The 144,179-nt window shown below is 44.0% G+C and overlaps 2 protein-coding genes across 6 annotated transcripts; one reads left to right on the top strand and one right to left on the bottom strand.

Annotated features, from left to right (window-relative positions):
* Positions 1 to 47,305: 47,305 nt before the first annotated feature.
* PLEKHB1 (pleckstrin homology domain containing B1) lies at positions 47,306 to 72,959 on the top strand (the record flags this gene model as incomplete). Of its 3 annotated transcripts, none has more annotated exons than XM_080712381.1 (8): positions 47,306 to 47,323; positions 57,956 to 58,031; positions 59,352 to 59,504; positions 60,473 to 60,575; positions 61,657 to 61,696; positions 65,917 to 66,021; positions 72,202 to 72,301; positions 72,823 to 72,959. In XM_080712381.1, the coding sequence occupies 8 exons, from the start codon at positions 47,306 to 47,308 to the stop codon at positions 72,957 to 72,959; spliced, it is 732 nt and encodes a 243-aa protein (XP_080568507.1). The 3 variants fall into 3 exon arrangements, with proteins under 3 accessions (XP_080568507.1, XP_080568508.1, XP_080568509.1); XM_080712383.1 differs by lacking the exon at positions 47,306 to 47,323 and adding an exon at positions 55,490 to 55,570; XM_080712382.1 differs by lacking the exon at positions 65,917 to 66,021.
* An 8,657-nt stretch (positions 72,960 to 81,616) lies between these two features.
* On the bottom strand, positions 81,617 to 139,959 carry RAB6A (RAB6A, member RAS oncogene family; the record flags this gene model as incomplete). Of its 3 annotated transcripts, none has more annotated exons than XM_080714657.1 (8): positions 81,617 to 81,681; positions 83,743 to 83,809; positions 89,348 to 89,441; positions 101,876 to 101,987; positions 104,556 to 104,661; positions 106,203 to 106,256; positions 113,447 to 113,505; positions 139,890 to 139,959. In XM_080714657.1, 8 exons carry the CDS (start codon positions 139,957 to 139,959, stop codon positions 81,617 to 81,619), a joined length of 627 nt encoding a protein of 208 aa, XP_080570783.1. The 3 variants fall into 3 exon arrangements, with proteins under 3 accessions (XP_080570783.1, XP_080570782.1, XP_080570784.1); XM_080714656.1 differs by lacking the exon at positions 104,556 to 104,661 and adding an exon at positions 104,388 to 104,493; XM_080714658.1 differs by lacking the exons at positions 89,348 to 89,441; positions 101,876 to 101,987; positions 104,556 to 104,661.
* Positions 139,960 to 144,179: the final 4,220 nt, after the last annotated feature.

The raw sequence follows: 144,179 nt of genomic DNA, 5'->3' as shown, positions 1-144,179 counted from the left end.
AATGCCCCTGGGTTCCATCCCCAGTACTGCAAAAAAAAAAAAGAAAGAAAGAAAGAAAGAAAGAAAGAAAGAAAGAAAGAAAGAAAGGAAAAGAAAAGAAAAAAAGAAAACTAAGAGGGAAAGGGCTGTGTTTGTCTAGAAAATGGCAAACAAATAGTATATTGCACTCTCCACTTCAATAGTCTCAATTGTTTTGTTTTCAGCTAGCCAGTACAGTTAATATAGAACCACGTCCCATAAATTCATGGAGAAAGTACTCTAGCTCTTTCTCTGTCTACCATATCCAATGATCTTTAAATATCAATAGAAAAACTGTGATCTGACTTTCATAGATTCCCTCCTCCTCTACTGGTAAAAGAACCTTTCACAAGCTGGGTGTGGTGGTGCACACCTGTAATCCCAGCACTTGGGAGGCTGAGATAGTAGGATCACAAGTTTGAGGCCAGCCTCAGCAACTTAGTGAGGCTCTCATCAACTTAGTGAGACCCTGTTTACAAACAAAATATATAAAATAGGTCTGGGAGTATAGCCCAGAGGTAGAAGGTCCCTGGGTTCCATCCCCAGTACCACAATAAATAAATAAATAAATAAATAAATAAATAAATAAATAAATAAGCTGGGCATGTAGCTTGGAGGTAGACTGCCCCTGGGTTCAATCTCCAACATCACCAAAAACAAACATACAAAAAAAGAACCTTTCACTGAAGCAATAAACCAAGCATGAAAGTATGACAAGCTTTATACTTATGTCTTAGGGTGCCCTGATTTGAATTTGGTAAACTAGGAGAGGAAAAAAAGCAACTAACACTTAAATGTTTTTTATGGTTTAAAATGTATTTTTATATTTATTATCTCATTTGAGCCCAAATATAAATGAATGAACTAAAGCTCCAACAGATTATTAATGAATATGGATTTTAAATTTCTTGGACAAAACATTCTTGGCATTTAGGTTGCTAAGCTTCTGATAAGTATAACTGAGGGTTTCCTATTGGAGGTACTCTCTGTACTTCAGATGACAGATCCTCCTGCACAATCACAAGGATTATTTTTGCCTTTCTGCAAAAAGAGAAAAGCATAAAAATTCAGGCCACAAGAGTTATGTGACTTGCCAAAACATAACATGAAGCTTCAAGCTGGTATAACAGAATTAGAATCTAGAATGTAAGACAGTGCATGGTGGAGCACACCTGTAATCCCAGTACTTGGGAAGCTGAGACAGGAGGATTGCAGGTTTGAGGATCACCTCAGCAATGTAGTAACTCTTGGCAACCTAGCAAGACCCTGTTTCAAAACAAAAAATAAAAAAAGGGCTGAGGGTATGGCCTCTGGATTCAATCTCCAGTATCACACACACACAAATATCTAAACTATACAGAATTCCTACCAATGAGAAAAAATACTTCAAAATGGTGCTCTTTCAGGGCCCGTAAAATGCTACTATTCCTCTCCAATCCTATTTCCAACTATGATTGATGCACATCTAGGTAATCTGATCATCCAGGGCAAAGCGGCTTCCTCTTGCTATCTAGACCACCCATATTCTTCAGTAAATGCATATATAAATAATAGAAAGTATTGCTGGAGTTGAGGGTACAGCTCAGTAGTAGGACACCTTTAGTATGCACAAGGTCCTGGGTTTAACCTCTAGCACATTAAAAAAAGAGAAAGTAAGCTAGGAGTGGTAGTACATGCCTGTAATACTGGGGAGGCTGACAGGATGATGGCAGATTTGAGGCCCTCAGCAACCTAGTAAGACCCCATTTCAAAATAAGAATAAAATGGGACTGGGGGTGCCGGGCGTGCTGGCGCACGCTTGTAATCCCCGCGCTTGGGAGGCGGAGACAGGAGGATCGCGCAGGTTCGAAGCCAGCCGCGCGCGCTGGCTTAGGAGACCCTGTTTCTAAATAAAAATATAAAAATAGGTCTGGGAGTGTAGCCCAGAGGTAGAAGGGCTTCCAGGAACCCCAGTACCACCAAAAAAAAAAAAATGGGACTGGGGGTATAGCTCAAAGGTAGAATGTTCCTGAGTTCAATCCTCAGTACAAAAAAAAAAAAAAAAAAGGAAGAAAGAAGAAAGAAAAAGAGAAAAGAAAAAGAAAAAAGGTAGAATACTTGGCTAGAATGTGCTCAAATTCTCAGCACTGTAAAACAAGACAAGACAAAAATGCTGCAAATATAAAAATATATATTTAGAGATTTGCATATATTTTGTAAAAGTATAAAGAAAAGTATGGCAAAGCACATAAATTTCAGAAAATTGAGCCAGGCATGGTAGCGCACACCTATAATCCCAGTAATTTGGGAGGCTGAGACAAGAGGATCACAGGTTTGAGGACAACCTCAGCAATACAGCAAGATTTTCAGCAACCTATAGAGACCTGTTTCAAAAACAAAAAATGAGCCGGGGGTGGTGGCGCACGCTTGTAATCCCAGCATTCAGGAGGCTGAGCCCAGAGGATCGCGGTTCGCGGACAGCCTCAGCTACTTAGTGAGGCCCTCTGCAACTCAGTGAGACCCAGTTTCAAAATAAAGAATAAAAAATAGGGCCGGGGTTGTATCTCGGAGGTTAAATGCCCCTGGGTTCCAAACCCGCAAAAAAAAAAAAAAGAAAGAAAGAAAAAGAAAAGCACTGAGGGTGTAGCTCCAAAGTAGAATGCCCCTGGGTTCAATCCCCAGAGAGGGAAGGAGGAAGATTCAATTGGGCTCAGCCTCCCCAGAGGCTATGAAAGTACTATAAATTTCCTCTTTGTTAAGCCAAGTACTGAATACACAGGTTTTCAATTTATTACTCTTTAAATTGTGGATTCATGTTATATATGTTTTTTGTTTTTGTTTTTGTTTTGTTTTGCGTGTTTGGGGGGTGGAACCCAGGGGCATTTGACCTCCGAGCTAGACCTCCTGCCCTATTTTTATTCGTTATTTTGAAACTGGGTCTCACTGAGTTGCAAAGGGCCTCACTAAGTAGCTGAGGCTGTCCGAGAACCGCGATCCTCCGGTCTCAGACTCCCGAATGCTGGGATTACAAGCGTGCGCCACCACGCCCGGCTATATATGTATTTTTGTTGTTGTTGTTGCTGTTGCTGCTGCTGTTGTATGGTACTGGGGATGGAACCCAGGGGCATTTTACCTCTGAGTCCACTCTCAGACCTATTTTATTCTTTTATTTTGAAACAAAGTCTAAATTGCTGAGGCTGGCTTCCAACCTATGATTCTCCTGTCTCAGCCTCCCAAGAACTGGGATTACAAGTGTGCACCACCACACCTAGCCATATGCATTTATACATAGAAATTATTTCACAATTTAAAAAGAAGATGTAAACTGGGTAGAGTGGCTCACACTTGTAATCCCAGCATTTGGGAGGCTGAGACAGGAGGATCGTGGTTCACGGACAGCCTGTGAGGCCCTTTACAACTCAGTGAGACCCTGTTTCATAAAATAAAGAATAAAAAAAAACAGGGTTGGGGTGTACCTCAGAGGTAGAATGGCCCTGGGTTCCACCCCGAGTACTACAAAAAAAAAAAAAAAAAAAGATGTAGCCACGCGTGGTGGTGCAAGTCTGTAATCCCAATACTTAGGCTAAGACAGGAGGATTGCAGGTTCAAGGACAGCCTCAGCAAGTAGTGAGATTCTGATCAACCTAACAAGACCCTGTTTCAAAATCAAAATAAAGCCGGCCCGGTGAAGCACACCTATAATCCAATCCTAAGTAGTTAGAGGCTAAGACAGGAGGATCCTAGGTTCAAAGCCAGCTTCAGCAACTTGGTGAGGCTCCAGCAACCTAGTGAGAACTTATTTCCAGATAAGAAATAAAATTGGGCTGGGGCTGTAGCTTGGAGACAGAATGCTTCTGGGTTCAATTCTCAATACCACACACACACACATAAAAAATCAAAATGAAATAGGGTTGGGGGTGGAGCTCAGACATAGAATGCCTCTGGGTTCACTCCCTAGTACCAAAATAATAATAAATAAAAAGAAGATGTAAGCCGGTGGCGCACGCTTATAATCCCAGCATTCGGGAGGCTGAAACAGGAGGATCGCTTCGAGGACAGCCTCAGCTACTTCATGAGGCCCTCTACAACTTAGTGATACCCTATTTCAAAATAAAGAATAAAAAATAGAGCTGCGGGTATAGCTTAAAGGTGGAATGCCCCTGGATTCCATCCCCAGTACCACAATTTAAAAAAAAAAAAAAAGATGTAAACAGAAATAAGGAATCAGAGATGGGCGTGGTGGCACATACTTGTAATCCCAGCATTTGGGAGGCTGAGACAGGAGGATCAGCAGTTCGAGGACAGCCTCAGCTACTTAGTAAGGTCCTTTGCAACTCAGTGAGACCCTGTTTCAAAAAAAATTAAAAATAAAAAAAATAGGGTTGGGGTGTAGCTCGGAGATAGAATGCCCCTGGGTTCCATCTCCAGTACCACAAAAAAAAAGAAAGAAAGAAAGAAAGAAAGAAAGAAAGAAAGAAAGAAAGAAAGAATCAGTCTGAGCTGTAATTCAGACTTTTGTACTTACTGTGTAACCTTAAACAATCATTTAACCTCTGACAGCATAGTTTTTCTTATTTAATAGATGTGAAAATTGACAATAACATTTGTTTAGTATTTTTCTTGACATTTAAAGAACTGTTTAAAGTTCCTCAACTACAAAACATGTAAATATGTATTGCAAATATGCAGATTGCAGATTGTAATAACATAATAATACAAAAAAGATCTTAATAATAGAATATCATAATACTAAAGAGTCACGGGTAGAGCACACGAGGCTACTCACCATTCTAGCCTCTGCCTCTCTTAGGATAATGGCAACTGGTATCTTGTGATGTACACTATGCAACGTAGCGCTCCTGGATTATTTTTTAAACTTCAAACCACCCTATGAGGTTAGTTCTATCATACCCACTTTCAAGATGAGTTCCTTGTGCAAAAGGCCACATAGTAGTGGCACAGTAGTGGAGGACAGACTTCAGAACCCACACTCCCACACATTCATTTTTTGTTTGTTTCACCTCTTTTGCTACCTTTAAATTCCTAGCTCTCTCATGACACTTAAATCTTCTTGACAACTGCTTTTTGTTCATTTTCATTTCCGCTGACACTTAGCTGACATTAAATAAATGAACAAATAGTGCATACATTTCACATATATGAAGTGTTTTCAGGCCATTAAGTAATTTCTGGACATAAACCAATTTGTTCCTCTTGACAATCTTGTGAAGTATAAATTTTGTTTTGTTTTACCATCTTAACAATATTTAAGTGGATAATTCAGGGCACTGAGTACACCTATTTTTTTATATTTTTTATTTGGAAACAGGGTCTCTTAAGCCAGCCAGGCTGGCTTCGAACCTGCACGATCCTCCTGTCTCCGCCTCCCAAGCATGGGGATTACAAGCGTGTGCCACCACTCCCGGCCAGCCCTTTTTATTTTAAAACAGGTCTCACTAAGTTCCTGAGGGCCTCGCTAAATTGCTGAGGTTAGCCTCAAGCCTTTAATCCTCCCATCTCAGTCTCCTAAATACTGGATTATAGGCCTATGCCACCATGCCTGGCTTGTTCTCCCTTTTTTACCAGCCATTGGAGAATCAAATTAAGGAAAAATATTAAAACACTTTATATACGTTACTACTGCACAGGTAACCAAAGCTATAGGGAAAAAAGGCCACCAACACATTTCTCCCAAGTGATTACACTTTGAACTTTCAAATGCTAGGGCTTTAATATAAGCACCGCACCTCTAGAACATGCCTGCAGATCCACAAAAGCAATGTCGGACCCCAGAGTGAAATTAGAAAAGAAATGTTTGCATTAGTTAGATTATACTCTCATTGAATTACAGGTAACTGCTCAAACCTGATTTTTATTGTATCACAGAAAGCTTCCTCAGAACAAAACACTTTCAATTCCAAGGAGGAATCCAACCTGCCGTCATTTTGCACATTTTGGAACTAGGGGAAAAAATTCCAAATGAGTGTTTTTATGTGCTCAACTGTAAAAGAGAAGGAAGATTGTTTTCTAGCTGAATTCTATCGCTTTAATAAAAATTAAAAGAATTATTTTGATCTCATTGGTGCCAATGTGATCCTCTTCACATCGCTCGTTCCTCCTCAGTCTGAGTGCTAATCAACAACCACTTCATGTTTAACATATCATAGTTAATGCGATTAAGTCCAGAAAACTGTTTCCCTAAAGATGTTCCCTCCATTTATACTTCCCTCTGCCTCCATCATCAGCATTCTGCCATGAGGATGAGCATATCTCTAAGCTCTATATCAAATTCCTGATGAATACATGGAATTATTGTTTCTATAGTTAATTCAATGTGCCTACATCAACATCATCTCCTTAAAAATAAAATAAAAATGACTCTATATACTTCATTTATCCACATCTGACAGAATTCTGATCACTTGAATTCCTTTAGAAGGAAATTCAATCTATAGAAATAGTCCAATTATTTTAAATCTTATCAAGCAATGTCAAAAGAGAATCAAATAAAAAAACTCCATCAGTACCAAACTATCTGACCAATGAATATTTATGACATTTCCATATTTCCTGTCTTCTCTCTGTTTACATAAAGCAGTGGTGCCAAGACTCATCTCAGCACTATTAGCCTGCAATACAATGATGGGCCTAATTGCCTTGCAAACCAGGACACCAATAAATGGAGTCTTCAAGCAATCAATTTTAAGAGGAGGGAAAAAAGGCCTAAGCTCTTTCTGCATACATGCATGTTGCCTGCTTAGAAAATAAATTCAGCCTCATATTTCTCAGTCTCATTCATCATTTCTCCTTAACAATCTTAAGCTCATGGCATTTATTTAAATTCCAAATTCCAGAACTAGTTTTAAATGTACCAGGAGGAAGGCAAAGGAAACAAGAGACATTATATAGAAAGAAATCTATCCCATTCGAGTTTCATCTTCTCCCACCTTTAGTTTGAAAAGGGTTTTCCCCCCAACTCTTTCTTTATGATATATGAATAATAGAAGACATTCTCCCCTCCTTAATTTTTAACTGAAACCCTCTGAGATGACTTTACCTCCAAATAATATTAATAAAAATAAGACGAACAAAAAGGTCAAATTGACAGCTTAAGATGTCCTCTAAGAGTCTTCAATGTATCTTCTCTGTTCACTGCAAAGTGCCCTCTAACAACCTTCTGATTGCTGCCCCTCCGCACTCCCTCCCCCGACAGCCACGAAAGCTGTCCATTTAAGAGTTCCAACCCCTAAACCTCTTGTGTCTCTTGGAAGACATCCCAATCCTTCTCCAGAATAATCCAACCCACTCCTTCCTAGCACTGATCACTGTACCTTCTCATCCTCTCTGTCCCATCCATACCAACAACTCCAGGTCTCCCACACCTTAAATTTCCCCTCCACCACCTCAGGACACACAACCACCTCTCCAGCCCATCGCAGACATTCCTTCTGCCACCTCAGCCAAGGGACATTTTCTTCAAGATACCATCCCCCAACCTTGCTTTACCACCTGCCACTATTCTCTGAGTGATTCCAGCCTGGCATTCTTGTGTGCCCTCTGCCTCCACCCTCCACCCTCCACCCAAGGAGCCATCGCGCCCTAAGATCGTGACTCTAAGATCACCCTAAATCCTATTTCACTGTGCCCCACCCCCATATTCCATCCTTGCTCTCCCATTTGGAGCCTAACTTCCAATTTACCCCCTCCTGCCAGCTCACCGTCACACACTTCCCTTACTGAAAAATCTCACCCCAACAGCTCCCATTCCAACCTCCATCACATCCTAGGAAAACCCCAAATTCCACCACTTCTGCTCTATCCTAACCACGCTAATTCACTAAGTCTCTACGAATTCCATCATCCCCAGATGACGATCACCCACTTCCAGCTCAGGTCTCAGCCCGTGCCCACCCCCAGCTCCTACCACCTCCACCGGCCTGCCCCAGTTCCACCCCGAATCCCACCTTCCTGAATTAACACTCCCCAGGGCCCCGTCCAACCGCTTACATCCCACTCTGCATCGAAATCATCCCCGTAACCCCCACCCCGGCTCACATCCCAAGCTGTCAACTGCTCCACGCCAACCCCAAATCACCATCCTCATCCAGTCCCCTCCCCCATTAAGAGCCATCCCACTCCAGTCCCCCACCTCGCCCCCACATCACCCCAAATCCCACCCTGCACATTCCCCCCACCCAGTCTGGCGATCCCCCATTAGAAGCCCCCCTCCCTGGCTCCCCCACCTGCCCGGTCCCACCCTCACCCCGGCCCCGCCGAGCCCGCCGGCGGCCGCTCCACGGCGCCCCCTCCCCGCGGGCCGCTCCGCACGCGGCCGGGGGCTCCGCTCACCGGCGGGCCGCTGCAGGCGAAGACGGCGGCGGCGGCGGCGACCGAGGCGGCGATGCCCTTGTCTCCTCCGGAGTCTGCGGCGGCGACGCGCTGGCTCCCTCGCCCGTGTCCAGTCGGGTGGCGGATGGCGCGCAGGGACCGAGCCGCCTCCTCCTCCTCCTCCTCCTCCTCCTCCTCCTCAGCCACTCGGCTCAGAATCCTCTGCAGTAGCCGCCGCGGAGCCGACGGTGGGGGAGGGGACGGCCGGCTGCGGGCGAGGGCGGGGAGGCGGCGGGGGCGGGCGGGGGCGGAGCAGCCGGCGGGGCGTCGCGACACGTCCCGCGGCCTCGGCGCGCGCGGACCACAACTCCCGGCATGCCCCGCTCCGGCCTGTGCGCGGCCTGCGCTGCCCGCCGCGCGCCGGCGCTCCGCGGCCGCACCCTTGCGGGTCTCAGACAATGGGTCGGAGCCCACCGTCCGCCCGCGGCTTTGGTGAACTTAAGGACCCCTTATCAGGGAAGTCAGGCACTGCTCTGCCCAGCTGGAGAGGCTCGCAGCCTCACCGACTTACACGAGCCCTCACAGCCCGGCCGCCTACGTCTCCCAGCATGCACCACGGTCTCCCCTCCTCCTCCTCCTTCCGGACTCTGCTCAAACCCGGTACCAGAGTTCCCACCTGCGAAATGCTGGGAGATGCAGTTCCCGGTTCTTCCTCCATGTTAAGAAAAAGAAGTGAAAAAGGAAAAAAAGGAAAGGAATATCCCAAATCACCGAGCGTAGGCCGAGATGAGCTAGATCGCCTGTTATTCTGTACTCCCCTCGCCATCTCCGTTTGCTAGCAGCTTCCTCACTGGTCTCCCTGCAAATTTGAGGACGATTCGACAACTCGAATCCAAATGTGAAGGGACACTTATTTACATTTATAGCCTCGTTATTTTTCAGAATTTACCTTGAGAGGATATTCGAGCAATTTAGAAAAGATAAGCTCACGAGATTTTTATATGACGTTATTGTTGGGGTGGACATATCCATCAATAGCGGACTCGTTAAATGGTGACATATACGTATATATTCAATGCAGTACTAAGCAGCCATTTAAAATGATGATAAAGATCTATTGGCATTGAAAGCTATTGACAATTCGTTCTCAAGGGGCAAAAATAATTACCGACCAGCATGTTTAGACAAGTCCAGTTTATGTGAAGTTTGTGATACTATTCTATAAGAAAAGAGATTCCGGAAAGAGTTTTGCCCAGAATATTAACTATGATTATATGGGGAGACAGGGTGTCAGATTTAAGTTTCTTTAGTTTTTCGTTTCAGTTTGGTTTCAAAATAAAAAATAAAATAGGGCAGTGGTGTAGCTCGGAAATAGAATGTCCCTGGGTTCAATCCCTGGTAACACACACACACACACACACACACACACACACACACACACGACTATTTCCAAAAAATAAAAATTTCCAAATCCAACAGCCTCCCTTTCCTGCCTAGGAACTTTCCATGGTTTCCCTTTGCCTCCAAGTGCTTTGGACTATGTCTGGCTTTTCTGTGAGCTCAACCGTTCCACTATTAAAACAATGATGGCTACTTCCAATTCATGAAAGAACATTAAGTTAGCAAGGAGAATTTTCTCAATTTTCAATGCTTCTCAAATTTTTCCTTTTTCTAGTTGTTCCACGCCCATTTCCTCCTTCTCCTGTTCATTTCTCAAACTGAAGCCAAAATCCTCCCTTCGCCTGAACATATTTTAGGCACACTGGATTTCCTTATATCTTACTTTTGTTGTTGTACTGGAAATGGAACCCAGGGCATTCTACCTCCAGGCTATACCCCCAGGCCTATTTTATATTTTATTTGGAAACAGGGTCTCACTAAGTTGCTGAGAGCCTCATTAAGCTACTGAGGCCAGCTTCGAACCTCCCATCCTCCTGTCTCAGCCTCCCAAGTACTGGGATTACAAGCATGCGCCACCATGCCTGGCATAACTTAATTCTCAAAGCAGTGGTTTCTGTTACGGTGAAACTGTTATGGTGCCCCTGTTGGGCTCCGACACTGGGCCAGGGATCATTATGGGGAAGAGAAGTAAGGATTGAAAAACAGAGTTAGTGTAAAATGCCTATGGAGCTCTACGTACACAAAGCATTGTCTATAGAATAAATAAATGAGCTCTGCACTTGATATTTTTTTCTTCTTCTGATACCTGTATCTAGCTCTTCCATAATATAGACTATAGAGCTGGGGATATAGCTCAGTGATAGAGCACTTGCCTAACGTGTAAGGCTCTGGGTTCAATCCAGATGGATGTGTATATATCCATCAGTAGCAGACTCGTTAAATAAATTGTGACATATATATGTATATATATATATATATATATATATATATATATATATATATATATATATACATACACATACATATATACACACAATGCAGTGTAAGCAGCCATTTAAGATGAAAAAGATCTGTTGACTTTGAAAGCGCAGCAAAAAAGAATATGGAATATGATATCAGATAGTCAACATAAATCATGTGTTCAATGATAATGATTTATATTTTGTCATTATTTCTTGGTATTTTGTAGAAAATAGTAGAACATTTGAGCTCCACCATCCAGCCCACTGGAGACTGCAGGGTTATAGGAGAAAGCCCAGGTTGCTTACCTCAGAAGGTAACTTAGTAGCCCCCACCTCTAATCCCAGTACTTGGGAGGCTGAGACAGGAGGAGGATCACAGGTTCCAGGCCAGTACACGATAATTTAATGAGACTCTTTCAAAATGAAGAAAAAAAAAAAATAGGGCAAGGGGTGTATCTCAGAGGTAAAATAACCCTGGGTTCAATCACCACTGCCAATAAGTAAATAAATTGTGTTTCAAGCGCCCACTTAACGGTTCAGTCCTTTTTATCTAATCTGAGACTTCTCTTTCCAAATCTCTGCCATGTAAACTTCTCTCTTTCTTTTTCCCCCCCATAATACAGGAGATTGAACCCAGGGGAATTCTTCATCTGAGATATACCCCCTGCCCTATGTTTTACTCTTTATTTTGAAACAGGGTCTCACTAAATTTCAGAGGAACTCACCAAGTAGCTGAGGCTGGCTGTAAACCTGCAATCCTCCTGTCTCAGCCTCCCAAGTACTGGAATTACAGGCATGTGCCACCGTGCTCGGCTGGTAAACCACGTGTTTGCGCGCGCGCACACACACACGCACGCCCGTGTGCTACTGGGGATGGAACCCAGGGGCATTCTACCTCCAAACTGCATCCCCACCCCTATTTTTTTTTTTTTTTTTTTTGTGGCACCAGGGATGGAACTCAGGGGCATTTTACCTCTGAGCTACACCCCCAGTCCTATTTGTTAGTTTTATTTTGTTTTGTTTTTGTTTTTGTTTTGTTTTGTTTTGTTTTTTTGGTGGTACTAGGGATGGAACCCTTCTACCTCCGGGCTACACTCCCAGACCTATTTTATATTTTTATTTGGAAACAGGATCTCTTAAGCCAGTGAGGTTGGCTTTGAACCTGCAAGATCCTCCTGTCTCCGCCTCCCAAGCGCCAGGGTCTCACTGAGTTGCAAAGGTCTTGGCTAAGTAGCTGAGGGTGTCCGCAAACTGCATCCTCTGGTCTCCGCCTCCCAAATGCTGAGATTACAAACATGTGCCACCAAACTTGGCCCCAGCCCTATTTTTTATTCTTTATTTTGAAACAGGGTTTCACTGAGTTGCAGAGGGCCTCTCTAAATAGCTGAGGCTGTCTGTGAACAACGATCTTCCTGTCTTCTCCTCCCAAATGCTGGGATTACAAGCATATGCTACCATGTCCAGCTCTCGTAAACGTCTTATTGAAAATTATATCAGCATTAATGAGTTTAAGAAAGTTTAGAAATTACTCCATTTGGCCATTTTAATTCCTGGATAAATTGTGTGTGTGTGACCATATACATACATATATATATATATATATATATATATATATATATATATATATGTATATATATATATTTATTATATTCTTTATATATTTACTCTTTTTTTTTGAAGCTCTGGGGATGGAACCCAGGGTCATTGGACCCCCAGCTATACACCCTGCCCTATTTTTATTCTTTATTTTGAAACAGAGTCTCACTAAATTGCAGAGAGCCTCACTAAGTAGCTAAAGCTGACCACAAACCGCAATCCTCCAGTCTCAGCCTCCCAAATGCTGAGATTACAAGCGTGTGCCACCATTCCCGGCTCTTTATATTTATATATATATTCTTTTTCTTTCCTTTTTGTGGTACTGGGGAGTGTGTGTGTGTGTGTGTGTGTGTGTGTGTGTGTGCGTGCGTGCGTGTGTGTGTTTTACTGGGTTTTGAACCCAGGAGCATTCAACCTCTCAGATAACCCCCAGCCCTATTTTATTGTTATATTTTGAAACAAGGTCTCACAAAATTGCAGAGGGCCTCACTAAGTAGCTGAGGCTGGTCACGAACCTGTGTTCCTCCTGTCTCAGCCTTCCAAGTACTAGGATTAAAAGCATGTGCCACACATTTGTAATCCCCACACTTGAGAGGCTGAGACAGGAGCATCGCACGGATTCGAAGCCAGCCTCAGCTACTTAGTGAGGCTCTCAGCAACTTAGTGAGACCCTGTTTCCAAATAAAATATAAAATGGGTCTGGGAGTATAGCCTGGAGGTAGAAAGCCTCTGGGTTCCACCCCCAGTACCACAAAAAAAAAAAAAAAAAAAAAGCATGTGCCACCAAGCCTGACTTCTGTTGATTTTTATTTTTATTTTCAAACAGGGTCTCCCTAAGTTGCTGAGGGTCTCACTAAATTGCTGATACCTCAAACCTTTGATTCTCCTCTCTCGTCATCTCAACAATTGAGAATAGAGGTGTGTGGCCACCATGTCTGGCTTTATTTTGAAAAAGGATCTCACTCAGTTGCTAAGATTCTCACCAAATTGCTGAGGCTGGCCTCAAACCTGCAACTGACTCTACTGTCTCAGCCTCTCAGACAGTAGGATTACAGGCATATACCACCACACCCCACTAATTTTTTTTTTTTTCGGTACTGGGGATAGAACCCAGGGGCATTCTACCTCCGAGCTACACCCCCAGCCCTATTTTTTATTCTTTATTATCAAACAGGGTCTCACTAAGTTACAGAAGGCCTCACTAAGTAGCTAAGGCTGTCCGCAAACTGTGATCCTCCTGTTTCAGCCTCCCAAATTCTGGGATTACAAGTGTGTGCCACCACACCCTGTGTACCACTAATTTTCTGTATTTCTAACTGTGCTAAGTTTTTTTGTTTTTTGTTTTTTTTGTTTTTTTTTGTTTTTTTTTTTGGTGGTGGTACTGGGGGTGGAACCCAGAGGCTTTCTACCTCCGGGCGATACTCTCAGACCTATTTTATATTTTATTTGGAAACAGGGTCTCACTAAGTTGCTGAGAGCCTCGCTAAGTAGCTGAGGCTGGCTTCGAACCTGTGCGATCCTCCTGTCTCAGCCTCCCAAGCACGGGGATTACAAGCGTGCGCCACCATGCCCGGCTATCTGTGCTAAGTTAAACTAAAACTTCTAACTTTTCAGGTGGTTGTGGTGGCACACGCTTGTAATCCCAGCATTCGGGAGGCTGAAACAGGAGGATCTGGGTTTGTAGACAGCCTCAGTTACTTAGTGAGGCTCTTTGCAACTCAGTGAGACCCTGTTTCAAAATAAAGAATTAAAAAAAAAATAGGACTGGAGGTGTAGCTCGGAGGTAAAATGACCCTGGGTTCCATCCCCAGTACCCCGCAAAAAAAAAGTATCGCAAAAACAAATAAAACGTCTAACTTTTCAGCCGAGCATGGTGACACACACTTGTAATTCCCGCACTTGGGAGGCTGAGACAGGAGGATCACACAGGTTCAAAGCCAGCCTCAGCTACTTAGCGAGGCTCTCAGCAACTTAGTGAGATCCTGTTTCCAAATAAAATATAAAATAGTTCTGGCAGTATAGCCAGGAGGTAGAAAGCCCCTGGGTTCCACCCCCAGTACAAAAAAAAAAAAAAAAAAAAAAAACCACAACTTCTAACTTTTCTAAATTATTTTCTCTATTGATTTTTCATCAACATATACTTTATCAATTTTGTGAGAAATACTTAAATACTTGACTCATCAGTTATCTTTTATCTTTATTGATTTTTACTGATTATTTCTTCAACCATCATGAAGTTTCTTTGTTGATAATTTTTTCTACCAAAGCTACCATTTTCTCAAAGCGATTTGAGCCATTGCTGATTTTATTTTGTGTTGATTATTCATACTAAGTGGAATTTTACCAGGGGTCACCTTTGCAGAGTTCAATTTTACCAACAAAGACAGGATCATTCAGTTTGCTTTTCCATCCAGAATAAAATGTACCACATGTGGCTTTAGCCATTGCCAGTTTTATTTTGTGTTGATTATTTCTACCATATCTAATTTTTCTGCAACCCCATCAAAATAAAATCAGAGTCAAATGACAGTATCGTTTGCCTGTTACTGTCTGATTAATTTGTACTTTGTAATGATTTTGTCCCAGCAATTATAAATGAACTGTGGGGTGGGGGTGGGAGTGTGTGGTACTGGGGATTGAAACTTAGGGGCATTCCACCTCTGAACTACACCTACAGCCCTTTCTTTTCTTTCATTTTTTTTTTAAACAGGTGTTGTGACGGGCATAGTGGCGCATGCTTGTAATCTCAGCATTCGGGAGGCAGAGACCAGAGGATCGCAGCCTCAGCTGCTTAGTGAGGCCCTTTGCAACTCAGTGAGACCCTGTTTCAAAATAAAGAATAAAAAATAAGCCTGGGAGTGTCGCTTGGAGGTAGAATGCCCCTGGGTTCCATCCCCAGTACTGCCAAAAAAAAAAAAAAAAAAAAAAAAATCCATTATCTCATTAAATTCTTCAGCCTAAATATCCTTCATATATCCATTTCATAGGAGAGAAAACTGAGACCCAGAATGGGAAGGGATTGGTCAATCTCATATTAGAACCAGGTCTTTAGCCAGGTGTGGTAGCACACACTTGTAATCCCTGTACTTGGGGAGGCTGAGACAGGAGGATCGCAGGTTCAAGGCCAACTCCAGCTACTTAGTGAGGTCTTCCAAATTTAGTGAGACCCTGTTTCAAGATAAAAAATAAAAAATAAAAAATAGGGCTGGAAGTGTAACTTGGAAAAAAGTGTAACTTGGAAAAAAGGAAGAACAGGGTCTTTGTTTAATTTTCTGTGCAATTTTGATGATTATCATTTACAAAGTTATCTCATTTAACTTGTAAGCTTTTGCAATTATCTTTTTTAGCTGAGCTAAGACATAAAACGAAAAATCACATGAATATAAGCAAAGTACGCTTAAAGTGCTCCTTATACGGAGTGTGGCGGTGCGTACCTATAATCCCAGTACCTGGGAGGCTGAGACGGGAGGATCACAAGTTGAGGTAGCCTCAGCAACTTACTGACGCTCTGTTTACAATTTTAAAAATAGGGCTGGTCGCCGGGCGTGGTTGCACACGCTGTAATCCCAGAGTCTGGGCGGCTGAGAGAAGAGAATCATGGCTTCAGCCGCAACTGCTTAGTGAGGCCCTTTGCAACTCAGTGAGACCCTATTTCAAATAAAGAATAAAAATAGGGCTGGGGGTGTGGCTTGGAGTTAGAATGCTCTGGGTTCCATCCCCAGTACTGCAAAAAATAATAAAAAATAAAAATAAATAAGCCTGGGTGTGTAGCTTAGCAATAGAATGCTCCCACGCCAAGTTCAATCCCCAGTACCTCTTGTGACAGCAAGTGAGACAAAAAAAATGTAGAAATGTAAAAATTTTTTGTGAATGGCCCTGTACTGGGCAAATAAAAGTTATTGCCATTTGTGCTGAAGGCTGTTAGATAAACCTTCTATGCCAGCTTGTCAGAATGTTAGAAAATCAGTAACACACCATTACTGATTGTAGAACTGGGGAGTGAACACAGAGCATTCTACCTCCAAGGTATACCCTCAGTCCTTTTTACTTTTTTATTTTGAAACAGGTTCTCATTGGGTTGATTGATACATTGTTAATGTCATCCTTAAACCTTCAATACTCCTGTCTCAGCCTCTAAAGTATTGGTAGTACAGGTATGCGCCACCGTGCCAAACCACCATTAAGTTTTTTTTTGTACTTGGAATGGAACCCAGGTTCATTCTACCTCTGAGCGATACCCCCAGACCTATTTTATTCTTTTGTTTTTAAACAAAATGGTTCAATACCATAGCATATTTAATAGCCATATTAAAGGAATTGAATTACATTGTGTCTCTCCTTAGGACCTAATTCAGACATCAGGAAGCCTCTTCTTTTTTTTTTTTTTTTTTTTTTTTGCGGTACTGAGGATGGAACCCAGAGGCATTCTACCTCCGAGCTACACCCCCAGCCCTATTTTTTATTCTTTATTTTTTAAACAGGGTCTCACTGAGTTGCAAAGGGCCTCACTAAATAGCTGAGGCTGGCCTTGAACCATGATTCTCCTGTCTCAGCCTCCCAAATGCTGTGATTGCAAGCTTGCGCCACCACTCCTGGCTAGGAAGCCTCTTCCAATGCCCAGCTAGGTTAGGAGCCTGCTCTGGGCTCCCTGGGCCCTGCTCACACCTGGTGTTCCATATCTACATACTGTCTGGAAGAACCAGGACCAACACAGTCTGGTTCATCTCCATGGTCCAGAACTCAGTCCAGCTCAGGAGTTCTTGCAGGGGTAAGAGTTCAATAAATGGTGGTTGAATTAATGAATGAATCAATCAATTAACATGACAAGTACACAAACTATATAGATAATCAATTAGAATGCAAGGAAAAACACACATTAAATGAAGCTAAGGGCAAAAGTAAATCACAAATGAATCCACATGAACTGACTATAGCAACCAGCCAAGGAAAAAGCCTTGATGTCCTAGGTTCAAGTTCTGCCTGGCCACTTCCAGGTAGGGTGTCCTCTCAGCCACTACCCCACTTGCACCTGTTTCCTCATCCGTAAAATGGCCGGACTTGCAGACCTCCCAGTGCAAATAAAAGAGCTAACTAAGGCAGAGCTGACAGAGTGAAGGTTGTTACTGAAAAGGGTCAGGAGATAATGTTGATAAAGTAGTCGGTCGGAGCTTCAGTTTAGCAGTATCCAGCCGGGTGTGGTGGCGCACGCTTGTAATCCCAGCATTCGGGAGGCTGAGACCAGAGGATCGCGGTTCTCAGACAGCCTCAGCTACTTAGGCTCTCCGAACTTAGTGAGACCCTGTTTCAAAATAAAGAATAAAAAAAAAATAGGGCAGGGGATGTAGCTCAGAGGTAGAATGCCCTTGGGTTCCATCCCCAGACCCGCAAAAAAAAAAAAAAAAAAAAGTTTGGCAGGATCCTTTACAAAAAGCTACTCAAGGGATGGGGATGTAGTTCGGCAGTAGAGGTCTAGCATGTGTGAGGCTCTGGGTTTGAGCCCTAGCAACACACAACCACTGCTCAAGTTCATAAACCTAAAAACAAAGAAAAAGTAAACTGGGCGTGGTGGCACATGTTTGTAATCCCAGCATTTGGGAGGCTGAGACAGGAGGAGAGGGTTTGTAGATGGTCTCAGCTACGTAATAAGGTACTTTGCAACTCAGTGAGACCCTATTTCAAAATAAAGAATAAAAAAAATAGGGCTGTAGTTCTGAGGTAGAATGCCCCTGGGTTCCATCTCCAGTACCACAAAAAAAGGGGGGGGGCTGGAGGTGGAGCTCACAGATAGAATGGCCCTGGGTTCAATTCTCAGACCAAAAATAAATAAATAAATAAGGAATATAGCAATTCTAATAATTATAATGCTGATTCATGTCCCCAAAATGATACGTCCAGGTTCTCACCCTCAGACCTGCAAATTGGGAAATAGAATCTAGGTAGATGTAATTAAGTATGGATTTGGAGGTGAGAGCATCCAGGATTTAGGTGTTTCCTAACCCAATGACCAGTGTCTTCATAAGAGAAAGCTCTGTGCTCTTGAGACCCAGGGGGATGGTCATGTAAAAATAAAAGTCCAGGGCAGGCGTCGTGTTGCACGCCTGTAATCCCAGTACTTGGGAGGCTGAGACAGGAAGACTGAAGCCAGCCTCAGAAAATTGGAAAGACCCTGTTTCAAAATAAAAAAAAAAATGAAATAGGGTGGGGGGTATGGCCCGGAAGTAGAATGTCCCTGGATTCAATCCCCAGCAACACACACACACACACACACACACACACACACACACACACACACAGCTAAGCATCCACAGTCCCAGGCTAGGAACACCAAGGATTGCTGCTCCCACAGGAACCGAGAAAAAAGGGTATGGAATAGATTCTCAGTCTCCAGAAGGAACTAATCCTGCCAACACCTTGGTTTCAAACTTCTGGCCTCCACAGCTGTGAGAGAATAAATTCTCATTTTCTTACGCCACCCAGTTTATAGTAATTTGTTAAGGCAGCCTTAGGAAACCAACACACCAATTAAGCTGGAAACGCATGTAATCAAGTGATTAGCAAATATTTTTAAGTTTCCAAAATAGACTCAGAGAAACCTGTTTTGGCAAGTGTTTGTCAGTTCCTCTTAATTTGTCATCTCTAACAGCAGCTATAGAAAATTGATACTGCTTGGCACAGTGGCACATGCCTATAATTCCAGTACGTGAGAGTCTGGGACAGGAGTATTGCAGGTTTGAGGCCAGCCTCAGCACCTTAGCTAGGCCCTCAGCAACTTAGCAAGACTCTATTTCTCTTTTCTTTCCCTTTCTTTTCTTTCTTTCTTTCCTTATTTCTTTATTTCCTTATTTATTTATTGCAGTACTGGGAATTGAGCCCAGGAGCAGTCTACCTCTGAGCTACACCCTCAGTCCTACATCCCCAGCCCTATTTTTTATTCTTTATTTGGAAACAGGGTCTCACTGAGTTGCAAAAGGCCTCACTAAGTAGTAGCTGAAAGCCTGGCATGGTGGCGCACGCTTGTAATCCCCGCACTTGGGAGGCTGAGACAGGAGGATCGCACAGGTTCGAAGCCAGCCTTGGATACTGAGTGAGGCTCTTAGCAACTTAGTGAGACCCTGTTTCCAAATAAAATATAAAATAGGTCTGGAAGTATAGCCTGGAGGTAGAAAAGCCCCTGGGTTCCACCCCCAGTACCATTAAAAAAAAAAAAAGTAGTAGCTGAAGCTGTCCACAAACTGCCATCCTCCTGTCTCAGCCTTCCAAATGCTGGGATTACAAGTGTGCGCCACCACGCCCAGTCCCAATCCTATTTTTATTCTTTATTTTGAAACAGGGTCTCACCAAATTGTGGAGGGCCTCACTAAGTAGCTGAGGCTGGCTACAAACCCACAATCCTCCTGTCTCAGCCTCCCAAGGACTGGGATTATAAGCATGCACCACCACACCCAGCTTGCAAGACTCTTTAAAAAAAAAAAGATAGGGTTTGGAATTGAACCATTGAGTTCATTCCCCAGTACCACAAAAATTATTAATTAAAATAAAAAGCTCTGAGATGTAGCTAAGAGGTAGAAAGCTCCTGAGTTCAATTCCCAGAAGCAAAAAAAAAAAAAAAAAAAAAAGGAAGAAAGAAATTTGATATTAACACCCATTCTCAGCTGGGTATGGTGACACACACTTATAATATCACTACTTGGGAGGCTGAGACAGGAGGATGACAGATTTGAGGACAGCCTCAGCAGGTACTAAGACTCTCATAAACCTACTGAGACCCTTTTTCAAAATAAAAATAAAAAAGGGCTGGGAGTGAAGCCTGGCCTTGGGGTTCAATCTCCAGTACCACCACACAAAAAAAATCCATTTTCTTTGAATATGTGCCTCTTATCTTTTAATTCCTTTTTAAAATTTATATTTTCACTATGATTAATACTTTTTATTATTATATAAACAAATGAGGGATTGAGATCGTGGAGTTTTTGAGTGTTTTCTATGCTTTGGTAGTAGAATTGTATTATTTTTGTTTATTTATTTACTTTTTTTTTCAGTACTGGGAATGGAACCCAGGGGCAGTGTACCACAGAGCTATACCCAGAGCCCTAGTTTTTATTCTTTTAAATTTTTATTTATTTATTTGTGTGTGTGTGTGTGTGTGTGTGTGTGTGTGTGTGTGTGTTACGGGGGGTGGAACCCAGGGACTTTTTCTACCTCTGGGCTACACTCCCAGACCTATTTTATACTTTATGTGGAAACAGGGTCTCAATGAGTTGCTGAGAGCCTCATTAAGTAGCTGAGGCTGGCTTCGAACCTGTGCCATCCTCCTGTCTCAGCCTCCCAAGTGCGGGGATTACAAACGTACGCCACTATGCCCAACTTAGATGCTGTTTTCTAGAAAGGCCAGGAGAAGATTCTGTTGTTGGGGGCTGGCTGGGGAGGCTAGTGCCTTTGAGGAGAGTGAGCGAGGAGCTTTCCAGAACTAGGAAGCCCTGGGGTTGGCATGTGTGTGGCCTGCAACCTGGGGTCTTGTGGCAGACAGGATCCACTGGTGTCCACTGAACACGGGAGGTGCCTCCTCAAATACTTTTCTCCACATAAGACCTCAAATATTTTGCACAACCCTGAGGGAGAAGGAACCTAAATAACGTCTAAGATGTAAGTTCTGCGTTAGACCTAATTTGATTTAAAGTGAATAAAGCAGGAGATATGGTTCAGTGGTAGAACACTTGCCTAGCATGTATGTGCAAAGTTCCAGCCACAGTACCGCAAATAAAAAACAGCAAATAAACAAAAGATGGCACATGCTTGTAGTCCCAGTACTTGGGAGGCTGAGTTAGGAAGATCACAGGTTCTTGGATAGCCTCAGCTACTTAGGCCCTTTTAGGAAAATTAGTGAGACCCTGTTTCAAAATAAAGAATAAAATCTGGGCGTGGTGGCGCACGCTTGTAATCCCTGCTCTTGGGAGGCTGAGACAGGAGGATCACACAGGTTCGAAGCCACTTAGTGAGGCTCTCGGCAACTTAGCAAGACCCTGTTTCCAAATCAAATATAAAAATAGGTCTGGGAGTATAGACCAGAGATAGAAAAGGCCCTGGGTTCTACCCCCAGTATCACAAAATAAAGAATAAAAAGTAGGGCTGGAGGTGTAGCTTGGAGGTAGAATTTCCCTAGGTTCAATCCTCAATACTACAAAACAAACAAACAAACAAACAAAACAAAGTCAAATGAAGTATGTATCACTTCTTGCTCCTAAGTTTGTAGCATACAATCCATACTTACTACATAATCAATGAGAAAAAGAACTGACAGCAGCTAAATTGTTCATGGTGGAATTATTTCATTGACTAAAATTGATGGAAAAATCAAATAAATTGTGACAAAGTATAAATCTACAAAATTTGTCCCAGAAAAAGTGGACATGACAGAAGATAGAAACAACCACAAAAGATAACTGGCAAAGGTGGAACTATAATTATTAAATTGTGATATGGATTTTTTTAAGACTGACTGATGACTCAAATAATCATTATAAAATGTATATGGCCGGGCGTGGTGGCGCACGCTTGTAATCCCCGCGCTTGGGAGGCAGAGACAGGAGGATCGCGCAGGTTCGAAGCCAGCCGCGCGCTGGCTTAGGAGACCCTGTTTCCAAATAAAAATGTAAAAATAGGTCTGGGAGTGTAGCCCGGAAGTAGAAGGGCTTCCAGGAACCCCAGTACCACCAATAAATAAATAAATTAATTAATTAAAATGTATATGGAAGCTGGGCGTGGTGGCGCACGCTTGTAATCCCTGAGGCTTGGGAGGCGGAGACAGGAGGATCGCACTGGTTCAGAGCCAGCCTCACTGGCTTAAGAGACCCTGTTTCCAAATAAAAATATAAAAATAGGTCTGGGAGTGTAGCCTGGAGATAGAAGGGTTTCCAGGAACCCCAGTACCACCAAAAAAATAAAAAATAAAAGTCTGTATTCATAAACACAGTACAAAAACATCCTTAGGGTGAAAAGAGCTTCACACCCGGGCATGGTGTACCACGCTTGTAATCGCAGTACTTGGGAGGCTGAAACAGGAAGATCTCATGTTTGAGGACAACCTCAGAAATTTAGTGATATCTTCAGCAACTTATTGGACCTGTTTCAAAATAAAATAGGGCTTTGGGAGGCGGAGACAGGAGGATCGCGCAGGTTCGAAGCCAGCCGCGCTGGTTTAAGAGACCCTGTTTCCAAATATTAAAAAAAAGGTCTGGGAGTGTAGCCTGGAGGTAGAAGGGCTTCCAGAAACCCTAGTACCACCAAAATAAATAAATAAGTAAACAAGTAAATAAATAAATAAATAAATAAAATAGGGCTGCAGGAGAGGCTCAGAGGTAAAATACCTCCAGGTTCAATTCACAGCGCGCGCGCACACACACACACACACACACACACACACACACGAGTAGCAAACAAATATCCTGACTCTCTGCTCAAGCTCAAGAGAAGAGAGAAATGGAGACAGAAACCAAGCTTTTGCTTACCTACATTTTGTTAAGAGGATTTACAAAATTTCAAAGAGCAAGGTAGGGCACCCCCGTTCTCATAGTGGCTGGGGGGCTAACAAGGAGGATGGCAGGTTAGAGGTCAGCACAGTCTGGTTAGCCAGATCCTGCTTCAAAATGAAATAGAAAGAAGGCATGGGAATGTAGCTCAGTGGTAGAGCACCATGGGGGTCAATCAACAAACAAACAAACAAACAAAAATCATGGAATTTTTTTTTTTTTTTTTTTTTTTTGGTGGTACTGGGGTTTCTGGAAGCCCTTCTACCTCCGGGCTACACACCCAGACCTATTTTTACATTTTCATTTTGGAAACAGGGTCTCCTAAGCCAGCGCGCGCGGCTGGCTTCGAACCTGCGGATCCTCCTGTCTCTGCCTCCCAAGCGCGGGGATTACAAGCGTGTGCCACCACGCCCGGCTAAAATCATGGAAATTTTTTGAGTCCTCCCAAGGGTGAGAGAAGAGGTGTCTGAAGATGCAGAAGTCTGGATTGGAGATGTAGCTGACTGGTCCTCTGTTGTCCAGCTGGTCCTGGCAAGTCCATTTGGTGGACCTCATTCTATGTATCCCTCACCCTACTTGCTTAGTCTTTTTTTTTTTTTTTTTTTTGGTATTGGGAATTGAACCCAGGAGCATTCTACCTCCAAGTGACACCCTCAGCCCTATTTTTTATTCTTTATTTTGAAACAAGTCTCACTGAGTTGCAAAGGGCCTCACTAGGTGGCTGAGGCTGTCTGTGAACCACGATCCTCTTGTCTCAGCCTCCCAAATGCTGGAATTACAAGTGTGCACCACCACACTGGCTTTTATGCTTTATTTTGAAACAGGGCCTCACTATGATAAGAAGGGCCTCACTAAGTATCTGAGGCTGGTTTCGAACCTGCGCGATCCTCCTGTCTCAGCCTCCCAAATGCTGGGATTACAAGTGTGCATACCACGCCCGGTTTTTTTTTTATTTGTGTGGGGGGGGGGTACTGGGGATGGAAGCCAGGGGCTTTTCTACCTCTGGACTATATTCTTGGACTTACTTCATACTTTATTTGGAAACAGGGTCTCACTAAGTTACTGAGAGCCTCACTCAGTATCTGAGGCTGGTTTCGAACCTGCGCGATCCTCCTGTCTCAGCCTCCCAAGTACTGGGATTACAAGCATGCGCCACCACACCCGACCCCAGCCCTATTCTTTATTTTGAAACAGGTTCTCACTACCTTGCAGAGGACCTCACTAAGTAGCTGTGGCTGGCCAAGAAACTGCAATCCGCCTGTCTCAGCCGCCCAAGTACTGGGAATACAGGTGTGCACCACCATGCCCAGCTTTTAGTGTTTCTTTTAACCATGAAAAAAGTTCCATTTTTGTTTTCTAAAAAAAAAAAAAAAAAAAATTATTGTGTGCCTCGTTGCAGTAGTCTAGAATATGGCTTGGCAGATATTCACTGCACTTCCCTCCGCTCCAAATTCCCCTCCCCTTTAAGATGGACTTGGCCACAGGACTTGCTTTTGCACGTGAAATGGTCGTGGACAACATGAGCCGCGGCCTGGAACGAGCTGGTGTTGTTTGGCTTGGCATTCCCGCACACCTCGGTGAGCCCCGAGAACAGGGCCCAGGCAGACTCTGATCCAAGTAGGATGAGAACGTGTTGAGTTAACCTGGATCCGATCCACAGCCAAGCCCTGGAGCTGAGGCCCTACCGCCCAGCAAGTCCAGCCCAGGTCCCTGAACAGCCGCCACGCTGCAGACCAGGAAGGCAAAGTGAGCTTTGGGGAGAGACATTTTTTTGTTTGTTTGCTTTTGGGGATTGAACACAGGAACACAGGAACATTCTACCTCTGAGATACAACCCAGCCCTATTTTTTTTTTTTACAGTACTGAGGATTGAACCCAGGAGTATTCTATCTCCTAGTTACATCATTAGCCCTATTTAGTGTGTGTGTGTTTGTGTGTGTGTGTGTGTGTGTGTGTGTGTGTGTGTGTGTGTGTGTGTTGGTACTGAGGATGGAACCCAGGGACCTTCTACCTCTGGGCTACACTCCCAGACCTATTTTATATTTTATTTTGAAACAGGGTCTCTTAAGCCAGCTAAGGCTGGCTTCGAACCTGTACAATCCTCCTGTCTCAGCCTCCCGAGTGCGGGTATTACAAGCGTGCACCACCACACCTGGCTCCTATTTTTTATTCTTTATTTTGAAACAGGGTCTCACTGAGTTGCAAAGGGCCTCACTAAGTAGCTGAGGCTGTCCACAAACTGCGATCCTCCTGGCTCAGCCTCCCAAATGCTGGGATTACAAGCAAGCATACACCACCACATTTTTTTTTTTTTAATTAAAAGATCACACAAATCTGAACGTGGTGGCAGACGCCTGTAATCCCAGCATTCAGGAGGCAGAGACCAGAGGATCACAGGTTTGAGGCCAGCCTTAGCAGAGAGATCCTATTTCAAAATAAAAGATAAAATTGGATGTGGTGGTGACTTGCCTGTAATTTCAGTACTTTAGAAGGCTGAGACTGGAGGATATCAGGTTCACAGCCAGCCTCAGGAATTTATACTGAGGCTTTCTGAAACTTGGTGAGACCCTGTTTCAAAATAAAGAATAAAAGGGCTTAGTGTGTAGCTTGGGGGTAGAATGTCCCTGGGTTCCATTCCTAGCACAAAAAAAAAAAAAAGGAAGAAAGGAAGGAAGGAAGGCAGGCCTACCTGAATGGCCTAGGATTCCTTTCTAAAAAGGCCACTTCCTCTGTAGGAGAGCTTCCAGCGTGACATATTCACAGAGCTCTTCCCTCTTGTGCCCATCCAATTTAAAAGTTGTTTTCCAGCGGGCCTGGTGGCACACGCTTGTAATCCCAACATTCGAGAGGCTTAGACTGGAGGATTGTGGTTGGCAGACAACCTGAGCTAATTAGTGAGGCCCTTCGCAACTCAGTGAGACCCTGTTTCAAAATAAAGAATAAAAAATAGGGCTGGGGGTGTGTAGCTCGGAGGTCGAATGCCCCTGGGTTCCACCCCCAGTATCACACACACACACACAATAAAGTTGTTTTTCTATCATTTCAGTATTACTGGGACAGGGCGTCCCCTACCGGGGCACGGCCGCAGTGCAGTGGGCTGGATTTCAAGGCTTGCGGGTGCCCTGCTTCTCTGCTGGGATGTTTCTGCTTCACCCTGTTTTATATCTGGCCGCTGAGCCGGGGCTGGTGGTGTGCATGACAGTGTCACGCAAAGAGGAAACCTTGAGTTAGAGGCATTAGGGTACAAAAACTAGAGCTGACCAACGTCAACACGTACTAATGGCTCCAGGCTCGGGACTTTTCAGCCAGGCTGCCACTCATGCGCTGCCTGCACAGGGATACGGGCCGCATTACACCATCCGGGCAAAGCCTGCGGCCCAGCAGCGCCATCTGCTGGACGATCCTCCCAGGTGTACAGGAATCTACCAGATTTTACTTACTTATTTAGTACTGGAGATTGAACCCAGGGACATTCTACTTCTGATCTAGACCCCCAACCTTTTTTTTTTTTTTAATAAACAAGGGCCTCGCCAAATTGCTGAGGCAGTCCTCTAATCCACAATCCTCCTGTCTCAGCCATCTAGCTGAGGCTATCGGCGCAACGCGATCCTCCAGTCTCTGCCTCCAGAATGCTGGGATTACAAGTGTGTTTCACCACGCCCAGCTCCATCCAGTGATTACAGGCATGCACCACCAAGCCCGGCTTGGCTTCAAATGTGAGTTTATAAAAACATAAATCAGGCCGGCCGTGGTGGCGCACACTTGTAATCCCAGCATTTGGGAGGTTGAGACAGAAGGCCAACGTTTTGAGGGCAGCCTCAGCTACTTAGTGAGTCCCTCTGAAACTTAGTGAGACCCTGTTTCAAAATAAAGAATAAAAAAAATTTGGCTGGGAATGCAGCCCAGAAGTGTGTGGTGCTGGAGGTAGTGTGGGTTCCACTTCCAGCAACACACACACACACACACACACACACACACACACACATAGAAAACATAAGTCACATCATATAAGACTCTCCAAGGCTTTCTCCCCCTACTCAGCATGTTTTAGCACTGTCTTTCTCTCCGTATCTGCTCACAAAGGTGGGCCACATCGGTGACATCCAGAATATCGGTGACATCGGTGACATCCATGGCCATCTGCCCTGGCTTTTACTGAAGTTTCCCATGGATGACACCTTCTCCCACAAAACCTGAGAAGAGGGAGAATCTACAAAGGAGCTGAACTTTAGCACATCAGTCATATAACACACTCAGGGGCCTCCTCAATGCCAACACCGGAATCTCTAATGGCTATAAAGGACCCTTCAGCTCCCCACCTCCATCCTAATCTATTTCTGTGAGGAGCAGGCTGTGTAGAAATCATCTACCAGCCACAGGGGTAACTTGACAGATGCTACTCAGGCTGGAGACTGTCAGGTCATCTCGGCTAGAAAAGTCACTCTAAAATGTCAGCCCGTAGCTGGGCGTGGTGGCACATGTTTGTAATCCCAGTACTTGGAAGGCTGAAACAGGAGGGTCACAAGTTCAACGCCAGCCTCAGCAACTTGTGAGGCCCTGGCAACTTAGTGAGACCCTGTTTCAAAATAAAGAATAAAATAGGGCTGAGGATGTAGTTCAGAGGTAGAATACCTCTAGATTCAATTCCCAATAACACACACACACACACACACACACACACACACACACAGAGCCAGCTCAGACCAGCGCGGAGTTTTATTTAGTTAATCCCTGCAAGCCGGGCGTGGTGGCACACACTTGTAATCCCCGCACTTGGGAGGCTGAGACAGGAGGATCGCATGGGTTCAAAGCCAGCCTCAGCTACTTAGTGAGGCTCTCAGCAACTTAGTGAGACTCTGTTTCCAAGTAAAGTATAAAAATAGGTCTGGGAGTATCTCCCGGAGGTAGAAAGCCCCTGGGTTCCACTCCCAGTACCACAAAACAAAAAACAAACAAATAACCCCTACAGAAGGTTTGGAAAGTCCAGTCCTCGCCGGCAGAGCGCCTGGTTTGGGTGCATCAGTCACATGTGGCCACAAGGTGGCAGTAACGCTTCTCGCCGGTAACAGACGTTTGGCTTCCACCAGGAAAGGCTGTAGGTATTTTTATCCTGTTAAACCAGAAGGGCCAGATGGAGATCTGTGGGCGAAGGCAGATAACTTGATGTACCTCTAAAATGACATTCTTTAAATCTTTGTTCAAGGATTCTTAGTGGGGATGAAACGAATCTACTTTTCTATTAATGCAACATATGTAGATAAAAAACAATACAAGCCAGACACTTGCCTGTAATCTTAGTACTGGGGAAGCTAAAACAAAAGGATCCCAAGTTCAAAGCCAACCTCAGCAACTTAGTGAGACCCTAAGAAAATTATCTGAATGATCCTGGAGGTAGAATGCTCCTGGGTTCAATCCACAGTACAACAAATACATAAATGCCAGTGTATATACATATAGTTCTACGTTTCTTATGGGTAGCAGCTAGGAATGGCATAAAGGAAGCCAGTGGCAGTATTTCTTGATCTCAGGTTAGTTACACAGGTATGTTTTCTTTGTAAAAATTCATATTTGTTAAAAAAAAAAGCTATACTGTTATGATTTATGCATCAAGCTATACTGTTATGATTTATGCCTCAGGGGATGGAACCCAGAGCCTTATGTGTGCCAAGCATGAGTTCTACCATTCCCTGCCCATGTAGGTATGTTTTGCTTCAAGAAAAGCTTATTAAAAATCAATAGTATCCAGGTGTGGTGGTTCATGCTTGTAATCCCAGTACTTGGGAGACTGAGACAAGAGGATCTCAGGTTTGCAGCCAGCCTCAGCAACTTGTGAGGCCTCTGCAACTTAGTGAGACCTTGTTTCAAAGTACAGAATGAAATAGGGTTGGGGGTATAGCTCAGAGGTGGAATGCTCCTGAGTTCAACCCTCAGTACCCCCAACACACAATCAGTAGTAATCCCAGTACTTTGAAGTTTGAGAAAGGAGGATCACCCATTCAAGACGAGCCTCAGCAACCTAGCAAGACTGTTTCAAAAAACTTTTTTTTGTGTGTGTGTGGTACTGGGGATGGAACCCAGGGGCATTCTACCTCTGAGCTACATCCCTGGCTCTATTTTTATTCTTTATTTTTGAAACAGGGTCTCCCTGGGTTTCAAAGGGCCTCACTAAGTAGTTGAGGCTATCCACAAACTTCAATCCTCCTGTCTCAGCCTCCCAAAAAACAAAAAAATTTTTTTTTGTGTGTGGTACTGGGGGTGGAACCCAGGGGCTTTCTACCTCTGGGCTACATGCCCAGGCCTTTTTTATATTTTATTTGGAAACAGGGTCTCACTAAGTTGCTGAGAGCCTCACTAAGTAGCTGAGGCTGGCTTTGAACCCATGCGATCCTCCTGTCTCAGCCTCCCAAGCACAGGGATTACAAGAATGCGCCACCACGCCCGGCCAAATTTTTTTAAAAAGGCTGCGGGATGTGGTAGCTTGGAGGTAGGATGCCTCTGGGCCCAATCCCCAGTTCCTAAAATAAAATAAAATAAAATAAAATAAAATAAAATAAAATAATAAAATCAGTATTTAAAAAGCCAGATGTGGCTGGGTGTGGTGGCACATACTTGTAATCCCAGTACTTGGGAGGATTGCAGGTTCGCAGCCAGCCTCAGCTACTTAGTGAGGCCATCCACAGTGTAGTGAGATCTTATTTCAAAATAAAGGATAAAAAAATAGAGCAGAGGGTGTAGCTTGGAGGTTGAATGCCTCTGGGTTCAATCCCTGGTTCTGCAGAAAGAAAAAAGAAAGAAGGAAAGAAAGAAAGAAAGAAAGAAAGAAAGAAAGAAAGAAAGAAAGAAAGAGAAAGAAAGAAAAGAAAAGAAAAGCCAGGCATGGTGGCCCATGCTTGTAATCCCAGTATTTAGGAGTCTGAGACAAGAGGATCACAGGTTCAAGGCCAGACTCAGCAATACCTTTAGCAACCTAGCAAGACCCTGTTTCAAAACGAAAATAAAATTTCAAAGTGGTCTTGGAGTGTAACTTGGAGATAGAATGGGTTCAATCCCCAGGAACACACACACACACACACACACACACACACACACACACCAATGGTAAGCTCTGGGAGCAGTACTCAGGCAACACTTCTGGCTCCCTCTGTTGGTGGAGTAAGTCACTGATCAGTCAGACTTGAGGGTGGGGGGAAAGAAAGTCCACCTGTTAAAGGGGAAGTGGCGCTTTGCTAAAGATCATACAGATGGAGATTGGGAGGAATTTGTGGCTATCTTTTGCAATTTGCCGTGTCTCTCATGATTTCTTTTATAAGCCGGGCATGGTGGTACATGCCTGTAATCCCAGCGCTTGGGAGGCTGAGACAGGAGGATCTGAGTTCGCAGCCAGCCTCAGCTACTTAGTGAGGCCCTCCACAACTCAGTGAGACCCTGTTGCCAAATAAAGAATAAAAAATAGGGTAGGGGGTGGCTGGGCGTGGTGGCGCACGCTTGTAATCCCCACGCTTGGGAGGCTGAGATAGGAGGATCACACAGGTTCTAAGCCAGCCTCAGCTGGTTTAAGAGACCCTGTTTCCAAATAAAATATAAAATAGGTCTGGGAGTGTAGCCCAGAGGTAGAAGGGTTCCATCCCCAGTACCACCACCAAAAAAAACAAGGGTAGGGGGTGTAGCTCAGAGGTAGAATGCCCCTGGATTCCATCCCCAGTACTGTAAGAATAAATAAATAAAAATAAAGCTGCCTGTTTAAAATAACAATAATAATAATAATTCTTTTATTTTTAATATTTATTCATATATTTATTTTTGTGGTACTGGGGATTGAGCCAGGGGCGTTCTACCTCCAAGATACATCCTCAGTCCTTTTTAAAAACTTTCATCTTGAAACAGAGTCTCACTAAGTTGCTTAGGGCCTCAATAAGTCGCTGAGGCTGGCCTCAGAACTGTGAGCCTCCTGTCTGTCTCCCAAGTACTGGGACTACAGTCATGCACCACGACACCAGGCTACCTAATAACTCTTGTTTTTCTTTTTTTGTAGTGTTGGAAATGGAACCCAGAGCCTCATGCAAGCTAAGCTACATCCCTGGTCCCAGTAACTCCTGAGAAACCCCAAAGAAAGTTCTGCTCCCTGGAGCCTGGCTGCTGCAGTCCCAATGTAGGCTACTATTATAGTTCTCCCAGCAGCACTTTCTCCCCAAACCCTTCTATAAGCAAACAGAACCTGTCCACTTACCAGATGAGCATGCAGAAGAAGCAGGGCCCATCAGTGACTTCCCTGGGAAGCTGGCTAGTAGGAGAGAATAAAGCAGAGATCCAGAGACCAGGAGAAAGAAAGCAGATGTTCTGCTTAAACTAGAACCAGCTTTCTGCATGTACAACCAGACCCCTGCCTGATACAGGCTGTCTCGGAAAGCTCTCCTCATCAGGCACACTGTATGGAGTTGGGATTTGTGCCTATAGTGAAGAAATGGGGATTGAACCCAGGAATGTTCCGCCACTAAGCAACCAATACTAAAATAAATAAAATAAATTGCATTTAATAAAATAACTTAATAAAATAAATAATAACACTGGGCGTGGTGGCGCATGCTTGTAATCCCCGCACTTGGGAGGCGGAGACAGGAGGATCGCGCAGGTTCAAAGCCAGCCTTACTGGCTTAAGAGACCCTGTTTCCAAATAAAAAGTATAAAATAGGTCTGGGAGTGTAGCCCGGAGGTAGAAGGGTTTCCAGGAACCCCAGTACCACCGAAATAAATAAATAATAAAATAAATTTATTTTTATTTTATTTTTTGCAGTACTGGGGATGGAACCCAGGGGTATTCTACCTCTGAGCTACACCGCCGGCCCTTTTTTTTCTTTATTTTGAAACAGGGTCTCACCAAGTTGCAGAGGACCTCACTAAGTAGCTGAGGCTGGCCGCAAAGTTGTGATCCTCCTGTTTCAGCCTCCCAAGCACTGGGATTACAAGCGTGCACCACCATCCCTGGCTCCCTTTTTATTTTTTATTTTGAAACAGGACCTTTGTGCATTACTATGCACGCACTCTACTACTGAGCTGCATCTCCAGCCTCTGGAATTCATTTTAAAATTATTCAGCTTCAACTGCTAAAGCTTAGAAGTAAAACATAATCTCAGAAGCCTGGCTGTTGCCGCCAATGCATGCTGGTAGAGTGGGTTGCTTGAACTGTGCAAAGGGCTGTAGTATACGGATTGTAAGTCACTGCCTTGCACAGTCCAGTCTTGGGGATATTCTCTCGGAGGGCACCAAGGTCATGAAACCTTCCAGCCCCTTTCCCTATTTAGCCAGTGTATCAAAAATGTCAAGGAAAGGCCCAGATATAGAAATAAGCTTCTCCAAAGACACAGCTGTGGAGGATGGGTGTGAGTGGGACTCTACTAGACCTTCTGGTCCCTCCATGGCCTCCCTCACTAGGGAGTAGACTGCATCCCCGGCACTAACCGCGTGCCCAGTTTCTACAGGGAAGCATTAGCAAAGTTTGGTTAAACTAAGAAGAGCTCAACAGTCCTCGCTTGATTCCTAGATCAGCCGCAAGGCTGAGGAGCAACGCGCAAGCCTGAGGCTGGATGTGAGACAGCATGTCCTTCTGGGGAAGTTCATAGGCATCCAAGTCCACTTCCTGTGGGTGCAGGGATAAGGGCCTGAGAAGTGGTGTGTTTTTTTTTTTATGGTACTGGGGATTGAACCCAAGAACATTCTAATTCTAAGATACACCCCCAGCCCTGTTTTAATTCTTTATTTTGAAACAGGGTCTCACTAAATTGCAGAGGGCCTCACTAAGTAGCTGAGGCTGGCCATGAACCCGTGATCCTCCTGTACTCCTTCAAGTACTGGGATCACAGTGTGTGCCACCACGGCCAGCTTCAAGAAGTGTTATGAGAATTTGAACAGTCATGGGCCCTCGTAGGCAGGATTCGGGATTTCACTGATAGCACAGTTCCTTCAAACATTTAGTAGACCTTGCTGGGCCTGGTGGCACACGCCTGTGATCCCAAGATTAGATTTGGGAGGTTGAGACAGGATGATCACAGGTTCAAAGCCAGCCTCAATAACATAGCTAGGATTTCAGATACTTAGAGAGACCCTGTTTCCAAAAAATAAAATAAAATAAAATAAAATGGGCCTAGGGTTGCAGCTTAAAGGGAGAATATCCCTGGGCTCAATCTCAACACCAAAAATAAAATAAAATAAAGTAAAATTTAGCAGCCCTTTGATTTATGGTTCTGATCAATTCTGATGTGAGTAACCGCAGCCAAAGATCTTACCTAGTCTTGTTTTTAAAGTCTGAAAACTATTTACTTACTGGCCATTTCCCCCCAACTTAATGATGGCTTTCTTCCAGCCCTTTGAGACAACAGGGTTGAGTGGGACAGCGCCATCCTCAATTCCTTCTTTGGCAGCAGGTCAAAGCTTTTGGAAGGGAGCCCTAATTTTAAGTCCTGCTAAGGCTGCCACTTTGCAGTTACCACTTATAACTGCCTCATTGCAGAAGCCATGACTTCTTCAACTCTGCAAGACTCAAAATTACAGGATACCCAGTCATCCCAGATTACAGGTTGTCCAGAGTTCTTCCTGTAGCAAAGCTGTTACAGAGTAGGAGCTTGATTTTTCTTCCTTTCTCTCTTGTAGAACTTTGCTAAAAGTAGCAAGAGGAATTCCGAAAACAGGAGCACTCTGAATTTTCTTACCATTTCTACACTGCTGTATATCGCCTTTCTACCACCTCAGTCAGCTACGATCTGCCTTCCAACATGAGTAGCTAGTATATGAAGATTGCCCTGAGGAACCACATCTCCCCGATCCCGACCTCATGAGGAGTCCCATTAAATCTGGGCCGGCCCTGAGACTCACTGTAACAAAATGCGGAAAAGTGATACTTGCCAGTTCTGGGAGTTTCCACAATTGTATTCTGGAGATCCAACCACCAGGTAAGTAGCCCAAGCCTATGGGGCATAGTGCTGCATGCCTGTAATGTCAGCTGAGACAAGAGGATCACAGGTTCGAGGACAGCCTCAGCAACTTAGCAAGACTCTCAGCAACCTAGTGAGACTCCATTTCAAAACCAAACCAAACCAAACAAAAAGGGCTGGGTGTAGTTTGGAGGTAGAATGTGTCTATGTTCAACACCCAGTACCACAAAGGAAGAAAAGAAGAAGCAGGAGGAGGAGGAGAAGCTGGGTGTGGTGGCAATCCTTTGTAGTCCCAGTCCTTGGGAGGCTGAGACAGAAGGATCACAGGTTCAAGGCCAGCCTTAGCTACTTAGTGAGGCCCTCCACAACTTCCTGAGACCCTGTTTCAAAATTAAAAGAATTTAAAAATAGGGCTGGGGGTGTAGTTGGAGGTAGAAGGCCCCTGGGTTCAATCTCCCCAATACCACAAACACAGAGGAAGAAAGAAAGAAAGAAAGAAAGAAAGAAAGAAAGAAAGAAAGAAAGAAAGAAAGAAAGAGAAAGAAAAGGAGGAGGAAGAGGAGGAGGAGGAGGAGGAGGAGGAGGAGGAAGAGGAGGAGGAGGAAGCCTCCCAAGCTAAGGTACTCCAAGGTGCCACACATGAGGAAGCCATCCTCATCATCCCATCCCCAGCCACCATCTGACTACAACCTCATGATAATCCCCTTAGACCCAGAAGAACTACCCAGCCGGCCAGTCAACCAAGAGAATGGTGAGACATAATAAAATGATCTTTGTTTTATTTTTTATTTTATTTTACTTACTTCTTTCTTTATTTATTCATTTATTAATTGTGGGTCTGGGGATGGAACCCAGGAGTATTCTACCTCCGAGCTATACCCCCTGCCCTATTTTTTATTATTTATTTTGAAACCAGGTCTCACTGAGTTGCAAAGGGCCTCACTAAATAGCTGAGGTTGTCCTTGAACTGCAATCACTCCTGGCTTTAAAATGCTCTTTGTGGGAGGGAGGGATTGGGAGGGAATGGGGTGGGAATTGGGTAGAGGTTAAATCAGCAATGAGTACATATTTGTACACACAAGGTTTTTACCCCAACATGATGTTTGAATATAATGTACCAATAAAAAAATTTAAAAGAAAATAAATAAATAAATTGCTAAAAAAATAAAATGCTCTTTGTTTTAAGCCATTAACTTTGGGAGTTTGCCACATGAGAATATGTGACTATAAAGCCAGCCATACTGATGCACACCTGTAATCCCAGTACTTGGAGGTTGAGACAGGAGGATCGCAGGTGTGAAACCAACCTCAGTAACACAGTGAGACCCTGTTTCCAAATAAAAAATTTAAAAAATAAATAAATGAAATAAAATAGGGCTGGGGGTGTATCTCGGAGGTAGAATGCCCCTGGGTTCAATCTCCAGTACTACACACATACAAACACACAAAAAGAATAAGCAACTATGTTAGTTACCATTTGTTGGTATGCCTAAAATACATACATACATACATACATATATATATATATATATATATATATATATATATATATATTTTTTTTTTTTTTTCCGGTACTGGGGATGGAACCTAGGGGCATTCTACCTTCAAGCTACATCCCCAGCCCTATTTTTTTTTTCTTTATTTGGAAACAGGGTCTCACTAAATTGCAGAGGGCCTCACTAAGTAGCTGAGGCTGGCCACGAACCCAGATCCTCCTGTCTCAGCCTCCCAAATGCTGGGATTACAAGTGTGCCTACTGTGCCCAACTCAAAATAATTTTTTTTCTTGGTACTGGAGATGGAACCCAGAAGTATTCTACCTCCGAGCTACACTACACCCCCAACCCCCCCCTTTTTTTTGGTGGTACTGGGGATGGAACCCTTCTACCTCTGGGCTACACTCCCAGACCTATATTTTTTCTTTTATTTGGAAATGGGGTCTCATAAGCCAGCGAAACTGGCTTTGAACCTGCGCAATCCTCCTGTCTGGGTCTCCCAAGCGCGGGGATTACAAGCATGCACCACCACGCCCGGCGGACCAACCCTATTTTTTATTCTTTATTTTGAAACAAATTCTCACTGTTGCAGAGGGCCTCACTAAGTAGCTGAGGCTAGCCGCGAACCTGTGATCCTCCTGTCTCAGCCTCCCAAGAATGGGGATTACAAGTGTGTGCCACTATGTCCAGCTGAAAAATAATTTAAAGGAAAAAGAAGCTAAGTATGGTGGCACACACCTGTAATCCCAATACTTGGGAGGCTGAGACAAGAAGACTGCAGATTCAAGGCCAACCCAGCAATGTAGCAAGACTCTCAGCAACTTAGTGAGACTCTGCTTCAAAATAAAAAATAATTTCCGGGCGTGGTGGTGCACGCTTGTAATCCCCGCGCTTGGGAGGCAGAGACAGGAGGATCGCGCAGGTTCGAAGCCAGCCGCGCGCGCTGGTTTAGGAGACCCTGTTTCCAGGTAAAAATGTAAAAATAGGTCTGGGAGTGTAGCCCGGAGGTAGAAGGGCTTCCAGGAACCCCAGTACCACCAAAATAAATAAATAAATAAATAAATAAATAAATAAATAAATAAATAAATAAAATTAAAAAAATAAATAAAAAATAAAAAATAAAAAATAATCTGGGTGTGGTGGCGCACGCTTGTAATTCTCCGCGCTTGGGAGGCAGAGACAGGAGGATCACACAGGTTCGAAGCAGCCTCTTTGGCTTAAGAGACCCTGTTTCCAAATAAAAATATAAAATAGGTCTGGGAGTGTAGCCCAGAGGTAGAAGGGTTTCCAGGAACCCCAATACCACCAATAAATAAATAAATAAAATAAAAAATAAAAAGGGCTGAACCAGGCATGGTGGCACACACTTGTAATCCAAGCATTTGGGAGGCTGAGACAGGAGGATTGTGGTTTGTGGACAGCCCCTGTTACTGAGTGGGGCCCTTTGCAACTCAGTGAGACTCTTGTTTTAAAATAAAGAATAAAAAATTGGGCTGGGAGTATGGCTCAGGGGTAGAATGCCCTGGGGTTCCATCCCCAGTACCACAAAAATAAAATAAAATATAAAAGGCTTATCAGTGTAGCTCAGAAATACAGTGTCCCTGGGTTCAATCCAGCAGCACAAGGAAGAAAGAAAGAAAGAAAGAAAGAAAGAAAGAAAGAAAGAAAGAAAGAATTAAAAGAATAAGAGAGAGAGAGAGAGAGAGAGAGAGAGAGAGAGAGAGAGAGAGAGAGAGAGAGAGAGAGAGAGAGAGAGAGAGAAAGGGAGAGGGAGAAAGAAGATTCCACTTGGCTCACAGCTTCGGAGGTTTGGCCCCTGTGGGCTGGCTCCCTTGCTCCAGATGTGAGGACAGCAGGCTGTGGTGGTAGAAGGGCGGGTCAGAGGAAAGCTGCTTATCTCCTAACAGCAGAGAAGAAACAAAGAGAGCGAGGGGAGGTTCCAGGATTAGATCCAGCCTCTAAGAGCATGCCCCCAAGCACCCATTCCTCCACCTAGGTCCCACCTCCTCTAGTTATACCACTTCCCAGTAGCCCATTGAGCTATGAGCCCATCAAGGGATTAATCTGCTGAGGAGTTTAGCCTCCAAGATCCAACCATTTCCCAAACCTCACCTCTGAACACTGCTGCATTGGGGGCTCAGACACCAACACATGAGCCCCCCCTTTTTTTGTACAGGGTATCAAATCCTAGGGTAGTCTACCTCTAAGCTACACCCTCAGCCCTTTAAAAAAAAACTATTTATTTTGTAGCACTGGGGATCAAACCCAGAAGCATGCTACCTCTGAGCTACCCCAGCACTTTTTAATTTTTGTTTTGAAATAGGATCCCACTAAGTTGCTGAGACTGGTCTCCAACCTGTGATCTTCCTGTCCCACTCTCCTAAGTACTGGGATTACAGAATTAGAGGCCTGCTTCACTACTCCAGCTATTTTAAAATTTTGAAACAAGGTCTTACTAAGTTGCTGAGGCTGGCTTCGAACCTGTATTCCTCCTGTCTCCGCCTCCCTCCCCTGAAATTACAGGTGTGCACCACCATGCCTAGGTAACACATGAGACTTTGGGGGACATTCCAGATCTAAATCATAACAGTAACTAAGCACACAGTTTTAAACAAATGTTTGTCTACCGTGTAACAAGAAGCACGAGCTTTCCAGCGTGCAGTGTCCGAGTCCTCGCCATCCGATACCCAACTGCATTCATTAATTAAGCATTCAGGTCCTGTCACTACAGTACTCTATTTCCAGGTACCAAATTCAATTTTTTTAAGGTTACTGGAGGGCCATGATGATCACTTTTTTTTTTTTTAACTTTTCTTGGTGCATTATTGCCTCATATCTCAAATTCAACATTGATTAGAATCAGGTTTGCCTATGAGTGACAGAAAAATTAAAGTAATACTGGTTTAAACTAAATAAAAATCGATTTCTCTCTCACATACATGGAATCCAGAGATAGGTAACCTAGAGCTGGCTTTCTCCTCCACTGTCTCAGGGACCCAGGCTACTTCTGTCTTACTGTGTTACCCCCATGATAGGTGACTTTCCTCTTATGGGGTCCAAGATGGCTGCTCAGGCTCCAGCCAAATGACTGCTAAGGACAAAGAAAGATGTATCTTTCTCTCTCAAAGTTGCACAGGACACTTCTGTGTATGTGTGTATATATATATACACACACACACAATATATATATATATATATATATATATATATATATATATATATATGTATATACTATACACACACACACACACATGTGTGTGTGTGTGTGTGTGTGTGTGTTACTGGAGATAGAACCCAGAGGAATTCTGCTTCTAAGCCATACCCCTAGCCCTGTTTATTATTATTTTTATTCTTTTTTTTTATTTTATTTTGTGTGTGTGTGTGTGTGTGTGTGTGTGTGTGTGTGTGTGTGTTACTAGGGATTGAACCTAGGGGCATTATACCTCTGAGCTCCAGCTCCAGCCCTATTTCTTATTCTTTTTTTTGAAACAGGGTCTCACAAAGTTGCAGAAAGCCTCACTAAATTGCCGAGGCTGGCCACAAACCTGTGATCCTCCTGTCTCAGCCTCCCAAGTACTGGGATTATAAGCATGTACCACCACACATGGCTTATTTTTATTCTTTGTGTTACTTGGGATTGAACCCAGGACATTTATACCTCTGAGTTACACCCCATGTACCCTGCCTCCTGCTTCCTTTGAAACAGGGTCTCTGTAGGTTCTAAGAATTTTGTTAAGTTGCTGAGGCTGGTCTTGAACCTGCGATCCTCCCATTTCAGCCTCCCAAGTACTCGGATAACAAGTATATGCCCCAGGCCCAGCTGTGTGTGTGTGTGTGTGTGTGTGTGTGTGTGTGTGTGTGTGTGTGTTACTAGGGATTGAATCCAGGGTTATTCTGCCTCTGAGTTACACCCCATCTCTATTTTATTTTTTATTTTGAAACATAGTCTCATTATAGGAATGTGCTACCATATCCAGCACCAGTGAGCTCTTTTTTGTATGGTGCTGGGGATTTAACCCAGGGGAATTCTACCTCCTAGCTAAACCCCCAGCCCTATTTTTTATTCTTTATTTATTTATTTTTTTTATTTTTAATTTTTTTAATTGGTGCACTGTATTCATACATCATAGTGGGATACATACTTATGTAGACATACATGCACACATTGCCCAGTCAGCCCCCACCCGATCCCCACCCCATTTATTCTTTATTTTGAAACAGGGTTTCACTAAATTGCAAAGGGCTTCACTAAGTAGCTGAGGCTGGCCATGAACCACCATCCTCTGTCTCAGCTTCCCAAGTACTGGGATTACAAAATGTATCACCACGCCTGGATACCAGTGAGGGTTTTTTGTTTTTTTGTTTTTTGTTTGTTTTTGTTGTACTGGGTGTGGAACCCAGGGACATTCTACCTCTGAGCTACACCCCCCAACCCTATTCTTTAGTCTTTTTATTTTTTGAAACAGGATCTCACTTAGTTGCGAAGGGCCTTGCTAAGTAGCTGAGGCTGTCCAGGAACCATAATCTTATGGTCTCTGCCTCTGCCTCCGCCTCCAGAATGCTGGGATTACAAACTCCAGTGAGTTTTTTATGTTTATCTTATTAGGTGGTTATATTGCCAATTCTCTTATTAGTTTTGGTAATTTGTACAATAGTCTCTTATGTTTACTAGAGATACTATTCTAACAGTAAAAGGCATTTTATCTCATATCTTGTGTGTGTGTGTGTGTGTGTGTGTGTGTGTGTGTGTGTGGTACTGGGGGTGGAACTCAGAGGCTTTCTACCTCTGGGCTATGCTCCCAGAACTATTTTATACTTTACTTGGAAACAGGGTCTCACTAAGTTGCTGAGAGCCTCACTAAAAAGCTGAGGCTGGCTTCGAACCTGCACAATCCTCCTGTCTCAGCCTCTCAAGCGTGGGGATTACAAGCCACCACGCCTGGCTTTTCTCTCATATCTTAATGCTCTTGCTAATCCTGGGTGGAATAACCAAATACCTGGTTAACAAAGGAGTTGCTAATACCTTGGCCAATGGAATCAAGTAGTTCACTAAAATGTATTGACCTCTTACCTGCCAGGCCTGTGTCCACCTCTGTTAATCCTCACAATTGCAGGAGCTGGATAGTGCCTCTCTACCTGTGGGTGAGCAAAGGAGGCTGGGCCACCTGTTCCAAGTCTCCGGGTACCGGCAGCAAGGTAGGCGTAGGGGGAGGGCCAGGCCTGAGCAGCTTACCCATCACCCTGCACTGAGGTCTGAAGGAGGCGTAAGCTTTCCTCAGAGAACTTCTGCCACATCAGCAAAGTGGTAAATGTGTGTCTTCGCGGATGTGCATAATGGCTTTGTCTTCTTCATTCACTTATCATTCATTCATTCTCCCCAGTGACCTGGGGAACACTGAGCCCCTCCGCTGTGCCAGATCTTGCTCTGGGAATTGGAGATCTAGAGACCAAGAGGTCCAGGAACTACAGGATGGTCTTAGTTCCCTGTGTGGCAGCAAGAGGAAGCATTTTCCAGATAAAGAGGCCTTGAGGCCCACAGGAGGAGATGTTCAAGTAGAGAAAAACAAGCCAGGTGTAGTGGTGCATGCCTGTAATCTTGGTACGTGGGAGACTGAGACGGGAGGATTGCAGGTTCACGGCCAGCCTCAGCATCCTAGTGAGGCTCTTGGCAACCTAGCGAAACCCTGTTTCCAAATACAAAATAAAATAGGTCTGGGGTGTGGCTTGGAGGTAGAATGCCCCTGGTTCACCTCAGCTTTATAGAATGAATGAATGAATAAATAAATAAATAAATAAAATAAAGAAATAGGGCTGGGGCATCGTTCAAAGCTAGAATGCCCCTGGTTCAATCCATAGTACCAAAAAACAAACAAACAAAAGTCTCATCAGCCGGGCGTGGTGGCGCACGCTTGTAATCCCCGCGCTTGGGAGGCGGAGACAGGAGGATGGCGCAGGTTCGAAGCCAGCTGCGCGCGCTGGCTTAGGAGACCCTGTTTCTAAATAAAAATATAAAAATAGGTCTGGGAGTGTAGCCCAGAGGTAGAAGGGCTTCCAGGAACCCCAGTACCACCAAAAAAAAAAAAAAAAAAAAGTCTCATCAGCCTCGGACAGGATGAGTTTATGTAAGCTCTTTGTTGGCTCAGTCCTGCCCCCCACGCCCATCCTCTCCATTCAGGTCTGCCTGGTTGCCAGATGCAGGCTTGCTAGCAGGACGAGGCATTGGCAAGCTGCTCTGTGTGGGTATCAGGAGAAGCTTCATCCTGCCACACATCTGTACCATGGATGAAGCTGGGAGATGCTGTGGCATTCTATGCGGAAATACCTGACAGTAGGAAACCAAGTCTCACTCTCCTGGTCATCAGTAGGAGGTAGCTTATCTGTGTTCTGGTAGTATATATGTTAACAGGGCTTTTGGGCCAGGTACAGTGGCACACACCTGTAATCCCAGCTACTGGAAGGCTAAGGTAGAAGGATCGCAAGTCTCAGGCCAACTTTAACAACTTATTGAGACCCATTCTCAAAATAAAAACTGAAAAGGAGATGGGCATGATGGTGCATGCCTATAATCCCAGGGGGAGGCTGAGATAGAAAAACTGCAGGTTCATGACCAGCCTCAGCAACTTAGTGAGATTCTGTTTCAAAAAAAGTATACACACACACACACACACACACACACACACACACACACACACTCAGGGTCTCACTGAGTTAGTTGCAAAGGGCCTCACTAAGTAGTAGCTAAAGCTGTCAGCGAACCGCGATCCTCCTGTCTCAGCCTCCCAAATGCTGGGATTACAAGTGTGTGCCACCACGCCTGGCTTAATATATTTTTTTTAAGGTTAAAATTTGGGTGTGGTACTTGGGAGGCTGAGACAAGAGGATCACAGGTTCTTGGCCAGCCTCAGCTACTTAGTGAGATCTTGTTTAAAAAAAAAAAAAAGAATAAAAATAGGGCTGGGGGGTAACACACACACACACAGATTAAAAAAAAAAAAACATAGCGGGCTAGGTGTGGTGGCGCACGCTTGTAATCCCCGCGCTTGGGAGGAGGAGACAGGAGGATCGTGCAGGTTTGAAGCCAGCAGCACTGGCTTAAGAGACCCTGTTTCCAAATTTTAAAAAAGTATAAAATAGGTCTGGGGGTGTAGCCGGGAGGTAAAAGGGCTTCCAGGAACCCCAGTACCACCACCAAAAACAAACAAACAAACAAAAACAAAAAACACAAAAACAAAACAAAACAAAAAACATAGCGGGAAAAGCAATACCAAACTTAAAACTACTACAGGGCCCAGCATGGTAGTACATACCTGTAATCCCAGTACTTGGGAAGCTGAGACAGGAGGATGGTAGGTTCAAGGCCAGCCTCAGCAACCTAGTGAGGCCTCCTGCAACTTAGTGAGACTGTTTCAAAATAAAAAATAAAAGGGTTGGGAGTGGAGGTCAGAGATAGAATGCACCTGGGTTCAATCCCCAGTACCACCCTCCACCTACATATGAAATGAATGAATGAATGAATGAATGAATGGGCTGGGGTATAGCTTGGAGGGAGAACGCCCCAGGGTTTAATCCCAGTACCAAAACAAGACGAAAATATAACAAGTAACGGGAGAAAATGAACTTTGAATTCTAGCACATATGGGAAGAGTCAGGCCCTGGCTCTGGAGGAGTGCTGGCCACAGATGAGAGACTGAGAGACTGTGGGGGTGCGGGCTGGGGGTGCAGCTCCGTGGCAGGGTGATGGCGTAGTATGGACAAGGCAGAGAGAGGGAGAGGGAGAGGGAGAGGGAGAGAGGGAGAGAGAGAGGGAGAGGGAGAGGGAGAGGGAGAGGGAGAGGGAGAGGGAGAGGGAGGAGGAGGAGGAGGAGGAGGAAGAGGAAGAGGAAGAGGAAGAGGAAGAGGAAGAAGAAGAAGAAGAAGAAGAAGAAGAAGAAGAAGAAGAAGAAGAAGAAGAAGAAGTAGTAGTAGAAGAAGAAGTAGAAGAAGAAGAAGAAATCCTGACAATTTCCCTTGGAGAAGAGAACATGGATAATAACTTGGAATTGGGAGGTGGAGACGACGTTTATGACCAGATCAGGGAGCCAGGAGGAAACTGTAGAAAAGTCAAGCATGCTCTTAAACACCGGAGATGGAGAGAAAAATCAATTCCACATCAACACTACTAGAGGAGAAAACAGAAACACCAGCACAGCAGATCATCTCAGAAGTCTTGCAATTGAAAGTGAAGATCAAAATCTTTGGGAGAGCCGGGCGGGCGCGGTGGGCACGCTTGTCATCCCCGCGCTTGGGAGGCGGAGACAGGAGGATCGCGCAGGTTCGAAGCCAGCCTCGCTGGCTTAAGAGACCCTGTTTCCAAATAAAAAATATAAAATAGGTCTGGGAGTGTAGCCCGGAGATGGAAGGGCTTCCAGGAACCCCAGTACCGGAAAAAAAAAAAATCTTTGGGAGAGAGAGGAAATGAAGCAATTGAACTTTATCAAGAGAAAGAAATGGAATCTCTCAAGAGTGGTCTGTCCAGGAAGATTATCAGTTGGCGCGAGAGGGGCCAAGTTCCGAAGCAAATGACCTGAGTGACGAGCGGAAGACCTCGAGAAAGCGAGCCCGAGACCCCGGCGCAAAGCTGGGTGGACTCGTTGATTCTCCAGGCCGACTCATCCTCCCCAGAACCACAAGCTCGCGGCCGCCGCCTGGTGAGCAGGAGGCTGAGAAAGCTCCATCTGGACAGACTGTAGAGGCGGGGCAAAGAAAGATGGGCACAGTGACTAAACCTGAGCTTGTAGAGGCAGCTCCTTGCGCATCTGAGCATCCAGATGGTGCGTGTTTTCAAAAAGAGCTTGCGCCCCATCTCGGGGGGGTGGGTGGGTGGGTGGGATGCTCTTGCTTCTTTCCTTCCTTTCCAAATCTGGTCTTGTCTTTTTTTTTGTACTGGGGATTGAACCCAGAGGCATTCTGCCTCCAGGCTACAACCTCAACCTTATTTTATTCTTTATTATTTTTTATTTTGTGGTACTGGGGGTGGGACCCAGGGGCTTTTCTACCTCCGGGCTATACTCCCAGACCTATTTTATACTTTATTTGGAAACAGGGTCTCACTAAGTTGCTGAGAGCCTCACTAGCTGAGACTGGCTTCGAACCTGTATGATCCTCTTGTCTCAGCCTCCCAAGTGCTGGATTACAAGCGTGCGCCACCACACCTGGCTTATTCTTTATTTTGAAAAAGGGTCTCACTAAGCTGCTGAGGCTGGCTCAAGGGCGCGTCACACGCCCTGCTCAAGTTTTGCTGAAGCTGGGGGTGGTGGCGCACACCTGTAATCCCAGTATTTGGGAGGCTGAGATAGGAGGATCACAGGTCCTCTACAACATAGTGAGACTTTGAGCAACCTAGTGAGACCCTGTTTTATTTTATGGTGCTAGGGATTGAACTCAGAGGACTTCCATCTTCAAGATATACCCCCAGCCCAATTTTATTTTTTATTTGGAAACAGGGTCTCACAAGGTTACTGGAGCCTTGACATATATACATATACATATATATTATATCATATATATATATATATATATATATATATATATATATATTTGTGTGTGCTAGGGATGGAACCTAGGGGCATTCTATCTCCGAGCTACACCCCTGCCCTATTTTTTTATTCTTTATTTTAAAACAGAGTCTCAAAGTCGTGGAGGGCCTCACTAAGTAGCTGAAGCTGTCCTTGAACTGCGATCCTCCTTTGTCAGCCTCCCAAATGCTGGGATTACAAGCGTGGGCCACCACACCTGGCTGGGGAGCATTAAACCTGTGATCATCTTGCCGGGCGTGGTGGCACACGCTTGTAATCCCTGCACTTGGGAGGCTGAGACAGGAGGATCGCACAGGTTTGAAGCCAGCCTCGGCTACTTAGTGAGACCCTGTTTCCAAATAAAATATAAAATAGGTCTGGGAGTATAGCCCGGAGGTAGAAAAGCCCCTGGGTCCCACCCCCAGTACCACAAAATAAAAAATAATAAAGAATAAAATAAGGTTGAGGTTGTAGCCTGGAGGCAGAATGCCTCTGGGTTCCACCCCCAGTACAACAACAACAACAAAATATATATATGTAGTAAGTAAATTTGAATTTGACAAGATTATCATATATATATAATCACTTTTTTTTGTACTGTGGTGGAACCCAGGTATTGTATGTATGTATGTATGTATGTATGTATGTATGTATGTATTTTTGCAGTACTGGGAATGGAACCCGGGGCATTTTACCTCTGATCTACAACCCAGCCCTATTTTTTATTCTTTATTTTAAAATAGCTTCACTGAGTTGCAAAGGGCATTAAGTAGCGGAGGCATTCTGTGAACCACAATCCTCCTATCTCAGCCTCCCAAATGCTGGGATTACAAACGTGCGCCACCACGCCCAGCCCTATTTTATTTTTTTATTTGGAAACAGGGGCTGGATAAGTTGCTGTCAGCCTCACTAAGTTGCTGAGGCTGACTTTGAATCTTCAATCCTCCTGTTTCAGCCTCCCAAGTACTGGGATTACAGGCACATGCCTTTTATTAGCTTCTCAAAGAGGATCACTGGCAGCGGGAGTGGTGGTGCATGCCTGTAATCCCAGGACCTTAGGTGACTGAGACAGGAGGATTGAAGATTTGAGGACAGTTTTAGCTCAGCAACCTAGAGAGACCCTGTTTCAAATCAAAAATAAAAAATCAGACTAAGGGTGTAGCTCAGAGGTAATATGCCCCTGGGTTCAATCCTCTTACCACACACACACAAAACAGCGTTATTGACCAACATTTTAGAGACACTAACCAAACCTGGCTGCATTTAGATTTGGTTTTGGCATCAGCCTTTGTGGTTTTATTTTATTTTATTTTTTGTGGTACTGGGAACTGAACCCAGGAGCATTCTAACACCGAGCTATACCCCCCGCCCTATATTATTTTATTTTGAAACAGGGTCTCACTATGTTGATGAGAGTCTTAATGCTTCCTGAAGCAGGTCTCTAACCTTTCCTCCTCCTGTCTCAGCCTCCCAGGTGCTGGGATTACAAGCGTGGGCAACCACTCCCAGCTGCCCTTTTGGTTTTAGTTGGCCCAACACCCTTCTTTTTCCCCGTCTTAGCTTCCCCTGTTTGGGACGGTGGGGAGTCTACACTGCCGTCGAAGAATCTTTCCTTTTTATCTGGTTGCTACGTCTGGAGAAAGAAATCTAGGAGAGATCTGCACCTTTCCCTTACGATCCCTTTGTGAAGGACGTCCAGTTGTCCATTTAGGAAAGCAGCAGGAAGAACTGGGGAGTCCAGGAGCCCACAGGATCAGGTCCAGATTCCCAGAGCCAGCCGGCCTCCCTCTCACCTTTCCTTCCTTCTCTTCCTGCCTCTGCTTTCCCCTCCCATCCCTGATATGGGGGTGGGAGGGTTCGGGAGGGGTAAGTGGGCAGGTGAACATTGGGGTGGAATATTCCAGGGACCAGAAGGTGTGTTAGAATCACAGGTATGAAAAACGCCGTGGTTTGGGAGATCTGGTTCCTGGGCTGCTAAGAGGGGATGAGCTCATTTGCTAATAGGATCGGCCAGGGCGAATCCCCACCAACGCACGCACTGCACGGAGGGCTGAAGCGCTCGGGGTGGCTTGAGGTCAAGATTAGAGACCCGGGGACTAGAGAGGGAGGCTTAAGGCCCTGGGGGCTGCGCAGCCAAGACTCAGGTGACTGACGGGCGCCACAGCCAGACAGCAGAATGAAGACTTAGCCCCGCCCCCGACTGTAGCGGACGGGCCCCGCCCCTGGGCGAATGACCCCGCCCCCGGATGGCTGGCCCCGCCCCTCTCCTCCTCGCAGCTCCCCGCCCCGGTACCTGGACGACTTCCGGCCAAGACCACCTCCCAGTCACTGAGGATTGGTCCGCGGCGAAGACCAGTCAGGAAGAGGATGACTTTCCCTAGGATCTGTGTGTCCTCTCGTTCCCTCCCCCGTCAGGCGCCCACGCGGCAGCACCTCCTGATCCCCTAATCTCTAAGGCGCTCAGGGAAAGGCCCCCCTGCAGGAACCTTCTGGGAAATGCTGCTCTGACCGCCTGGGAACCATGAGTCCTGCAACTCCGGTAAGGAAAGTTCTTTGGGCCAGGTGGAGGGCGGGGCGAGGAGGGGCTCTTCCCAAAATAAGGGATGAGATCAGGAGGCTTTTCGCCCCTGGGAGCCACTGATCGCTGGATGGTAACCTGTGTCTGCTGCTCTGCAGGATGTTTGGGGCCGAGCCCTTCCGGGAAATGATCCTGGAGGGGCAGAGCCAGGTGATGGATGCAGAACCGTTCTTCCTTCCCCAGCTGAGTCTAGTGCGGTGCCTGGTACAAATCGAGCTTCAACAACAACAAAAGTAAAACTAGGAGCCTGGCTTCTCGTTGCAGCAGCATTACTTTTCTCTAGAAAAATGAGTATATATATATATATTGTATGTGTGTGTGGTACTGGTGATTGAACCAAGAGGCATTTTTTGTGGTACCCTACTTTTGAGCTACATCCTAGCCCTTATTTATTTATTTATCTATTTATTTATTTAGCGGTGCTAGGGATTGAACCCAAGGGCATTCTACTTTCAAGTTATACCCTTGGTCCTTTTTTAAAAATTATTCTCTATTTTGAGACAGGGTCTCACTAAGTTGCTGAGTATGGCTTCGAACCTGCAATCCTCCTGTCTCAGCCTCCCAAGTCCCAAGTACTGGGATTACAAGCGTGTGCTACCATGCCCAGCCTATTAATTATATATATTTTATATATGTAATTATATATTTTATATATTATATATATTATACATATATTTATATATATAATATATATTATATATTATTATATATATTTTATATATTTTTGTGTGTGCTTGGGATCGAACCCAGGGGCATTCTACCTCCAAGCTACACCCCTGGTCTGATTTATTATTATTATTATTATTATTATTATTATTATTATTATACTGGGGATGGAACCCAGGGCAGTTGATCTCTGAGCTACATCTCCAGCCTTATTTTATTTTTGTGATACTGGGGGTACCAAGGACTTTTCTACCTCCAGGCTATACTCCCAGACCTATTTTATATTTTATTTGGAAACAGGGTCTCACTAAGTTGCTGAGAGCCTCACTAACTAGCTGAGGCTGGCTTCGGACCTGTGCGATCCTCCTGTCTCTGCCTCCCAAGTGCAGGGATTACAAGCGTGTGCAAGCACACCCGGCTTTTTATTCTTTATTTTGAAACAGGGTCCCACTGAGTTGCAACGGGCCTCACTAAGTAGCCGAGGCTGGCTGTGAACCGCTATCCTCCTGTTTCAGCCTCCCAAATGCTGGGGTCACAAGCACATGCCACTACGCCCGGCTTTTATTCTTTATTTTGAAACAGGGTCTCACTAAGTTGCGGAGGGCCTCTCAAGATTACTGAAGCTGGCCTCAAACCTCTGGTCCTCCCATCTCAGCCTTCCTAGTACTGGGATTACAGATTTTATTTTTAGTATAATTTCCATTTTATTTTTTCCCAGAAGATAGTGTTTTTCTTTATTACTTAAAGACTCAGCTCCTTACCTGGGCTTTGGTGGAGATGATGAGGCAACACCTGCCACTCTAAATTAGGGTGGGTGTGTCCATTTTTTTGGCTCAGAGGACCCATTCCTGACTAGCATGCAGTGAACGACAACTCACTCAGCTTTACATACAGCGTGGGAAGCACACAGTGATGGAAGACACTTGCTTGGAAGTATCCCTAAGAGCTGCACCTGCAACTTCTGCTACGCTTTGACATTTTATTTTATTTTATTTATTTTTTTTTTCTGGTACTGGGGTTCCTGGAAGCCCTTCTACCTCCGGGCTACACTCCCAGACCTATTTTTACATTTTCATTTTGGAAACAGGGTCTCCTAAGCCAGCGCGCGCGGCTGGCTTCGAACCTGCGCGATCCTCCTGTCTCTGCCTCCCAAGCGCGGGGATTACAAGCTTACCACGCCTGGCTACGCTTTGACATTTTAATTAATTTAATTAATTACTTTATTTTTTTGTGGCACTGGGGATTGGACCCAGAGGCATTCTACCTCTGAGCTACACCCCCAACCCTATTTTATTTTTATTTTGAAACAGGGTCTTGCTAGGTTAATGAGAATCTCACTGTTTGCTGAGGCCGTCCTCAAACCTGCAGTCTTCTGTCTCAGCTTCCAAAATTCTGGGAGTACCAGATTGTGCCACCTTGCCCAGCTTAATTGATTAATTAATTAATTAATTTTTTTTTTGGTGGTATTGGGGGTGGAACACAGAGGCTTTCTACTTCCGGGCTATACTCCCAGACCCATTTCATACTTTATTTGGAAACAGGGTCTCACTAAGTAGCTGAGGCTGGCTTCGAACCTGTGTGATCCTCCTGTCTCAGCTTCCCAAGTGCGGGGATTACAAGCGTGTGCCACCACGCCCGGCTAATTTATTTATTTTTGAGACAGGAACCATACATGCTGCCAGGTTGCCCTCCAGCTCTTGGACTAAAGTAATCCTCCTGCCTCAGCCTCCTAAGTAGTTGGCACTACAGGTGCCACAACTGTGCCTGCTCTGACAAACTGTTTGTTGTTGTTCTGAAGATTGAACCTTGGGGTTTCTTCTGAGCCACACCACCAGCCCTATTTTATTTTTTATTTTGAAACAGGGTTTCACTAAGTTGCTAAGGGCCTTGCTAAATTGCTAAAGCTGGCTTTTAACCTGTGCTCCTCCTGTCTCAGCCTGCCAAGTACCAGGATTACAGGGATGTGCCATCATGCTCAGCTTCTGCCAAATTTCCTGCTCCTTCTCCTCTTCCTCTTATCTCTCTCTCCTTTTTTTTTTTGTTTTTCTTTTTCGTATTGAGAATTGAACCCAGGGGCATTTTACCTCTCAGCTACACCCCAGCCCATTTATTTATTTATTTATTTATTTATTTATTTATTTATTTATTTATTTATTTGTGGTACTGGGGATGGAACCCAGGGGTACCTCCGAGCTATACCCTACCCCTATTTTTTATTCTTTATTTTGAAACAGGGTCTCACTGAGTTGCAGAGGGCCTTACTAAGTAGCCAAGGCTATCAACCTCTCAAATGCTGGGATTACAAGCATGTGCCACCTTGCCTGGCACCCCAGCTCTTTTATTTTTTTATTTTTTGTGGTGCTGGCCATTGAACCCAGGGGCATTCTACCTCCAATCTATACCCCAACCCCATTTTTTATTCTATATTTTATTTTATTTTATTTGTGTGATACTGGGGATGGAACTCAGGGGCATTCTACCTCCGAGCTACACCCTCAGCCCTATTTTTAGTCTTTTTATTTTTGAAACAGAGTCTCACTGATTTGCAAAGAGCCTCGCCAAGAGGTTGAGGCTGTCTGCGAATCGTGATTCTTCGGTCTCAGCCTCCTGAATGCTGGGATTAAGCGTGCACCACCACGCCTGCTTGCTTGCTTCCTTCCTTCCTTCCTTCCTTCCTTCCTTCCTTCCTTCCTTCCTTTCTCTCTTTCTTTCTTTCTTTCTTTCTTTCTTTCTTTCTTTCTTTCTTTTTCTTCTTTCTTTCTTTCTTTTGTGGTAATGGGGTTCCTGGAAACCCTTCTACCTCCAGGCTATACTCCCAGATACCTATTTTTTTATATTTTTATTTGGAAACAGGGTCTCTTGAGGCTGACTTCGAACCTGCGTGATCCTCCTGTCTCCACCTCCTAAGCACGGGGATTACAAGCGGGCTTATTCTTTATTTTGAAACAGGATCTCACTAAGTTGCAGAGGGCTTCACTAAATAGCTGAGGCTGGCCATGAACACGGATCCTCTATCTCAGCCTCCCAAGTACTAGGTTTCCAAGCGTGCACCACCACACCCGGCAACCCTCAACCCTTTTTATTTTGAAATGGAAGCTAGTGCCAGGCATGATAGCACATGCTTATAATTCCAGTACTTGGAAGGCTGAGACAGGAGGAACATAGGTTCAAAGCCAGCCCCAGCAATTTAGTGAGTTAGGGAAACTCTGAGCAACCTAGTGGGACTTTGTTTCAAAACAAAAAATAAAAAGGTCTAGGGTATAGCTCAGAGGTAGAATGCCCCCAGTTCAATCCCCAGTAACCCCCCCCATCCCACCCACACACAAAACAGAGAAAACAGAGTCTCACTAAATTGCTGAGAGTCCTCCTAAATTACTGAGCCTGGCCGTGAACCTGTGATCCTCCTGTCTTAGCCTCCTAAGTATTGGAATTACAGATGTGTGCCACCATCCTTGGCTCTGCCAAACTTTTTTTCTGCCGTGTGTGTGTGTGTGTGTGTGTGTGTGTGTGTGTGTGTGTGTGTTGCTGGGGATTGAACCCAGAGGCATTCTACCTCTGAGCTATACTCCCAGCCCTATTTTATTTTTTGTGGTACTGGGGATTGAACCTAGGGGCATTTTACCTCCAAGATACACCCCCAGTCTTATTTTTATTTTTGAAACAGGATCTCACTAGGTTGATGAGTCCCACAACTTGCTGAGGCTTTCCTGGAACCTGAGATTCTCCTGTTTCAGCTTCCCAAGTACTGGGATTACAGGCATGGCTACCATGCCCAGCTCTATTTTATTTTTATTTGGGAATAGGATCACACTAACTTGATGAGCCTTGAGCCTGTGATCCTCCTGTCTCAGTTTCCTAAGTACCAGGATTACAGGTATAATCAGGCCCAGGTTCTGCCAAACTTCCTTCCTTTCTTTCTTTCTTTCTTTCTTTCTTTCTTTCTTTCTTTCTTTCTTTTCTTTTCTTTTCTTTTCTTTTCTTTTCTTTTTCCTGTACTGGAGATGGAGCATTCTACCTCCGAGTTATATCCCCAGACCTATTTTTTATTCTTTATTTTGAAACAGGGTCTCACTGAGTTGCAGAAAGCCTCACTAAGTAGCTGAGGTTGGCCATGAACCAAGATCTTCCTGTCTCAGCCTCCCAAGTACTGGGATTACAAGTATGTGCCACCACACCAAGCTTTGCCAAACTTCTTAATGGCCTTGTCCTTGGGCCCTGGTAGGTTGCAGTTCATACAGCATTTTTTTTGAGGGGGGGAGTGGGTACTGGGGATTGAACCCAAGAACATTCTACCTCTGAGCTACACTCCAAGCCTTGTTCCTTCCTTCCTTCCTTCCTTCCTTCCTTCCTTCCTTCCTTCCTTTCCTTCTTTTTTTTCTTTCCTCTTTCTTCCTTTCTTTCTTTCTTTTTTTTTTTTTCTTTCTTTCTTTCTTTTGTACTGGGAATGGAACCCAGGATCCTTCTACCTCTGGGCTACACCCCTAGAGCTATTTTATACTTTATTTGGAAACAGGGTCCACACTTGTAATCCCGAGTGTGTGCCACCACACCCAGCTTCATTTTTTGTTTTAAAACAGGTTTCTCCCTAGGTTCCTGAGAGTCTCCCTGTGTTGCTGAGGCTGTCCTTGACCCTGCGATTCTTCTTGTCTCAGCTTTCCAAGTACTGGGAATACAGGCATGCACTACCATCCCAGGTTCTGCGAATTTTGAGGATGGGGGTACTGGGAATTGAACTCAGTGCCTCACTCATACTAAACAGTAGTTCTACCACTGGGTTACATGGCAGCCCCCCCGCTTTTTTTTTTGCAGTACTGGAGATGGAACCCAGGGGCATTCTATCTCTGAGTGACACCCCCAGCCCGCATTTTTTATTCTTTTTTTTAATTTTTGGAATAGGGTCTCACTGAGTTGCAAGGGGCCTCACTAAGTAGCTGAGGCTGTCTACGAGCCACAATCCTGTCTCAGCCTTGCAAATGCTGGGATTACAAGTGTGCACCACCGTACCCGGCTTTAGCAGCCCTTTTTGTTTTATTTATTTATTTATTTATTTATTTATTTATTTATTTTGGTGGTACTGGGGTTCCTGGAAGCCCTTCTTCCTCCGGGCTACACTCCCAGATCTATTATATATTTTTTTAAATTTGGAAACAGGGTCTCTTAAGCCAGCCAGGCTGGCTTCGAACCTGCGTGATCATCCTGTCTCCGCCTCCCAAGCGCGGGGATTACAAGCGTGCACCACCACGCCTGGCCTTTTTTATTTTGAGACAAGATCTCATTAACTTGTTAAGGCTGTACTTAAACTTGCCATCCTCCTGCCTTCACTAATGAAGTAGCTGGAATTATAGGGGTGCACCATCGAACCAAGTTGAGCCACATATTCTCAAGAAACAGTATTTTTTCTATTAATTTTTAGTTTAGTATTTAATTTTTTTATTTTTATGTGGATCATATTGGAAAAAGCATACATTCACACTGTTCTCGGTGTCCCCCCCCCCCGCCCCCCGCTTCCCCTTCCCTCCTCCCAACAATGCATGTCCAGGTTGACCACGCTACATTCACACTTACGCACATATTCAAGTGTAGCTTCTCCATTAATCAACCTCACCTTCCTCCTTTCCTACCTTGCATTGCTGAGGTTTCTCCTCCATTATCTGGAGTATGCCCAATTAATAAAAAGGATTTTATGATGAAGGCTGGGATTGTAGCTCAGTGATAAAGCACTTGCCTAGCATGTATGAGGTCCTGAATTCAATTCCCAGCACTTTTATGATAAAGGAGTGAACAAATGCTGTAGAAAAGGTAGATGCAAGCCGGGCGTGGTGGCGCGCGCTTGTAATCCCAGCATTTTTTTTTTTTTTTTTTGGTGGTACTGGGGTTCCTGGAAGCCCTTCTACCTCCGGGCTACACTCCCAGACCTATTTTTATAATTTTATTTGGAAACAGGGTCTCCTAAGCCAGCGCGCGTGGCTGGCTTCGAACCTGCGCGATCCTCCTGTCTCCGCCTCCCAAGCGCGGGGATTACAAGCGCGCCACCATGCCCGGCCTAATCCCAACATTTGGGAGGCTGAGACTGGAGGATCGTGGCTCACAGACAGCCTCTGCTACTTAGGCTCTCTGCAAATCAGTGGGACCCGATTTCAAATAAAGAATAAAAACTAGGCAGAGGGTGTAGCTCGGAGGTCAAATGTCCCTGGGTCCCATCTCCAGACCCGAAAAAAAAAAAAAGGTAGATGCATGCTGGGCATAGTGGCTCAGGCCTGAAACCCCTGTACTTGAGAGGCTAAGACAGGAGAATCGCAAGTTCCAGGACAGTCTAAGCAAGTAGCGAGACTTATCAACCTAGTGAGGCCCTGCTTCTAAATAAGAAATGATATCAGGCTGGGGGTATAGTTCAAAGGCGAATGCCTCTGGGTTCAACCCCCAGCACCACAAAAAATAAAAATTAAAAAACTTGATGCAGTGGTGCATACTTCAATGGTGCATCCTTGCAGTCCCAGCTAGCAGGAGGATCTCAGAGATCTAGAAATGATAGATAGATAGATAGATGATAGATAGAACGAGCCAGCTGGATGTGCCTGTAATCCCAGTAGTAGGAGTCAGAGTAGGGTGGGTAGGTTCAAGGCCAGCCTCAGCAATTTAGTAAAAAAAAAAGACCCTGTTTCAAAATAGGGCTGGGGTGTAGCTCAGAGGTAGAACTCCCCAAATTCAATACACATAAGGTGATCCGCATGAGACCGGAGACCCCGGAGGCCGAGGCCGGTACAATTAGGGGAAAATTTGTTGCAGGCAAGATTAAGCTGCCGAGCTGTAAGAGGAAGCAAAAATTTTTATATTGGGAGAACAAGAGGGGGTAATGCGTGGTTTCAGGAACAGCCGGACTTGGTTGCTCACAGGTGGTGAGGGCTGACCTTCATGGTCAAGGCTGGAATATTCCCCCTGTGGCTGTTTTCTTGTTTTTGATAACTGCTCCTTAGACTAGGTCAGACTGAACTACATTACATGGTGCGGCTGTACTTCTCTCCTCCCTCTCCCTCTCCCTCCCCCCACCTCTCTCTCTCTCACACACACACACACACACACACACACACACACACACACACACACACACACTCACTCACTCACTTAGGGCTGGGGGTGTAGTTCTGAGGCAAATGCCCCTGGGTTCAATCCCTCAATCCCTAGTACCAGGGAGGGAAGTAGAAGGCAAGAGGCGAGCCGAAAATCTCGGGTGTGGCTTCTCATGAGTATTCGGGGATCAGTACAGGGCTGCCACTTAGAAGAGGGGCTCCTGCCTAACTGTAAGGCTGCAAACTACAAGTCCCAGCATGCCTTGGCCACCGTATTTCTCCACGCCTCGCCTCCTCCCTGGGGTGGGGCGGCCCTGGAGGGCGGGCCCGGGGGCGGCGGAGCCCGGGTCGGAGGCTCGGGAGTGAACCGTCCCAGGCTCTCCGAGGCGCTCAAAGCGCAGGCGCGGCGGGCTGGGCGGCAGCTGCATCGAGTAGCAGCCGTTTTGGCAGCAGCATCCGCAACAGGTGTAGACAGGTGGGTGCGTAAAGGGGGATTGGAGAGGGAGTTTGCACCTGGCCGTTACATTGTCAGAGTTAGAGGAGGGGCGGGAACAGTAGGAGAACCCGAGACAAGGCCAGATCTTCCACCCCAGGTGTGACAGCCCTTGTTGCGCAGCAACAGGTGTGAGCAGGTGGGGGAGGGGCGGAGGCACCTGCTCACAAATAAGTCATCGGGAGCAGAGAGCACTTGGGTACCGAGCCAACTTCCATTACACACTTGGATGAGTCATTTGCTACCCCTCTGCCCATCTGAAAACAGTAGTAAAGAAAGTAAGGTAGTGCCGTTTGCGCAGGGCTCCCAAAGCTTACAGTGCACCGGAATCACCTTCAGATCTTTACTTACCCATCTAGTTTAATCTATTTATTTAGTTGGTTACTGGGGAGTGAGCCCATTCTATCACCTCAGCCTTTTTTTTTTTTTCGGTACTGGGGGTGGAACCCAGGGACATTCTACCACCGAGCGACACCCCCAGCCCTATTTTTTTATTCTTTATTTTGAAACAGGGCCTCACTGAGTTGCAAAGGGCCTCACTAAGTAGCCGAGGCTGTCCGCAAACTGCGATCCTCAGGTCTCAGACTCCCGAATGCTGGGATTACAAGCGTGCGCCACCACGCCCGGCTTTCCCCAGCCTTTTTTGGTTTGGAAACAGAGTTCCACTAGATTGCTGGTAGTCTTGTTAGTTTGCTGAGGCTGCCCTTGATTCTGCAATCCTCCTGTTTCAGCCTCCCAAGTACTAGGATTATAGGTGTGCACCACCACACCCTGATGCCTTAGGATCCTTTGTTTGTTTGTTTTCGTTTGGTACTGGGGATTGAACCCCGAGGCTTTTTATCTTTGAGCTACACTCCCAGCCCCGTTTTAAAAAGTTTCTTATTTGGAAACAGGGTTTTGCTAGGTTGATGAGAATCTCACTACTTGCTGAGGCTGTCCTTGAACCTGTGATCTCCTGTCTCAGCCTCCCAAGTACTGGGATTACAGGCATGTGCCACCATGCCCGGCTACCTTGGGATCCTTAAAGACTTGAGGTGCTTGCCTCCCACCCCATTACTTATGATTAATCAAACGTGACCTGGACTTTACATGCTCTCAAAGCTCCTGCTGATTCAATGCTGAGAAGCCAGGATGCTGGGTGTGAATCCTGGCTTCATTGTTTACTAATCAAGTAGATCTGTGCAAGTGGCCAGACCTCTCCAGGCCCCAGTTTCCTCGTCTCTAACATGGGAATGGGAAAAATAGCAAGGAGCATTAGGAGGCTTAAATGAGATAATGGGCGAGAGCAGAGACCTATACCTGGCACACAGTGCTTGATCAATCATAGCTGCTGTTAATGATTTGATGTACTTTGTAAATGGTACCGGTGGAGTCCAATGTAAAGGATGCCCATGGAAGCGCTGCATTCATTGCCATGATGCACTGATATTATCTGTTGCCAGGTTTCACATTCCCATTTTTTTTATGTGTGTGGTACTGGGTATGGAACCCAGGGGCATTTCTCCTCTGAGCTACACTCCTAGCCCTCTTTTTTCTTTATTTTTGAAACGGGGTCTCACTAGGCTTTGGAGGGCCTCACTAAGTAGCTGAGGCTGGCTGCAAACCCGCGATCCTCCTGTTTCAGCCTCCCAAGTACTGGGATTACAAGCATGCACTAGCATGCCTGGCTTCAGAATCCATTTTCTTTCTTTTTCTTTTTTCTTTCTTTTTTTTTCTTTTTTCTTTTTTCTTTTTTTTTTTTTCGGGTCTGGGGATGGAACCCAGAGGCATTTGACCTCTGAGCTACACCCCCTGCCCTATTTTTTATTCTTTATTTTGAAACAGGGTCTCACTGAGTTGCAGAGGGCCTAAGTAGCTGAGGCTGTCCACGAACCACGATCCTTCGGTCTCAGCCTCCCAAATGCTGGGATTACAACCGTGCGCCACCACACCCGGCTTTCAGAATCCATTTTCTAACATTGTACGGCTCTTAAGAATTCCTCACTCCAGCCTCTACCTGCGTCATAGTCTCATTTCTACCTGCCTCAAGACACAGGCTCATTTCATAGAGCTTGAGCTCAGGCCAGAGGGGCAAGTAAAGGGCACTCGTGAAGGGTTCTGGAGCTGAGAGGACAATCCAGGCTCCTGATCCCTCCCCCGCCACACACACAGGCCAGTGGCCCTGCTGACCCTGCAAGGACAGTGCTCCCATTCTCTGGCTGGAGCAGAGATCTGGGAGGAGATGGAGGCTGCTGTCCCCTGTTTGTTTACTAACACTGCCTTGGGTTTCCTGGGTGGCTTCCCAAGGGGATGGGGCTGGGGGCTTTTCTTGGGGGAGCGGCCCTGGAGCTATTGATGAGGCCTGTGTGTCCTGGGCTCCTCTGACAGGTCCCGCCTGACTCCACCCTGGAAAGTCCTTTTGAAGAAATGGCCCTGGTGAGGGGCGGCTGGCTGTGGAGGCAGAGTGAGTGACCCTGGGCCAAGCCCTTATCTGTCCTGCACCTCGTCCTGGGGTGGGTAGCCGTGTGTTAGCCCAGCCATAGTGAACCCTCTCCCAGGAAGCCAGGACCTTCTATTCTGCCCTCCTCGGGCCCTGCCCTCCCCTCTGCCTCTGTCCGTCCCATTCCTGACTGCTAGGCAAACTCCTGCTTGCTCTTCAAGCACCAGCCAGATGTCCCCTTCTTTGATGATGTTCCTAACTTTCCTCTAGCCCCTGTCCTGCCCCTGGAGGACCTAGCTGGGTCAGAGGCTCCCTTCTTGGTTCCCACAGTGACTTGGAATGTTTGTCTTTACCTGTGGGTCTCCCAGACCCCACCCCATACTGTCCTGGACTGTGAGCTCCTCAGGGTGCAGACTGGGTTTGACCCTCTGTATGTCCACAGCACCACGACCCAGCGCTGGACTCAGAACAAAATGAGAAAAGCCTTTGACTTTGAAGTCTCTAAAGCTCTAAGGAGCCCTCTTACACCTCTGCCCTTTCCTGTTACGATTCCAATTGCAGAATGTCTGGAGCTGGAGTGGTCTCCCCATGCCCATGCCCTGTGCCCCTGTTTAGTGTTGGCAAAAACTAAACACAGGTCCTGCTGGTTCTAGGACCTGTGCGGGGAGCTGTGCCCCATCGTACCCAATCTGGTAGAGGAGGCAGACATGACAAAAATGATTGTCATACACACACACACACACACACACACACACACACACACGTGATTGTCACACAAGCCAAGATAGGCAATAAGAGAGGCTCAGGTGGGGAGAGGTCTTTGCCCATGGAGAGACCTGTGGCTGGCCCTGGGAGATCCAGAGCAATGGGATTGGTCATTCACTGTTCACTGGATATATATTTATTTTATTTTATTTTATTTTTTGGGGGGTCTGGGGATGGATCCCAGGGGCATTCGACTTCCGAGCCACACCCCCTGCCCTATTTTTTATTCTTTATTTTGAAACCTGGTCTTACTGAGTTGCAAGGGGCCTCACTAAGTAGCTGAGGCTGTCCCTGAACCGCGATCCTCCAGTCTCAGCCTCCTGAATGCTGGGATTACAAGTGTGCGCCACCACACCTGGCTGGGTATATTTACTGAGCATCTACTATGTGTTGGGCCAGTGGGAGGCAGAGGGTGAAAAGGCAGATAGAGACCTTGTGCTCATTTCGGGAGTAGATAGACAAGGCAGTGGCTTCAGTGCTGGACACTAGGGCTGAGGGGACTCTGGGAGCCCGCCTGGGGCTCCTGCCCCCAGCATGTTCTGGGATCAGTTCGCCTGGCGGGTCTGGAATATCACGCAGGCTCCATCCTCCGCCGCTGGAAGCGGAACTGGTTTGCCCTGTGGCTGGATGGGACGCTGGGCTACTACCATGACGAGACAGCGCAGGACGAGGAGGACCGCGTGCTCATCCAGTTCAATGTCCGAGACATCAAGATTGGCCAAGAATGTCGCGGTGAGCAGACGCCTTCCCCTGTGGTGTCGTGGTCAGGGACGGGGCTCTCCTGCTGTGTCTGAGAACACCTACAATTGAAAGTCTGGCTTCAGCTTTCAGAGAATCTCTACGGGCAGTTTTTGGGCCTTTGTAAACTCTTAACTCAGGGTGAATTTAAAAACCAGTTTTTTTTGTGTGTGTGTGTGGTATTGGGGTTCCTGGAAGCCCTTCTACCCCCGGGCTACACTCCCAGACATATTTTATATTTTTATTTGGAAACAGGGTCTCTTAAGCCAGCGCGGCTGGCTTCAAACCTACGTGATCCTCCTGACTCCACCTCCCAAGCGCGGGGATTACAAGCGTGTGCCACCACGCCTGGCTAAAAATCAGTTCTTTAAATTGGGTGTGGTGGTGCATGCTTGTAATCTCGGTAGTTGGGAGGCGGAGACAGGAAGATCGCAGGTTTGAGGTCAGCCTCAGCAACTTAGTAGGACCCTGTTTCCAAATAAAAAATAAAAGGGCTGGGGCTGTAGCACAGAGGTAAGATGCTCCTGGGTTCAATCACCATTCCCCCCAGCCACCCCCACATTCAGGCAATCCTTTGTTGAGTTGCTACCCCGTGCCAGTCACAAAGGCAAGTCAGACACAGCCGCTGCCTCTGAGCACTGGGAACCAGCTGAAGACAATATAAGGAGGCTTAGAGAAGTTAAGTGACGGCCTAGAGTCACACAGCTCACCTCCAAATTCTTCAACCAAGGTTCAGGCAACAATGATAACAGAGAAACTAGGAGATATGCCTGGTGATGGGGAAGATTGGAAGGGTGTGAAGAGCGCAGCAGAATCCCAAGGAAGTGTGCGGGATTAGTGAAGTTTAGCGTGGACCCGTAAGCAGGACCCAGAGAAGTCAGCTCCTTCTCTGGTTCCTAGTTTACTGGGGGGTCCTGGGACTAATACCCATAGAAATTCCATGGCTGTGTGTCTGCTTCCAGATGTGCAGCCCCCAGAGGGCCGGAGCCGTGACGGCCTGCTGACCGTGAGCCTGCGGGAGGGCTCCCGCCTGCACCTGTGTGCGGAGACCCGGGATGATGCTATGTGAGCTTCTGGCAGAGGATGGGGTAGAATCTTGGGGAATGCAAGCAGGTGCCCCTTCCTGTTAGACTTTCCAGTTCCTTGGCAGTAGGAAAAGGAGCTAAGCTCACCGGGCAGGGTCATTGTGGTGGAGGTTGAGCATAGTGGGTTGAATGGCTGATGGAGATTGGTACAGGGAGCTCCTCATGTGGTCTAGGCTGAGCTGAGGGGCGGAGGCAGAGCCGAGCACACCTGCCCCAGGTGCGAGGCCCTTGGGCATTCAGAATCAGGGGCTTGGCAGCCTCTGAGGCCAGCCCTCAATCTGGGTGATAGGAAGGAGCAGACAAGCCCTTGTACAAGACCCTCCCTCCCTCTCCCTTCTGACCGGAGGCTCTGGTAGGGGGGACTCTGGTCGGTGGCTCTGTCCCAAGCGAGGAAACCCCAACATCACACTGCATCTCCACACTGCAAGCCTGGGGGGCGTCCTCGGATGCCGTCTGCTCCTTCTCATTCCTTCCCTTCCCACCCTCTGGCCAACAGGCTTGGCCTCTGCACTGCAGGAGAGCAAAAATGATGGGGATGTGGGAGCGAGGGAAGCTGAGCTCCAGGCTCACGCACAGAGCCGCCTTGTCCGCCCCAGCCAGGCGCCATGGCAACCAACAAAGGCTCAATTATTCACTGTCCGCTGGGCATTCCCAGGGCTCTGGGGTCAGCTGTTTGTAGAGAAGCTGTTTGTAGAGAAGCTGTTTGTAGGACTAGGAGGTGGAGGTGGGCTGCAGCTAGAGCACCCACCCAGGCATGTCGGAATCTGAGGGCCCCTAAGGGACCCCCAAAGCCCCATTATCCACTGTGTGGAGGGGGAAACTGGGACTCTTAGAGGGGAAGAGACTATGGACTAAGGAGTGAATTAGCCTAACTTAGGGTCCATCCATGTGACGGTTGATGGAGGGGTCACTTTCATCTACCTGAGGGAGTCTGGAGGACCTCTTCCTTCAGGAGAGACAGGGCTTAGAGGCTGGGTTAGGGAGGAAAGTCTGCAAGGCAGAAACTTGAATCCCCTTCTTCCAAGCCCCCTGCTTATGATCCGGTGGGGTTTCCTTTGCAGAGCATGGAAGACGGCGCTGCTGGAAGCAAACTCCACCCCGGTGAGCCCCATCCTCCCCACTCCCCACCCATGTGCCATGGAATCAAGGGTGACTCCGGCGCGGTCTCCACCTGCCAGGAGCTCTCAGTGTGCTGCATAGGCCTCCGTAGACTCAGGCCTGAGTCCCACACCAGCTAGGGCAAGGAACTCTTATCGAGCAACTGTTATGAACCAGGCCTGGTGCAGGTGCAATTCCAGCTACTCAAAACTGTCCCCTGAGCTTGGGGTTACCGTTCCTTCTCTGCAGATAGTAAGTCTGAGGCTCATTTGTTTATATGATATTTAAAGAGTTCCTACCTATGTGCCAGGCACTGTGGCAAGCGCCAGGGGTTTGAAGTGATCTGAGGGGATGTGGGCCCTGCCCTCCTCCACTCAGCCTGGCAGGAAGCCAGATGTGAAACAGCTCATTAGTTACTGACTCCATCTCAATAGTGGCAACGGCTCTGACGGAGACATGCAGCGTGTGGCCCCTTTGGTGGCTTGCACCAGGTGGGAGTTCAGGTGAGGACTAGCCGAGAGCTGAGGGGTAGAGAAGTTGGGTGAGGGTGTGGGGATGTGGCACGGGATCAGCTTTCTAGGCAGATGGACCAGCATGTGCAAAGGCCCTGAGAGGGGTTTAGACGTCAGCAGGTTGAAGAACAGAAGGAATGCAGGTGGCCGGAGCAGCTCGGGAAGTGAGGGGCAGTGGTAAGAAGATCTGGCAGGGCCAGGTTTTGTGGGCTCTGTGAAGGATGTTAGTTTATGCTAAGAGCATCAGGAAGCCACTGGAAGTGTTTGGTGTGTGTGTGTGTGTGTGTGTGTGTGTTACTAGGGATTGAACCCAGAGGCAATTTACCTCCAAGCTACACCCTTAGCCCTAGTTTATTTTTTTGCTTTGAAACTGTCTTGCTGGGTGGCTAAGAGTTTTGCTAAGTTGCTGAAGTTGGCCTTGAATATATCAGTCTCCTGTCTCAGCCTCCCAAGTCCTGGGATTATAGGTATGAGACACCATATCTGGCTCCATTGAAGTTTTAAGCAAAGGAATGTCATATTTGATTAGATCAGATATTTATTTCTGTGGTATGGAGAATTGAACACAGGAGCATTCTAGCTCTAAGCTATATCCCTATTCCCCCTTTTTTGTGGTACTAGGGATTGTACCCAGGGGCATTGTACCTCTGAGCTATATCCCCAGCCCAATTTTTTATTTTTTATTTTTGAAGCAGGGTCTCACTAAGTTGCAGAGGACCTCACTAAGTAGCTGAGGCTGGCTATGAACCCAGATCCTCCTGTCTCAGCCTCCCACCATGCCCAGCTTCTTAGCCATTTATTATTATTATTATTATTATTATTATTATTATTATTTATTATGAAATGGGGTTTCACAGAGGGGCTGATAAGTTGCTGAGGTTGGCTTCAAACCTATGACCCTTTGTCTCAGCCTTCCAAGTGCTGAGATTATAAGTGTGTGTCATGATGGCTCAGATTTGTATTTTTTTTTTTTTTGTGAGCTCATTTTTTTATATAGTTCCTCCTCTGAGCTCTACCCCCCTTTTTATGTTTTTGTTTTGAAGCAGGGTCTCACTAAGTTGTGAAAGGCCTCAATGAATTGCAGAGGCTGGCTGTGAGCCTGCCATCCTCCTGTTTCAGCCTCTCAAGTACTGGATTACAAGTGTGCACCGCCATGCCTGGCTCAGATTTTTTTTTTTTTTTTTGTGGTACTGGGGTTCCTGGAAGCCCTTCTACCTCTGGGTTACACTCCCAGACCTATTTTATATTTTTATTTGGAAACAGGGTCTCTTAAGCCAGTAAGGCTGGCTCCGAACCAGCACGATCCTCCTGTCTCCGCCTCCCAAGCGCGGGGATTACAAGCATGCGCCACCATGCCCATCCAGATTTGTATTTTTAAAATGATATTCTTTTTTTTTTTTTTTTTTTTTTGCGGGTCTGGTGATGGAACCCAGGGGCATTTGACCTCTGAGCTACACCCCTGCCCTATTTTTTATTCTTTATTTTGAAACCGGGTCTCACTGAGTTGCAGAGGGCCTCACTAAGTAGCTGAGGCTGTCTGCGAACCGTGATACTCCGGTCTCAGCCTCCCAAATGCTGGGGTTACAAGCGTGCGCCACCACGCCCGGCTCTAAAATGACATTCTGAAGAGCTAGGCATGGTGGCACACGCTTGTGATCCCAGGACTTGGGAGGCTGAGACAGGAGGATCACACAGGTTCGAAGCCAGCCTCAGCTACTTATTGAGGCTCTCAGCAACTTAGTGAGACCCTTTCCAAATAAAGTATAAAATAGGTCTGGGAGTATAGCCCGGAGGTAGAAAATCCCCCAGGTTCCACCCCCAGTACCACACACACAAAAAAATTAAATAAATAATAAATAAATAAAATGACATTTCTGGCTGGTAGGTAGGAAGTGAACTGTATTGTGGATGTTTAGGGACCAGTTAAGAGGCAGGGACGAGGTCAAGGAAGCAGGCTAAGGTCCAGACTAAGGTCTTGCAGGCAGAGACAGGCCAAGGATTAGGAAATGGAGTCCAGAGAGCTGAGTGACTGGAGGAGGTGAGGGCTAAAGGAGCTGTCCAAGGCCTGGCCCGGCCCCGGCCCCTGGCTGACTCCAGCATCTACACTTGCTCCTTTTATCTGTTGAAGAGTGGCGCTTCCTCTCATCTAGAGAGAGTCCACTGGGAGGTAGCAAAGGAGACCGGGGTGCGGTTAGAAATCCCTCGGGCATCCACCTGCTGAGGGCCGGGCATTGTGCTGAGCACTGGCGCTGGTTACCATCTCATCCTCCGACAACCCCGGGAAGAGAGGAGAGGCTGGGGTTGGTATTATTAGTTGTATGTTACAGATAGGGAAGCTGAGGTCCAGAGAGGAGAAGCAGCTTGTGAAAAGGCCTAGAGTTGGTCATGGGCGAGCCTGTGCTTAGAGAGGCAGCGTCATCTGCAGAGGAGCCGTGGGAGCAAAGGCTGGGGGTCTGGCTGGCTGGTGTGTTTAGCATGGAGGGAATGACAGAGGAGATTTCTGGGGGCATCCGGGCCAGACCCCAAAGGCCTCAAGTCCAGTTAGGGGAAATGCACTTTTCCTGAGGATTGTGGGAGCAAGCAAGGGCAGTAAGCAGCCAGGCATGGTTGCACACACCTGTGATCACAGTACTTGGGACGCAGATACAGGAGGATCACAAGTTCAAGGCTAGCCTTAGCAACTTGGTGAGACACTGTTTCAAAATAAAAAAAAGGGCCGGGGGCATAGCTCCTTGGGTTCAATCCTCAATAACATACACACACACACACACACACACACACACACACACACACACACACATTAGAGGGGAGGCCTGTGGCCAGGCTTAGCGGGCAGATGCAGGCTTCCTGATGGAGGGTGCACTGGAGGAAGCTGCAGGTGAGGAGGCTGGAGCAGTGTTCAGCGGGGAGGAGGGACCAGGTCAGGCTCACTGGCTCTGAGCTCCAGGCCACACTGAGCAGGCTGACAGGTGCCCCTGGAGAGAGGTGGGGGGCAGCGAGGGCAGACCGTGCGGCACTCTGACTCTATGAAGCTGCTTTGTCCCTTCTGCCTGTCCACTCTCCTGCTGCTCCACTGACCACTTTTACCCACTCCATCCTCGATCTTCCTTCCCTGTGCTCCACTTACACACATCCCTTTGCCCGGGGCTTAGAGCAGGTGCATGTTTGTACCCATGTCCCTGTACCCATCTCTGCCAACATGTCTGTGGATGTTCACATCTGTGTGGAGTTTTCTCTGTCCCTGTACCCATTCAGAAGCACTTGAGCTTTGTCCCTCCACATGCTACAGGTCGATAGCACTCTGGGGGGGGGGGGCTCCAGGAGGAGACCCTGACCCTGGATGTACCAGGGAGACAGCCTGGGGCTACAGCCAGGGGCAGAGGTGGGGTGGGGTGGAGAAGGGGGCCAGGTGGGCAGGAGGACAGATGAGAGCTGCCCTGTCTTTCCCGGAGACTGGGAGGCCCAGCTACATGAAGCAGCTGAAAGTGGCTGGAAAGAGCGTGGGCCCTTCTTTACTTTGGTAATTACCACCTCCTCTGAGCCTCCCGGACCCTTACCATGGGCTGAAGAGGAAGATGCAGCCCCCTGCCCCAGTCTGGCTGGCAGAGGGCACTGGTAGGGCCTGCTAAGAGCTCTGGGTCTCTGCAGGTGTAGAGGGCTCCTGACGCCCCTTCTCCCCTTCCCCTTCTTGGGTTTCTGTGGCTTGAGCAGGCCCCAGCTACAGCCGCTGTCCCACCCAGGAGCCGCCGGGTTTGCCCCAAGGTCAGGTGTGTGACCCGCTCATGGAGCCCCTGTAAGGTTGAGAGGCGGATTTGGGTAAGTGCTGGCTTGGCCCTCCCTGCCTCCATTCTGGCCACCAAGATGAGCCTCTGAAATGGACCCCTCCCATCCCTTCCCTGCTCACAAACGTCCCATGGCTCCCTCCTCTCACTGGATGCTGACCACAGCCCAGCTTGAGGCCCTCAGGGTCTGGCTCTGTCTCCTTGCCACCCGCTCTTGTCTCTGTGCTCCAGCTGCTTGGGCTCCCTCCTCCAGGGCTGACCAAGCCCGGAGCCGCCGCATCCACCTTACTGTGGATGGTCATCCCTGAGGGCTCGCTTCAAATGCTGCTGCCTCCTCGGGGTGGGGGTCCATCCCAGACCACCAGGCCCTGTCCCTCCCACAGCCGGGTAGCCCTAGTGCTGAGCACTCTCTTCGTTCTGCCTGGTTTCAGAGTCAATTCTTTCCTGTTTGCTTAGTCTTTCCTGAGCCCCAGGACTTCTTCCAAGCAAGGACCAGGTCTGATTAGCCTTGCAAAGGGTTGGGTATACAGCAGGTGTTCTTTTTTTTTTTTTTGTGGTACTGGGGGTGGAACCCAGAGGCTTTCTACCTCTGGGCTATACTCCCAGACCTTTTTTCTTTTTTTTTCTTTTTTAAATTTGGAAACAGGGTCTCACTAAGTTGCTGAGAGCCTCACTAAGTAGCTGAGGCTGGCTTCAAACCCGTGTGATCCTCCTGTCTCAGCCTCCCAAGCACGGGGATTACAAGCGTGCGCCACCACGCCCGGTTTACAGCAGGTGTTCAATCAGTGCTCAGTGATGGGGTCAGTCTATTCTGAACCTTTTTGTTCCCAGTACATCTCAGAACCAGGCACAGTGCTATAATCTATAGTACTTGGATGGCTAAGACAGGAGGATGACAGGTTTGAGGTCAGCAACTTAGTGAGACACTCAGCCATTTAGGAAGACCTTGTTTCAAAATAAAATGGATCTTGCCAGGCATGGTGGTGAAAGCTTGTAATCTGCGCGCTTGGGAGGCTGAGACAGGAGGATCACACGGGTTCAAAGCCAGCTTCAGCTACTAAGTGAGGCTCTCAGCAACTTAGTGAGACCCTGTTTCTAAATAAAGTATAAAGCCGGGCGTGGTGGCGCACGCTTGTAATCCCCACACTTGGGAGGCAGAGACAGGAGGATCGCTCAGGTTTGAAGCCAGCCACGCGCGCTGGCTTAGGAGACCCTGTTTCCAAATGAAAATGTAAAAATAGGTCTGGGAGTGTAGCCCAGACGTAGAAGGGCTTCCAGGAACCCCAGTACCACCAAAAAAAAAAAAATAATAATAATAATAATAAATAAATAAATAAAGTATAAGATAGGTCTGGGAGTATAGCTCAGAGGTAGAAAAACCCCTGAGTTCTACCCCCAATACCACAATACATACATACATACATACATACATACATACATACATACATACAATGGATCCTGAGTGTGGCTTAGAGGTAAAATGCCCTGGGTTTAATTCCATGTACCAAGGAAAAGAAAGAAGTAGGCTTCAGAGAATGTTCACTTACTGAGCAAACTGAGGAAGGAGGGAATGAGGCTTTACTACCTCATTTTGAAACAGGGTCTCACTGAGTTGCAAAGGGCCTCACTAAGGGCCTTTACTACTATTCTAATTAGTTTGAGTCTGTCTCTCCTTTTCCTGAATGTTTCTTGGGATTTGGGCCTGAACCTTATCTTTGTCCCCAGCATGAGGTGGGTGGCAGTAGGGGCTTGAGTTAGGATACCTGTGCCTGGCGGGCATGCTATCGCCGCACGCTTGTAATCCCAATACTTTGGAGGCTGAGACAGGAGGATCTCAGATTTGAAGCCAGTACACACACTGCTTAGGAACTTAAAACAGAAAATGCTGCCAGGTGTGATTTTGGCTTGTAATCCCAGAGACAGGAGGATCGAGGTTTGCAGACATCCTCAGCTACTTAGTGAGGCCCTTTGCAACTCCGTGAGACCCTGTTTCAAAATAAAGAATTAAAAACAGGGCTGGGGGTGTAGCTCAGAGGTAGAATGCCCCTGGGTTTCATTCCTATTACTGCAAAACAAAAACAAAAACAAAAACAAAACCAGCAAATGCTATTATCCTATGCCTGGATGCTCTAATTTTATCAGTCTTGGATAGGGTCTGAGAAATCTGTAGTTTATTATTAGTAATAATAATAGTAATAATAATTATTATTATTAGTGGTACTGGGGATGAAATCTAGGGTTATTCTACCTCCAAGCTAGGATACAAGTTTAAAAGTTGTCATGACTAAAAATAGGATTTTTTTTTTTTTTTTTTTTTTTTGGTGGTACTGGGGGTGGAACCCAGAGGCTTTCTACCTCCGGGCTATGCTCCCAGACCTTTTTTTTAAAATATATTTTATTTGGAAACAGGGTCTCACTAAGTTGCTGAAAGCCTCATTAAGTAGCTGAGGCTGGCTTCGAACCCGTGCGATCCTCCTGTCTCAGCCTCCCAAGCGCAGGGATTACAAGCGTGCGCCACCACGCCCGGCTTAAAAATAGGATTTATTTACTTATTTTTTGTGGTACTGGAGACTGAACCCAGGGGCATCCTACCTCCGAGCTACCTTCCCAGACCAGTTTAATTTTTATTTTGAAGTAGGGTCTTGCTAGGTTGATGAGAGTCTCACTAGTTGCGGAGGCTGTTCTCAAATCTGATTCTCCTGTCTCAGCTTCCCAGGTACTGGGGTTACAGGTGTGGAGCACCACACCTAGTTCTTTAAAAGTAGGATTTAAAAGGCTGTAAACAGCCAGGCATCGTGGCACATACCTGTAATCCCAGAATTTGGGAGGCTAAAACAGAAGAATCACAGTTTTGAAGACAGACTCAGCAAGCTAGTGAGACCCTCTTTCAAAAAAAAAGAAAGAAAGAAAGAAAGAAAAAAAATAGAGCTGGAGGTGTAGCTCAGAGGTAGTCCACCAGTGGGTTCAAACCCTAGTATTCTGTCCTAGGTTCAAAGCAGTGTATCTGAGGGAAGAGGTGATTTGCATATGACCCCCGGATTGGCCAATACTGCCCCCACCCACAGAGGGCTGGGCCTCCAGAAGGAGAGGATCAGAAAGCAAGCCCTCAGGTTGCCTGTTGCCAGGTGATGTGCATGACATTACCTCTGGGCTTCCCAGGCCTGGAGGGTAGAAACGGGTGCCCCAGAGAGTCATGCCACCGTGTTTTCCACCTTCTGCAGGCCCCACAAGGCCCCTGGCTCACTGCAGCTTCAGGGCAAGTGGAGGCTTTGGACTTCTACTTCCCAAATGGAAAAACTGAATCTGAGTGTTTAAGTCCCTCCAGCCCTTTCGGTCATGAGCCGCCGGGTCCTGGCTGTGCCAACCAGAAGGACTGTGGGGTCACCTTGGGGAAGGAGGGCAGCAAGTAGTTATTGGGAGCTGAGGGGCCTACAGCAGCGATTGTCCGAGCCTCCTGCGTTGCCCGGAGACTGTTCTCCCTAACTTGACCCTCAGCTCAGAGTTGATTGACTGTAGTTCCAGTCTGGCTCTGTTTTTGTGTCACTTGAGCTAAACTCAATAAACATTTCTTCAGCACCTGCCATATTCTAGTCAGGCCTGCTTAGACCTTGAGGGGTCTTCTGAGAAAGACAAACCTAGGGAAACAGTGTATTGTGATCAGAACTGTGAGGAGCCGGGCGTGGTGGCGCACGCTTGTAATCCCCGCGCTTGGGAGGCTGACACAGGAGGAGCGCACAGGTTCGAAGCCAGCCCCAGCTACTTAATGAGGCCCAGCAATTTACTGAGACCCTGTTTCCAAATAAAGTATAAGTATAAAATCGGTCTAGGAGTATACCCTGGAGGTAGAAAAGCCCCTGGGTCCCACCCCCAGTACCACAAAAAGAAAAAAGAAAAAATAAAAAGAGCTGTGAGAGGGCTGCCCAGTACTGTGGGTGTCCAGACGAGACCCCAAGAGAACCTGAGGTTTAAGGAGATCAGTATCTGAGTGAGGGTTTTTTTTTTTTCGGTACTGGGGGTGGAACCCAGGGGCATTTTACCTCCAAGCAACACTCCCACCCTTATTTTCTATTCTTTATTTTGAAACAGGGTCTCACTAAGTTGCAGAGGGCCTAAGTAGCTGAGGCTGTCTGTGAACCACGATCCTCCTGTGTCAGCCTCCCAAATGCTGGGATTACAAGCATGCGCCACCATGCCTGGCTCCAAGTTGAGTCTGAAAGACAAATTAGGTAGTTGAGTGAGAAAAGGTGAGAAGGAATCCCTAACAGCCAAGCATGGTGGGACACAGCAGCTGAGAGAGGTGTAGCATGCCTGTAATCTCAGTAATTCGGAGGCTAAGACAGGAGGGTGGCAGGTTCAAGGCCAGCCTCAGCAACTTAGGGAGACCCTGTTGCAAAAAATAAATAAATAAATAAATAAATAAATAAATAAATAAATAAAAATAAAAAAGGCCAGGGGTGTAGCTCAGTGGTAGAATGCCCCTGGATTCATCCCCAGTACCCCACAAAGGAACATGGTATGACAACTTGAAATCACAAGGTGTAGCCATGCATGGTAGTACACACCTGTAATCCCAGTACTTGTGAGGCAGAGACAGGAAGATGGCAGGTTTGAAGCCAGCCTCAGCAATATAGTGAGACCTTTAGCAACTTTATGAGACCCTTTTTTTCAAAATAAAAAATAAGAAGGGTTGGGGTGTAGCTCAGAGGTAGAATACCTCTGAGTTCAATCCCTAGTGCCACAAAAAAAAAAAAAAGAAAGAAAAGAAAGAACAGAAAAGAAAAAAAGATGTGCTTGGAGAACTCCCCTTACATCTAGACTTCTTGAAAGAAATGCCCTGACATATTGCTTCCATTCCTCACCTCTCAACCCTCTGTATCTGGCTTCTCTCCTCAACCATTCCTGTGAAAAATGTTCTATTAGGGTCACTCGCAACTTCCAACTTGCTAAAACCAACGGATTTTCTCTTGGCATTGACCAAGAAGGTGGACAGAAGAGCATGTTTAGAAGATAAATCGTATGAGGCCTGGTGATGTGATCAGCAAGGCAAACGTGTGAAATCGTTTCCTGGTTTGAGTGCGCGGTGATGGCATTTACAGAGAAAGGCAGCAGGTTTGGGGGTGGAGACACACTGGAATCACTTTGAGTCAGTAGAGTGTGATGGAGACACCTGCACTTCTAGGGGGAGCTGGACCATTCAGGTGTGAAGCCCAGTGAGAGAGGTACAGGGTAAAAGGCAAGAGGAAGGATCCAGGACAGGAGGGGATCCCACACCTTCTCCAGATCTGCTCCCCATGGGTAAAATGAAAGATTTGGCCTGGTAGCTTCCACTTAATCCAGCATTTATTTAGTGACTCCTGCCATGTGCTAAGCCCTGCTGGTGACACAAATTAGTGAGTTCCTTCTTATAGATAGCTCACATTTGGGACTCAGGCAGGAAAGGTAAAGATAAAGAATAATGAGAGACAATTATGTCCACAGAGAGTTCTTTCTGAGACCTGCAGGGCTTCCTGGAGTGAGTGGCTTTTGAGGTAGGTTTTGAAGGTTAGTATCTAACCTCAGAGAAGAGCAGGGGGTATATTCTGTAGAGGACACTGACCTCCTGGCCTCAGTCCCCAGCTCTGGGTACTATGATGATAATACCTGCCTCAGGGATGAAGGAGGCAGCACCTACGAGCACCTCCCGCAGGGCCTGGTGCACAGTAGATGTTCGATGATAGTTCCTTTAGTGACACCCCACCCCACTCTTTCCTTCCTTCCTTCCTTCCTTCCTTCCTTCCTTCCTTCCTTCCTTCCTACTTTCCTTCCTTCCCCAACCTTGTTTATTTCCCACCTGAAGCTTGGGTTGTGTTCCTCTCCCTGTGACTAGGAGAGTAGGGAAATCAATTGGGTTTCTCTAAGTGAGACAATTGGAGACTTGCTAGCAAATATTAGACTGCCTACGAAGGGAAGTCGGGAGCCATGGAGTTTTTGAGCTAGGTAGGAGACCAGGGAGCAGGATGTAAGGGCTGAAATTTTAGAAGACAAAGACCTTGATTATGGAGGAGGCAAAGCCTTTCTCTAGGAGCTCCCAGGTGCTCCAGTTTTAAACTTGAGAGGCTCGCGGAAGGGGACCCATTTCTAAACCTGGGGAGGTTTACCAAGGGGGTAAAGGAGGGTTGGGGGCCAAACCTAGACCAGGGAGCTCCTGAACAGTTGACCTGGCTGGACTCTCCAGGTGCGCGTCTACAGCCCGTACCAGGACTACTACGAGGTGGTGCCCCCCAATGCGCATGAGGCCACATATGTCCGCAGTTACTACGGGCCACCCTACGCAGGTAAGTTGCCTGCTGGACCCCCATCGCCTGCCTCCATCTAGCTTCAGGCTCCGCCCATGATGCATCAGTCAGTACCAGGCCTTGCCCTTTCATAGTTCACGGATTTTTCCAGGCAAGCCCCTAGCCAGTCTTAAAATGGCCCTGCCCTCCCTAGTCCAGAGTCTGCCTAGCCTCTGCAGTCCGCCCTGCCCCGCTCAGCTCGCAGCCCAGCAATACCATTCCTGCAGGGCAGCGACCCCTCGCGGCTACGGCGGGGACGGCAGCCTTCCTCTCGCTCTGAGTTCTGGGCTGCGCACGCCCATCCAGTGTGGCGCGGTGCTTAGAGATCCGGGGTTCCTGCCCTCTGCCCTAGGACAAGATAGTAAAGGGTGAAGCCCTTACCTCGTCGAGGTCTCAGTGCCGACTGGGGAGCAGGAGATTGGGTTCAGAGCCTTGACTTTGGGTTGGCCATAGTCACACAGGAAGGGAACGAAGGTGACTGCACCCTCCTGAAGCCCCGACCCTCCCGGCTCTCTCCGCAGGCCCCGGCGTGACGCACGTCATCGTGCGGGAGGACCCCTGCTACAGCTCCGGAGCCCCGCTGGCCATGGGCATGCTCGCCGGGGCGGCCACCGGCGCCGCGCTCGGCTCGCTCATGTGGTCGCCCTGCTGGTTCTGAGGCCCAGGACTCTGCGCATAGACCGCTAGACCCCTTTTCCTCCAAGACCCCGCCCTCCACGCCCTGCCCCATTTTGGCTCTCCTCTCCATTAGTCCCTCTGGTCATGGACCATCCTGCGTACTCACCTTCTCCCCACCACCAACCCCTCCTGTCCGAGAAGTTATCATCTCAGGCACAAACATGGCCCACACCTGCCAGACACCCCAGGAATCCCTTACACACACCTAGGAACATATTTCCTCCAAACACACCACGCAGAGCAAACATTAATTTGGCTTCAAGTTCCCCCCGTGCTGGAGAGACATGAGTAGGGCTCTCTCCTGGCCCTGTGGGGAAACCAGGAGTAAGCACAAAGCTGCCGTTATCTTCCTTTGACAAGGACATGTGGGGACGGGGAGAGGCAGGTAGGGTGGGGGTGGTGTTGTGGGCGCACAGAGCTGTGAACATCACGGCCTGTCTAAAGGATAAAGGGAAGTTCAAGAGCAGGTGTGGAGGCACACAACCTGTGATCCCAGTACTTGGGAGATTGCTACAGGAGCATCACAAGTTCAAGGCCAGCTCCATCAACGTAGACCTTCAGCAACTTAGCAAGATCCAATTTCAAGATAAAAAAGTGAGGGCTGGGATGTAGCTCACAGGTAGAACACCCCTGGGTTAAGGCCCCAGTAACACATACACATGCATGGGGAGATCAGTTGGGCTGGGGTGGAGGCAGGGATCAGATCATGGTGGACTCACACACTAAGCATCTGGCTGGGCAAATGACACAAGCTTTATATGGAAGGAAATATGATTGCACCCATAGATTATTTAGCCTCTTCTGTTAGTACTGACACGTACCCTTACCCAAACACTTCTTGAGTTCAGCCCCATCCTTTCCACCCCCAGCCTCCTGGGTCCTCTGTTCTCCATGACAATTAAGCTGAACCTGGGGGCTCCTGATTGGGGGTCATGTGAACTGATTGAGAACTCCTGACTTAGGGAGTTTTTTCCATCAGGAAACGACTTCCTGATCCCAGGAGCTCTGTCCCTTGCTATGACTGTCACCATCTCAGGCTTGTGTCTCTTCTTTCACTCTGGGTGAGATGGCAGTGCTTCCCTCTGGGGCCTAACCCCACTTTGTACCACTCCGGGAAGCCCCCCCACGTGCCTGCCTGCAGGTGGCCCAGCAGTCTCATTGGTCCCCTTCCAATCTCTTCCCCATCCAGTCCCAGTCACCAATAAAAATGCTAACATCCATGCCAGGAGCCACAGTAGCCCACTAGTGCTCCTCTGTAGATGGGGGCTCCATTGGCTCAGCTGCAGACTAATAAAGATGTGGTTGGCTCTAGAACTGGCTCTGGCTCATTTGTTCTCTAGGACACCATTTCCCTGAGACAGCTCTGAGACACAGCATCTTCTAGTGCCTTCTCTGAAGAGTTTGGATTCAGAGGTCAGGTGGAATGATAGCAGCATGCTGTTAGCTGAACTTGGGGCAAGTCATGTGACCTTTCTGGACACTGCTTTCCCTACCCATAGGTGGTAGGTTGAAGAAGGCCCTCCCTGAGGACTTGAGAGGCTGTCGGGGTCTCTGTGCTGACGGACCATCCAGCAGGCTGTTTGCTTCCTGACGGGATTGTAGTTTAAAGGCCTTTTCATGTGGGAACCATCCTTCTAGAGTTGATTAAATGAATTCCTTTTTCTTCTTGGTTCTAGGGAACTGGTTTTGAACTGGTTTTGATTCACCTGCTCAGCCTCCTAGTATGGGTTTGTGCCACTATACCTAGCTGAGAGTTGTCTAACAGTCTGAATACATCAGCCAGAGAGACATCAGCCCAAATTTAGTTCTGGCCCATTCATACTGGTCTGAGAAAGGATGGTCTAACAAATAAGGGCCAACTAGGTGTGGTGGTGTATGCCTGTAATAACAGTTTCTCAGGAGGCTGAGGCAGGAGGATCACAATTTTGAGGCCAGTATGGGTAACTTAGCAAGACTGTCTCAAAACAATAAGGGCTGGGGAATATAGCAGCTTGGTGGTACAGTTCTTGCCTAACACCTGAGGCCGAGTTCAATCTCAGTACCCAAACATACACATATGCGCATGCACGCCTTAATTTTCTCTTTTCTTTTTTTTTGCGGGTCTGGAACCCCCAGGGGCATTCGACCTCCAAGCTACACGCCCTGCCCTATTTTTGTTTTGAAATGGGGTCTCACTAAATTGTGGAGTGCCTCACTACGTAGCTGAGGCTGTCCCTGCAAACTGCGATCCTCCAGTTGGTCTTAGCCTCCTGAATGCTGGGATTATAAACATGTGCCACCACACCCAGCTTCTTTTTTTTTTTTTTTTTTGATACTGGGGATTGAACCCAAGGAGCATTCTACCTCTGAGTTACACACTCCAGCCCTATTTTTTATTCTTTATTTGGAAACAGGGCCTAAGTGGTGGAGGGCATAAGCAGCTGAGGCTAGCTGTGAACCTGTGATCTTCCTGTCTCAGCCTCCCAAGTACTGGGATTAAAAAAAGTATGCAGTATCACACCCAGCCCAGCCTTAATTTTCTCACAGGTGCCCAGTAGCCCTCTCAATCCTTTAGTGACATCCCCACCGAGCCAACTCATAATGAGTGTGCCCTGCACGTCCCTGTAGGCACATCCTGAGGCTGGCTTTGGGAATGACCTTTTCTCTGGGCCTGCTGAGGCTGAGTCAGGCTTTTTAGGAGTTAGTTTAATATGTAGGTAATGCCCAAGCTATCCAGATTCCTTCCCTTGAATGTCAGGGAGCTGTTGGGTGGGGCCTTTGAGTCTGCTGGATAGAGATGGTAGCATTCAAATCCACTGCCAGAGCTTCCCCTGCTTTCTCTCTCTCTTAGGTCCTCATGGACCAGGTGTCACAATTACTATTTTTTTCTACAACGAAACAGCTACCAAGAGTTATGTACGCTATATCAGAATATGGATTTTATCTATTTTGGTACTGGGGATTGATTCTACCTTCAAGCTACACCTCCATCCCTTTTTTTTAAAATTTCAAAACAGGGTCTCACGGTATTGCTGAGCCTGGCCTCAAGCCTGTCTCCTGCTGTCTCAACCTCCCAAATACTGGAATTACAGGTGTGCACCACCACACCCAGTCATAATCTGGATTTAAATTCAGGCCACTCGACCTTCTCCACAATAATCCCATGAGACTCCTTACCTGGCAGAAAACAACTTTCAGAGAGGAAACCGGGTCTACTCTAAGCCAGGACTGTGGAGCACACACATCTTTTTTCCTTTAGCAAATTCTTCCTCCAAGAGGTTTCTGTGGACAGCCAGGACTGGGTACTGGATACTAGAATATGAACGAGACTTGGGCCCTATACTCGAAGAACTATATGTCTGTCAGACATGAGCACAAACTGTGACAACATGATGACATCAAGGTTGTGGTTTCTGGGCACAAAGGAGCTCTTAACCCAGGATTGGGAGGAAGAAAGGTAGTGAAGGCTGAGGGAGTCTTCAGTTGCCTTCATGGTAATGCTTCCAGCTATGGTGTGATGAGAGCTGTCAACTTAGAAAAGAAATAACAAGGCCCCAAAACCAAAGGGCTCCATCAATGCTGGGAGCTGATTCAATGAGGACAGATCTGCAGTGTGATCAGGCAGCAGAGTGAGCTAAAGAGAAAGACAAGGCTCAGACCACCATCAATTTTTTTATTTTGGGGGTCCTGGGGATTGAACCCAGGGGTATTACACTTCTGATTTACAATCCACCTTATATTTTTAAATTCTGAGACAGGGTCTAAGTTGCTAGTACTGGCCTGGAACCTACAATCATCCTGTCTCAGCCTCCCAAGTAAGCATGTGCCACCACACCCAGCTCCACCAAGGACTCTGATGCCAGAGAAGGAGCTAGGGTTAGAGACCCCCAGGGCCACAGAGAGCCACAAAAATACTTGAGGCAATAACCTAGTCCACTCTCAAATTGATAAAAGTAGCTAGATGTGGTGGCACATGCCCATAATCTTAGTACTGGGAAAGCAGAGACAGGAGGATTGCAAGTTCGAGGCCAGCCTCAGTAACTTAGTGAGACATTTTGCCACTTAGCAAGACCATTTCAAAAATAAATAAATGGGCTGGCAGTTAGCCCCCAGTATGACACACATAAAAATAAAAGAATAGTTAATAAACCAGTAATATAGTAATTTATTACTACCAGATATTATATGTAATTGTATTGCTATATTTTTATACCACTGGCAGTGCAGGTCTATTTATATCAGCACTACCACAGACACGTAAGGAATGTGTTATGACATAATACTGTAACAAAGCATCTTCATCTTTGAAATTAAAAAAAAAAAGCTCCAAATTGCTTTTTGGCTCTCCAGTTTCCTTTATAAACTTGTATTTCTTTATCTTAGCTGAGAATGGAAAATGAAATTATAACATTATCTCTATGTTACAGCTCTAGCTAAATATATGTGTATATATATATATGTATATATATATTTACACACACACACACACACACACACACACACACACACACACACTTCCTGGCTTTTGTTCCTGCAAATTGTTTCTATAGGATGACAGAGGCAGATTAGCTGCTTTCTCCAATTTTGGCCAAACTGACTACGTTTCTTTTTCCTTTTTTATATTGAGTCTATAGGAACCCCAGGAAGGTCTCTGGCCTGTGATATCACTAGCTAATAGAAACTTCTTGGCTCTGTTATAATCCTATGAGATGTGCATGTGATTCATTACTGAAACATCATCATGTGGCACATGACTGACTTATCCTATTACTGCCACTACCAGAGCCATCTCTGAAGTTGCAGCCACCATCCCACTCTCCCAACAACTGAAAAGTCTTCTGGCCATCTGGGGTTTCACTTTTTTTTTTTTTTTGGCAGGGGCATTCAACCTCCGAGCTACACCCCCTGCCCATTTTTTATTATTTTGAAACCGGGTCTCACTGAGTTGCAGAGGGCCTAAGTAGCTGAGGGTGTCTGCGAACTGCGATCCTCCGGTCTCAGCCTCCCGAAGGCTGGGATTACAAGCGTGCACCACCACGCCCGGATTTTTTTTTTTTTTTTTGGTGGTACTGGGGTTCCTGGAAGCCCTTCTTCCTCCGGGCTACACTCCCAGACCTATTTTATATTTTTGAAACAGGGTCTCTTACGCCAGCACGGCTGGCTTTGAACCTGCACGATCCTCTCCGCCTCCCAAGCGCGGGGATTACAAGCGTGCGCCACCACGCCCGGCTTTTTTTTTTTGCAGTACTGGGGATGAAACCCAGGAGCATTCTATCTCTGAGCTATGCCCCCCAGCCCTGTTTTATTATTCTTTCTTTATTTTGCAGTACTGGAGATGGAACTCAAGGGCATTCTACCTGGCCTGTGATATCACTAGCTAATAGAAACTTCTTGGCTCTGTTATAATCCTATGAGATGTGCATGTGATTCATTACTGAAACATCATCATGTTTCACCCCCAGCCCTATTTTTTATTCTTTATTTTGAAACAGAGTCTCACTAAGTTGCAGAGGGCCTAAGTAGCTGAGGCTATCCATGAACCATGATCCTCCTGCCTCAGCCTCTCAAATGCTGAGATTGCAAGCATACACCACCATGCCCAGTTTTTATTCTCCACCACGCCCAGCTTTTATTTTTTCTCTCTCTCTCTCCCTCCCTCCCCCCCCTCTTTGTGATGGAACCCAGGGGCCTTCTACCTCTGGGCTATACTTCCAGACCTATTCTATATTTTATTTGGAAACAGGGTCTCACTAAGGTGCGGAGAGCCTCACTAAGTAGTTAAAGCTGGCTTCCAACCCATATGATCCTCCTGTCTCAGCCTCCCAAGTACTGGGATTATAAGCATGCACCACTAAGCCTGGCTTCTGGCTTTTATTCTTTATTTTGAAACAGGGTCTCAGTGAGTTGTGAAGGGCCTGAGTAGCTGCTGAGGCAGGTCATGAACCTGCAATCCTCCTATTTCAATCTCCCAAATGCTGGGATTCCAAGTGTGTGCCATCACGCCCAGCTCTCACTTGTTAGCTGGGAATGGTGGTGCATGATTGTAAATCCAGTACTTGGGAGGCTAAGACAGAAGAATCGCAGATTTGTGGCCAGCCTGGGCTATTAGCAAGGCCATCTGCAACTTAGTGAGACCCTGTTTCAAAAATAATAGAATAAGACAGGTGTGATGGCGCATGTTTGTAATTCCAGTACTTGGGAGGCTGAGACAGGAGGAATGCATAGTTTGGAAACCAGCCTCAGCTAGCTACTTAGTGAGGCTCTCAGCAACTTAGTCCCTATTACCAAATAAAATATAAAATAGGCCTGGGAGTATAGCCCGGAGGTAAGAAGCCTCTGGGTTCTATTCCCTGTCTGTCTGTCTGTCTGTCTGTCTGTGTGTCTGTGTGTCTGTCTCTCTCTCTCTCTCTCTCTCTCTCTCTCTCTCTCTCTCTCTCTCTCTCTCTCTCTCTCTCACACACACACACACACACGAGAAAGAAAGAAAGAAAGAAAGAAAGAAAGAAAGAAAGAAAGAAAGAAAGAAAGAAAGAAAGAAAAAGAAAGAGGGCTGGGGTATAGCTTGGGGTAGAATTTCCCGGGGTTCAAATCCCCAGTAACACACAGACACAAACACACACACAAAGACCAATATTAAAAGCACCATACTGGTTACTTTCTTAACAACACACAAAAAGAATCAAATACAATAGGGTAGAAAGACAATTATCCCCTTTTTAGAGATATCACAACTTCTTCCAAATAAAGAATATGACCCATTTGACATATTGAATCGATATTTATTTCAGGACATGCCATGTGAAAATAAAACAAAAGAGTCAATCCTTGCTTTTAACAATAATATTGTATTATAAAAGCACTTTACAACTCCATCCCATCTTTGAGTATAAGTTACGAGTATGTGGGCTAATGATTATCTGAAAGCATTTCTCAGTTCAGATCCATAATCCAAGTGCTCTCTGAATATTACAAGGTGACACTAGGTGAGAAGTGGAGGAGGAAGAGGAATCGAGGGGGTAAGGTTTTCCCAGTTAAGGGCTTTGTAGCGATGAGGAATGAAGTTATTTTTGTTGTCTTTTTCTTTATACTGTGTTAAGTAATGCTTACAACATAAAATCAGCAGGCTTTTTCTGAGCTGTAACTCAGAAATTTTCTCCCTGCAAACAATGTATTTACAAATGTGTTTATTAACTTACACAGCAACCTCACAATAACTAGTAAAGATTAAAAGGGTGCACTCCTAGTATATTTGTTTGCAGTGTTTTAAGGGAAATACATATTGCCATGGTGATGAAGCTCTAAACAGATTCAACAAAACATCTAAAAATTGAAAGTTTAAAAAAAAGGCAAAGAAATAAATATCACCAAAGAAAGATTAATTGTAGCTTAAATATAAAACTAGTTAATCACTAGTTAATCAAACTATACAGATCTAATAAAAAGCAAAACCAGCTTGAAAGACCCAACATTTAAAAAATGCTAAAAAATAAGGCATAAATCTGCATAATATTGACTTTTATTTCCATTCTCTCCTTTCTCTCGCCGGTGTTCTTATCTGCCTCTAGGGACTTTAAAGAATTATTTCCACCTTCAACGTGACCTCAAATATCCAGAGCAGAGTATCTGCTTTTCTGCGAGGGTTTTTTTGTTGGTAAGACTTAGATAGCATTTTTATTACTTAATAGTTTCGAACATGTTGCCCAATTTAAATTCTTTTGCTGGTTCTTTTAAAAGAAATTTTACTTATACAATGGCTTTGTGAGCACAGCATTTTTGAAAAGAAAACCCAAGCAAAAACTATTGCTTAAAAAGTTTATTTTTTAAGCAAAAGTAACTATCCTGATAATCTTAAAATCTTAAGAAATAGTCCATTACAATTTTATTATTTTTACCATGAAGAATTAAATATTAAAAGACTATTCTGAAGCACTTGGTTAATTTTTTCTCCCAGAGTCTAATAAAGCACATGTGAAAGGGTCATTTGTTTTGGTCATTTGTTTATGTTCCTCTACATGTAAGTACTCAGTATGCTCGTTAGGATTGATTTTTGAAGATAAACCAGAACCCTTTCCTCATCCAAGTATTGCCCACCATCATAGCAGAGTTCTGATCTCAAAGAAAGTCTAAGTAATTTATATCAGTGCTCAGCAAGATAAATCTAAAGGAGAACGCCAGTGGGCATGGTGGGGCCACTGCTTTGCCACCTCTTGTTTTGTGGGAAGGTGAGTCTAGGGAGCATGGCAAGGGAGAGGTAAGAAAAGCAGGGAGAGAGATCAGGTAGGCAAGTGTTGCCATGAGCATACTGCTCCTTAGCCAAGGCATGCTCATACTGTTGAGACTTCCATCATTTCAAAGTATATCATCATAACATTACAAAAGGAAAAATGTTAAGAAAATGTATCTAATCTTCAAAGTTATCACTGGAATATGCTGGAACCTTTTGGCTTTTTGTAAAATATAAATAATGAAGACACTGACTTTTTTGTGCTTGTGAAGCTAATAGATCATCTCCACGAGACAGGCAGCAATGATGAACTGCAATACGTTATTACTGAAGGAAAAGGTTCAAGCCAATATTCACACTGCAGTCAACGAGAGAGTACGGGAGCCAAAGCAGTGAGCTTCTGGAGAGGAGCAGGGTGGGAACGCCACGGGGGATTAGCAGGAGCAGCCTCCTTCGCTGACTGGTTGCTCCTGAGGCTTTTCCAGTTTTATGTCAATCACTGAAACAAAAGTTAAGGAACCACAAAGGGGAACAGTACAATTCTGCTTCTGCTGAACTCTGACATTTCTAGCATGCCCCTTAAATATACTATTTTATTTTTGAGCCTACACAGTCACTATTATTTATATAGCTACCTCACCATACAGGGCATTCAAAAGGAATAAACATACTTATGTTGCCGGGCGTGGTGGTGCATGCTTGTAATCCCTGCGCTTGGGAGGCAAACACAGGAGGATTGTGCAGGTTCGAAGCCAGTCACGCTGGCTTTAAGAGACCCTGTTTAAAAAAAAAAAATGTACTTATTTCTATTTATATACAACAAGAATCAGAGGAGATAAATGATACTATATGGATATCATTCTACACAAGCAAGAAACCACATGAGGATATTCCTTAGAGGATCATCTATAAATTTTATAAATGATGCTCTTCAGCTTACTAGAACACATTATGCCATTAAAAGTAATAAAGGCAGCTGGGTGGTAATCCCAGTGCTTGAGAGACTGAGACCGGAGGACGACAGTGAGACTCTCAGCAAACTATTTTCAAAACAAAAATAAAAGAGGGCTGGAGCTCGGAGGTAGAATACCCCTGAGGTTCAATCTCCAGTACTACCCCTACCACCAAAATAAAAAAAGTATCAAAATTCAAAATCAAGGCTGGGCACAGTGGTGCACGCTTGTAATCTCAGTATTCAGGAGGCAGAGACTGGAGGATCTCAGTTCACAGAGAGCCTCAGCTACTAAGTAAGGCCCTTCACAACTCAGTGAGACTGTTTAAAAAAAAAAATACAAAAATACAAAAAAAATAGGGGTGTAGCTCAGAGGTACAATGCCCCTGGATTCCAATCCCAGAACCACACACACACACACACACAAAAAAAAAACATTATTAGATCAGTTATTATTATTAGTTCTTCATTATATCCTATTTCTGAAAAGTAGAGACCAAGATAAAGCTCCATTTTAAGTCAGTTCTTGCCTATGCCAAGTAGAAATCTCACATGTTAGAAAAAACAGAAAAGAAAAAAAAAAAACAATATTATGAAGTTAAAAAGCCAGGCACAATGAGACTCAAAATGAAGAAGCAGATCTGGGAGTGGTGGTGTGCACCTGTAATCCCAGTACTTATGGGGCTGATACATGAGGATGCAGGTTTGTGGCTAGCCTCAGCAACTCAGTGTGGCCCTCTGCAACTTACACTCTGTTTCTAAATAAAAAACAAAATAGCGCTGGGGTGTAGCTCAGAGGTAAAATGTCCCTGAATTCAACACCCAGGTAACACACACACACACACACACACACACACACACACACACACACACACACGAATGAAAAGTGGGAGACTGGGATTCTAAATTTACTGTTCATTCAAAACCAAGCAAGCAAACAAAAAGCCAACAACACTAATTATAGTGAGCAACAGGCTGCAAAGGGTATACTTGGAAAAAAGACCTCATTTGCTATAGAAAACCTCTGAGTTTTTCTGCTCCTATACCAAGAAATTTCTGGCTGTAAAAAGAAACAGTACAAATTTCCTTAGCCAACCAAGTGGGGCTTTGAAAACTATAAACACACATACATAAGTATGCATGTGCCGGGCGTGGCAGCACACACTTGTAATCCCCGCGCTTGGGAGGCAGAGACAGGAGGATCGCGCAGGTTCGAAGCCAGACGCACTGGCTTAAGAGAACCTATTTCCAAATAAAAAAATATAAAATTGGTCTGGGAGTGTAGCCCGGAGGTAGAAGGGCTTCCAGGAACCCCAGTACCACCAAAAAAAAAAAAAAAAAAGTATGCATGTGCACCTCCTGGCTTATTTATATTTTTTGGTGGTATGGAGGACTGAACCCAGAAGTGTTCTACCTCTGAGCTACACCCCCAGGAGGTTCGCAAGTTCGTGGCCAGCCTCAGCTACTTAGTGAGGCCCCCACAACTTAGACCCTGATTCAAAATAAAAAATAGCGTTGGGGGTGTAGCTCAGAGGTAGAATGCCCCTGGTACCATAAAAATAAATAAATAAAAATAAATAAAATTTTCTGAAGAAACAAAAAGGATACTGTCCTCTCTGCTTCTGTCTTGTGTGCTTTCCATTCCAGGCAAAGCTGCTGCAACACGTCGGAAGAGCTGTAGGAAAGAGATGGTAGCAAGGTGGATGACCAGTGGATGGCAAGGTAAAGGATACAGCTTCTGGGTTAATCCTTGCTTATACTTTGGCATCATGAAGACATTAAAATTAGTCTATTCATCCTCTAATTGAATATTATATGAAAAGCATGCCAAATACAAAGAGACATAATCTGTGTTTCAACTGGTGAGACAAAACATAAACAGCTGTGGAATAAGAAGCAAAAATGTCATAAAAATAAAGTGTCATAAAAATAAAATGAATAGTGGAATTTCTATCTTTCATAAAGGGTAAAGTTCCAAAGTTAGTGCATTATATATAGTAGAAATAAGTCTAGTCAAAATTACCTTTGATAATTGCTTGGAAAGATCAACATAAAACCTCTCAAATCCAACACAGCCTGCCTTTCCTCAGCTATGTAAGCAGTAGTGAAAGTGATTGGGTTTTGTTTGAGGTAAAATGTTATGAAAAAAAATCTCTTCAAGGCTGGGCGTGGTAGTGCATGCTTGTAATCCAGCGTTTGGGAGGATGAGTCAGGAGGATTACACTGGTTCAAAGCCAGCCTCAGCTACTTAGTGAGGCTTTCAGCAATGTAGTGAGACCCTGTTTCCAAATAGGTCCGGGAGTATAGCCAGAGGTAGAAAGCCCCTGGATTCTACCTCCAGTACCACCACCTTAAAAAAAAAACAAAACTCTTCAACAGGAGAAACACCCAATCCTAGTGTGATTTTTTTTTTTTTTTTTTTTTTTTTTGGTGGTACTGGGGTTCCTGGAAGCCCTTCTACCTCCAGTCTACACTCCCAGACCTATTTTATATTTTTATTTGGAAACAGGGTCTCTTAAGCCAGCGGAAATGGCTTTGAACCTGAGCAATCCTCCAGTCTCCGCCTCCCAAGCTTCGGGATTAAAAGCATGTGTGCCACCACGCCTGGCTCCTAGTGGGATTCTAAGTTTACTGTTCATTAAAAACCAAGCAAGAGGCTGGACGTGGTGGCGCAGGCTTGAGGATCGCGCAGGTTCGAAGCCAGCCGCGGTGGCTTAAGAGACCCTGTTTCCAAATAAAAAAGTATAAAAATAGGTCTGGGAGTGTAGCCCGGAGGTAGAAGGGTTTCCAGGAACCTCAGTACCACCAAAAAAAAAAAAAAAAAAAAAAAAAAAAAAAAAAGCAGCCCACAAAAAACAAACAAAAAACCCAAATAAAACAAACAAAACCTGAAACAAAACAAAAAACCAAGCAATAGGCGGGCATGGTGGCGCATGCTTGTAATCCCAACATTTGGGAGGCTGAGACAGTAGGATCATGATTTGCGGACAGCCTCAGCTACTTAGCAAGGCCCTTTGCAACTCAGTGAGATCCTGTTTAAAAAATAAAAAGACTAAAAAAATAGAGCTGGGGATGTGGCTCGGAGGTAGAATGTCCCTGAGTTCCAAACCCAGTACCGCAAAAAAAAAAAAAAAAAAAGCAAGCAAACAAAAGCCAGCAACACTTTAATTATAATGAGCAACAGGCTGCAAAGGATATATACACGGATAACAGACCTCATTTGCCTCTCATTTGTTTGAGAGGCATGTGGGAGTAATGACAGAAGGAACAACAGATTCTATTAAGACCTAGACCTAAACTTTTTTTTTTTTGGTACCAGGGATTGAACCTAGGGGGACTCTCTCTGAGCTATATGCCTATTCCTTTAAAAAACTTTTTTTTTGAGCTGGGCATGGTAGCACACACCTATAATCCCAGTACTTTGGAAGCTGAGACAGGAGGATTGCAGGTTTAAAGCCAGTTTGAGCAATTTAGCTAGACCCTGTAACCTTGTTTCCAAATAAAACAAAATGGGGCTGAGAGCATAGCCCAGATGTAAAGGCCCTGGGTTCCAACCCCAGTACCCCCACACAAAAAGTGTGTGTGTGTGTGTGTATCTATGTTTTGAAATAGGGTCTCATTAAGTCGCTGAACCCCAGTACCCCCACACAAAAAGTGTGTGTGTGTATGTTTTGAAATAGGGTCTCATTAAGTCGCTGAGGCTGGCCTGGAACCTGCAATCCTCCTGTTTCAACCTCTAGAGTACTGGGATTATAGGTGTTTTGCCACCACACCAGACTTGTGCCCAATCTTAGGCATACAGTCAATAAATAGAATGGCAGGTGAAACTACATGAGTTTTAATTACCTCTCTTTAATTAATGTACTGTAGAATTCCTTTAAGTTAATGGACTTGTATCAAATACCTGTTGACTTAAGACATTATCTGAAGTTCTTAAATGAACAATACTTTTTTGCCTTGTTTTGTGTACTGGGGATTGAATTTAGGGCCTCACACATGATTGACAAGTGTTCTACCACTGAGCTACCTTCCACCTTCCCAGCTTGCTTTGTATATGTGTGTATGTTACTAGAGATTGAACGAAGAGGCGTTCTACCACTGAGCTATATCCATTCCTTTTTTAGTTTTTTGAGACAAGGTCTCACAAAATTGTTGATGCTTGCCTTGAACTTGTGATCCTTCTGCCTTAGCCTCCTGAGTAAATAGGAATACAGGCATGTTCTACCATGTTCAACTCAAGATGGTTTTCCAATTCATGAGCTCTCAATCTGGCAAAGGAGTTAGACTTAAACAATTCCTTATGGTCAAAATGTAATGTGTGACTACAAACCAAGAAAACAGAAAATGATATGAGAATATCGATGTGATAAGGCCCTCCAGGAGGTGACATCTGAGTTGGAATTTAAAAGCAGTTTTAAGCTGGGCGTGGTGATGCACACTTGTAATCCCAGCATTCGGGTGGCTGAGACCAGAGGATCGGGATTCACAGACAGCCTCAGCTACTTTGTGAGGCCCTCTGAGACCCAGTTTCAAAATAAAGAATAAAAAAAATAGGGCAGGGGCTGTAGCTCGGAGGTTGAATGCCCCTGGGTTCCATGCCCAGACCCGCAAAAAAATTAAATAAATAAATAAATAAAATAAAAATAAATTAAAAATAAAATAAAAGCAGTTTTAAATTTTCACTTGGCTAAAAAATATATTGTATAAGGTACTCCATAAGTGTTGCTTATTTAAATTGAGAATAGAGTAATTGAAAAACGAGAGATGATGAATGGGAATTGTATGTAAAATGTTTATGGAAAAAAGCATACAAGAGAACAAATTACAAAATTTTGATCTGTTAGATAGTAGTCTGATAGCGTAGGAAAAGGGAAGAAAGGGAGAAACTGTAAATGTCTTGGTTCTATAAGGTTTAGTGGCATTTTAGAGATACCAAAAATTGGCTTTTACACCCATATTCAACCTAAATCAGCCATTAGATTTTTAAGTACAGAATGCTTACCTTAACATCTGATATGCCAGAAATTGTGCAAAATCCAAGATCCTGTACATTTATAAATCACTAACATATCAAATCAATATTACATAAACTGTATAAGGCAACAGGGTTTATTTGAATATATGAATACTCAATTTCAAATGGCAAAAAGTAAACCTTAAAAAACTAAAAGAATAAAACAGATTGATACACTGTAGTATAGTTAGACAATATTAAGAAAAGTATTATGGCTGGGCGTGGTGACACATGCTTGTAATCCCTGCATTTTGGAGGCAGAGACAGGAGGATCATGCAGGTTCGAAGCCAGCCCCGCTGGTTTAAGAGATCCTGTTTCCAAATAAAAATATAAAAAATAGGTGTCTGGGAGTGTAGCCCGGAGGTAGAAGGGTTTCCAGGAACCCCAGTACCACAAAAAAAAAAAAAAAAAAAAAAAAAAAAGAAAGAAAGAGGAAAGTATTATGCCATTTTTATTTATTTTTTATTTTCTTTTAACTTTTTTTTTTTTTTTTTTAATGTGGAAAGAGGGTCTCTTAAGCCAGCGAGGCTGGCTCCAAACCAGCATAATCCTCCTGTCTCTGCCTCCTAAGCGTGGGGATTACAAGCGTGCGCCACCACGCCCGGCTATTATGCCATTTTTAAACCAGTTAAGCATTAATACAAATTTAATTAATGCAAAATTAGTCCGTCTTCCTTCCCCACCCTGTTTCAAAATAAAGAATAAGCCACGCTTGGGAGGCTGAGACATAGGTTCGAAGGATCGCATAGGTTCGAAGCCAGCCTCAGCTACTTAGTGAGGCTCTCAGCAACTTAGTGAGACCCTGTTTCCAAATAAATAGGTCTGGGAGTATAGCCTGGAGATAGAAAGCCACTGGGTTCCATCCCCAGTACCACCAAAAAAAAAAAAAAAAAAAAAGAATAAAATAGGGCTGGGTGTATAGTTCAGAGGTTATAATGCTCTTGCATTCAACTCCCAGTACCATACACACCGAAAGAAAAAAAAAAGAGCTGAGTGTGGTGGCGCATGCTTGTAATCCCAGCATTTGGAAGGCTGAGACAGGAGGATCATGGTTCATGGACAGCCTCAGCTACTTAGTGAGGCCCTTTGCAACTCAGTGAGACCCGGTTTCAAAATAAAGAATAAAAATAGAGCTGCAGGTGTATCTTGGAGGTAGAACATCCCTGGGTTCTATCCCCAGAACAACAAGAAAGAAAGAAAGGAAAGGAAAGGAAAGGAAAGGAAAGGAAAGGAAAGGAAAGGAGAGGAGAGGAGAGGAGAGGAGAGGAGGAAGGAAGGAAGGAAGGATTGTTACTGCTTGCTTTGGAATGATACAGAATCATTTTTTTTTTTTTTTTTTTTTTTTTGCGGGTCTGGGGATGGAACTTAGGAGCATTCGACCTCCGAGCTATACCCTCTGCCCTAATTTTATTCTTTATTTTGAAACAGGGTCTCACTAAGTTGCGGAGGGCCTAAGTAGCTGAGACTGTCTGTGAACTGAGATCCTCCTGTCTTAGCCTCCCGAATGCTGGGATTACAAGTGCCTGCGTCACCACTCCCGGCTTACAGAAAATATTAGCATGGCCCCTGTGCAAGGATGACATGAAAACTTATAAAGTATTCCATAATTTTAAAAAAATGCAGTCAGGTATGGTGGCGCACACTTGTAATCTCAGCATTTGGAAGGCTGAGACAGGAGGATTGCGATTCATGGCCAATCTCAGCTACTTAGTGAGGCCTTTTGTAACTTAGTGAGACCGTGTTTCAAAATAAAAATAGTAAAATAGGGCTGGGGGTATAGCTTGAAAGTAGAATGCCCCTGGGTTCCATCTCTAGTACCACCAAAAAAAAAAAAAAAAAAAAAAAAAGGCGTTGCTCATTTATAAGGCCTGCTGTTGCTAAATGGAAGAATATCTTAAAACTTTACACTAAAAAATATAGTAAGCCAGGCGTGGTGGCACACACTTGTAATCCCAGTACTTGGGAGACTGAGACAGGAGGATTTCAGGTTTGTGGCCAGCTTCAGTACTTTGTGAGGCCCTCTTGCTACTTAGTGAGACCCTGTTTCAAAATAATAAAAAATAGGGCTGGGAGCATATTTTGGAGGTGAAATGCCCCTCAGTTCCAACCTCAATATCACAAATACACACAAAAAAAGAATATTATTTCACGTCTTTTCAATTGATAACATCAACCTATACTCAAAAGAAACCACTTACCTGCTTTACATTGTATCCTGCTTTTGCACTGGTTTCAATAAACATAACATTCAGCTCTTTGGCTTTCCTCTCTCCCTCCTCAATTGACACTTGCCTGGAGAAAAACAAAAGATAAATTCTTACCTTTGAAGGATGATATTATAATGATAGGAACAAAGTTCTGGAGATAACATTTCTTGATACAGGTTCTTGTTATATATGCAAGATTAGTTTGAAAATGTGTTGCTCTGTAGTACACTTAATGTCCACTTATTTATGATATACTTTGTGTGTGTGATGCTAGGGATGCACCACCATGACTGTGATTCCAGTACTCAAGAGGCTGAGACATGAGGACTGAAGGTTCCAGGACAGCCTCAGGAATGTAGCAACCCTCAGCAAAATAGTGAAACCCTGTTAAAATTTTTAAAAAGTCAGTGTGAGCCCGGGCATGGTGGCACACACTTGTAATCCCATCCTTTGGAAGGCTGAGACAGGAGGATCTTGGTTCATGAACTGCCTCAGCTATTAGGCCCTTTGCAACTCAGTGAGACCCTGTTTCAAAATAAAAAATAAAAAATAGGGCTGAGGGTATGGCTTGGAGGTAGAATGCTCCTGGGTTCCATCCCCAGTATAGTAAAAAAAAAAAAAAGCCAGCGTGGTGGTGGTGCACCCTTGTAATTCCAGTACTTGGAAGTCTGAGCCAGAAGGACTCTTACCAGTTGCTGTAACTTAGTGAGACCCTGTTTCAAAATAAAAAATAAAGCCAGGCATGGTGGCGCACGCTTGCAATCCCTGCACTTGGGAGGCTAAGACAGGAGGATCACGCAGGTTCTAAGCCAGCTATTTAGTGAGGCTTTCAACAACTTAAGTGAGACCCTGTTTCCAAATAAAATATAAAAAATAGATATGGGAATGGAGATCGGAGGTAGAAGGTCCCTTGGTTTCACCCCCAGTATAAGAAAATAAATAAAATAAAATAAAATAAATAAATAGGGCTGGGAGTGTAGCTCAGAGACAGAATGCCCCTGGGTTCAATTCCCAGTACCACACACAAAATAAATAAATAAATAAATAAATAAATAAATAAATAAATAAATAAGAATAAATAATAAAAGGGCTTGGAGTATAGCTCAGAGGTAGCATGCCCCTGTTCTCAATCCTGTAATCCTCTGAGTCTCCAAAGTACTGAGATTATAAGTGTGTGTCACTATGCCTGGCTCCCAACCCTTTTTTTGAGACAAACACTAACTAAGTTGCCCAGACTGGCCTTATGATCCACCTGCTTTAGCCTCTTGTGTAGCTGGCATTATAAACATGCACTGTTAGACACAGTTCATATTGTAATTTATTTTATTTTTTGGTACTGGAGATGGAACCCAGGGGCTTTCTACCTCTGGGTACACTCCCAGACCTATTTTATATTTTTATTTGGAAACAGGGTCTCATTAAGTTGCTGAGAACATCACTAAGTAGCTGAGGAGCCTGGCTTCGAACCTGCGCAATTGTCTTGTCTGTCTCCCAAGTACTGACTGGAATTACAAGCATGTGCCACCACGCCTGGCTCTCCTGTAATTTATTTTAAAAACATAAGAGTTGATTCCGATGTGATGATGCTCAGCTGTAATCCCAGTAGCTGGGAGGCTAAGACAGGAGGATTTCAAATTCACTGCCAGCCTCAGCAATTTAGTAAGACCTGTTTCAAAAAAAAAAAAAAAAAAAAATCACAGGGCTGGAGATACAGCTTAGGGATAGAACGTCCCTGAATTAATCTTCAGTACAAGAGAGAGAGAGAGAGAGAGAGAGAGAGAGAGAGAGAGAGAGAGAGAGAGAAAGAAAAAAAAAGATAGAGGTTGAGGGTGTGGTTCAGTATAGAGCACTTACCTAACATGTGTGTGGTGGCACATGCCTACAAACCCAGTATTTGGCAGGATGAGAGAGGAGGATCAGTTTCAACACCAGTGCATGGTAACTTAGTGAGACTCTATTTCAAAAATTTTAAAAATAGCCGGGCATGGTGGCGCACGCTTGTAATCCCCACGCTTGGGAGGCGGAGACAGGAGGGCGATCGCGCTGGTTCGGAGCCAGCCTCGCTGGTTTAAGAGACTCTGTTTCCACATAAAAATGTTAAAAAATAGGTCTGGGAGTGTAGCCCGTGGGAGTGTATACCAGAGGTAGAAGGGCTTCCAGGAACCCCAGTACCACCAAAAAATAAATAAATAAAATAAAATAAATAAAAAATAAAAGTAAAAAGGCTGAAGATATAGCTGAGTGGTAGAACACCTCTGGGTTCAATCCTCAGTGAGAGAGAGAGAAAAAGAGGGAGGGATGGGGCAGGCAGACAGAGAGACAGGCAAAAAATCCTCCAAAATAACCCTCAAACTTCAATCCTCAGTAAAAGAGAAAGACCAAAAAAAACTCCAAAACAACCCCAAAATCTGCAGAAAACTAAAAGAGCCTACATATTTTCCTTATCCTATTAAATCCCAAGGTTTCAATTCAGAAAATATTTTAATAAAAATGACATAAGTACATTAAATAGTTGAAAATAACAATCTAGAGCTTATATTAAAATATCACAAATACCTTTATTATAATCTTATTATATGACTATGATATATCAGCAACATATGGTATATTTAAATGGGTAATGGGTTTTAATATTAAATCATAAGATTTTTTTTTTTTGGTGCTGGGGTTTGAACTCAGAGCCACACTCCCAGCCCTACTTTTTATTCTTTATTTTGAAACAAGGCTTCACTAACTTGCTAAGTAGCTGAGACTGGTCTAGAAACTTCAATCCTGCCTCAGGCTCCCATATGCTGGGATTACAAACATGTGCCACCACACCTGGTAAATCATAAGCTTTTTTTTTTTTTTGGTGGTACTGGGGATGGAACTCTTCTGCCTCTGGGCTACACTCCCAGACCTCTTTTATATTTTATTTGGAAACAGGGTCTCTTAAGCCAGCGAGGCTGGCTTCGAACCTGCGCGAGCCTCCTGTCTCCACCTCCCAAACGTGGGGATTACAAGCATCCGACAAACCATAAGTATTTAAACTAGGTGTGGTGGTGCATACTTGTAAGCCCTGTACTTGAGAGCCCGAGACAGGAGGATTGCAGGTTTGAAGCCAGCCTCAACAACTTAGTGAGGCTCTCAGCAAATTAACAAGACCCTGTTTCCAAATTTAAAATAACAACAACAGGTCTGAGGTGTAGCTTGGCGGTAGAAACTCCCTGGGTTTCATCCCTAGTAAAACACACACACACACACACACACACACACACACACACACACACACACACACACACCACACACACACACACACACAGTATTTAAGCCTTGTGATTCTAAACTTTGTTAAAATAACTTTTATGCCTAAACAATCTGTCAACTTGCTACTACAGTTTATGCAACCATTCCCAAACTGTTAAGAAATGCCAAGTGGCTGGCATGGTGGTACACGCTTGTAATCCCAGTAGAGGCTGAGCCAGAAGGATCACAGGTTCCCAGCTAGCCTCAGCTACTTAGTGAGACCCTGTTTCAAAATAAAGAATAACAAATAGGGCTGGGGGTGAAGCTCAGAGGTAGAACACCCCAGGGTCCAATCCCCAGAAGCAAAATAAATAAATAGGTAAGTAAATAAATAAAATAGGGCTGGGGATGTAACTCAAGAGATAGAATACCCATGAATTCCATTCCCAGTACCACATACAAATAAATAAATAAATTGTAAAACTGGTCGTGATGGTGCACACTTGTAATCCTAGTTTTTGTGGGGCAGAGACAGGAGGATCACAGGTTCGAGGACAGTCTCAGTAATTTAGTAAGGCCCTCCACAGTTAATGAGACCCTGTTTCAAAACAAAAAAATAAAAATAAAAATAAGGCTGGGAATGTAGCTCAGAGGTACAATGCCCCTTTGTTTTCAACCCAGAGCACAAAAAATAAACAAACAAACAAACAAACAAAAAAACAGTGCTATAGAAAATAGTTGTGAGCCAGGTGTGGTGGCATATGCTTGTAATCCAAGTATTTGAGAGGCTGAGACAGGAGGATCATGGTTTGAGGCCAGCCTCAGCTACTACTTTGTGAGGCCCTTTGCAACTTAGTGAGACACTGTTTCAAAAAAAGAATAAAAAATAGAGCTGGGGTTGCAGCTCAGAGGTAGAAAGCCCCTGGATTCAATCCCCAGTACTGAGGAAAAAAAAAAAAAAAAGAGTTGTAAATAAGCCAGGTGTAGTGGTGCATGCTTGTAATCCCAGCATTTGGGAAGCTGAGACAGGAGAATCCTGGTTTGCAGACAGCCTCAGCCACTACTTATTGAGGCCCTTTGTAACTCAGTGAGACCTTGTTTCAAAATAAAGACTAGAAAATAGGGCTAGGGGTGTAGCTCTGAGGTAGAATTCCCCTGGGTTCCATCCCCAGTAATGCAAAATAAAAAGAAAAGAAAATGAAAAGGAAATAGTTTTGAATATATGTACTTTGTACTCTTACCAATGTATCTTGGAGAGATTCCTAGAAGTGAGATTTTCACATTGAAAGCAAATGCATGCTAGATACTGCCAAAAATCAACACTTCCTCACAGGAGTCATGCCATTCTGTATTGCCCCAACAATTTATGTGCGTACCTTCCCTGAAGCCTTCCTTGCTAACAGAGGATATCAAAAAACTTGGAATTTTGGCATCTGAGAAGCAAAAGTATTTCTCAGTGTAGTTTAAGTGTGTGTGTGTGTGTGTGGGGGGGTACTGGGTATTAAACCCAGGGGCATACCTCCAAGCTACATATATAGTTCTTTTATATTTATACTTCTGTGGTACTGAGGATTAAGCCTGGGGGCATTCTACCTCTGAGCCTCATTTTTATTTTTATTTTAACCTGATTTTTTAATTCTGAAACAGGGTTTTGCTAGGTTGGTAAGAGCCTCACTAATTGCTGAGGCTGTCCTTGAAACAGTGATATTCCTATCTCAGCTTTCCAAGTAGTGGAATTACAAACATGTACCACCATGCCCAGCTACAACTCTTAAAGAAAATTGTGGTGCTGAGGATTGAACCCAGAGGCATTCTACTTCTGAGCTACACCCCCACCCTATTTTATTTTTCAAATAGAGACTAAGTCTTGCTAAGTTGCTGAAAGCCTCAGTAAGTTGCAAATGCTGGCTACAACCCTATGTATGATCTTCCTGTCTCAGCCCTACAAGTACTGGGATTATAGGTGTGCAAAACCACACACGACTACATTGTCATTTCAAGTCACTAAAACGTACTCCACAGAACACATCTCTATCTGCAATCACTCCCTTCAGGATCTCATGCATTAAGTAGCATCTATAATGATGACTCTCAAACATATATCTAGCCTGGTCTGTTGTTTCCAACTCCAGACTCATATCCAAACCCCTATATTCAGCCATTCAAAACTAACAGCCATTCTAAACTTAACATTAACAAAACTGGGTCATACTATGCCCTTCTAAATCAGTTTTTTCATCAGTCTCTCTCATTTCAGTTAATGACACTTAGGCCAAAAAACTCTATTTTATCCTTGACATTCCTTATTTCACACCCTTGATTCCATCTTTTTTTTTTTTTTTTTTTTTTTGCGGGCTGGGGATGGAACTCAGAGGCATTCTACCTCTGAGCTACACCCCCTGCCCTATTTTTTATTCTTTATTTTGAAACAGGGTCTCACTAAGTTGTGGAGGGCCTCACTAAGTAGCTGAGGCTGTCTGAGAACCACAATCCTCCGGTCTCAGCCTCCCAAATGCTGGGGTTACAAGCATGGGCCATCACGCCCGGCTCCTTGATTCCATCTACTAGTATGTATTCTCTCCATTACATCATATCCTAGCAGTCCAATCTTCAAGATGTACATAAATTTCACCATTTACCCTCATACAAACAATCACTGTCCTGGCCCAAATCAATGCTTGCTTGGATTATAGCCTGAATCATCTCTCCTAATTTTTACCCTTTCTCTCTCCTTTTTTTAAATTTGGCAGTACTGGGAACCAAACCTAGGGCCTTGTGCATGCTAAGTAAGCACTTTACCACTAAGCTACATTCCACATCCTAATTTTGAGAAAGGGTCTTACTAAGCTGTCTAGGCTGGCCTCAAACTTGTTCTGCCTCCTTCTCCCAAGTAGCTAGTACTATAGGCATGTGCCGCTATTTCTTTTTTCTCTCTCTCCTTCCCTTCTTCCTTCCTTTCTGTTTTTTGCAGAACTGAAGATGGAACGTAGGGGCATTCTAGCTCCAAGTTACACCCCCAACCCTAATTTTATTCTTTATTTTTAAAATTTTTGGTGATAATGGGGATGGAACCCTACCTCCGGGCTATACTCCCAGATCTATGTTATATTTTATTTGGTAACAGGGTCTCTTAAACCAGCGAGGCTGGCTTTGAACCTGCGGGATCCTCCTGTCTCTGCCTCCCAAGTGCAGAGATTACAAAGCATGTGCCACCATGCCCAGCTTATTCTTTTTTTTGAAACATGGTCTCACTGAGTTAAAAAGGGCCTCACTAAGTAGTAGCTGAGGGTGATTGTGAACTGAGATCCTCCTGTTTCAGCCTCCCAAATGCTGGGATTAAAAATGTGCACCACCACGCCCCGGCCTATGTGTCACTATTTCTGACCACCTTTATTTTTTTGTAGAACCAGAGATCTGGGACCTTGGGAAGCCCTCTGCCACTGAGCTATATCCTCCTCCTCCTTCTCCCCCCACCCCCCCGCTTTCGTGTGTGTGTGTGTGTGTGTGCATGTGTGTGGGTGTTATTAAGGGTGAAAGCCAGGGGCTTTTCTACCTCCAGGCAATACTCTCAGAACTATTTTATACTTTATTTGGAAACAGGGTCTCATTAAGTTGCTAAGAGCCTTACTCAGTAGCTGAGGCTGACTTCGAACCCGTGTGATCCTCCTGTCTCAGCGTCCCAAGCGCTGGGATTACAAACATGCGCCACAATGCCCAGCTCTCCACTCTTTTTTATATCATCATCATCATCATCATCATCATCATCATCATCATCATCATCATTGTGGTCCTGGGGTTCCTGGAAGCCCTTCTACCTCTGGGCTATCATCATCATCATCATCATTATTATTATCATTGTGGTCCTGGGGTTCCTGGAAGCCCTTCTACCTCCGGGCTACACTCCCAGACCTATTTTTACATTTTTATTTGGAAACAGGGTCTCCTAAGCCAGCACACGCGGCTGGTTTTGAACCTGCGCGATCCTCCTGTCTCTGCCTCCCAAGCGCGGGGATTACAAGCGTGCGCCACCATGCCCGGCCCCAGCTCCACTCTTTATTAAAAAAATTAAATTAATCTTAATTTTTGTGGTGCTGGGGATTGAACCCAGGGGCATTCTGAGCTAAATCTTCAGCCCTATTTTATTTTTTTAATTTTCAAACAAGGTCACTAAGTTTGCTGAGGCTGGCTTTGAAACCACTATCCTCCTGTCTCAGCTTCCCAAGTACTGGGATTACAAGTGTGTGTATCATGACTGCTTCCCTTTTTTATTTTCTGAAATAGAGTTTTGCTAAATTGCCTAAGATGGCCCTTTTTTATTCTGAAAAAGGGTCTAAGTTGCTGGGCCTGGCGTTGAACATGTGATCGTGTTTTAGCCTCCGAAGTACTGAATTACAGGTGTGCACCAAGAAGCCTGGCTGAAACCTGCCTTTTTATTACTCTATGCTAGAATAGCTGCATCTGGCAGATAAGTGAAACTTAAATACGTCCTGAAGGATCACTAATCTATAAATCCCACACATGAGTTGAGGGCTAGATTGACTATATAGCTAGTTGAAGGCTAACCTAACTTAACAATTATATTTTGTCTGTGTTAGAATCTAGGAAGATTCTTTAAAATACATTTGAGGGCCGGGCATCATGGCACACGCTTGTAATCTCAGTACTTTGGGCGGCTGAGACAGGAGGATAGTGGTTTGCAGACAGCCTCAGCTACTTAGGTTTTGCAACTCAGTGAGACCCTGCTTCAAAAGAAAGAATAAAAAATAGGGCTAGGGGTATAGCTCAGAGGTAGAATGCTCCTGGGTTCCATCCCCAGTACTTCAAGTAAATAAAATAACCAAACAAATACACAAATAAAACATTTGAGGACCCCAGTCATGAGCACCCACCTCTACACCAAATATATAGATTATCTATAGGTAAAGCCCAAATTTCAAAAATTTAAAGTGAACTATTATCCTTTACCACACCAAGTCTTACAAGAGCATCTAATAAGTTATGTTTACCCAGTGATTCTCAGGTTTGAAATATGTGGGAACCACTGGGTAAAGAAACAAAGAATACTGAGTACCTAAGAGCTTCTTTTGAGACAAGGGAAGAGATGTATTCTAGACTTCCCTCCAATTGTTTTTTTTTCCCCCCCAGGTCTAGGGGTGGAACCCAGGGCCATTTGACCTCCGAGCTACACCCCAGCCCCATATTTTTATCCTTTATTTTGAAACAGGGTCTAAGTTGCAGAGGGCCTCACTAAGTAGCTGGGGCTGTCCGCAAACTGCGATCCTGTCTCAACCTCCCAAATGCTGGGATTACAAGTGTGTGCCACCACACCCAGCTCCAAGTTGTTTTTTTAAAAAGTATTAATTCTCCAAGAAATTGATAAAGATGTTTGACTTTGAATTATTTTTATTATAACATCTTTATTTGATTGCAAAAAGTATCCACATTTTTAAAAAAGTGATCAATAATAAAATTCACCATAATCCCACTCCCTTCCCCAAAATAATCATGGTTACATTTCATTTATTCTTTGGTGTGTATGGTACTGGGGACTGAATCCAGGGGCATTCTACCTTTAAGCTATACCTCCAGTCCTTTAAAAACAACAACAACAACAACAACAACAACAACAACAAACAGGGTCTCACTCAGTTAATTAGTCACTCAGTTAATTACTTCTTTTTTTTTTTTTTTGGTGGTACTGGGGTTCCTGGAAGCCCTTCTACCTCCGGGCTACACTCCCAGACCTATTTTATATTTTTGAAACAGGGTCTCTTACGCCAGCGCGGCTGGCCTCGAACCTGCGCGATCCTCCTGTCTCCGCCTCCCAAGCGCGGGGATTACAAGCGTGCGCCACCACGCCCGGCACAGTTAATTACTTCTTGAGGCTGCCCTCAAACCTACAATTCTCCTGTCACAGCCTCCCAAGTACTGGGATACAGAAGTGTGTGCCAACACACCCAGCTTATACCTCATGTATTCTTACCCAAATATTTCTGATTCTGAAGGCATTCTACCTTCAAGCTACACCTCTAGTCCTATTTTTCATCCTTTATTTTGAAACAGGGTCTCACTGAGTTGCAAAGGGCCTCACTAAATAGCTAAGGCTGTCCACGAATTGTGATCCACCTGTCTCAGCCTCTCAAATGCTGAGATCACAAGCATGTGCCACCACACCTGGCTTACTTTTATATTAGTATTTTTTTAAACCGTACTACCAGCTGGGCATGGTGGTGCATGCTTGTAATCCCAGCATTCAGGAGGCGGAGACTGGAGGATTGTGGTTCATGAACAGCCTCAGCTACTTAGTGAGGCCCTTTGCAACTCAGTAAGACCCTGTTTCAAAAATTAAAAAGATGATGGGTGTGGTAGAGCATGCTTGTAATCCCAGTATTTGGGAGGCTGAGATAGGAGGATCCGGGTTCACAGCTAGCCTCAGCTAATTAGTGAGGCCCTCTGCAACTTAGACCCTGTTTCAAAATAAGGAATAAAATAAATATGGCTGGGGGTGTAGCTTAGAGGTAGAATGCCCGTAGGTTCTATCCTCAGTAGCAAAATAAATAAATAAATAAATAAATACTAAAAAAATAGGGCTGGGGGTAATAGCTTGGAGGTAGAATGCCCCTGGGTTCCATCCCCAGTATTGCAAAAAATAAAATGAATAAAATATAAATAAATGAAAAAACAAAAAATAAATGAAATTGAACTACAGGGACAGGAATGACATACACTTGCAATCCCCCCAGTAGTTGGGAGGCTGAGACAGAAATATTATAGGTTCAAGGGCAGCCCCAGCTACTTACTGAGGCTATCTTTACCTTAGTGAGACTCTGTTTCAAAATAAAGAGTAAAAAGGCCGGGCGTGGTGGCGCACGCTTGTAATCCCCGCGCTTGGGAGGCAGAGACAGGAGGATCACGCAGGTTCGAAGCCAGCCACGCGTGCTGGCTTAGGAGACCCTGTTTCCAAATAAAAATGTAAAAATAGGTCTGGGAGTGTAGCCCAGAGGTAGAAGGGCTTCCAGGAACCCCAGTACCACCAAAAAAAAAAAAAAAAAAAAAAAAAAAGAGTAAAAAATAGGGCTGGGGTATAGCTTGGAGGTAGAATGCCCCTGGGTTCAATTCCTAGTCCCACAAAATAAATAAATAAAAACTGTAATACTAATTCTATTTGAGGCGCTCTGGGCAAAAATAGGCTTAACATTTTCCACAAGTCTATGAACATTAGATTTCACTATAACATTTTAGTTAATATCATTAAGTTCATTACTAGAATTTCAACATCTAACTCATAAATTAACAAATAATAGTAAAAGCTTTGACTATTAAGTGTTGTGGTCAAGACTATTTAAAGCAGAAAAAATAAGCTGGGCGTGGTGGCTCACACTTGTAATCCCCGCGCTTGGGAGGCTGAGACAGGAGAATCACACAGGTTCGAAGCCAGCCTCAGCTACTTAGTGAGGCTCTCAGCAACTTAGTGAGACCCTGTTTCCAAATAAAATATAAAATAGGTCTGGGAGTATAGCCCAGAGGTAGAAAGCCCCTGGGTCCCACTCCCAGTACCACACACACACACACACACACAAAGCAGAAGGAATAGATCACTTGAAAATGCAGACAGCAGACATTCAAGCTGTGGGTTCTGAGTGAATGTGAACACACTGCACCTGTGACTTGAATATAGCTCTGCTCATTTGGCTGAGGTGTCACAATCAAGCCATTCAGTTCAACCACAGCCTGGATCAGCCATACAACTGAAAAACACACACCAATGACACCACAGAATCATAATGAATGCTTATAAAATGATTAAAAAGAAAGAGTATACACTTAATTATTATGAAAATTTTTTTAGTGGGGAGGTACTAGGGGCTGAATCCAGGGACAGTTGATCTCTGAGCTACATCTCTAGCCTTATTTTATTTTTGTGGTACTGGGGATGTGGTAGTGGGGGTACCAAGGACTTTTCTACCTCCAGGCTATACTCCCAGACCTATTTTATATTTGGAAACAGGGTCTCACTAAGTTGCTGAGAGCCTCACTAAGTAGCTGAGGCTGGCTTCCAACCTGTGTGATCCTCCTGTCTCAGCCTCCCAAGCGCTAGGATTACGATTACAAGTGTGAGCCATCGTGCCCGGCCCAGCCTTATTTTATTTTATTTTTTCCAGACCTGGGGTGGAACCCAGGGGCATTTGACCTCCAAGCCACACCTCCTACCCTATTTTTTAATCTTTATTTTGAAACAGGGTCTCATTGAGTTGCAAAGGGCCTCACTAAGTAGCTGAGGCTGTCTTCGAACCACGATCCTCCTGTCTCAGCCTCCCAAATGCTGGGATTACAAGTGTGCGCCACCATGCCCAGCTTTATTTTTATTTTGAAACAGAATCTTGCTAAGTTCCTGAGGATCTTGCTATGTTCCTTAGGCTGCCCTTGATCTTACAATCCTCTAGTTTTAGCCTCTCAAATCCTGAGATCACAGGCATGTACCATTATGAATAATTTTTTTTTTTTTTTTTTTTTTTTGTGGTACTGGGGTTCCTGGAAGCCCTTCTACCTCCGGGATACACTCCCACGGGCTACACTCCCAGACCTATTTTTTTTTTTTAACTTTATGTGGAAACAGGGTCTCTTAAGCCAACAAGGCTGGCTCCGAACCAGCGCGATCCTCCTGTCTCTGCCTCCCAAGCGCGGGGATTACAAGCGTGTGCCATCACGCCCGGCATCCATTATGAATAATTTTAAAGATATGTTTCCAAAATGGGTTTGCTCTTTCACAAAATACTGTTCCCACTTACAAGACTTTAAAAATGTAAAATAAAGCCGGGCGTGGTGGCGCACGCTTGTAATCCCAGCATTCGGGAGGCTGAGACCAGAGGATCGCGGTTCGGGGACAGCCTCAGCTACTTAGTGAGGCCCTCCACAACTCAGTGAGACCCGGTTTCAAAATAAAGAATAAAAAATAGGGCAGGGGGTGTAGCTCGGAGGTCAAATGACCCTGGGTTCCATCCCCAGACGCACACACACACAAAAAAAATAAATAAAAAATAAAAAAATAAAAATAAAAATGTAAAATATTTACTGGCTTCATGTGTAACATGAAGTTGTACATGAGTTGTTTTTACATGAGCTTATGCAAAATAAAACTTATTTTTCCTTAAGGATTGAGTACATTTCAGACTCCTATACTAAAGCAAAGGATATCTGAAGGATTATATACACTTTATTTCAAAACAATTTTTTATTGAACAAAAATAAAAACAGCTTAACACAACATTCTAGGAACACAAAATCACTTCATACCTCTTGTCAGCAAGATCTGTTTTATTTCCTACTAGCATGATGATAACATCACTTCCTCTTTCTGTTCTGACATCATCAATCCATTTTGTAGTTTGCTGGAATGAGTTAACATCTGGTACAGGACGGTAGACAGAGAGATTAGCATTACTGAAAATGCCTCCCCAAATGAAGGATACCAGTCCCCCACCAAACACCCTGGAAGCTAGAAGGGAGATGGCACATTAGGATCCCACTTTTAATGTGCCTGCAACATTACTCCATTTTATCTGATTACAAGTGTCAATGATCTATACAAATCTAAAAAAATAAATTCCTCAATGTTCCTTTTATAGTTAAAATTTTTGACAATAACCAAATGAGTAGTGTACTATATAACTGGAAAAAATAAAAATTCCTTGAAATACAAGGACAGTTATGGCAGATAATATGGAGTTACATTGCCGCAATGCTTTTTTTGATCACTTACATATCCCGAACATGACAAAGAAAGCATTTCCAAAAGTACATCAGCCAGTCCCAAAACATCCAGAAAATTTGTAAAGCCTTCAAATAGCTTTTAACACCACATTTTTGCATTGCTTACTCAGTTTGTGATCACTTTAACCTTAAATTGATTTGTTTCATGTACCAGAATCTTCTAACAAATTCATTTTTTTGGTGTGTGTGTGGAACTAGAGACTAAACCCAGGGATGTGCTACCTCTAAACTACTTCTCCAACCCTACTTTTAAATAGGGTCTCAGTTATAGAGAGCCTCACCAAGTTGCTGAGGCTGGCCTTGAACCCGCAATCCTCCTATTATGGCCTACCAAGTACTGGGATTATTGGCATGTGCCACCACATCTGGCCAATTTTATCTTTTCTAGCGTTAGATTTTGTGTCGCAAGAGATCAAACCGAGTATTGGATTCTACATAGAATATAGTTCAACACTTTTAACAACAGCTTAAGAAAATTTACCAATATTTTTAGCCACATCTGTGGAATTTTTAAAGAAATATACACCAAGTTTCATTTGCTCTGGTTAAAGTAAGCACAAACATTTTAAAGCTACAAAACTGGTCAACACATAATAATGAACATACATTAAAAAAACAAAAAAAAAAAACAAATAGCAACCCAAAGCTGAAAGAGAAGAAAGACTGCATATAGCACCTATCCAAAAATATTTCTGAATATAATTTTTTAACTTCCTCTTTTTCTTCTTTTTTTGTGGCACTAGGGGTTGAACCTAGGCATTTTCTACCTCTCAAATATACTCCCAGCCCTTTAATTTTTACTTTGAAACAGGGTCTAACTAAGTTGCTGAGGGTCTTGCCAAGCTGCTGATCCTGGCCATGAACCTGCTATCCTACTGGATTATAGGTGTGCACCACCACACCTGGATCAATCTTCTAATTTTGCCTTTGAAATGACTGTTTAGCAGCTATGAGTATGATTGAAGAGATACACAAAAATGTTTAAGAGTAGCATTACTAGTTCAAATGAGTAGTTTTTTTTATATAAGGTTTTTTCAGGGGGGTACTAGAGATTGAACTCAAAAGCATTCAAACTATGAGATATACTTAGTCCTTTTTATTTTTATTTTTTCAAGTTTTGACATAGGGTCTCACTAAGAACTTGTGATCCTCTTGTCTTAGCTTCTCAAGAACTGGGATTACAGGCATATGCCACCACATCTGGATTTTAAGGAAACCAAGGACGCTATATAACCCTTCCTTTCTCATAAATAATGGATCACTTTATGGAATGAAGTCAAATATTGCCTTATGTATGTCATAAGACAATTTACAAAGACAATTTCAATCAGAGCGCATTTTCCTGTCAGTCACCAATGCTCCATGGAAAATTTACAGTCACTTAAAAAGCCAAAGGCATTATTCAGTCTTTGGGGAAAAGAAAAAGACTTGTCTTATTTCCCATTTCAAATTTTTTTCTTTGAGAGAAATGAAAATGTAATTTGTAAGCAACAAAGTCAGTCACAGAATCCAGATATGATTCACACAAAAATGATTGAGACGTGCACATTATGTTTTCTCTGTCTTCCTCTATAGAGAAAGAATGGCTAGAAGGAGGAAGCAGAGAAAAGCTGGCTAGCAGAAGCTTATAATAGCCTCAACAGAAGCCTTAGAGGATCTGGAAAACTTGGCAAAAGGCTTAAATGCAAATTACTTTAGAGAAATCTGAGCTCAAATTAAGTGAGAAAGGAGACTTCCTTCCACTATAATTGTGGTATGGCTTGAAGATAATAAGATATTAAGGGAGCCTTAAAAATGATTTATAATTGGACCTGAAAGACAATTTCTGGGGTGGAAAACTTGGCATAGTAAAAATAAAGTATATTGGTACAAACGCTAAAGCAAGTATTTCTGACTTTGCTGGTCTGTGATAAAGTTTGCCATAATAAACTTACTTTTACATGCCAGTAAGGAAAACAAGCACAAGACAAGAACATGCATGCAGCTAAGCTAAAGGTGGAAAGAAGATTAGAAATGCATAATTCCCCCCACTCACTTGTGATATCATAAACAACAACTGCCACAGTGGAGTCACGAATGTAGCTAGGAATCAAGCTCCTGAACCGCTCTTGACCTGCTGTGTCCCACAATTGCAATCGCACCTAACAACAGAATCAGTCAACAAGCAAGAGAGATAAGAAGGCGACCAGTGCAGTATACCTACTTGTGATATCGTAAACTACTACGGCTGCAGCAGAATCGCGGATGTAACTGGGAATGAGGCTACGGAAACGTTCCTGACCCGCGGTATCCCACAGCTGCAGCCTGATCTGTGGGGTGGGAAAAAACAAATAAAAACAAAAACAAAAACAAAAAACCCTAATACTTAAAAAAAAAAAAGAAAGAATGTTGCTGTAAAAGGGATGAGAGGCAGAACAAAGACTCATGCAAGAGGTTGCAGTGAGGAATGAAAACAACACAAAACTCCCCTTTCAAAGGGAGTAATAATAAAAATGTTCTTGCTCTGAGGATACACGACTGAAAACTGCCACTGGGAAAGATTCCACAGAATCAGAATATGGCTTCCCTTTTTTCTCTCCCTCTAACCTCTTTGATTCTCTATGCCTTCTAGATGCCAAAAAGTAGACTGTGAATGTTCAAATACTGAGCATAAAAGAGAAAATGAAGATAAATACCAATGCGCAAGCTCAGGCTATCAAGAATAAAGGAATTAATTCTTCTTTAAAGCCTCTCTGAACCTAAAATGTGTTTCTTTTCTACTATATCTAGAACACTTTGAAAAAATTTTTCTTTCAGTACTGGGATCAAACTCAGGGCCTTAAGAATGATAAGTTAGCTTTACCACTGAGCTACCTCTCCAGCTCTTTTTACTTTGAAACAGGTTCACTAAGTTTCCAGGCTGGCTTCAACCTTGTGCTCCTCCCACCTCAATCTTATGAGTAACTGGGAGTGCAGGTGCCTGCCACCACTCCAGGCTTTGTTTTTGTTTGTTTGTTTGTTTATAGCACTGGAGACTGAACCCAGGCTTCCTGTATGCCAGGCAGTGCATCTACCACTGAATCACACCCTCAGTCCTAAACTGGGTCTTTGACTACTGTTTTATTTTTTCCATACATTCCCTCCACCACCACCCTGAACACTGTAGTTAATGCAACAAAAAGGAGAAATGCCTTTCTGAAATCCCTCATAAAAATTTCTTTACTTACTTTCACACATCTGCATTAAAATAAGCCTAAAACAAGCATCAAGTTAGCTTACAGTACAAAGCAGTTTTCTCAGATTTTAAGAAATGGTATGTTATATATAAAAACATAACAGAAAACATAAAAAAACCAACACTTATAAAGTTTTTGGGACAGTATAACTTAATGCAGTTTAAGTTATTTATTGTTTAAATGCATAAGTTAAATGCATTTAAGTTATTTATTGTTTAGGTGACAGGAATCTCTTCAATTCCTTCAAGAAATAGTAGATGGGCTAAAATTTAGAATTTACATTGTATTTAAAAGGAAAACTCAAAGGATGGAAGATAAAGATCCAACAAATACACATTATTAGCAACTCTAATTTCTTCACAAAAATTCTCTTTATTTTCCTAAAGCTATCTAGTTTTTCCAAATCAAGATGACAAATTTTGCTTAACAGGCCTAGGGACATCAGGGTTTTAGAAAAAACTTGACACTCTTCCCTCTGAGGATCTCACCTGAGTATAACAAGACAGAGGGCTAAGAACAATTCAATCTATAATAATAGTTTTTCCAAAGGCTATTTTTCCAAAACTACCTTTGCTAACTTTGCTAAGCACTTCTGATAGTGCTGCAGAAAATTACACACTGAAAATATTACTCACTGTTCGATCCTCCAAGTACATTGTTTTTGATAAAAAGTCAATGCCAATTGTTGCCTGTAAAACAAACCAAAGCAAAGAAGTTAACAGTGGTGGCCAGCAGTTAGAAATACAAGTGACATTTATGATTTTTTTATTTTTTGGTAGTACTGGGGTTCCTGGAAGCCCTTCTACCTCCAGGATACACTTCCACGGGCTACACTCCCAGACCTATTTTTTAACTTTTTTTTTATGTGGAAACAGGGTCTCTTAAGCCAATGAGGCTGGCTCCGAACCAGTGCGATCCTCCTGTCTCCGCTTCTCAAGTGCAGGGATTACAGGCGTGCGCCACCACGCCCAGCTGGCATTTATGATTTTTGAGGAAATACTGAATAAACACATAAATATATTGGAGCCAAGTAAAAACAAACAAAATTTTCATGGTAATGGCTTCCATGTATTAAGCACTTATTCTGTTTTAGGGATTGTTCTGTGCCCTTTACATGATGATCTCTAACCTCACACATTCCTGCAAGGTAGTTTATTCTCATCCTCATTTTATAAGTAACAAGACAATAAGAATTTTAGTTTGGCCAGGCATGGTGGCACGTGCTTATAATCCTAGTATTTGAGAGACTGAGACAGGAGAATCACAGGTTCACGGCCAGCCTCAGCAACTCAGTGAGGCGCTCTGCAACACAGTTAGACCTTGTTTAAAAATAAAAGAATAGCTGGCATGGTGGCAAGCTTGTAATTCCAGCATTTGGGAGGCGGAGACCAGAGGATCACAGTTCACTGACAACCTCAGCTACTTATGGACGCCCTCCACAACTTAGTGAGACCCTGTTTCAAAAAAATAAAAAGACTAAAAATAAGACTGGGGGGTGTAGCTCGAAGGTACAATGACCCTGGGTTCCATCCCCAGTACTGAAAAAAAATAAAATAAGTCTGAGGGTGTAGCTCAGAGGTAGAATACCTGAGTTCAACCCCAGAACTACACAAAAAAAGAATTTTAGTGTGAATATTTATATTTGAATATTCAAAAAAATTTTTCTGTGGTACAGGGGAGTGAATCCAGGGGCATTCAACTTCTAAGCTACAACCCCCAGTCCTTGTTTACTTTGAAACCGGGTCTCATTAAGTTGCTGAAGCTGGTTGCAAACTTGCAATCCCAGTGTCCTCCAAGTTACTATGATTACAGTTCAGTATAACCAAGCTTGGCTTCAAATATTTGTATTTGTATCCCAGTTTGAATATTATTCCAAATACTCCCCCAGTCATAATGATGCTTTTGCCTCATTAGCAATTTTATAAAATATCAATGTAAAATGCTGTTCTGCTTAAGCTTTCTATATAATAGTTTGTCAATTGTTCTGATGCTAAGATATCCAGAGATCCAAGCCAGGCATGGTGGCACACGCTTGTAATCCCAGCATTTGGGAGGCTGAGACAGAAGGACAGATGTTGTGGACAGCCCTCAGCTACTACTTGGTGAGGCTCTTTGAAACTCAGTGAGACTCAAAATAAAGAATAAAAAAATAGGGCTGGGGGTGTAGCTTGGAGGTAAAATGCACCTGGGTTCCATCTCCAGTACCACTAAAAAAAAAAAAAAAAAATTCAGCGACCCAAAAATATCATGATTTTCCAAAAGGCATATGATTTTTCCAACATTAAAAAAAAAAAAATCCTAGCCGGGTGTGGTGGCGTACGCATGTAATCCCTGCGCTTGGGAGGCAGAGACAGGAGGATCACGCAGGTTCTAAGCCAGACGCGTGCGCTGGCTTAGGAGACCCTGTTTTCAAATAAAAATATAAAATAGGTCTGGGAGTGTAGCCCGGTGGTAGAAGGGCTTCCAGGAACCCCAGTGCCACAAAAAAAAAAAAAAAAAAAAAAAAAAAAAAAAATCCTACGAGCTAGGCATGGTGGCGCATGCTTGTAATCCTAGTACTTGGAAGGCTGACAGGAGGATCACAGGTTCACCCCCCAGCCTTAACACTTAGTGTGGTCTTCTGTAATTTAGTGAGCTGCTATTTCCAAATAATAAAATAAAAAAGGGCTGGGGACACCGCTGAGAGGTAGAATACTCCTGGGTTCAATCCCTTGTCTGTCTGTCTGTCTGTCTGTCTGTCTGTCTGTCTGTCTGTCTCTCTCTCTCTCTCTCTCACACACACACACACACACACACACACACACACACCACACCCTGGCAAGGAAAAACAAATTTTCTTCTGTATCATACAATGATAATCAGTTTCTTCTGTGGTCTCAAAAAACTCAAGACTCTGTTGCTTGGCTACTGCTTTGCCAGAAAGAAAAAAAAAAAAAAAAAAGAACAATTGAGTGTTGGTATATGCCTATAATTCCAGTACTTGGAAGGCTGAGACAGGAGGACCACAGGTTGCAGCAATGTAGCATGTGTGTGTGTGTGTCTGTGTGCGCACACGTGTGTGCATGGCACAAGGATTAAACCTAGCAGCATTCTACCTCTAAGCTATGCCTACAGTCCAATTTTATTTCTTACTTAGAAAGAAGGTCTCACTAAGTAGCTAACACTGGCTGAGAACCTGAAATGCTTCTGTCTCAGCCTCCCAAGTACTGGGATTACAAGCATGTGCCACCATGCCAGGCTCTTATTTTTTATTGTGAAACAGAGTTTTGCTGAATTACTCAGTGCTGACATCCATCTTGCAATCCTCCTGTCTTAGCCTCTAAGAAAAAAAAAAGTATTAGGATTACTAGGTGTGTGCCTGGCTCTTTATTTACACATTAGTTCTACCATTTACAAAACTTGGGTGATTTTTGAGCAGTTATTTTTTAGAGGTTTTATTTTCACATCTATAAAGTGAGAACTGTGTGAATGGGGTTATAGCTCCAGTTTTAAAATGCCTTCCTTTACAAGGCCCTGAGTTCTATCCCAGCCACTGTAAAGAAAAAGAAAAAAGAACTGTGATACTCTCCATTTTAGAAAAAAAAAAAGTTTTATTCTTTTGTGATTATTGTCATTTACCATTTTAAAAAACACTGTTGATATATTTCTTTAAAGATTTTAGTAAAGCCAGGCATGATGACATGCACTTGTAATCCCAGTATTTGGGAAGCTAAGACAGGAGAATCGCAGGTTCGAGGCCAGCCTCAGCTACTTAGTGAGGCCCTTTGCAACTTAGATCCTGTTTCAAAATAAAGAATAACAAATTGGACTGGCAGTGTAACCCAGAGGTAGAATGCCCCTGGGTTCAATCTCCAGTACTGAAAAAAATAATAAATAAATAAAAATAAAGGTTTTAGTACTTGTTTCATGGTATTTTTCTTATAATCATCACTTTAGGCAACTACAGTGTTCACATAGAGGATCCACTTATCTTCTGTACCTGCATTTCAATGATCAAAACGTCCTCTAAAAATGTTTTTCTTTTGTGCAGTATTGGGGATGGAACCCTAGGGGCATTCTACCTCCAGGCTACACCCCCAACCCTATTTTTCATTCTTTATTTTGAAACTGGATCTCACTGAGTCAGAGTAGCTGAGGCTGTCCGCGAACAACAATCCTCCTGTCTCAAACCTCCCAAATGCTGGGATTACAAGCGTGTACCACCAGGCCCAGCTCTCTAAAAATTATTGGCTCATATATTCCCTTCTTAGACAATAATAGTCTACCCTTCTAAATATTTTTATTCTGGCTTTTTTTAACTATAATGGTTTCACCTCTAGCACTGCACATCAAAACTTCAAATTCATTAATTTCTCCATTTTACTTGTAAATATCAAGTTCTGTCTGTCTTTTCTCATTTTCTACCTGAGATTTCATGGGAAATATCCTTAACTTTCTAGAATTTTTTTGGTTCAATTACATCTGCCTGGTAAAATCTACATTATGGTTGAATCCAGGTGTGTGTGTGTTAGGGGCTTAATCTGGAGCATTCTACCTCTGAGCTATGCCTCAGACTGATTTTATATTTTATTTGGAAAGAAGGTCTCGGTAAGTTGTTGAGAGCCTCTCTTAAGTTACTGAGGCTAGATTCAAACCTGTGATCTTCCTGTTTCAGCATCCCAAGTACTGGGATTACTGGTGTGTGCCACCATGCCCGGCTCTTCTCTTCTTGATTATATTAGTGTTACTAGTCTCAACTATGTTTTAAGTTTTACCATATAGCAACTATTTCATATTTATTCTGTATTCCTCAAACCTGATGTTTACCACTACTACCATTCTTCCTTGACCCTTACTTTGAGTATCATACTTCTTAGAGAAATGGAAGTTATCAAACATGAATACCATTATGCTGTGTACATGCAACTGTATTTATGCTACTCCTCTCATTCTGCTGTAGTAACGGTCTTCTATCAAAAGTCAATCCAAGCCGGGTGTGGTGGTGCATGCTTGTAATCCCTGTGCTTGGGAGGCTGAGATAGGAGGATTGCACAGGTTCAAAGCCAGCCTCAGCTACTTAGTGAGGCTCTTAGCAACTAAGTGAGACCCTATTTCCATAAATATAGCCCGGAGGTAGAAAAGCCTCTGGGTTCTACCCCCCAGTACCACACACACACAAAAAAGTCAATCCATAGCTGGGTGTGGTGGTACACACTCATAATCCCATCATTTGAGAGGCTGAGACAAGAGAATCATGGTTCAACTCAATGAGACTCTGAGCCACACATGGTGGCACATGCTTGTAATCACAGGTTCAAAGTCAATCCAAGCAATTTATTGAGGTCCTCAATAACTTAATAAGATCTTGTAGGGTGTGTGTGTGTGTGTGTGTGTGTGTGTGTAGTTCAAAGGTAAAAACCCTGAGTTCAATTCCTAGCACTGCCAAAAAATGTTTTTGAGACAATGGTAGTTAATAAGTGATAGTTAATAACTTCATAGAAATTAATCTTTCTTTTACTCAGATTAGCATTAGATGTATTATTAAGGCCAAAATAAAATCACATTTCTAAAGCCAGGCATGGTGGAGCACCCTTGTAATCCCAGTACCTGGGAGATGAGACAATACAGGTTCATGGCCAGCCTCAGCTATTTAATGAGACCCTGTATCAAAAATAAAGAATAAAAATTGGGCTGAGAGTGTAGCTCAGAGGTAGAATGCCCCTGGGTTCAATTGCCAGCACCACATTAAAAAAAAAAAAAAAGAAAGAAAGAAAGAAAGAAAGAAAGAAAGAAAGAAAGGAAAAGAAAAAAAAAAAGGAAGAAAAATCAGCTGGGTGTGGTGGTGAACATTTGTAATGCCAGCATTTGGGAGGCTACGACAGGAGGATTGCTGTTCTCAGCCACCCTCAGCTACTTTAGTGAGGCCGTTTGCAACTCACTGAGACAGGAGGATTGCAGTTCTCAGCCAGCCTCAGCTACTTAGTGAGGCCCTTTGCAACTTGGTGAGACCCTATTTCAAAATAAAGAATAAAAAATAGGAGGGTACAGCTCAGCTCAGAGGTAGAATGACCCTGGGTTCCCACCCAGTATTGCAGAAAGAAAGAAAGAAAGAAAGAAAGAAAGAAAGAAAGAAAGAAAGAAAGAAAGAAAGAAAGAAAGAAAGAAAACAGGACTGGGGGTGGAATGCCCCTAGGTTATATCCCCAGTACCGCCAAAACCAAAAAAAAAAAAAAAAAAAAAAAAAAAAAAAAAAAAAGTAAAGAAAAGAAAATCACTCAAACAGGACAGATTAGGATGCCTTTAAAAAAATGTTACTGAAGCCGGGCGTGGTGGCGCACGCTTGTAATCCCCGCGCTTGGGAGGCAGAGACAGGAGGATCACGCAGGTTCTAAGCCAGCCGCGTGCGCTGGCTTAGGAGACCCTGTTTCCAAATAAAAATATAAAATAGGTCTGGGAGTGTAGCCCGGAAGTAGAAGGACTTCCAGGAACCCCAATACCACCAACAAAAAAAAAAGTTACTGAGTTATACACCAAGCCCCCTTTTTTTTTTTTTGCGGGTCTGGGGATGGAACACAGGAGAACATTCTACCTCTGAACTACACTGCCTGCCCTATTTTTTATTCTTTATTTTAAAACAGGATCTCACTAAATTGCAGAGGGCCTCACTAAGTAGCTGAGGCTGCCAGCGAACTGTGTGTGATCCTCCAATCTCTGCCTCCCGAATGCTGGGATTACAAGCATGTGCCACCATGCCTGGCCTTAATTTTTTTATTTTTCTGTGGTACCGGGGATGAAACCCAGGGGAATTCTGCCTCCAAATTACACCCCCAGTCCTACTTTATTTTGTATTTGTAAACAGGGTCTCACTAAATGCTGAGAGCCGAAACTGCTGAGGCTGCCTTCAAACCTGCAATCCTCCTGTCTAGCTCCCAAGTACTAGGATTACAGGTGTGGATCACCGTGCCTGGCTTCATTTATTCTTAATTTCAAGTGTAGATCAAAATGTTAAGAATCTTAGACATGAATGAATTCTCTAGAAGAGAATATCCACTATGAATTCTAATTCCCTCCCTAAATAGACTTTTTTTTTTTTTTTTTGGTGGTATTGAGGATGAAACCTCCGGGCTACACTCCCAGACTTATTATATATATATATATATATATATATATATATTTTTTTTTTTTTAATTTGGAAACAGGGTCTCTTAAGCCAGCGAGGCTGGCTTTGAACCTGCGCAACCCTCCTGTCTCTCTCACCCAAGCGTGGGGATTACAAGCATGCATCACCACGCCCAGCCCGAAATAGACTTTGAAAGAGACAATTTGATAAAGTTGAGAACTATGAACGAAATCTTTTTTTTTTTTTTGTGGTTTTCTGGAAGGCCTTCTACCTCCGGGCTACATTCCCAGACCTATTTTATACTTTTTATTTGGAAACAGGGTCTCTTAAGATACTGGCTCTGAACCTGCGTGATCCTCCTGTCTCTGCCTCCCAAGCGCGGGGATTACAAGCATGCGCCACCATGCCGGCAAGCAAAATCATTTATACTTTGCATTTATATATCATTTTACAGATTACAGGAAGTGCTTTTATATTCATGATTGCATGTAAATAAATGCATTTTTAAAACACATTTATTAGTGCACTGCAATTATATCTCATAGTTTAATGTGATACAAACATTCCTGCTCACAACTCTTGGTATACTTTCCTCTGTATCTCATCCAGCTGCCCCCTCCTGCCTCCCTACACATGCTAGGGAAGCCATATTAATATCTTTATACATTGCCAGAGCATTATTTGAGCTGTTTTCTTCCTCAATCTTCCTTTTAAAAAATACCTTGTATAATACTTGTAATACAAAATAAGACAACTGATAAATTGGCAAAAACAAAATACCTGATAAGTGTTGTCAAAACTGTCATACATGAATCTGGTGATCAAGGACGTCTTTCCAACTGAAATAAAAAGAAAAGCAGATGTGCTCATTAAACACATTTTACTGGGTTCTCAGACAATTCTACAAAGGACTACAATTAAATCCAATGGCAAATATCGGCAATGGTTCTACTAACCATAACTAAAAAACATCTAGCCCCAAGTTTGTCAGTAGGACTTTCTCTATTAATAGGCAACAATCTAGGCCAGGCGTGGTGGTAGAAGCTTGTAATCCCTGTGCTTGGGCGGCAAAGACAGGAGGATCCCGCAGGTTTGAAGCCAGCCTTGCTGGCTTAAGAGACTCTGTATCCAAATAAAATATAAAAAATAAGTCTGGGAGGCTGAGACCAGAGGATCACGGTTCGGGGACAGCCTCAGCTACTTAGTGAGGCCCTCCGCAACTCAGTGAGACCCGGTTTCAAAATAAAGAATAAAAAATAGGGCAGGGGGTGTAACTCGGAGGTCAAATGCCCCTGGGTTCCATCCCCAGACCCGCAAAAATAAATAAATAAATAAATAAATAAATAAATAATAAATAAAAGCGTGAGCCACCACGCCAGCTAGCAAGATTTTTAAAACAGGGACTGAGCCGGGTGTGGTGGCACACGCTTGTAATACCCTGCTTAGGAGGCTGAGACAGGAGGATCGCACGGGTTCGAAGCCAGCCTCAGCTACTTAGTGAGGCTCTCAGCAACTTAGTGAGACCCTGTTTCCAAATAAAGTATAAAATAGTCTGGGAGTATAGCCCAGAGACAGAAAAGGCCCTGAGTTCCACCCCCTGCACCACAAAAATAAATAAATAGATAAATAAATAAATTGCCAAGGCTGGTCTTGATTCTGTATCTTCCTGCCTCAGCCTTCCAAGTACTGGTATTACAGATGTATACCCCCCTCAACAGGCTTAGTTAACATTCTTGACAACAATGAAGAAATCTTATGAACCTATAGCATACAACCTCAAAACTGACCACAAAAGTATAGGAATCTAAACAGTGTAGTATTAGCTTAATGACAGAAAAACAGATCAATGGAACAGAGTCCAAAAATAGACAAAATTCTCTAGGCAGTTGAATAAACATTTCTATCCCTCTGAGACCAAAATAATTTCCTCTACCTCATACTGTTCCAAAAGGAAAAGGATTTTCCAAAAAGGAGAACAGACTCTTCTTCTACATTAGCACTTCAAGAGTATTATTAAAAAAATAAAGCCGGGCGTGGTGGCGCATGCTTGTAATCCCCGCACTTGGGAGGCAGAGACAGGAGAATCACACTGGTTCAAAACCAGCCGTGCACGCTGGCTTAGGAGACCCTGTTTCCAAATAAAAATATAAAATAGGTCTGGGAGTGTAGTCCAGAGGTTGAAGGGCTTCAAGGAAACCCAGTACCACCAAAAAATAAAAAAATAAAGACTTTTTGTTTGTTTTGTGGTACTGTGGATTGAACTCAGGGGCATTCTACCTCCGAGCTACGCTTCCAGCCTTACTTTATTTTTTACTTGGAAACAGGGTTTCACTATGTTGCTGAGAGCTTCACCAACTAGCTAAAGCTGGCCACAAACCTGTAATCCTCCTGCCTTAGCCTCCCAAGTACTAGGATTACAAAAGTGAACCACCATGCCCAGCAAAAATAAAGATTTTTTAAAAAACTTTGTAGGTAAACAATTTTCTCAAAATGAAATTATGGAGCCGGGCGTGGTGGTGCACACTTGTAATCCCAGCATTTGGGAGGCTGAGACAGGAGGATCACAGTTCGAAGACAGCTTGAGCTGCTTAGTGAGGCCCTTTGCAACTCAGTGAAACCCTGTTTCAAAATAAAGAATAAAAAATAGGGCTGGGGGTATAGCTTAAGAGGTAGCATGCCCCTGGGTTCCATCCCCAGTACCACAAAATAAATAAAAATAAAAATCATGAAATTATGGCATTTTACTCCCAAACTTCCAGAATTAGTGTGGTAGAAATTTCAAAGGCCAATATTTGGAATTTAGCAAGAGCCTATCACAAAATAAAATACTAGGGCTAGGGATGTAGCTTAGTAATAAGAGCTTCTGGGTTCAAATGAACCCAGGTTTATCAGAGCCAGGTGTGGTGGTATTCATCTATATAATTCTGCCTACTCTGGATGCTAAAACATGAGTATCAAAAGTCTGAGGCCAGTCTGGGCAACACTGAGGCAGGCTAAACAAATCCCTGGGTTCAATAGCTGATACTAACCCTGGGTTCAATCCCTAGTAACTAACACCCACACCCACACATGCTAAATATATATATATCCATCCTTTTTGTAGTGTCAGAGATCAAATCCAGGGCCCTATACTTATGCAAGCACTCCACCACTGACCTACAGTTCATGTTCGTTTACTGTATTTGAGACAGTCTCTTGCTAAGTGTCCCAGCCTTGAACTTAAAATTTTCCTGCCTCAGCCTCCCCAGTGGCTGAAATTACAGCTATGTTCCACCATGCCCAGTTTTTACCACTATTTTTTAAACACTCTGCCTTTTTTTTTTTTTTTGAGGTACTGGGGATACCAACATGGCCAGCTCTTTTTTTGGTGGTACTGGGGGTAGAACCCAGAGGCTTTCTACCTCTGGGCTATGCTCCCAGACCTTTTTTTTTAATATATATTTTTTATTTGGAAACAGGGTCTCACTAAGCTGCTGAGAGTCTCACTAAGTAGCTGAGGCTGGCTTCGAACCTGTGCGATCCTCCTGTCTCAGCCTCCCAAGCGCGGAGATTACAAGCGTGTGCCACCACGCCCGGCTTGGCCAGCTCTTTTAAACCCCTCTTAATAGCAAAAAAAAATTACAGGGGCATGTTAAAAGAATACCTAGGTGTAAGACTGGTGTTTGCATAAAAGGAAAAGCCTCAATTATTTTACAGCCCATATATTTCATAAATTATGACCTGCATCGTAATTCTTGGTCAGTTACACTGGCCACACAGCACTGAATCAGACCAATTAAATACTTACAATTCCTACCTTTTTCTCATAGAAACCCCTAAAAAAAGATGTGAGCCAAGCCTGGTGGTGCATGCTTGTAATCCCAGCATTTGGGAGGCTGAAACAAGAGGATCACAGTTCCCAAACAACCTCAGCTACTTAGTGAGGACCTTTGCAACTCAGTGAGACCCTATTTCCAAATAAGGAATAAAAAATAGCATTGGAGTGTAGCTCAAATTATATGCTATTTACACTCACTATTACATCATAACAACAAAGACAGCTGAGAAAAGTACTCAAGGATCACAGCAGAAAAGCTCAGCTAGAAACCAATCCTATTTTATGACTATTAGATGGAAGGATGTCTCACCTAGGTGATGCAATTCCACAGCAAAACAGAAAATCAATTAAACCAAGCTAAGCTACTTCAATGTAACCAACCCAGTCAATAACAAAGAAGTTTAAAAACATCATCTTTTTTCTAAAAATCGAAACTATTGTTTCTCCAAAAGTTATACAGTAAAAAAATACTTAAACAATTACATATACACACATTTCCATGCATGCATACATACACCTTACTTATTTGCACTGGGAACAGAACCCAGGGGTATTCTACCTCCAAGCTACATCCCCAGCCCTATTTTTTTATTCTTTATTTTGAAACAGGGTCTAAGTTGCAGAAGGCCTTACTAAGTAGCTGAGGCTGGCTATGAACCTGTGATCCTCCTGTCTCAGCCTCCCAAAAGTACTGGAATTACAAGCTTGTGTCAACATGCCTAGCTCCCAGGGAGCATTCTATCTCAGAGCTATACACCCAGCACTATTTTATTAAAAAAAAAAAAAAATTCTTTCTTAGTACTAGAGGTTGACTACAGGGCATTTTATCTCTGAGCTATACTCCAGTACTTTTTTTTATTTTGAAACGGTCTCACCAAATTGCTGGGGCTGGCCTCAAACCTGTGATCCTTCTATCTCAGCTTCCCAAGTACTGAGATTCCAGGAATGTGTCACTACACCCCATTATAACTACCCCTGCCCCGTACTGGGATGGAACCCAGGGACATTTTACCTCTGAGCTACACCCCCAGCCCTATTTCTTATTCTTTAATTTGAAACAAGGTCTCAGTGAGTTTCAAAGGGCCTAAGTAGCTGAGGCTGTCTGCAAACTGCAATCCTCCAGTCTCAGGCTCCCAAATGAAGAGATTACAAGTGTGCACCACCACGCCCAGCAGCTCCAATTACCTTTTTGTTTTTTGTACTGGGGATTGAAACAAGAGGCACTCTATCTACCTTCAAGTTATACTCCAGCCAGTATTTTATTTTTGTGGTACTCGGGATTAACGCGATATTCTACCTCTGAGCTACACTCCCCAGCCCAATACTTTATTCTTTATTTTGAAACAGGATCTCACTTAGTTGTGGAGGGCCTCTATAAGTAACTGAGGCTGACAGTGAACCTGTGATCCTCCTTGTCTCAGCCTCTCAAGTACTGGGATTACAAGAGTGCACACCTGGCTATGAGGTTGGTTTTGCATAATACTAACTAAAATAAATAACTTCACACCTATGACTCAAAAATTGCTTTTAAGCCGGGCATGGGGGCTCATGCTTGTAATCTCCGCGCTTGGGAGGCGGAGACAGGAGGATCACACAGGTTCGAAGCCAGCCTTGCTGGCTTAAGAGACCCTGTTTCCAAATAAAAATATAAAATAGGTCTGGGAGTGTAGCCTGGAAGTAGAAAGGCTTCCAGGAACTCCAGTACCGACAGACAAAAACAAAAAAAAATTCTTTTAAGCTGGTGTGGTGGCGCACGCTTGTATTTCCATTTGGGAGGCTGAGACTGGAGGATCACCAGTAGTGGACAGCCTCAGCTACTTAGTGAGGCCCTCTGCAACTTAGTGATACCCTGTTTCAAAATAGAAAATAAAAACTAGGGCAGGAGGTGTAGCTTGGAGGTCAAATGCCTCTGGGTTCCATCCCCAGACCTACAAAAATAAATAAATAAATAAATAAATAAATAAATAAATAAATATTGCTTTTAGCTGGTGTGGTGGCACATGTCTGTAGTCTAAATATCTGGGAAACTGCGACAAGAGGATCACAAGTTTGAGATCAGGCTCAGCAACTTTTCTTTTTTTTTTTGCGGGTCTGGGGATGGAACCCAAGGGCCATTTGACCACTGAGCTACACTCCCTGCCCTATTTTTTATTCTTTATTTTGAAACCGGGTCTCAATGAGTTGCAGAGGACCTCTCTAAGTAGCTGAGGCTGTTCGCGAACCGCGATCCTCCAGTCTCAGCCTCCCAAATGCTGGAATTAGAAGTGTGTGCCACCATGCCCAGCTTCAGCAACTTTTCAAGACCCTGTTTCAAAATAAAAAATAAAAGCCGGGCATGGTGGCACACGCTTGTAATCCCCGTGCTTGGGAGACTGAGACAGGAGGATCACACAGGTTCGAAGCCAGCCTCAGCTACTTAGTGAAGCTCTCAGCAACTTAGTGAAATCCTTCTTCCAAATAAAATATAAAATAGGGCTGGGAGTATAGCCCTGAGGTAGAAAGCCTCTGGGTTCCACCCCCAGTACCACCAAAAATAAAAATTAAAAATAAAAAGGCCAGGAGTGCAGCTTGAAGGTAGAATGCCCTTGGGTTCGATCCTTAGTAACAAAGTTGCTTTTGATAAAATGCCATATTTCTTTGCAACACTATTAGGTATATATAATATGAATTTCCATGATGATAAAATAGAGACATCAAAAGCAAAATATATAAAATGGGCATGGTGGCCCACATCTAATACTATTTATTACTTGGGAAGCTGAGATAGGAGGATTATAGGTTCCAAATCAGCCTCAGCAATTTAATGACACTGTTTCAAAATAAAAATTAAAAAGGGTTGGAGGTAGAATGTGCCTGGGTTCAAATTTCCAGTATCACAACAAATAGGTGTAGCTCAGTGGTAGAGTGCTCTTGTGTTCAATACCCCAATATCCCTTCAACACACACGCAAAATAAAATATACTCATAACATATGATATAGTAACTACACTCCTTGGTATTTAAACCAAAGAGTTTAAAATATGTCTACACAAAAACCTGCAATTGACTCTACACTAGCAAAACAAACAACCCAATCAAGAAATGGGCAACTGAACTGAATAGACACTTTACAAAAGAAGAGATACAAATGGCCAATAGATACATGAAAAGATGTTCTACATCATTAGCCATCAGGGAGATGCAAATCAAAACTACAGTGAGATTTCATCTGACCCCAGTCAGATTAGCAAGCATAAAGAAATCAAATACAAATGCTGGCGAGGATGTGGGGAAAGAGGAACTCTTCTTACACTGTTCATGGGAGTGCAAACTAGTTCAGCCACTATGGAGATCTGTGTGCAGATGTCTTAGAAAACTGGGAATAGATCCACCATATAATCCAGCTCTACCACTCCTGGGTATTTTTCCAAAGGGGTTGAATTCAGAGAACTACAGCAACATATGCATTCCTATGTTCATAGCAGCACAATTCATAATAGCCAAAATATGGAACCAACCCAGGTCCCCATCAACAGATTAATGGATTGCGAAAGTATGGGAAATACACACAACGGAATTCTATTCAGCTATAAAGAACAAAATCATGTAATTCCCAAGAAGATGGAAAGTCCTAGAGAGCATTATGTTAAGTGAGGTCAGCCAAGCACAGAAAGAGAAGGGACATGTTTCCTCTAATATGCCCAAACTCGGGAGCACTGGGGATAGATGAGGGACTCCAGATAATGGAAGGGAAATCTCAGCAAAGTTTGAATAGAAGGATAGGAGAGAAGAAGGCTGAACTTGATTAATTAGGGGCTACATCCGAATATGTGTAAAAGTATAAATATAGCATGGTTACCCTGGACACTCATTATTGGGAGGTGGGTATGGAAAAATTGGAGTGGGGGGAAGAGGGCACCAAGTACAGTTCAAATGTATACCATTTATTTTCAATAAAAAGAAAGAAAGAAAAAGAAAGAATAAAAAAAAAATATGTCTACACAAAAACCTGCAATTGGGAACTGAGGATGTAGCTCAGTGGTAGATTGCTTGCCTAGCATGCATGTCTCTGGGTCCTCAGGTTTATCCCCAGCACTATAGGGGGAAAATGGACATAAAGATACAAAGCAGGAACTTGACATACATACTACTAAATGAATGAAGACAATCTTAAAAAGCTACATAGTGTACAATTCCAACTACTACAACTACTATGACATTCTAGAAAAGATAAAGGAAACAACAGTAAAAATATTAGTGTGCTAGAGGTTGGAGGTGGGACCAGGCATGGTACCAAACACTTGTAATCCCAGTACTTGGATGGCTGAGACAGGAAGATCACAGGCCAGCCTCAGCTACTTAGGCCCTCCACAACTCAGTGAGACCCTGTTTCAAAATAAAGAATAAAATATTGGGCAGGTGGTGTAGCTCGGAGGTCAAATACCTAGGATCTAGGGTTGCATATCTAGACCCGCAAAAATAAATAAATAAATTAATAAATTAATAAATTAAAATAAAAAATAAAATAAAAAGCCGGGTGTGGTGGCGCACATTTGTAATCCCAGCATTTGGGAAGCTAAAACAGGAGGATTCGGGTTTGCAGACAACCTCAGCTACTTAAATGAGGCCCTTTGCAACTCAGTGAGACTCTGTTTCCAAATAAAGAATAAAAAATAGGGCAGGGTGTGGCTTAGAGGTAGAATGCCCCTGCGTTCCACCCCCAGTATGGCAAAAATAACAATAATAATAAATAAATAAATAATAAAATAAAGCTGGGTGTGGTGGCATACTCTTGTAATCCCAGTACTTGTGAGACTGAGACTGGAGGAATTGCAGGCTCTCTGCCAGCCTCAGCTGATTAGTGAGGATCTCCAGAATTTAGATCCTGTTTCAAAATAAGTGTAAAAAATAGGGCCAAGTATGAGATGTAGCTCAGGGTAGAATACCCCTGGGTTCCATCCCCAGTACTTTTAAAATAAAAATAACTGTGATCCTCTGGTCTCAGCTGGGATTACATGCGTGTGCCACCACACCTGGCTCTGGCTTTTTATTTTTATTTTGAAAAAAGGTCTCCCTAGTTTGATGAGAATCTCACTACTTGCTGAGGCTGTCTTTGAACCTGCAATCCTCCTATCTCAGCCTCCCAAGTACTGAAATTATAAGAGTGTGCCACCACCATGCCCAGCAAAAATTTTTATCAATATAAATACTGAATACAAGATGCATAAATATAAAAATCCAGCTGGGTGTGATGGTGCATGCTTGTAATTCCAGCTCTTGGGAGGCTCAGACAGAAGTATTGCATAGGTTTGAAGCCAGCCTCTGCTACTTAGTGAGGCTCTGAGCAACTCAGTGAGATCCTGTTTCCAAATAAATTATAAAATAGGGCTGGGGATGTAGCCCAGAGATAGAAAGCCCCTGGGTTCCACCCCCAGTACAAAGAAAGAAAGAAAGAAAGAAAGAAAGAAAGAAAGAAAGAAAGAAAGAAAGAAAGAAAGAAAGAAAGAAAGTAAGTTAGTTAAATAGGGCTGGGCATATACCTCAGAGATAGAAGGTCCCTGGGTTCCATCCCCAGTACAACCCAAAACAAAAATAAAAACTTTTATATGCCAATCATGGAAGGCTATTACTGCATGTATGGGTGGGGAGGAGGGATTGGGATTTGAACTCTGGGCATTCTACCTTTCAGATACATCCCCAGCCTTATTTTTTATTCTTTATTTTGAAACAGTGTCTAAATTGTGGAGGTCCTCACTAAGTAGCTGAGACTGTCTGAAAACCTGAGATCCTCCTGTCTCAGCCTTGCAAGTATTAAGATTACAAGCCTGAGCTACCACCCCTGACCTATTTTATTTTTTACTTTGAAACAGGATCTCATTACATTGTGGAGCGCCTAAGTTACTGGGGCTGGCAGTGAACCTGTGATCTCCCAAGTACTGGGATTAAAGGGGTACACCAACATGCCCAGCTAAGTTATTATTATTTTTTTCTTTGCGGTACTGGGGATGGAACCCATGGGCATTCTACCTCTGAGTGACACCCCCAGCCCTATTTTTTTTTTTTTATTCTTTATTTTTGAAACAGGATCTCACTGAGATCCAAGGGGCCTCACTAATTAACTGAGGCTGTCTGCGAACTACAATCCTCCGGAGGGTCTTCGCCTCCAAATACTGGAATTTCAAGTTTATGCCACCACGACCAGCTCCAGCTAAGCTATTATTTATGCTCCAAGCATACTGTGTACTTTGGAGCCTCTAATTTTTTTCTCATGTAATGTAATTTTGTGGAACTTTTCTTTCCTGGTTACATTATAAACTTATAAACTTGACATTAGATATGGTTGTGCCTGAAGGTAAGAAAAACTAAATTATCTTTCAAATTCCATTCAGTCTAAGAGTGTATCTAAACAAGCATTTTAAATGGCATCAGGCTTTATTCCTACAGCAAAGTCAATACTTTTATGAATATATTTTAAGTATTAAAAATATGAGTCGAATGGGGGTGGTGTGCATGCTTGCAATCCCAGCATATGGGAGGCTAAGACAGGAGGATCACAGTTCAGGCAGACAGCCTCAGCTACTTAGTGAAGACTTTTGTAACTAAGTGAGACACCTTCAAACTAAAGAATAAAAAATAGGGCTAGGGAAGCCTCTGGGTTCCACCTCCAGTACCACCAAAAAATAAAAATAAAATAAAAATAGGGCTAGGGGTGTAATCTGGAGGTAGAATCCCCGGGGTTAGGGTTAGAACCGTTCAATGGAAAGCTCAAAGCAAGTACAATCATAAAGGTTCACTTTATTAATCTAACTTTTTTTTCAGTACTGGGGATGGAACCCAGGGGCATTCTACCTCCAATCACACCCCTAGGCCTATTTTTTATTCTTTTTTTTGAAGCAGTCTCACTGAGTTGCAGAGGGCCTAAGTAGCTGAGGCTGGCTGCGAATCGCAATTCTCCTGTCTCAGGCTCGTGAATGCTGGGATTACAAGCGTGTGCCACCACGCCTGGCTTTTTAATATAACTTTTATTCAAATACTTTAATATGGCAGGTGTGGTAGTGCACACTTATAATCTCAGTACTTAGGAGGCCGAGACAAGAGGGTTGCAGGTTCTAGGACAACTTCAGCAAGTAGTTAAACACTCAGCAACGTGGCATAATCCTGTTTTAAAAAAAAAATACAGCTAGGGTGTGTAGCTTGGAGGTAGAATGCCCCTGGGTCCTAACCCTAGTGCCACAAAAAAAAAAATAAATAGTTAAATTTTAGTGTAGGAATTTAAAGTAAAGTATGACCCACTTTTTCTTACAGGGCAAAAAAATACTTAATGCTAGCCAAGAATGGTGGCACAAGTTTGTAATCCCAGTACTTGGGAGGTTGAGAAAGAAGGATCACAGGTTCTTGGCCAGCCTCAGCAACTTGTGAGGCCAGTAGCGAGACCATGTTTTTAAATAAAGAATAAAAAAAAAATCCAGCTGAGGCTGGAGCTCAGAGGTAGAATGTCCCTGAGATCAATATTTAATACTACACACACACACACACACACACACACACACACACACACACCCTAATACTACCTCAAATAATCCTGCTTATATATTTATTTACTAGTTTACTTCCCCCAGATATAAGTATTAAGAAGCCGGGCATGGTGGTGCACGCTTGTAATCCCCGTGCTTGGGAGGCTGAGACAGGAGGAACGCATGGTTCGAAGCCAGCCTCCTCAGCTACTTAGTGAGGCTTTCAGCAACTTAGTGAGACCCTGTTTCCAAATAAAATATATAAAAAAGGTCTGGGAGTATAGCCTGGAGGTAGAAAGCCTCTGGGTTCCACCCCCAGTACCACACACACACAAAAAAGTAATAAGAATTAGGAAGTTCATATATCTTGTTCACAGCTATGTGATGTTATGTGATTCAGTGCCTGGCACTGAATGAATTAATGAACGAATGAAAACTCAACAAATAGACAGCAATAATTACTTTAGGTTGTTAATATGGTTCAGGGTCTACCCTTTCAACAACTGTGCATTCTTCGAAAAATAAAACTAGGCCGGGCGTGTGGCGTACACTTGTAATCCCAGCATTTCTTTTTTTTTTTTTCTTTTGGTGGTACTGGGGTTCCTGGAAACCCTTCTACCTCCGGGTTACACTTCCAGACCTATTTTTATATTTTTTATTTGGAAACAGGGTCTCTGAAGCCAGTGAGGCTGGCTTCGAACCAGCACGATCCTCCAGTCTCCGCCTCCCAAGCGCGGGATTACAAGTGTGCACCACCACGCCTGGGTAATCCCAGCATTTGGGAGGCAGAGATTGGAGGATCTCAGTTCACAGACAGCCTCAGCTACTACTTAGAGGCCATTTGCAACTCAGTGAGACCCTGTTTCAAACTTAAAAGGACTAAAAATAGGACTGGGGGTGTAGCTCGGAGGTAGAAGGCTCCTGGGTTCCATCCCCAGTACCGTTAAAAAAAAAAGAAAGAAAAAGAAAACTAGATACCACTCATAGGAACACTGTTATAAAATCAAACTCAGAAATTGAAGTTTATAGGTAAAAGAACAAACCTGCTAACTTGTGGTAAGAAATAACTTCAGTAAAGATGAGAATATTTGAGCTGATTTGACTAGTGGCATATTTTCTCATTGAAGCTACTTATTTGATTTGCATGGTTTCTGCATGTATGCTATATTTCAATAAAAAGCTTCCCACCCACACAAAAATAATCACTCTTTGAAACAATACATCTAGTAAGGTTTTATACACACAAGAAACTAAAATACATAAAAGTCTAGAGTGTTGAGTAAAGTCAAAGAGTTTTAAGAGTCCTGTGTTGTCCAGAATAAGAATTTGATAAATCAAGCCGGGCGTGGTGGCACGTGCTTGTAATCCCAGCATTTGGGAGGTTTGAAGACAGCCTCAGCTACTACTTAGAGGCCCTTTGCAATTCAGTGAGACCCTGTTTCTTTCTTTTCTTTTCTTTTTTTTTTTTTTTTTGTGACACTGGGGGTGGAACCCAGAGGCTTTCTACCTCCGGGCTATACTCCCAGACCTTTTTTATATTTTACTTGGAAACAGGGTCTCACTTAGTTGCTGAAAGCCTCACTAAGTAGCTGAGGCTGGCTTCGAATCCATGCAATCCTCCTGTCTCAGCCTCCCAAGCGCGGGGATTACAAGCATGCACCACCATGCCTGGCTGACCCTGTTTCAAAATAAAGAATAAAACAAGGGCTGGGGTGTAGCTCAGAGATAGAATGCCCCTGGGTTCCATCCCCAGTACCACACACACACATACACAAAAAAAACTTGATAAATCAAGAATGTATGACAAGCCAGGCATAGTGATGGACGCCTGTAATCCCAGCATTTGGGAGGCTGAGACAGGGGGATCACAGTTAGTGATCAGCTACTTAGTGGGGCCCTTTACAACTCAGTGAGACACTGTTTCAAAATAAAGAATTATGCTGGGCGTGGTGCCTTGGGAGGCTGAGACAGGAGGATCGCACAGGTTCGAAGCCAGCCTCAGCTACTTAGTGAGGCTTTCAGCAACTTAGCGAGACCCTGTTTCCAAATAAAATATAAAAAAGTTCCCCCAAAAAAGGATTAAAAATAGGGCTGGGGGGGTGTAGTTCAGAGATAGAATGCCCTTGGGTTCCATCCTCAGTACCCCCTCCTCCCAAAAAAAATGTATGACACAGCCAAGTGTGACTGTGTACCCTTATAATCTCAGCACTCAAAATAAGAGGATCTCTTGGGCCCAGAAGCTTAAGACCATCATGGTGACATAGTGAGAAACCACCTTCAAAAACAAAGGGATGCCAGGCATGGTGGTGCATGCTTATGATCCCAGTACTTGGAGGCTGAGACAGAAGGACTGCAGGTTCAAAGTCAGCCTCAGCAGTTTAGTGAGGCTCTCACAGCAACTTAGTGAGACCCTGTTTTCAAATAAAATATAAAAATAGTTCTGGAGGTATAAACCAGAGGTAGAAGGCCCCTGGTTCCACCCCCAGCACCAAAATAAATAAATAAGTAAGTAAAACAAAGGGATGCATGACAACTTCTGGGTAGTCATTAAATAAAAGGAAAAATACATACAAATTTCAAATTAAAAAAGAATACAAAGCTGGGTGTGGTGGTGCATGCTTGTAATCCCAGTACTTGGGAGGCTGATACAGGAGGATTCAGTTTTGCAGCCAGCCTTAGCTACTTAGTGAGGTGCTCCACAACTTAGTGAGACCCTGTTTCAAAATAAAGAATAAAAAAATCAGGCTGGGGCCGGGCGTGGTGGCACACGCTTGTAATCCCCGCACTTGGGAGGTAGAGACAGGAGGATCGCGCAGGTTTGAAGCCAGCCTCGCTGGCTTAAGAGAACCCGTTTCCAAATAAAATATAAAATAGGTCTGGGAGTGTAGCCCGGAGGTAGAAGGGTTCCATCCCCAGTACCACCACAAAAAAAAAAATTAACTCAGAGCGCGCGCGCGCTCGCTCTCTCTCTCTCTCTCTCTCTCTCTCTCTCTCTCCCTCCCTCCCTCCCTCTCCCTCTACTGAAAATTGACCCCAGAGGTGTTCTTCTGAGCTACATCCTCATCCCTTCCACCTTTTTTTTTTTTTTTTTAAGACACACAGCCTCATTAAGTTGCTAAGGCTGGCTTTGAACATGTGATCCTCCTGTTTTGGCCTGCAAAGTACTAACAGTCAGGTGTGCATCAATACACCTAAGTCTCTGATGTTTATTGTGTGTGGGTACAGGAGATGAAACTCTGAAGCCTTCTAACTACAGGCTATCCCTCATCCCTATTTTATTTTTTATTTGGAAACAGTCTCACTAGGTTGCAAAGAGCCTCACTAAATTACTGAGGCTAGCCCCAACCTGTGATCCTCTTGTCTCAGCCTTTCAAGTAGTGGGAGGGATTACAGGCATGTTTCACCTCAGCCAGCTTGATGCATATTTTAAGCTAATAACTTTTGAATGTTGGAAATTAATACTAGATAGTACAACAGTGAAATAATAAAAAATTTAAAATCCGAAAAATAAAAATAAAACTTGAGCCGGAAGTGGTGGCACACACTTGTAATCCCATAGTACTTGGGAGGCTGAGACAAGGAGGATCACAGGCTTAAAGCCAGCCTCAGCAATTTATAGAGGTTCTCGGCAACCTACTAAGATTATTTCCAAATAAGAAATAAAATTAGGCTGGGGTGTAGGTTGGAGGTAGAATGCCTCTGCATTCCATTCCTAGTGCCAAAAAAACAAAAAATAAAGAAAACTTGAAAATAGTCTTCCTAGATGGGCATGGTGGCACACACTTGCCTGCATTTGGGAGGCTGAGACCGGAGGATCGGGGTTTACCGACAGCCTCAGCTACTTAGTGAGGCCCTTTGCAACTCAGTGAGACCCGGTTTCAAAATAAAAAATAAAAAATAAAAAAATAAAAATAGAGCAGGGGGTGTAGATCGGAGGTCGAATGCCCCTGGGTTCCATCCCCAGACCCACGGGGGAAAAAAACAAAAAAAAGAAAAACAGAAAAAAAAAGAAAATTGTCTTCCTTCCAACCTCCAAAGTGCACACTTGTAATCCCAGTACTTGGGAGACTGAGACAGAAGAATTGAAGGTTCAAGGCCAGCCTCAGCTACTTAGTGAGGCCCTCTACAACTGAGCAAGACCCTGTTTCAAAATAAAAAATAAGAGGCCGACATGGTGGCGCACACTTGTAATCCCCACGCTTGGGAGGCGGAGACAGGAGGATTGCACACCTCGCTGGCTTAAGAGACCCTGTTTCCAAATAAAAGTATAAAATAGGTCTGGGAGTGTAGCCCAGAGGTAGAAGGGCTTCCAGGAACCCCAGTACCACCAAAAATAAAATAAAATAAAAAATAAGAGTCAGACGTGGTAGCACACATTTGTAATCTCAAAATTTGGGAGGCTGAGACAGGAGGATCGGAGTTCGCGGACAGCCTCAGCTACTTAGTGAAGCCCTTTGCAATTCAGTGAGACCTGTTTCAAAATAAAGAATAAAAAATAGGGCTGGAGGTATAGCTTGGAGGTCAAATGCCCCTGAGTTCCATCCTCAGTACTGCAAAAAGAAAGAAAGAAAGAAAGAAAGAAAGAAAGAAAGAAAGAAAGAAAGAAAGAAAGAGGCCAGGCATGGTGGCGCAAGCTTGTAATCCCAGCACTTAGGAGGCTGAGACAGGAAGATCGCACAGGTTCGAAGCTAGCCTCAGCTACTTAGTGAGGCTCTCAGCAACTTAGTGAGACTCTATTTCCAAATAAATTATAAAATAGGGCTGGGGACGTAGCCTGGAGGTAGAAAGTCCCTGGGTTCCACCCCCTCCAGTACCACAAAAAAATAAAAAATAAAAAATAGGGCTGGGGTGTAGCTTAGATTTATTCTTTATTTTGAAATAGGGTCTCACTAATTTGCTGAGAGCCTAACTTGCTGAGGCTGGCTACTAAACTTCGATCCTTCTGTCTCAGGCTCCCAGGTACTGGAATTACAAGAGTACACCACCACACCCAGCTTGGAGTCGGAGTTTATAACTGACAATGCCAGGCGTGCTAGTACAAGCCTATAATCTCAGTACTTAGGAGGCTGAGGCAGGAGGATCACAGGTTTGAGGCCAGCGTCAGCAACTTAGCAAGACCCTGTGTCCAAATAAAAAAGAAGCCAGGCGTGGTGGTGCACACTTGTAATCCAGCCTTTGGGAGGCTGAGACAGCAGGATCATGGTTTGTGGCCAGCCTCAGCTACTTAGTGAGGCCCTTTGCAACTCAGGAAGACCCTGTTTCAAAATAAAGCATAAGACAGAAGTAATGGCGCAAACTTGAAACCCCCACACTTGGGAGGCGGAGACGGGAGGATCGCACAGGTTTGAAGCCAGCCCCGAAAATAATGATAAATTATGATAAATAGGTCTGGAAGAGTAGCCCGGAGGTAGAAGGGTTCCATCCCCAGTACCACCAAAAACAAACAAAAACAAAACAAAATAAAGAATAAAAAATAGGGCTGGGGGTGTCGCTGGGAGGTAGAATGCCCTTGGGTACTATGCCCAGTACCACAAAGGGGGGGGGGCAAAGAACGTATTAAAACATAGGAACATATATAATTTTGATATATAATGTTCTCTATTTTAGTGTTCAGGGTAGTTTGTTTTTGTTTTTAAATAAAAGCCCCATATAGCAGATCAGAATCTCAGTGCCTCACTTGATCAACACTCAAACTAATGCCTCTCCCTCCTTATAATTGCAGTTACCCCAAAATTCCCAGAGCAAGGGAGTTACAGTCCATGTAAGAGGCCTCTTTATGGTGTCCACTCAAGGACACTTTAGTATCTCTTCATATATTGCTACTCATTTATGGTCACAAGACTTTCAGAAATTAAAATAGCTTCTTTTCACAGAAAGATTAAACACAGCTAAATTTAAAAACTAATTTGCATGTCCTAAAGAGCTAAAGTAAGCTCTTTAGCTAAACTTACTCTCCTCTCCCAAATATTGTTAGTTTTCAAAAATCCCTATTAGTATACTAATTGTATCTTGCTAGAATTTTTTACTTAATCATTCATTACTTATTAATGTATTTTATGGTAGTGCTGGGAATTGTACCCAGGGCACATCAGATCCAAATTATTATTTATATATATATATATATATATATATATATATATATATATATATATATTTTAAACAGTGCTGGGGATGGTGGGAATCAAATATGCAAAGCTAAAACTTATTATTTTTTTTTTTTTTGGTACTGGAGATGGAACCCAGGGGCCTTCTACCTCCAGGCTACACTCCCAGACTTATATTATATTTGGAAACAGGATCTCTTAAACCAGCTGAGGCTGGCTTCAAACCTGTGTGATCCTCCTGTCTCAGCCTCCCAAGCGCGGGGATTACCAGCATGCACCACCATGCCCTGCACCACTAGGCCTGGATGCAAAGCTAAAACTTTAATACTGAGGTACATTCTCAGCCCTTGATAAAGAAGTTTACATGATCATCTTAATCAGAGCTTATTAATCTTATCCTTGATAATGTGGCTATTGATCTTTGTTCAATAATAATTTTCATAAAAATTTTCCTATTAGTCTTGTGCAAACAAACTTTATATAACAATACGCGCTAATATTTTTCTTCTTATCCTATTTCCTATCACTATACCATATAAAAGATTTACCTAATACAGAATAAATGAAATCAGTCATCAAGAAATTATGATAAATGAAGCTTATGCCAGCCAGGTGTGGTGGCGCAGGCCTGTAATTCCAGTACTGAAAGGCTAAGACAGACAGACTGCAGGTTAAAGCCAGCCTCAGCAACTTATTGAAAACCTATTTCAAAATTATAAAAAAAAAAAAAACACAGGGTTGGCAAGGTGTAGCTCATAAGTAGAATATCCCTGTTCAATCCTAGTACCACCAATATATATATATATATATATATATATATATATATATATATATATATATATATATATATATTGTGTGTGTGTGTGTGTGTGTGTGTGTGTGTGTGTAGGGCTGGGAGTATAGCTTGAAGGTAGAATGCCACTGGGTTCCATCGCTGTTAAAAAAAAAAAGTAGAAAAAATTTAATATTTATATTTTAATATCATAATAAACAAATTAGCCATTAACGCAATCACTTTAGTGAAAACTATTTGCAAACAAAATTTCAGTGAGAAAGTGACACCGGAGCCAGGCATGGAGGCACACAATTGTAATCCCAGCATTTGGAAGGCTGAGACAGGAGGATCTGGGTTTGTAGACAGCCTCAGCTACTTTATGAGACCCTTAGCAACTCAGTGAGACCCCATTTCAAAATAAAGAATAAAGCCAGGCCTGGCGTGGTGGTGCACGCTTGTAATCCCAGTATTTGGGAGGCTGAGACCAGAGGATCGCAGTTTGTGGACAGCTTCAGATACTTAGTGAAGGGCCTCTGCAACTCAGTGAGACACTGTTTCAAAATAAAGAATAAAAAATTGGGCAGGAGTGTAGCGCGAGGAGGTAAATGCCTCTGGGTTCCATCCCCCAACAGCAAAAATAAATAAATAAATAAATAAATAAATAAATAAATAAAGCCAGGCATGGTGGCGCACGCTTGTAATTGAGAGGCTGAAACAGAAGGTTTGAAGCCAGCCTCAACTACTTAGCGAGGCTCACAGCAACTTAGTGAGACTCTGTTTCCAAATAAATTATAAAATAGGTCTGGGAGTGTAGCCCAAAGGTAGAATGCCTCTAGATTCCATCTCCAGTACTTAAAAAAAAAAAAAAGAAAAAAGAAAAGTGGTACTGTTTTACATACTTGCAAATCTTTTAATGTCTTACTTTATAGAAGCCAGCAAGATTCTCATAGCTGCTTCTGCACTCAGTCTACAATATCCTATTTCCTTATTTTTATTTTTTGTGGTACTGGGGATTGAACCCAGAGGCATTCTACCTTTGAAGAACATCCCCAGCCCAATTTTACTTATTTGGTAACAGGGTCTCTCTCACTAGGTTGGCAAGAATCTCACTACTTGCTGAGGTTGTCCTTGAATCTGAGATCCTCTTGTCTCAGCCTCCGGGTATAAGGATTAAAAGCCACCATACCCAGTTTATTTCTTTGTGGTACTGGTGATTAAACCCAGGGACATTTTATCTTTGATCTACACCCCTCCTTATCCCCTTATTCTCACTAATTTATTGTATTCTGGCTTGAACCTGTGACACTCCTATCTCAACGTCCCAAATACTGGAATTATAGGCAAGTGCCACACATCTGGCTCAGTCTATACCACATATTAGGTAAGCCCTTGGAAACTAATATATATTCATGAAAGAACAAGAGTGGGAAAACCACATAATAATAATATGAAAATGGCTTACATCCCCAGGGGGTTTGTGGACCACTGAAGGTAAAGGGTTTTGGGAAATCCCTAAGGATCAGCAGACTTTGAGAACTACTGGACTAGACAGTACCAAGCCATTTGTACCTTCCTGCAGCTTCATACTGTAAGAACACTCAAAGGGATATTGAACTGGAGGCATTCTATCTGTGAACTGTATCCCCAATCCTTTTTTATATATTGGATTTACCCGGAGGTAGAAGCATTTCCAGGAACCCCAGCACCACCAAAAATAAATAAATAAATAAATTAATTAATTAATTAAAAATTAAAAATATTTAAAAATAGGTTATTTTTTCAAGTGTCAGCATAGTTTTAAGTTTTTTGGTGATAGTATGGGGCAACTGGAATCCAAAACACTCATAAAGAAAAAAATATATATATATTGGATTTAAACAGGGTCTTGCTAGGTTGCTGAGAGTCTTGCTCTATCTACTATGTTGCTGAGGATGTCCTTAAATCTTTGATTCTCCTGTCTCAATCTTTTGAGTACTGGGATTACACATGTGCACCACCTTACTAATAGTTTTCAATACACATTTGTTAGATTAAAATATTTACTAAGCTGGACGTGGTGACAAACGCCTGTAATCCTGATACTTGGGAGGCTAAGACAGGAGGATCCCGGGTTCGCAGCCAGCCTCAGCTACTTAGTGAGACCCTGTTTCAAAATGAAGAATAAAAAAATCGGGGCTGGGAGTGTAGCTTGGTGATAGAATACCCTGGGGATCAATCCCCAGCACCACACACACAATTTGCTAAGCATTTCCCATGTGCCAGGAACTCTTAGAAAAACTTTACATTTACTAACTAATCTTCACAACAACTATCTGACAAGTCCTATTATTATCTTTACTTAATAGATAAGGAAACATAAAGGGATGTTGAGTAATTTGCCAAAGGTCTGTGACCAGTGCTAATATATGAAACCTAGACTTTGTGCTCTTAAACACGAGCTCTACTGTTTAGTTTTAAAGTTTCAAAACAAGATATGGGGAAGATAGAATGTTCCTGATTTCCATCCCCAGTACAATAAATAAAGTACCTCTGTAGTTCAAGATAATAGCCAGACAGTAACAAAAGAGACTCCATATGAAAACTTCAGGGATTATGTGTTTCAACATTTCTTTATTAAATCATATATGCTAAGGATACATGGAGAAATCACAAGACCTGGGCCTGGTGGTACACACCTGTAATCCGAGTACTTGGAGGTTGAAACAGGCAGATCACAGGTTCGAAGCCAGTCTCAGCAACTTAGTGAGGCTCTCAGCAATTTTGTGAGACTCCATTTCCAAATAAAAAAATGTTGAAGTTGGGCATGGTGGCACATGCTTGTAATCCCAGCATTTGGGAGACAAGAGACAGGAGAATTGCAGTTCATGAACAGTCTCAGCTACTTAGTGAAGCCATTTGCAACTAAGTGAGACCCTGTTTCAAAATAAAAAATAAAAAATAGGGCTGGGGATATAGCTCAGAGGTAAAATGTCCCTGGATTCCATCCCCAGTACTGCAAAAAAATAAAAGATAAAACTTACTTGGGATGCTGAGATAGAAGGATGGCAGGTTGATGGGCAGCCTCAGCAACTTAGAAAGGCCCTGTGCAACTTAGTGAGACCTTGTTTCAAAACATGGCTGGGAGTATGGGGGTGTAGCTTGAAGATAGAATGCCCCTGAGTTCTATCCCCAGCACTGCAAACAAAAAAAAAATCCACAAGGAATTTATATGAAGATCATCAAGACCAATATCATCAACTCTATCCGTTTCATGTACTGAAATAATTCTTTTTTTTTTTTGTGGTACTGAGGGGCTTTTCTACTTCTGGGCTATACTCCCAGACCTATTTTTTATACTTTATTTGGAAACAGGGTCTCACTAAGTTGCTGAGAGCCTCACTCAGTAGCTGAATGGCTTCGAACCTGTGTGATCCTCCTCAGCCTCCCAAGAGCTGGAATTAGAAGTGTGCGCCACCACACCGGGCTCTTAAATTTTTGATAAGCTAAGTAAAATCCAATCTACCTAATTTAAAATCAATTCCAAAAAGAATCTATAATTTGACACTTTTATGTGTTAAATAGCAAATATTGTAATAGCTTTAAGACTAATTTGTGCTCAACTCAGGAAAAAAAAAGATGCTTGAAGGCATCACAATACCTGTTTTCAAATTATATTACAGAGCTATACTAATAAACCCAGCATGGTACTGACATAAAAACAGAGACAAAGACTAATGCAATAGAAAAGATCCAAAGTCAAATACACTTATACTTATAGCCAGTTAATTATTGACAAAGACGGTCCCAAAAACATACAATGGAGAAAAGACAACCTTTTTGACAAATGATGTTGGAAAAACTGGGTATCTATATTCAGAAGAGGCCGGGCATGGTGGCGCACGCTTGTAATCCCCGCACTTGGGAGGCTGAGACAGGAGGATCGCACAGGTTCGAAGTCAGCCTCAGCTACTTAGTGAGACCCTGTTTCCAGATAAAATATAAAAAAAGGTCTGGGAGTATAGCCCGGAGGTAGAAAGCCTCTGGGTTCCATCCCAGTACCACAAAAAAAATAAATAAATAAATAAAAAAAATATATATATATATATATATATATATTCAGAAGAAGGAAATCAGACCCTATATCTCACCCTGCACAAAAGTTAACTCGAGATGAATAAAGAACCTAAAATTATACTAAAAACTTTACAATTACTATAAGAAAACATAGGACCAACTCTCCAACATATAGGCACTGATCTAACTCCAATTAGAATGGGAATCAAGAATACAAACAAAATCTGAGTGTGGTGGTGCATGCTTGTAATCCCAGTACAAGGCTGAAACAGGATTGCAGGTCTGAAAATAGCCTCAGCAAGTAGTGAGACTCAATAACCTATCAAGACCCTGTTTAAGAAAAAAAAAATGGGCTGGGGTTTTTGCTCAGAGGTAGAATGCCTCTGGGTTCTACCCCCCAGTACACCAAAAACAAAACAAAACAAAACAAAAAACGGTCTGGGAGTATAGAGTATAGCCGGGAGGTAGAAAAACCCCTGGGTTCCACCCCCAGTACCACACACACACCCAAAAAAGAATACAAACAATACCCAGACATGATGGCACATGTCTATAATCCTAGTACTTGGGACACTGAGATAGGAGGATGGCAGGTTCATGGCCAGCCTTAGCAACTTAGAAAGGCCCTGTGCAACTTAGTGAGACGTTGTTTCAAAATAAGAAATAAAAACATGGCTGGCTGGGAATATATCTCGGAGATAGAATATCCTTGAGTTCAATCCCCAGAACCACAGAAATAAAATAAGAATAATCTTTTAAAAGAGCAGGGGTTTTTTTTGTTGTTGTTTTGTTTTTTTTGCGGGTCTGGGGATGGAACCCAGGGGCATTCAACCTCTGAGCTACACCCCCTGCCCTATTTTTTATTCTTTATTTTGAAACCGGGTCTCACTGAGTTGCAGAGGGCCTCACTAAGTAGCTGAGGCTGTCCACGAACTGCGATCCTCCAGGTCTCAGCCTCCCGAATGCTGGGATTACAAGCGTGAGCCACCACGTCCAGCTAAGAGCAGGGAATTTAACTCATCCCTGGATTCAATTTCCAGTACTGGGGGGAAATAAGATAATTATAAATGTGGTAAGTGTTATTAAGGAAATAAACAAGGTTTTACCACAGATTATAGACTCTAAAAGCTGAATTGTGGAATTCAAAGACCTAAAAATAAATAATTCATGAGGAGTTACATCAACATGAAACAGATTCTACAGGCCTTTGCTAATGCATAAGAAAACTATAGACTAGACTATGAAGAGTCAATCTTTCATTGTCAAAGCTATCTGATGACCCGGGCATGGTGGTGGACACTTGTAATCCCAGCATTTGGGAGGCTGAGACAGGAGGAACGCAAAGGTTCAAAGCCAGCCTCAGCTATTTACTGAGGTTCTCAGCAACTTAGTGAGCCCCTGTTTTCAAATAAAGTATAAAATAGGTCTGGGAGTATAGCCCAGAGGTAGAAAAGCCCTTGGGTTCCACCCCCCAGTACCACACACAAAAAAAAGAGCTATTTGATGGCATTACTTAGCAATATAGTAACCTCAAGATAATTAACCTCACAGTTTCATAGAGGAAAAAGCATCTAAACACAGTCCTAAAGAAAAACTAAGTGGATAGATAGAACTTAAAGTAATATGATGCCAGGTGTGGTGGCGCATGCTTGTAATCCCAGCATTCGGGCTGAGACCAGAGATCACTGTTGGTGCACAGCCTCGGCTACTTTTGTGATGGCCTCCGCAAATTATTGAGACCCTGTTTCAAAATAAAAAGAATATAAAATAGGACTGGGGATGTAGTTCAAAGGTAGAATGTCCCTGGGTTCTATCCGCAGCACCGAAAAAAAAAAGAAAAGAAAAAAAGTATTATGGTAATCCGAATACAGAGATGAAATGAGAAAAAAAAGAATTAGGTAAAAACTAAGGAAATCTAGCCAGGCATAGTGGTGCTCGCTTGTAATCCCAGCATTTGAGAGGCTGAGACAGAAGGATCGTGGCTGGAGGATAGCCTCAGCTACTACTGAGCGAGGTCCTTTGCAACTCAGTGAGTCCCGGTTTCAAAATAAAGAATAAAAAATAGGGCTGGGGGTGTAGCTTGGAGGTAGAATGCCCTGGAAGGTCCCATCCCCAGTACTGGGAAAAAAACAAAAAAACAAAAAAAAACCTAGGGAAATCTGAAGAAATCTATGGAATTTAGTTAATAATAACATATTAGCTTATTAACTTTAACAATATGCCATATTAATGTAAGATGTAACAGGAGAAACTGGGTGCAGGGTATATAGGAATCCTCTGTACTACATTCTCTACATTCTCAGTTGTTCCGTAAATCTAAAGGTGCTCTAAGAAATAGTATTTTTAAAAAAATTTTTTTTTTTTTTTTTTTTTTTTTGGTGGTACTGGGATTCCTGGAAGCCCTTCTACCTCCGGGCTACACTCCCAGACCTATTATATATATATATATATATTTTTTTTTTTTTTTTTTTTTTTTTTTTGGAAACAGGGTCTCCTAAGCCAGCATGCGCATCTGGCTTCGAACCTGTGCGATCCTCCTGTCTCTGCCTCCCAAGCGCGGGAATTACAAGCATGCGCCACCACGCCCGGCATTTTTAAAAAATTTTAACAAGGCCTCAGGAATTATAGGTGTGCTGTGCGTTAGTAAAAACTTTAAGAAATGAGATGTCATAAAACTCAGCAATATGATTTAGAAATTCAAGAAATTCAAAGGAAACATATTTAGGTAGTTAAAATCTTTATTCATGCCAGGTGCGATGATACATGCCTGTAATGCCAGTACTTGGGAGACTGAGACAGGAGGATTCTAGGCTCAAGACCAGCCTTAGCAACTTAGCAAGACTATTTCAAAATTAAATATGGAAAAATGGGAGGGGTGTAGCTCAGAGACAGAATGCCCCTGTGTTCAGGCCCCAGTACCCCCCCAAAAGGTCTATTCATGTAAAAATTTCCTAGACAGATTAGTTTACATGCAAATTAAATAGCTCTGCATCACAACATAAAGCAGGCAGTAATACCTCCAAAGTGCAAAATACACACTTTAGAGCTTATTGATCAATAATAACGAATAAGCTCTATATTATGTATGGTGGCACTGTTCTGAAATTGCCACTGTAATTCAATTGTACATTGTAACTGTAGCTGGACCAGGATCAACTCCATAGGTTCTCCCAAGTTACTCATCTAAGGAAATAGTTTTGTACTTAAGAAAAGTCATAAGCAGAGAAGAGGAAAGTGGATCCTCCCCAACTCATTAAAGGAATAGAGGAAGATGATCTAAGTATAAAAAAGGAAAAATTAAGCCAACTGTGATGGCACAGGACTGTAATTAAGGTTGAGATGAGGATCACAGGTTTGAGCCTCAACAACCTAGTGAGACCATTTCAAAACAAAAAATAAAGGGGTTGGGAGTGTTACTTAGAGGTAGAATGCCCCTGGGTTCAATCCCCAGTACCACCGATTAAAAAGAAAAGAAAAGAAAAAAATTAGCCAGACCAGGTGGTATATATCTGTAATTCCAGCTATTTGGGAAGTGGAGGCAGGAGGATCACAAGTTCAAGGCCGGCCTGGACAATTTAGCTGGGGAGGAACCTCTGGGTTTCATCCCCAGTACCAGAAAAAAAAGGAAAAAAATTCCTTTTCAGGTTCAGCTGGAGGAAATTTTTGCAACTAATATTAACCTGCTATAATGCCAAACTAATACAAATAGATCTTAATGCATTTATATCAGTTGCATGCCTTCCAATCAAAACAATTAATACTTTCTAACTTGGAAGTAATCTCTCAACATCTGCAAAACAGAGAGATTTAAGATTGTCATGCAAAGTGTGGGGAAAAACAAAAGAAGGTGATAATCCTAAAGTGTTAAATTTGTAAAATACAATACAAAACAGTTATTACTACCAGAACTAATCTTACAGACATTACAAAATTAGGATCTTGAATCTACTACAAATATAGTGACCACAATCTCTAACCAGGTAAATACAATTTCGCTCGAGATTTATAAAATATGAGGCATAAAAGAATTTTTGTATTAAAATCTAATTTAGATAACCATATGAACCTATTCTTACTCTATTCCATTATCCAAAGGAAATCCTTTAAAACAAAGATGTTTGTTATGCTAAGCCTCTTCTCACATACATCCTAAACATAAAATTGTAAAATGATCAAGATCAAGAAGAAATGAATTAACGTTTCCCCAGCAATTCCTGTTTGCACCACCAAGAGGAGAGTCAAACGCTATTTCATGTTGAAACGAGAAAAAGAAAAGGTGAGATGTTTAAAATTCCAAGTAAAATGATCATGACATAGCATCTGGCACAGATCGAAAAAGCACCGACGCTGCCAAAAGAATTGTCAGTGATGAAAGTAAAGACAAGAAAATGAGCTTTTCCAACATGCCACAGCCCAACCCAAGGGGCAAAAATCGTCATTGCCAACATCATCTCTCTCATCCCATTTTCAGGTCGCCTCCAATTCAGATATATTCCTCTGTTATAACCCACACTAATTTTCCACCCAGGTGAAAACCATTCAAGAATTTTTCTACGACCCCCGACTTCCACCTTTTAAGAGATCTACACTTTTCGGGGCCCAGCCCCAGGGGGAAACAACGCCCAGATCCCACCCTCCCTGCCCAAGGTTGAGGAGGGCCGGGTTCCCCGGAGTGGGGCTTCGCGGGGTGGGCCTCACGTCGGTGAGAACTGGGAAAGCGCAAGGAACCAGGGTGGGGCTCAAGAAAGAGGGCCGAGTGGGGGGGGGGGCGGCGGAGACCCGAGGAAGAAAGGGATGAACCGGAGGCTGGGCAGGGCCGGGTGGGGACTGGGGAGAAGGGCCGGGCTGCGGGGAGCGAGGCCGCAGAGCCGGGGCCGGAGGCCGAGGGTCACGCCCGGGCGCGGCGGGCAGGGCGGCGGAGCGGGGCGCGGACGCGAGCCGGCCAGGGCCGCGGCCCGGAGTGGGGGAGCCGCGCACTCACCGCTCTGCTCCCCCAGGAACACCAGCTTGAATTTCCTCAGCGGATTCCCGAAGTCTCCGCCCGCGGACATGATGGAGCCGGAGGAGCCGCCGCCGCCTCAGCCCAGAGACCTCCCGGACCGACGCTGCTCCACCGGCGGCGCAGGAGGCGAGCGGAAGGGCGGGCGCCGCGCTTTCGGCCCTGCAGCGCCGGCGCGGGAGCGAGGCTGGCGGGCAGCAGGACCCTCCGCAGGCCGGCAGCGTCGCCGCCTCCCCGCAGTCGCCGAGCGCCGAGCGCGGCCCGCGGCCGGGAAGGGCAGGAGGGCGGTGTCGCGGCGGCCGGGGGTGTGCTCGGGTTCCCGGGGCTGGCGCCGTCCCTTTCGTCAGCACCCGGCACCGAGACTCGGGTGAGGGAGGCAGACGCTGGCGGGGCCGGAGCCGCAGACGCGCCCGGGACCTTTCACACGCAGCGCCTCGGCTCGCACAGCTGCCGCCGCCGCCGCAGCCCAACCTGCTGAGTGCGCGAGCCTCTGCGCGGCGCGGGGCGAGCCCGGGCGCGAGCGCGCCGCCCCGCTGGCCGCCGGCGTGCGTGCTGGCGTGCGGCGGGCGTGCGTGCGCGTGCGCGCCACTGCCAGCGCCTTCCTGGTCCGGCCAGCTCCTTCGGCCCCTCCCCCGCGGAGGCAGGGAGAGCCAAGAGGAGGAGGCGGGGCAGGATCCGGGCGAAGTGAGGGGGTGGGAAAAGCGAGCTCTTACGTCACTCACGTGATGATCCAATCCGAAGAGGCCGCGGGCGGGGAGGCGTGAGAGTGAGGTGGCGGCGCGAGAGCGCGCGCGGCCGGCGAGCGGAGGAAAAGCGGAGTGGCTTGGCGGCCATGCCAAGCGTGGCGCGTTGAGCCCTGCGAGGAGAGGAGAGGGGAGGGGAAGGAAGGTGGGGCGGAGGCGGGGCCGGGACGGAGGCGGAATGATCCTGGCTTCACAGGGGTGGGGTCGAGAGGCCCTAAAGTGTGTAATAGGTGATTCTTTCCTAACCTCTGATCGCTACCTCGCATTCCTCAGATCCACCCTTCTCATCATAATTTTTCACACGGCATCTGACATAGATACATTCTCCATTGCTTCCAGGAGTTTCATTAACTGCTAGAAGCAGGCCCTCCCCATTTGTAGAAGAGAAAACTGAAGCTGAGAGGGAGAAAATGACTTGTAAAATCCACAAAGCCAAGAAGGATTTTATTTATTTTACTTAGGCTTTCTGGTTTGAACCTCTGCAAATTCCTTATTAATAAGCCCATCCACGTCCCTGGCCTAACCTGGTTTGGTTCTCTATTTCCAGACACTTTTTCCTTAGATGTCAATAATTCTAAATGATACTCATCTTCTACCTGGCCAGAAATGGGTTTAGAAGTATCACTGGTGACGAAATTGAACTCCACATAGAAAACTTTGCAAAAAGTCACACAACAAACCAGAGAAAGCCTGAACTACAGTCCAAATCTGGGTAAAGGGATGTTTTAAAACCTCCTCTTTCTTCCTAAAGCAGGGCTTTCTGAATCCACTGTGGGTGGATTTATCTTAAATTAGCCATCTGAAACGTGCATTTTTCTGTGGAAAGGATCCATAACTTTCTTCAGATTTTCAGTCTATTCGTTACCCAAAACAATGGAGATGAATGGCACAACCAAGAGGAACCTAAAGAGACAGGACAACTAAGCAAAAAGTGGACAACAAAGGACATGTAAACCAACATGACACTAATATGACAACTATCACAATTAAATGTACCTTTTCAGCTGAATGGGATCCTGGCAGACAAGGAGGGTTTTTTGTTTTGTTTTGTTTTTTTTGCGGGTCTGGGGATGGAACCCAGAGGCATTCGACCTCCGAGCTACACCCCCTGCCCTATTTTTTATTCTTTATTTTGAAACCGGATCTCACTGAGTTGCAGAGGGCCTCACTAAGTAGCTGAGGCTGTCTGTGATCTGCGATCCTCCTGTCTCAGCCTCCCGAATGCTGGGATTACAAGCGTGCGCCACCACACCCTGCTTCAAAGAGGGTCTTAAACAAAAAAGTCTGTGTGTGTGTGCGTGCGTGTGCATGTGCGTGTGTGTGTTACTGGGAATTCAACCCAGAGTCATTCTACCTATGACCTACACCCGCAGCCCTTTTCTCTTGTTCTCTTTTTTTTTTTATTTTGGAAACAGGGTCTCACCAAGTAGCTTAGGCTGACTGGGAACCTGCTATTCTCCTATCTCAGCCTCCCAAGTACTGGTATTACAAGCCTGTGCCACCATGCTCAGCTAAAGAAAATATTAATAAGTGTATCAATGTCATATTAATATATCTATACAATTAATAAATCCATGTGTGTATTAAAACATTAATGTAGGATGTTAATGGAGAGAAGTGCGGGGTATATGGGAACTTTCTGTATTGCCTGTGTAATTTTTCTGTAAATCTAAGGCTATTACAAATAAAGTCTGCTAATAAAGATAAAAGGTTTCTAAATAAAGCTATTAATAAAAGATGAAAAGTTAAGAACCTTTGAATTAGAGAATTTGGCATCAGTACAACTTCAGTCACACCTCACCATACTAGTGAGACAAAAGCTTTGCCCTTGAAGAGGACCCATTTAAAATTTGGCATCAAGAAGACTTCTCAGCAACTTAGCAAGACCCTGTTTCCAAATAATAGATAAAATAGGTCTGGGGGTATAGTCCAGACATAGAAGTCCCCTGGTTTCCATCCTCAGTACTACCAAAAATAAAGAAAGAAAAGACTTCCCAACTGGGTGTAGCACACATCTGCAATCCCAGTATTTGGGTGACTGAGATAGGAGGATCACAGATTCAAGTACAGCCTCAGCAAGTAGTGAGACTCATCAACCTAGTGAAACTATATTTCAAAGATAAAAATAAAATAGGGCTTGGGGTGTAGCTCACAGGTACAATGCCCCTCAGTTTAATTTCCAGTACCACATACACACATAAAAATTTCTCAGTGGTGAATGCCTATAATCTTAGTGCTTCAGAAGTTGAGACAGAAGAATCATAGGTTTGAGACCAGCCTCACCAACTTAACAAGGGTGTCTGCAGCTTAGTGAGACCCTGTTTCAAAATAAAAAATAAAATAGGGCTGGGGCTGGGGGTGGAGTTCAGGAGTAGAATGCCCCCAGGGTTTATACCCCAATACCATACATATCCAAATACTTCCCAAGTTAATAGGGAGCCGGGCATGGTGGCGCACGCTTGTAATCCCAGCATTCGGGAGGCTGAGACCTGGAGGATCACGGTTCGCGGACAGCCTCAGCTACTTAGTGAGGCCCTCTGCAACTCAGTGAGACCCGGTTTCAAAATAAAGAATAAAAAATAGGGCAGGGGGTGTAGCTCAGAGGTTGAATGCCCCTGGGTTCCATCCCCAGACCCGCAAAAAAAAACAAAAAAAAAAAACAAAAAAACCAAAAAAAACCCAAGTTAATAGGGAAAATATTAAATATAAATCCATATATATATATATATATATTTTTTTTTTTTTTTGCGGGTCTGGAGATGGAACCCATTCTACCTCCGAGCTACACCTCCAGCCCTGTTTTTTATTCTTTATTTTGAAACAGGGTCTCACTGAATTGCAGAGGGATTCACTAAGTAGCTGAGGCTGTCTGTGAACCGTGATCCTCCAGGTCTCAGCCTCCCGAATGCTGGGATTACAAACATGTGCCACCACACCCGGCTTCCTTATATTTGTCTATAGTATCTAAAGTGAAATAGGAAAAACTTGAGTTGTAACATAGACATTTGATTTATTACTTGATTTTATAAGTAATTTGTCAGTTCTGATAGGGCCCTCCCCAATAGTAACCCAGAGCTCTGGCATACAAAGAGTAGCCAACCAAACACTATTTTTTAAAAAGCTCTTGCAAACAAAAGTGAGTGGCTATTTTTTCTCTGATGGACACCAGGTTTTCATTATGTTTCCTGAAATAGCCTCTACAGTAACTTCTGAGGAATGGGACTATAATTACCTTGTACTTCCTCCAGAACTTTATGAATCAATTCCTCCTTGCTGCTTTGGTCACTGTAGTCACTAGACAGGTAGTGCTATTCACTCTGATCTGAAAGAGAGCACGGTATAGTTTACCTCTGACCTCAAGAGTTTTGAAGTTTTAAACTTGCTTCTTTTCTTTCTTGAGAGACAAGGTCTCAGCCAGGCATGATGGTTCATGCCTGTAATTTCAGTACTTGGGAAGCTGATACAGGAGAATCCCAGGTTGTATGTGTTAATTTAGTGAGACCCTATTTCAAAACTGAAAATTAAGCCA

The sequence above is a fragment of the Muscardinus avellanarius genome, assembly GCF_963383645.1.
Source record: "Muscardinus avellanarius genome assembly, chromosome: 1".
Classification (NCBI taxonomy): domain Eukaryota; kingdom Metazoa; phylum Chordata; class Mammalia; order Rodentia; family Gliridae; genus Muscardinus; species Muscardinus avellanarius.
The sequence above is the reverse complement of the archived record's forward strand: the minus strand, read 5'-3'. Positions and strand labels throughout refer to the sequence as shown.